The sequence below is a fragment of the Peromyscus leucopus genome, chromosome 12 (assembly GCF_004664715.2).
Source record: "Peromyscus leucopus breed LL Stock chromosome 12, UCI_PerLeu_2.1, whole genome shotgun sequence".
NCBI lineage: Eukaryota > Metazoa > Chordata > Mammalia > Rodentia > Cricetidae > Peromyscus > Peromyscus leucopus.
The window spans coordinates 72646320-72774640 of NC_051073.1; the positions used below are offsets into that span (position 1 = coordinate 72646320).

At 45.4% G+C, this 128321-nt stretch overlaps 4 protein-coding genes and 1 long non-coding RNA gene across 8 annotated transcripts; 3 read left to right on the plus strand and 2 right to left on the minus strand.

Moving 5' to 3' along the window:
• Positions 1-13040: 13040 nt before the first annotated feature.
• Positions 13041-20070, minus strand: Ahsg (alpha 2-HS glycoprotein). The gene is made up of 7 exons (XM_028875213.2): positions 19766-20070; positions 18082-18192; positions 17662-17746; positions 17181-17344; positions 15959-16060; positions 14499-14582; positions 13041-13674 (listed from the first exon to the last, which is right to left on the minus strand). Exons 1-7 carry the CDS (start codon positions 19976-19978, stop codon positions 13399-13401), a joined length of 1035 nt encoding a protein of 344 aa, XP_028731046.1. The 5' UTR covers positions 19979-20070; the 3' UTR covers positions 13041-13398.
• Positions 20071-49494: 29424 nt separating this feature from the next.
• On the minus strand, positions 49495-65453 carry Dnajb11 (DnaJ heat shock protein family (Hsp40) member B11). The gene is made up of 10 exons (XM_028875214.2): positions 65191-65453; positions 59587-59743; positions 56560-56657; positions 55090-55222; positions 52534-52676; positions 52095-52177; positions 51829-51886; positions 50809-50920; positions 50365-50524; positions 49495-50182 (listed from the first exon to the last, which is right to left on the minus strand). The coding sequence occupies exons 1-10, from the start codon at positions 65256-65258 to the stop codon at positions 50118-50120; spliced, it is 1077 nt and encodes a 358-aa protein (XP_028731047.1). The 5' UTR covers positions 65259-65453; the 3' UTR covers positions 49495-50117.
• A 151-nt stretch (positions 65454-65604) lies between these two features.
• Tbccd1 (TBCC domain containing 1) lies at positions 65605-113911 on the plus strand. Of its 4 annotated transcripts, none has more exons than XM_028875215.2 (8): positions 65605-65991; positions 86989-87367; positions 95890-96045; positions 105932-106298; positions 107860-108046; positions 108362-108859; positions 109863-110012; positions 113276-113911. In XM_028875215.2, the coding sequence occupies exons 2-7, from the start codon at positions 87032-87034 to the stop codon at positions 109990-109992; spliced, it is 1674 nt and encodes a 557-aa protein (XP_028731048.1). In that variant the 5' UTR covers positions 65605-65991; positions 86989-87031; the 3' UTR covers positions 109993-110012; positions 113276-113911. The 4 variants fall into 4 exon arrangements, with proteins under 4 accessions (XP_028731048.1, XP_028731049.1, XP_028731050.1 ...); XM_028875216.2 differs by having other exon boundaries at positions 65605-65744; XM_028875217.2 differs by lacking the exon at positions 65605-65991 and adding an exon at positions 84610-84632.
• On the plus strand, positions 100238-100858 carry LOC119088806. Its single transcript, XR_005092550.1, has 2 exons — positions 100238-100370; positions 100695-100858. It is a non-coding gene; the product is annotated as an uncharacterized LOC119088806 (long non-coding RNA).
• Positions 113912-115386: 1475 nt separating the features above from the next.
• On the plus strand, positions 115387-121517 carry Crygs (crystallin gamma S). The gene is made up of 3 exons (XM_028875220.1): positions 115387-115965; positions 120301-120543; positions 121148-121517. The coding sequence occupies exons 1-3, from the start codon at positions 115945-115947 to the stop codon at positions 121418-121420; spliced, it is 537 nt and encodes a 178-aa protein (XP_028731053.1). The 5' UTR covers positions 115387-115944; the 3' UTR covers positions 121421-121517.
• Positions 121518-128321: the final 6804 nt, after the last annotated feature.

The following is a 128321-nucleotide window of genomic DNA, read 5'->3' on the forward strand; positions in this document are numbered from 1 at the left end:
CTATGCCTTGTGGAACATCACAGACACCACAGGACCACAAATGACGAGTCAGGGATGAAAGAGAAGACAGCCTACCTTGTGAGAGCAGGAGGATGCTCTTAGTAATGAGGCCCCTTGTACTGGGGCACCTGGCTTGTAGCACGACCTATGGCAGTTCTTAGCCTCTGTATGTTCAGCAAGTACCAACATCATTTTTAAAGTGTTCTTTTTGGAGTTAAGATACCTACATTTGGAAAAATAAGTAATTTTGACTAATTAGTCTCCAAATAGCATAAGTAATTTTTGTTGTTTTGTTACCAGGGGTTAGGACTCAGGGCCTGGCACCTACTAGGCAAATCACTCCACCCCTAAGCCATAAGCTCGCCAAGATCCAGCCGGATGTTTTCTGTTGTGTTTGTAGAGTTGGGGATTTAATCCAGGGCCTTGCACATGCTCAGTCGGTGCCCTACCACTGAAACTACTCACTAGCAAAACTGATGGACAGGCAGGAACCAGGGGGCCTTCTGGACTTCAATGATTCGCATAGGCCCATTAGGCTTAAAGGTCACCAAGGTCATGGTCAATGAAACAGGCACAGGTGTCTGTGGAGCCTGTGAACTTCAGCTCACACTCACGGCTTCCAGCCTGCTCTCAGTTCCTCTGTTCCATGTGCATCTGTCTGACTGAACGGCCATTCTGGACTTCACATTCCACCATGCCGCCTGGAGGCAGCTTCCCATTGACCATACGTCTAGGCCCCACAACTGGATAATGCAGTTCCTTATAACGCCTCTCACTACATTTGCTAAGTCTGCTGGAACCCTGACCAACACAGCCCTGAGGGAGGGAAATCTGTAGCAGAGATGGAAATAGCCGTGGGACAGAAGGGATGACTCTGTGCTATTTTGAAGATTCAAGCTATCAAGTCTAAATGAACAATCCAATATGGCGGCTACGAAGGAGGGCTTGAGAACGACCTGAGGGTCTGTGACTGTGTCAAGGCCTTTTGTTGCCAACGCCAGAGTGTTACAGAGGGTGGCTGTCTGGACCAACTGTGTCCAATTATTTGATGTCTTAGCCAAAAGACTGGAGATGCACACACAGACTGCATGGTGGTGAGGAAAATGTGTTTAGATTCAGCAAAGCGATAGTGTGGATCAGATATGCTGTAAGTGAGCAAGAGGCTCCCTGGGTTAGACTACTCAAGGGCCCCGGGGTTACTGTTTGGGTACTTAATGATGTCTAGGAGGAGGAGCTACTTGCTAAGGGTGTAGCTAGGGTAGTTTTCTAGTCTCCTGAAAGACTTGAGTTACATCAGCAGTTCTGCTGAGCATGTCCTTTTCCCACAATGCATGTGGTTTTAATCAAATGTATGCTGACATATAATCATAGGCATAAGATCATAAATAGATTCACCCTACAAGTTCATTCAGAGGACACAGTTTGCCACATTGCACATGCATCCGGAGCAGCGTTACTGACCTCACTTGTTCATCCCTCACATGGTTTCAGGATGTGATTCAGGATGTGTCCAAATAGAAACAGGAAGTTAGGAGGCTATCAAGGGATTACTAGAAGGAGTAAATTATTTCCATTGTTTAAGTAAGTATGTGCACAGCCTGATACAGGCAAGGGTTCAAGTTGCAAACAGGTTGTTATGCGCATTGCTAGGAAGAGGTTATGTTTATTGCTCAAGCCAAATGAATCCTGGGGTATTAGTGCTAAGCTGTTCCTGTGATTGCCTACCTCAGGAGTTGAACAAAATTAAGAGGGAGAGGTATGAAGATCAGAGTTTTAGGCTTAAGTTTAAAGGGCCTGAGGAATGCCTAAATGGCCTATTTGGAGATTTATAATTGATGTTGGCTTCATGGATCTGAAGCCTTGTTTGTTTCTGGTGGGATATCATATATCTCAGGCTGGCCTGGAACTCACCATATAGCTGAAGATGACCTGGACCCCCTGATCTTCCAGGTCCTACCCACAGAGAGCTGCCATTGTAGGTGTGCATCACCAGGTCTAGTGTGGAGCTGAAGTTTAATGAGAATGAACAGCAGCCGCAACAGAGTCCTCGGGGACTAGGACATGGGCTCCCTCTGCAGCAGCAGAAACAGGACTCTGGGAAAGCTCGTGCTTAAAGGGAAAACAGAGGAAGATGGGCTACTGAAAGATTTAGGATGAAAGGCCCACAGGAAAAAGCCTGGACCCAAAGGCAAGGAGGGATCAGATCCATACAAAAAAGGGGGTGGGAAGGGGTCCGAGGGTGAGATGCCATAGAGAACTAGACCAAAAGCAGGAATTAAAATGTATCCACTGCTTTCAGGGCCCAGGAGGTGCCTGGAGACCGACCCTGGTGGATCTTCAGAGGAGTGGAGAGGGCGAAGGCCAGGTTGTAGTGGGGTGGGGAGAGGGAGTTCGGGCCTTGAACAGGCCACGCGTAGACAGTTTCTTTTAAGCCTGGCTGTAAGGAGAGCGACACTCGAGAGGGGATATGAGGCTGGCGAAAGGCTCCAGCACTGAGAAGAGACACGTGCACACTTACACGCTGCTGTGCACGCGGCTCACGTGTGCAGCACGTGGCCTCAACTGGTGGCACTGTCTTGAGAGGTCATGAAAACTTCAGGAGGTAGGTGTGCCTTTGAAGAGTAGAGCTGGTTCCCTCCCCCCCCCTCTGGATCCTGTCTACCATAAGGAGAGACCACGAATTTCAAGGAGAGTGGGAGGGTTTGAAGGGAAGACTGGGAAGGGAGAGATGTTGTAATTAAATTATAATCTTAAAATTAATGTGTGTGTGTGTGTGTGTGTGTGTGTGTGTGTGTGTGTGTGTACTCATGGAGGCCAGAAGGGCACACAAGGTTCTTTGGAACTAGAATTACAGGCAGTTGTGAGACATCTAATGTGAGTGCTGGGGTTTGAACTCTGGTCCTCAGCAATAAGCACTCTTAACTGCTGAGCCATCTCTCCAGCCCATATTCTCTATACTTAAAAAAAAAGCAAACAAGAATGTAGATGTCCTAGTTAGGGATTCCACTGCTGTGATGAACACTATGACCAAAAGCAGCTTGGGGAGGAAAGGATTTAGTTGACTTACACATCCACAGCACTGTTCATCATGGAAGGAAGTCAGGACAGGAACTCAAACAGGACAGGAACCGGGACACGGGAGCTGATGCAGAAGTCATGGAGGCATGCTGCTCACTGGCTTGCTCCACATGGCTTGCTCAGCCTGCTTTCTTATACAACCCAGGACCACCAGCTCAGGGTTGGTACCACACACCATGAGCTGGGCCTCCCCCATCAATCAATCACTAATTAAGAAAATGCCCTACAGACTTGCCTACAGTCCAAACTTATGGAGGCAGTTTTTTCAATTGAGGCTCCTCTGTGATGATTATAGCTGTGTCAAACTGATACAAAACTAGCCAGCACAGTAGCATTTATAAAAAAAAAAAAAATTTTAAAAACATTAAAAAAGAAAGACGTGTTTTCTAAAAGGATGGGGAGGAGCAGGAGATGTGTCCTGAGGGAAAAGCAGGGTCAAGGGAAGAGTAACTTCTCAGGATTGTCAGAAAGTATTTATAGTAGGTGCAAAGAGAGAGGCTGATAGTATACAGAAGGGAGATTGGGAAGGAAAAAGCAGAATGATAGGATGCACAGATGTTGTGGTCAATTATGGACCACGTATGACAGTAGTCTTTTAAGATTATAGCAGGACAGGTGAGGTAGTGGCGCACGCCTTTAACCCCAGCACTCGAGAGGCAGAGGCAGGAGTATCTCTGTGAGTTCAAGGCCAGTCTTGTCTATAGAGTGAGTTCCAGGACAGCCAGGGCTACACAGGAAAACCCTCTCTTGGAAAAAAAAAAAAAGATTCTAACAGAGCAGAAAAAATTCTTATCACTCAGTGACGTAACAGTTGGCACATCACAGAAATGCATCTCCCATGTTTTGTTGCTGATGCTAAACGGGCCGCCAGAAGAGCCAGCCATGGCAGACTGACCCAGCAATAAGGCCATACTTGGCAGTGGATAATAAATAAGGGTTTTGTCATCATTCTAGAGTGCGGTCCTTCTGCTCCTAAAGAAGTTTACTGTCAAAGAGAACGAGGCTACATCAGCTGCAGCCAATCCAGCTTCTGTTTACTATGTCGCTAGACTGTATCAAGAGGCCTGTCTAAGTGACTGTGGGTTAAGTAACCTCTGTGATGTTTACTCTGTGAATCCGCTTTCTTCTCCAATCTGGACTTGGTAGAACGGCCCTGGCAAAGAAGCAGGGGGAAGGGGTGGTCTAAAGAAGGGCCCTTCTGCCATCGATGAGGTGGTACCCCAAGAAAACATGCCCAGCATTCACAAGTGCTCCATAGAGTGGGCTTCAAGAAATATTTCCCTAGCCTGGCCTTTAATCCCAGCACTCAGGAGACAAGCAGATCTCTGTGAGTTCAAGGCCAGCTGGTCTACCTGTGAGTTCCAGGGAAGCCAGGGCTACATAGAGAGACCCTGTCTCAAGAGACCTAGAGATTTTGCCATTAAGAAACTGGGCACTTCAGATAGGTGCACTGGTGCCCAGTTCAACCAAGTCCCTGAGCATGCTCCATGTTTTACCCATGTGTGTTTGTCAGGAAACAGACACAGGATAAGGATTTAATGAACAAGCACTATATTTTGTGTGCTGGCTACTTTTTATGTCAACTTGACACAAGCTAGAGTCATTAGGGAAGGGACCCTCAATTGGGAAAATGCCCCCACCAGACTGGCTTGTGGACAAGCCTGTGGGGCATTTTCTGAATTAGTGATTGATGTGGGAGGGTCAGGCTCACTTTGGGCAGAGCCACCCCTGAGCTGGTGGTCCTGGGAGCTATAAAAAAGCAACCCAAGCAAGCTATGGGGAGCAAGCAGTACACAGCAGCACCCCTCCATGGCCTCTGTATCAGTTCTACCTCCAGGTTCCCACCCTGCTTGGGTTACTCCCTTGTAGAAGTGTAAGCAAAGTAAACCTTTTCCTCCTTACCTTGTTTCTGGTCATGTTGGCTTTTGTTTTTTGTTTTGTTTTGTTTTGTTTTTGTTTTTGTTTTGTTTGTTTTTGAGACAGGGTTTCTCTGTGTAGCCTTGGCTGTCCTGGAACTAGTTCTGTAGACCACACTGGCCTCAAACTCGCAGAGATCCACTTTATCTCAGCAATAGAAACCCTAAAACACTTTGTAAGTTATATCTTCATCACCATATTAGAAAACTACATAGCTGGACAGTGGTGGCGCACGCCTTTAATCCCAGCACTCGGGAGGCAGAGCCAGGAGGATCTCTGTGAGTTCGAGGCCAGCCTGGTCTACAGAGCCGAGATCCAGGAAAGGTGCAAAGCTACACAGAGAAACCCTGTCTCGAAAAGCCAAAAAAAAAAAAAAAAAAAAAAAAAAAGAAAACTACAGATCAAGAAGGTGGATGAGAACTACTGAGTGTCAGATAAAGTTAGACAACTGCCAAGGAAGGAAGGAAGGAAGAAATGAAGGAAGGAAGGAAGGAAGGAAGGAAGGAAGGAAGGAAGGAAGAAATGAAGGAAGGAAGGAAGGAAGGAAGGAAGGAAGGAAAGAAGGAAGTCTCTGCCGATGTACTCCTCAGAACTCTTACTGCTGTCCGTGATGCACAACTGTCATCAGGGAAGGCACAGGGAGAGGGTGCAACCTGAGGCAGATAAGGCTTAGAGATGCAAAGAAGGCGAGATTGTGTGATTTGCAAACGAACCAGAGAGCGTTCTTAGCTGACAACACTTCATCTGGCAACTGAGATGTTCATCTGTCGAGGGTTGAGACGTAGGCATGTGATCAGGGACTTGAGAGGGGCAGACATAGGTTAGCCATCCGAGGGACTGGGAGACAGGCACAGAGATGAAGAGCCAGCAGGAGGCCTTCCTGTGGCCCCATCTAAGGACAGGGAGCAGCCTGTGTCAGCGCATCAAGAACAGAGGTAGGAAAACCCCACGGCGAGACCCTCAGGCTGGAAGCAGGGACGAGAGAAATTACAGGAAAGGCTGAGACCTGAAGAGGATGCTTGTGTGAGTGTCCCTCAGTAAGTGATGGGGACTGGAGCCCATAGACAAGGCCGTGAGGCCAGGAGGTGTCTAATAGATTGGACAATGTGGGGACAGAGGGACTGGCACTCACCGTGAGGCTGAAAAACAAGTTGAGCTGATGAAAATGAGTGAGAGATGGACAGAAGGTGGGTGGCAAAAAAAGAGAGAAAAATGAAGACAGAGTAAAGGTCAACCTTTGTGAGCAGGATGAGGACATCTGCTCTGTGAGGGTGTGACCGGGAAGAGGGTAGGAGAAGTAAAGCCGAGGTAGAGGAGACAAGATGGCGGGCGAGATTCAGGAGTTGGCTGTAGGCGGCGGGGCATTGCAGGGGGCTGGGTAGGGAAGGAGAGTGGTCAGGGCCACCGGTGAACACCTGAGGATCAGACTCCTTGAAGTGAGAATGATTATGGCAGCTGTCTTAGTTAGGAATTTCAATTGCTGTGAAGAGACACCATGACCATGGTAACTCTTATAAAGAACACATTTAATTGGGGTGGCTCACTTACAGTTTCAGAGGTTCAGTGCATTATCATCTTGACTGAGAGTATGGCTGAGTGCAGGCAGACGTGGTGCTGGAGTAGCTGAGAGTCCTACATCTTGCAGGCAACAGGAAGTTGGTTGATGTCACACTAAGGGAAGCTTGAGCAAAAGAAACCTCAGAGCCCGCCCCCACAGTGACACACTTCTTCCAATAAGACCACACCTCCTAATAGTGCCACCCCTTTTGGGGGCCATTTTCTTTCAAACCACAGAGGCAGTCTAATGTCAGCCTGTGAGAACATGTCCCAGCATACCTCTCCCAGCCTCAGTGAGAATGTACAGACTATTTCTCCCCTTCACAAGGTGGAGGGAGAGGAGCATTGTTTTACTGTGGCTTTTTCAACAATTAAAGGAAAACGGAGCTTTTTCTAAGTATAAGACCACAGGCTGCAGAGATGACTCAGAGGTTAAGAGCACTGGTTGCTCTTCCAGGGGTCCTGAGTTCAATTCCCAGCAACAACATGGTGGCTCACAGCCATCTATAAGAGATCTAGTGCCCTCTTCTGGCCTTCAGGCATACATGCAGAACACATAGTAAATAGATAAATTAAAAAAAAAAATAAAAGAAAAATAAAAAAAAAAAAAGCATCTTCAAAGAACAAGGAAAAATAACAGGAAGATGAATTAAAATGGATCAGACCAGATGCTGCATGTATGCTCAGAAAATCAAAACAGGTCTGCAAGGGTTCTGTGCCATCAAACAGGTCCAGAAAAGGGGAAAGCTTTCTAAAGAGAAAGACGGTCTAGGACAGTGGCTCTCAACCTTCCTAATGCTGCCACCCTTTAACACAGTTCTTCATGGTGTGGTGACCCCAAACATGAAATTATTTTCCTTGCTACTTCATAACTGTAATTTTGCTACTGTTGTGAATCATAATATAGAGATCTGGTATTCAGGATGTTTGATATGTGTGATCCCTGTGAAAAGGCCATTCCAGCCCCGAAAGGGTCTCCACCCACAGGTTGAGAACCGCTGGTTTTGAAGTGGATTGGGTAGGAGGGTGGACAGGGCAAAGGAAGTTGCATGGAGACCATGTCTCGGGATGTGTTCAGGAGACTCCCCTGGCTGAATTTTGTTCTAGCATAGAATGTGCTAGATATAGCATAGAAAGGGGAACGAAGCCGATTCTGTAAGGACTGGAATGGCAGCATCAGGAGCATAGACTTCATTCATACGTTAAAAATCACCAATTACGCAGCCATCAATAAAAATTGTTTTTGCTTGTTTTCAGCACTGAGGATAGAACTCAGTACTTTGCTCAAGCTGGCGATTCTTCTATGGCTGTGGTACATCCCTAGCTCTAAAATACTTTAATTCACATTGCTAATATATGTATAACTATTACTTAGTTATATACTTGCTTATCAAGAATTTATATGCTGTTACAGCTTGTAGCTAAAGGCCACCAACTGGTAATGCTATTAGCAGACAGCGTCATCTATTTAGAGCTGCAGTTCCCAACCTGTGGGTCACGATCCCTTTGAGGGTCAAATGACCCTTTGACAGAGGTCACCTCAGACTGCCAGGAAGCACAGATACTTACGTTATAATTCATAGCAGTAGCAAAATTACAGTTTTGAAATAGCAGCGAAAATGATTTCACGGTTGGGGGTCACCACTGTTGTGGGATATTTTGATTGCACTCTGATACTCCTGAGACTACCAATAAAATTTACCTTGAATCAGAGGGCAGACCTAGCTACTAGCTGACCAAAATTAGTCATAGAGGTTTTGGAAGACCCAGGACACATAGAGAGACACAGGAAGTAGTAGGGAGGGGCTTAGAGTGCTGCTTGGCCCTTTTGGATTGAGGAAGGAAAGAGAGAGGAGGTCACTGGTCGCTTCTCTGCCACTTCTCAGGTTCTTATCCTGATATCTGAGTCCCGAGGTTTTGTTTGTTCGTTTGTTTGTTTGAGACAGGGTGTCTCTGTGCAGCTTTGAGCCTTTCCTGGATCTCACTCTGTAGACCAGGCTGGCCTCGAACTCACGGAGATCCGCCTGGCTCTGCCTCCCGAGTGCTGGGATTAAAGGTGTGCACCACCACCACCACCACCACCACCACCCGGCGAGCCCCGAGTTTTTATGGATAAAGAATAATTAGATAAACACTTCACACCACCACATGAGGAACTGTCTTGAAGGCACTAGGAAGGTTGGAGATGAGTGATTTAGAGGAAGTAGGAACCTCTTGTCTCTGGTGGACTCGGCTTCCTTTTCCTCTTCGCTGCCATCTTCTGACCCTCTGATCTCTCCCTCACTGTTGACGGCCCTTAGCACTTAGCCTGTAGACCTGCCCTCAACTCCACACTGTCTTTATTCATGTGCACTTAGCACCCCACTTAGCACACCCTAGCCTTTGCCTTGTTTGACCGTCTGGACTCCTGAATCGAGCACCCAGCTTCACAGGAGACTGCCCTAGCCTTTGACTACCCATCTTTCTCCTGACCCCATTTCCCCTTTTCTATGATTTGGGGCCATTTTTGAAAAAGCACCCAAAGGCCAGCTCCAGCTCTGTGCTAATTTTTTTTTTCAAACACAAATCTAGTTGGAACCAGCCACACATTGATTATACCAAGCTGCCTCTATCTCCACAGGACTCAGCTGAACAGCTGAGGTAGAGACCAAGTGGCCTGTGGCCTGCCCGCCTCTGCCTCCTGAGTGCTGGGATTAAAGGTGTGCGCCACCACCACCCGGCAGGGCATAGTGTTTTATCACATGAATGGAAAGCAAACTGTGACAGATCTGTCAGTGTAGGTGATTGGCCGTGGTGGCACAGGCACTTAGAAATGCACCTGAAACCCAGTGGAAAACAGTCATGACTACAGGGCCACTAGGAAGGCAAGTGAATGGGCTATATGTAACACTTTAATTTAGGAAGGAGCATTCTGCAAAATACTAGAGATGATGTTAAGAAAATATAAACTCAGTGGGTCACACATGCCTATAAGGCCAGTACTTGGGAGGCTGGGGCAGGAGAATGGAAAATTTGAATCCAGGCTGAGCTTCCTCATGAGTCTTGGGTCAGCCTAGGCTAAATAGTGCCCCCTAACAACAGCATATAGCCGGGGGGGGGGGGGGGTAGTGCATGCCTTTAATCCCAGCACTCGGGAGGCAGAGCCAGGTGGATCTCTGTGAGTTTGAGGCCAGCCTGGTCTACAGAGTGAGATCCAGGAAAGGCACAAAGCTACACAGAGAAACCCTGTCTCGAAGAAAAAAAAACAAACAAAAAAAACCCCCAGCATATAGAAAGTGCGGGGCCACTTCTCTATGCAAGGACACCATGAGAGAAGTGGTTCCGTAGTTTCCTAACCCATCCCCTACTGTGTGTTTGTAACTGGGACGAAGTTACACTAAAACAACATACATTTTCAACAATGCTAGGACTCCAGCTAGCATTATTTACAGAGAATAATGGAAGCTTTTCTTGGTAGATTCAAGTGAGGAAATCCTGGAGGCACTGGAGGTGCCATGCTGGGTTCAGGAAGACATCTGAGCTGGAGCAAAACAGTGACATTTATCTGTGTATGACTAATAGTCATGAGAGAGGACAAACTTGCCAGATGGACAGCATAGATTTAGAGGAAGTCGAGAACTCAGCCTTCTGAAGCCACCCAATTCTAAGCAAAGAAAGAGAAAGGCGAGAAAGCGGGAGGGAGAGAGGGGGAGGGGGAGAGAGCGTTTATGTTCTGCAAACCCAGACGGCGTCAGGAAGTGCCATGGGTGCATTCATAGCATCCCCTCATCCTCACGCTTCGGTGCACCTGTTCACGTGAGGGCCCTGAGAGAAGGAAGGTGAGCTGTGTGGCCCAGTTCCTGAGGTCCGTCTGGCTGTAATACCTCCTTGAAATTCATGAGGTAATTATACGGGTCAGCTAGACAGTAAAACTTCGAGGAGAGAGAATTCGAACTGAGTCAAGTGGAATGAACCATGTTCCCTACCCCAGCCATAGGTCTCCCTACCTAGCCCAGTTTGCAAAGACACAGTTCCAGACCTTGTTGTTTTTTCATACTGCCACATCAAATCCAACAGCAGGATCTGGGGCCTTCGACCTCCAAATTTGTATCATGTCTGCCGCCCACCAAGGCTGTAGTCCTGTGGCTTCAATCTACTTTCCATCAAGCAACTTTGTAGGGGCCATTGGCACTCAGTTAATGACGAGACATCGATTAATCATTGTCAGGGTTGTTCTGCACGTTTTGGGAATGTTTGGCACCTGACCTCCAAACGTCAATGGCCTCCCAAGAAAATGTCCCCACTTCTGTATGAGTCTCAGGGGGTGTGGCATGATTCTGCTTCACTGTACTCCATCCCGTCCCCAGGCTAAGAGGCCTGGTGTATAAGTGATTTTATATTTTAAGTGTATTTGTATTGTATGTGAAGGGGTTTTTCCGCATATAGGCATGAATACCACATGTGTGCTTCCTACCCACAGAAGCCAGAAGAGGGCTTTGGATCTCTTGGAACTGGAGCGGCAGACCAGTGCTGGAGACTGAACCCAGGTCCTTTGCGAGAACAGCAAATGCCAACTAACTTCTAAACTATCTCTCCAGATACCCCCACCCCCCAATCCTTTAATGCAAAGTCGACGACATCACCCACCTCTGTCTAAAACCATTAGTGTTTTCAACTGGACTAATGCCCCAATTCCTTCTGGGGGTAGCAGGGCTGCTCATGGCCTGGCTCTTGTCCCCTCCAGTCTTTCTCCCCTCTTCTTCAGCTCATCCTGTCTCTGTTCTTAACCACACCAATCTACGGCAGCCGCAGAGCCCCTGGGCCTGCTCTTCCGGCCCAGAACTCTCCTTCCTTGGATGTCTTGGCTGGTCTTCCATCCAGGAGGGTTGGGTAGATACAAGGCTGTTGATGGCCGCTTTGAAGGGGGTGGAGGCAAGGAGAGAGGGGAGATATGGGGAATAAGTAGGGAAGAACCTGATGACATCCTTTGGACTCCTGGACCCAGCTGTTTCTTAGCAAAGACCAGCTCAATGAATAGCATTCTCCTTTTTACTTAATTCGGGTTGCACACTTGCCACCTGCCCTGGGGAACCTCTAATCCACAACCTTCTCTCTCACAGCCATTCCTATGTGTAGCGAGAGCGGAAAGTGGATAAATCTTCTGCAGTCCTGTGTGAGAAGTGTCGCCTTGGGACCTCCTGACAAGCTTCCTCAAAGACTAGAATTCCCACCTGCTGACACCCACCATCACTGTTCACTTCCTGACTTCTTCCACTGTTTCCCTGATGGCACTCGGAACCCTTTTTCTTAGACGAGAAACCTTTCTTCCCATTGCTTACCCTTTTAGGTGATACTTGATCTCTTGTACCCCTCAGAATCTGCTTGACAGAGAGGACCTCGTCTGCCCTCTAGTTCCTGATCATGTCCCATTGGGCAACCTTGGACATTCAGGTTACCCCTCCTAGTGCAACCACACCAGCCAATGGTGACTGTAACCTCTCACTCACCAACTAAGCAGTGGCTTTTCTCAGTCTTTATGCCCTCTGCTCTCCCTGTAGCACCCGGCACAGCTGCCCATGCCCTCTTCCTTATATCTGCATGCTGTCAGCCCTGTGATTTTCTTGCTTATCTGGACAGTCCTTCTTTCTCTGTCATGTTGACAAAACTTTGAGGCAGGTGTCACAGAGAGTAGCAATGGCTGACCCGGTCTTCCGGGCTCAGTGTGGCCCCTCAACTGGCCTTACTGTATTAAAACTCTATCTGGAAAGGCCCAGGAGTGAAGTAGCAGAATGACTTATGACAAATAAAAGCTGACGCCGCTTAGGACTCCCCCTACATGGGGAATGACTTAGCCCATCATGCCATCTGGTGCCTGAGAACGTCCACAGACGTTTACAGGTCATCTTCCCAGACTCCCCTTCTGTAACTGTTTAACTGTTCTGAGAGCAGACCTTTTATTCTGGTTTTAAAGTGGGTGAACTAGAAAGACCAACCCCCGCCCCCATCATACAATGAAGCGCACGCAGTCCACACACACAGCAGGTCTTTGTGGAGGCGGATCTCTTTCCGGCTTCCTGTGGTTTCTGGGGGTTGAGGTCAGGTTACTGGGCTCACACAATGATCACCACCTCAATCAATAGGGACCTTCAACATGCATAATGAACCAATCCAATGAGAGTGAGAACTGTGTGTTAATTACCAGTCCCTCTTTCCCCTAGAGTTGAGAAAAGCCAACTTTGTTTTTACAAAGGCACTGGGACCTCCTTTGAGAATGTTTTCAGTCCTCCGTCAGTTAACAGAATTGTTTTCTCATGAGGAATTGTTTTCTCATTGCCTAGGGGCTTCAAGCACATCTTGGTCTCCTACTTTGCTGATTATGGCAACCCAGTAGATTTTTCTCCTGCGTCTCTGCTTCTATTCCAACGTAGACTTGGTAAGTGGCATCTGTGCACTTGTTGGACTGACAGACCACACACACAAGGAGACTGGAAGGAGGCAGACAATGACCGTGACCACATTTTGGCTCAGAACCTTCTTATTTAAGAAAGGTCCTTCAGGCACTTTTATTTATGGGTAGATATAAGATTGGCAAGAGCACCTTTCAACGTCACGGTTGCAACCGTTTTTTTATGAGGTCAGCGAGAAGGCAGAGAAACGACGGCAGTAGTTTGTTATCACATAGGTGGCCATGCTGCTGCCGGCCACCCCTTCTCTGCCCCTGTCCTCTGAGGGATGAAGAGAGTTGGAATTCAAGCTGTTAGACGGCACCTGTTCTGTCAGTGGACAAGCTCGCCAGCTTCGGGTCCCGTCTTGGACAAAATGGCGGCCGTGTCCTCTCTGCCAACACCTTACTTCACTGAGTCTAGCCTAGATCTTGAAGTGTCTCACCCTGCCTGGGCACAGCTGGACTGCTGGACCGGCAGCACCCACAATGCTAGGCTGGACCACCTTAGGTGGGCCAACAACTTCTCCTGAGGCCGACTCCACTGAGGCCACAGGTGAGAAGGCATGGCGCAGATCATGGTGGGTTCCGTGGGCTGGAGGGGCTGCCACCATCTTGGGTCCGACCACCAAAGATGAGGGTGGGCCAGCTGGTGGGGCTGTAGGTGCAGAGCCTGCTTCGGCGACACTGGCTGGCTGGGGCTGTAGGGGCACAGGGAGAGAGAGGACCATTTTCTTAGGTAAGATTGTTGCTTCCTCCCAGAGAGGGCTGTGTATGAGTCTGGGTTGCACCCCCTCTCCATTTCTTTCTCTTTCTTTCTTTCTTCCTTCCTTCCTTCCTTCCTTTCTTTCTTTCTTTCTTTTTTTTTTTTTTTCAAGACAGGGTTTCTCTTTGTAGTTTTGGTGCCTTTCCTGGATCTCACACTGTAGCCCAGGCTGGCCTTGAACTCACAGAGATCCGCCTACCTCTGCCTCCCGAGTGCTGGGATTAAAGGCGTGTGCCACCACCGCCCGGCCCCTCTCCATTCCTTCACAGTAATGATTGTTAGGGAAACATTGTTGGGAAGAATGTGGTTTAGAAGAACTGGTAAAATACTAAGGACCCTCGCAGGAAGCGGTAACTGGCCCGTGGGGCCACAGTACTACCTCCACAAACACAGTCCCATGTGCAAGCACCCCACCCACAGACAGCCTTCCCCCTTTGCCAGGAGTACCTCCGAGCTGCCAGGCAGAGCAGCCCACTTGGTCTCTGTAACTAGGAAAAGCACTTCCATCTTTTGCAAATAACAAGATGGCTTTGCCAACTCCACATGAGGACTGTTCCCACCCCACCCCCCATAGCCACCCGTGAATGGGAGGGAAAGAAAGGCAGGGCTGAAACTGCTTCACCCAGTGGATGAGTTCACACACGGTAGTGTTACATCCCACTTTGAGGCTTAGGACAAGACGGCCGAGTATCCCATTATTACTAATGCATTGCAGAGGTGCGAAGGGGTCACTGTTCTGAAGACGATCCACGAAGTTACCTGTTTTTGGAAAATTCTGCAGGCCACTGAGACCTCTTCCCCACCAAGCTTCTGGACAACACTCGCCTTGCAGAAGCCATATTGCTGTCCCCAGAAAGAAAAGCGTTATTTTAAATGATACAAAAGTGGTTCTCCCCCAGTTTCAACTATAGCAAATAAACTTAAATTTCTAATTCCTTTCTTTTGAATTTACCCCCTTTAAGTTTATAATTTCTGGGCAACTCTCTCTTGAGAAGCCACACCCATGTCCTAGGTAATGAAAGTCAGTCCTACCCCCCACCTCTCTCCATACACATATCCACTTAAATCTAAGGTATTGCTTTCTTTTTTTAAAAAAAACCTTACATCTCACTTAATAAACTCTAACTTTGCTTCAAATGAAACTTCTGGTTTTTTGCTTATAAAACATATGGTACGCAGTTCTCCAAATAGCACTGAATGTACAGAAACACCGTGAGAAGGAGAGCACTTGCCTGTCATCCCTGAGACGGTGCTGGCATAGGGAGAGCTAATGCTAACACAGGTGTGGGTTTTTTAATCTTAAATAAGTTCTGCTAAATACAACTTAAACTATGACTTGAGGTCACCGTGAATATGACTTGGGTGCCCTGTGTCTTCCAGTTACTCTAGAGATGTTTTTCTCACATCTGTCATTATCCCGCACAATTTTCTGTTCGCTCATGTGCCACACATTGCTCAGTGACTCACTCTCCTTGAACACTGGGATCCCTCCTCTGTGTTCCGCCATGAGTTATGGATGGTGCATCATCTTTACAGGTGTTTCTCAGTCCAACACCTCTGTCGCTCTCTTGAAGCTAAATCTCCACAAATGGATGGGACTGGCTCAAAGACTCCGTGCTTTCACGTATCAGAGGCTCATTTGGGAAATCTACTTCTCATGCTCCCAGCAGCCACGCGCCCAGACTGCTTCGGGAACTGACCCCTGTCTTTCCCCATACTTCATGCACTTCTCAGTGGTGAGATAGTTTGGTGACTGCATGTGAAGGGGGAGGTGGGGCACCAGAGAAAGATCTGGCATGGCCCAGCCCCACAGCAAGTGGGTAAGTGGAGATGTTAAAAAATTGAGATTTGATTTTATTATTTTTAATTATGTGTATGGGTGTGTGTGTGTGTGTGTGTGTGTGTGTGTGTGTGTGTGTGTATGTGCGCGTGTGTGTGTGTGCAGGTGCCTGCAAAGGTTAGAGGTGTCAAAACTGGAGTTAAAAGTGAGGCGCCTGACATGGGTGCTGGGAATTGACCTTGGGCCCTCTGATGAACAGTAATATGTGCCCTTAACTGCTGAGCCATTTCTCCAGCTTCCCAAGTGAGCATTTCACACTCCCCCCCACCCCCACCCCCACTTTCTTCCTTCAGTCCCAAGAATCGAACTAGAAAGAGATGTTTGTTCCACACAACCAGGTCTGCCTGGTGACAAGAACCCCAGGGTCTGGGCCACTCACCTTTTCTGCCAGCAGGTTGCATTTGGCTGGATCTGTGACCTCTTGAGCAGCGCAATCAGTAGCAGCTACCACAAACTCCACAAAAGTAGAAATTGGGAGAGGCTGAGAAGAAAAAGGAAAACACACGTGAGGCAAGATGAGCTGGAACTGAGAGGAGCAAGAAGTCGGAGAGAAGGGAGGGAGGGAGGAGAGAGGGGAAGAAGGGAAGGCCATACTCTGGCACACCTGAGAGAACACACATCACACAGGCCATGTGTGTGGCCCTGGGCAGCTGAGGGGACTGTGTTCTGAATAGTTTGGGCTGTGGAGGTAGGAGCTGAGTCTTCTCGAAGGATTGGGAAGTGTTCATTGTCCATCACTCAGGGGAGAGGGAAGTTTTCAGAGAGGAAACAGGAAGTCAAAAGGCCAACTCTAGATGGGCAGGGATGGGAACCCAGCATCTCCTTGGCCCTCAACCATTGGAACCCAATGTTTGGGCCATTCTCGGCTGAAGGGAGAAGAGAAGAGATGGCCCCACACTGGTTTCATACACCAGGATTGAGTGAGAAACAACCGGATGAGAGAATGTTAGTCATTCCTTATTGCTTCCTTCCTCACAAGGCTTGGAGCCTCGCCAGCACAGCGCATCTGTTAGTTGGTGTAGTATGGGATGGGTATTTTCCTGGAATTACAGATTTGCCACCTGTATTAATGTATTTGCAATTATGTCCTGGCTTACTTCCAGATTGCCAGCTTTCTAAAACATCACAGTTCTGCTGCAGGCAAACAGTTAAACTTGTGTTGTACAATTAGATGGGTTCCCTCTCAACCCCGACATCGCTGGACTTGATGTCCAGATCAGGAAACTTCCATTAGCTGCCTGTCAGTATGAGTAGCCCCAGACCTTTGTAAGTATTGATTTCCAGACTGCTGTGGATGTGGTGGTGGGGTGGTGATTGGCTGGCATCCAGTGAATGTACTGTGTGTGAACAGAGAGCCCTCAGGTTATGGGGTAAGTAGAAGCAGGGGTGCCAGGTTCCTGCCTAGCTGCTCCTTATGGCTGATATATTGAAGTGGCTCAGCTCGGGACAGTGTTGCTGAGCGTTTGGGGTTCCGCACAGTCCCAGGAGCCCCCTTGCCAGCCTTTCAACCAATATCCCCTTGTCTTCTGCTTGTCACCCCAAACATTCCCCAAGGGCCACCAAACTGCCCAAATCTACCAAAAGAGTCTTAGATATTTTACCACATTTTGAGCGCGGGAAATCTCCACCAGTTTAAAATAGGTTCCGTTATTCTGTGCATTGAAGGCATCCAAGGCAACATTGACGGCATGCACCACATTGCTGTCATTGCGTGAAGCCAGGAGTGGGCACTGTGGGCATATCTTACGCACGTCCTCTGCAGAGTCTGGGCAGAAAGATGAATGGGGTCTTAACTGCAGTTCTCCAAGGTACTCAACACTGTTTGCTTATTTAGAAAGGGCTATGCATGCTCCAACCGTAACATGCCTTTTCTCTAAACCTTCAAGCAGCTGTATGAAGCTTCACCAAGTCATAGCCATAAGGGACAATGTTCACCCATGGGAACAAGCTCCTTTAAAAAAAAATGTGTTAGAACCCCAATACCCCGAATTCCTTGCCAATGAAGTGAGAACTATTTGAGTTCAAAATTATTGATTCCTTCCTCCTACTACAAGATAAAAATAAGTAGAAGAACCATCTGACCTGGAGTGGAATGGCAGTTTGCGTGTAACACAAAGAACTGGCCATCTTGTTTCAGAACGTGGAAGTCACAGTCTCCCTCCACCGCCTGGAAAAGAAACCCATGCTGAAGCCCAGGAGCACACTGCATCACGGTGCAGAGCTGGGGAGCATCCTGGCAGGGCTGTGGGAGGTATCCCCCCAAGGTCATCTTCACAGTCCTTACAATTATAATTTGCCTTCAGGGAGGGCTTCGAGGAGAAAGCTCAAGTGTTGTGAAAATCGGCCTACTGGAAGGCGCCATCCAATAGCAGTTTTCAAGATTGTGCCCTGGCTAGCCAAGATGGCTGCCTTGAGTTGGCTAAGGCAACTGTTCTCTGTTGAACCACGGTGGCCAGGCTCCACCCACCCACCATAAGGTAGCACCCATTAACTGGTACTCACATGCTCGGCCACTTGCCTCACAGAACAGTTGGCCAGGGGAGTGGGGTCCAGAACATGGCAGGTGGTCTCCAGAGTGTCTACTTCCAACTCATACACCTCTCCGGAGGGCCGCTGTGGGGAGGGGAGGAGGAGGTGAGCAAGCGCCAGCCCATCCAATGTGTCCGCTGGCATGAAGCCCTGGTGGAGCTTGGGTGAGGGTGAACTCTGGGAGAAGTGAGAAGAGGCCCCACCGGTCCCAACCTCCTCTCTCTCCACACTGTCTTTTGGTTTTCATCTTTCCCTATAGATGGGGCAGGCGTGAAACGGAGAAAGGAGGGTGGAGGGTGTGGCTGGCTGTGCGAGCCACAGTCCTTTTTCTGAGCCCTCTTTAACAAAGCAGAAGTGACACTGAGGACTACTCTTCATTGTGAGCAGCTCGGTATCTTGCTCTGTCTTTTCTACCCCTCGCTCCGCTTCACTCTCTCTGGTTGCCCACATCCCTCCTCTCCTTTCAGTTTTCCTTTCCTTAGAGGATTCTCGTGGCTTTTCCTATGGTCTAGCTCATCCGGCCTTGGATGCACAGCGCGTTCCTGCTTTCCTGCCTGTCCATTCTGAGGCTGGGAAACTGTCATCACTGGTATGGAAGCAATCTTGGAGTCTTGCAGGACCCTGTGAGGTTGTTCAGTTACTCTACCGGGTCATGTATCCCTTTTTTCACATCTTGAACCGTCCCAAAGTTTGGAAGAGTCTCAATCCGGCTTAGTTTACTTCTCCTTTCAGCTCTGCCTAAGACCTCAGCGCTGCCATGAGAAGGAGCACTGAGTTTTAGTGCAGGGGTGTCCCAAACGACTCCCTGCTTCCTGCTCCACCTGGGAGTCCTAAGGAAAGCAGCCCCCAATCTCTGCACTTGGTGCCCAATGCTCTTTCGTGGCTTTCCCGCTGACATGTATACTTCCTGTTCATCTGCACAGAGCTGGTCATTATGCCTTTCTGCTGCCGTGCCGTTAAAATTCACCCAGGAAAACCCTGGTTTCCAATCAGCCGTCCCTTTGTAATAATGGCTATCATTCCCCAGTCTGGGCCTCCTGATGTCTATTTTACTTTTCCTCCTAAATCACAAGTCTCTTGTGACACAAACATGTCCTTTCCATCTTTACGCTAAGCTGAACCATATGGAATTCCCCATGGTGCATGTCAAAAGCAGCCACCTATGGAGAGTTTATGGTTTCCACCTGGGAGTGCCCACTGCATCTGCCATCTTGCATGGCTGCCATGCAGGGCTGGAACGGGGAAAGGGAGGGCTTCATGAAATGATCTGTGCTAAAGGGCTGTCACACATGGGTGCTGGTCAAATGCCGCCGCTTTCCATTTTCATCAGAGACACACAGAAGCCAAAAAAGAGAAGTGATTTTCAAATCGGCAGATAGGAGCCCAAGTTTTCCCAGCAAGTCCTGCCTTCCACCTGTGGTCTGTGAACTATCCTTCAGAGTTCTTCCTGCTTCCTACATGGAGCATCGTCTGTGAGATGTGGTACTCTCACGGTACTGATGTGGCTTCTCCTGCTCCCCTCTTTCCCTGTCCTGTTTCTGGGATGAGACCAGTCTCCGCTGCAGTTTTATCTACACTGGGAGATGCTAGCCTCTGAGGCACTGGGTTGTGCCCCAAACATAGATTCTTTCAGTTCAGTCATGGCAGGCTCACTTACCCGAGGAAACACCTTGACTTTGTCAACCTGATTGAAGGTGTGCCTGAATCCATGAAGCAGATGTTGATTGAGGTAGTCCACGGCCATCAAAGCTACATGTTCTACTTCTGGGTCATCACAAGCCAATTCTCTGAAACCCAGCCCTGTACCATGTGGAGCTGATTGGCAGCCCCAGAGCTGAGCAAAACAAAGGAGCAGGACCAGGGACTTCATGGCTGCTCCAGAGAGGCAGTAGAAGATGGGCTGATGTGAGGACTAGCCCAGACGATGATCAGCTTGGAGAGATAGACCAATGGAGGGCCAGAGGGCTTTATTTATCTGATAGAGCCTGCCAAAGGAATTGCATAACGGCGTGGGATGAATTTTGTTCTAGTTCCAAATAATCCCTGCAAATACGAGCTCTGGAAAAGCAAATAGGTTAGGACATCAGCCATCCCCAGTAAACCTGCCAAAGTCAATGCTGCCGTGGGGGAAGATGTTCCAAAGTCTGCTTGGAACACAGTTCTAACAGCGGAGAGAGGAGGCAGCTGAGGGTGAAATGGACATGGCCAGCCCAGAGGGCAGCCGGCGTGGCAGCATAGGGAGGGTCGTCTACCCGAATATGAGTATGCTGTGGCACCCGTGAGGGGGAGGGTGCTATGTAACAATCTGATAAATCTGTTAATGGTGTCGATTGATCCCCTTCAAGAAGAATCCTAGAGGGAGACTAAGGTCCACATACATAACAAAGGCACAGTGAGCCGTGGGAAACGACAGTGTTTGGGGGAAGAAGAATGGAGGGGAAAGGAAGGAGTTCGTATGGCGGGGAGGTATGACCAGCACAGCTGTATGGATTTCCCTTCCTCGTTCTCTGTCCTGCAGACCTCACCGCCACCAGGCCCTGCAGGGAACCGCCATGGCAGGCCCTGCTCTGTGACTTCTGGGTGGCTGTTTGGCACCAGCGGCCCTCTGGTCCCAGCCAGGGCACACGTGCAGTGCAGTGGAGGTCTGGCCTACTGTGTGCCACTTGTTGGACACAGCTCTGGGTTGGGCGCCAGCATTCCCGGCAAGGGCGGCTATGAACACGCTCGTCTGCTCTGCTCTCTTCGCAGCCGCAATGGGATGATAGGGTGGCTGCGGCTTTTGACAGCCCCAGACACAACCTCCAGGGAGTGTGGGCAGGATGGTGACAGGTTCCAGGAATGTCGTACAAGAACCCAGAGCAAAGAGGCCTCTTCCCATGGAGACCATTTCAAATACTGAAGATCATCGTGTTTGGGTGGATTTGTCCTGTGAATTAATATTGCTTCAGGGGGAAAAAAAGTACTTGTTACAAAAAAAGGAGGAGGAGGAGGAGGAGGAGGAGAAACTCCTGAAGGAAATCTTAATGGCATCAATGTGTAGGGGACAGATAGGGTGTGGGTAGTGGGGGAGGTGATGGGGCAGAGATGGTGGCCACAAAGGCTCATATTTTATATTTTTCTTCCAGCTGTGCATGCATGTACAGAACTGAATGGGAACTCCGGGCTCTCTTGGGGAGGGGTCGTGACTCTCAGAGACAGCCTAGCTGCTCGTCTGGCAGAGTCAACGTCCCATTAACTGTGTGCCAATCCTATTTAAGGGCATGACATAGGAGCTCTTCGGGAGGACTAAGCTTTTCTTTGAAAGCACTTAATCTGGACATTACTGAGTATTTGGAAACACTCGAGTGCTTCAGAAGTTACACGCTCAGGCATAGAAGCCACAACTTTACCCTTCACGGCTCAATTGAACTTTTGACTTGGAACTGTCTTTTTGAAAACCTAATCTACTCTCTTTCACATAACCCAGTTCTCAGACCCTTGGATAGAGACCCATCCATCCTGTGTATGTCGCTTGCTCCCCACTGGGGTTAGCATAAGCCCGAAGTGAAAGGGAATAATTTACAGAAGTGCCCTGTGAGTCAAAGGTGGGAAGGTACGTACACCTGTGCTTGCTCTGTAGGAAGGAGCCTGTTCTGGAATCCTCTGCCTGGTAACCCGAATCATCTTTAGCCTGTACTCTCCACCCGTGAGCAGCAGGCTTCTTGTCTCTGCTTTGCCCCATAGCCAGACAGCCTGCCCATCAGCTCCAGCTTGCTGGGGCTTCCTATCCCAGCCACGAGAGCCCTTCAGAGCTTCTCTCGCCTCCTCCTTTAAGCCCGGAGGAATGGGGGGCTGCTCTGTCCATATGAAGAACGGGGAGTTCTAGCTACCAACCTTCATGCCCATCTGCATGGACACCCCCCAAGTCACAGCCCCTCCAGTGCTCTGGTGCCAGCCTGTCACTCGGGGGCATTGCCCAGGGCTGCACTTGCACAGCACTAAATTCTATTAAAATAAGGTTTTGCATGAAAAAAAAGGTGAGGTGGCAACGTACCAAACTGACACTGTTTACAGCAGAAGCTGGCCGTTGGCTGTCTGTCACCCAGGGGTGCAGGTTGAGGAGTGTATTTATTCAGAGAAAGTGCTTCTTTTCAATCTACCAGTCACCCTACTTAATTATTCAGGACCAAATGTAGCCGCATTAGGTCGATATATTACTTAGATCAATAAGAAGTAGGACTATTATTTAGGAGACTTTTTTTTACTTATCTTCCATTTGATAGCAGCTCACGTGATTTTGAAAACGACCTCATCCTGCGTCTTATAACAAGTGTTAACCCCCAACGTTAAGTAGCTGATGATGTTCAAGCGGAAGTTTGGGACAGAAGCTAATTTAAGCTGGGATCTTTTAACTGGTTTTCGAACGATCGTTTGGTTAGTTCCACAGATTCTGCAAAAAAAAATCATTCTAGTTAAACTGAAGTGGGTTCAGGATGAAGGGGAAGTTGGAGGGCTCTGCTGGTCTTGGGCTGTACACCTGGATAGATTTTCCAACACTTGGGTACTTGATGAAACTCCGGTCACCTGGACGGGAAAGAAATATCGCTGCGATTTCGTCACAATTTTCTTGTAATCTTGCGGATTTTTCTGTATAATTGTGACAGAGATTCCAAGTCACTGTGGTTACGTCTAGCAAAGTCTTCTGTTTGATGTTGTGATGCAGAACGCAAAAAAAAACAAACAAATGCTTCTTCTCACAAAAGTATTTTGTTCAAGAGTTTTACAGAAACGAAAGCAGATTTAATCAAACTAATGCATGGTACGAGTACTCATATCTATGTTGTTTGTGTGTGTGTGGTGTGTGTGTGTGTGTGTGTGTGTGTTTGTGTATGTATATTTAGGCTGAGATTAGCTGATTAGAGTGCTTCTGGGTCCTGATTCAAGTCCAGTATCTATGTGGTGGCTCACAACCATCTTAATAGGATCTGATGCCTCTTCCATCTGATATCTTTTGTCTGCTGGCATACATGCAAATAGAGCAATTCATCACATAAATAATAAATAAATCTTTAAAATATATGGAATTTTGTTATGCCCTTCAAGATCATATTCAGAGATTTTAAATATGAAAGTATTAAAAATCATTTCGATTAAAGTATATTTTTAAAAAAATTGCTGTATCTCCCCCACCTTATGCTAAATGGAGCATCTGTTCCATATCAAAGCTCACAGTAATCTACAGGGTCCTTCTATCCTATTAACATGCACCTGTAGTGCATACAAAGCCTTAAGCTAGTCCTGGTTCTCACCTCCCTCACTCCTGACTATGCCTGTTCTCTCGCTCCTAGATTATATCTTCCTTCACCCTGCAGCTATCTGTCTCATTGAACTGGCAAGAGTTTTTCAATTTGGTTCTCTCTACTTCCAGGAGATAGCCATGGCAGCTTTGGTCTCTCCAAATGTCTCTGGCTAGTCTCTCTCTACCATTGGAGCCATATGGGCCTTTCATATTAATAATAAACCTTTCTGAGTCTGGTTACCTCACTCGGGATGTTTTTCTAGATCCTAGATGTGGAACAAGGATGACTGACTGCTACTCACGTCACCAGGGAGGCTACTGGAAAACAGGAACCCAAGAAAGACACGGGGATCGCCCAATGATGGAGAAATGGAATGAGATCTACATGAACAGCCTGCATGAGTGGGAGCAATGCAAGGTGAGTGCCGGAGGGAAAGAGAACTTGGGGAGCAGGAGATCCCAGCTAGATCAAGAACAGAGAGGGAGAAACAAAGGAATACGAGACCATTGGTAAATGAAGACCACATGAGAATAGGAAAACAACAGTCTTAGAGAGGCCCACAGAAATCCAAAAAAAGATACCCCCACAATAGACTGCTGGCAATGGCTCGAGAGCCAGCCGGAACTGAACCTACTCTATGGATGGGATGGCCAAACACCTAATATCGTGCTAGAAACCCCATCCAAGGACTGAGGAATCTGGATGCAGAGATTCACGGCTAGGCCCTGGGTGGAGCTCCGGGAGTCTAATTAGCGGCAGAAAGAGGAGGTTTATATGACGAGAATTGTTGAAACCAAGGTTGGATAAAGCACAGGACAGATAGCCAAAGGAATGGAAACACATGAAACTATGAACCAACTGGGCTGAGGGGCCCCCCAACTGGATTCAGCCCTCTGAATGGGGTGAGACAGTTGATGGCTTGATCTGTTTGGGAGGCTCTAGGCAGTGGACCGGTCTGTGCTCTTGCATGAGTTGACTGTTTGAAACCTGGGGCTTATGCAGGGGTTTTGGCTCAGCTTGGGAGGAGGACAGGACCTGCCTGGACTCAGTCTACCAGGTTGATCTCAGTCCTGGGGGGGGGAGGCTTTGCCCTGGAGAGGTGGGAATGGGAGGTGAGCTGCGGGAAGGGGAGAGTGGCGGGAGGGGGAGAAAGGGAATCCGTGGCTGATATGTAGAACTGAATTGTATTATAAAATAAATTTAAAAAAACCATTGAAAAAATAATAAACCTTTATCTTTCCATGCACCCATGGAAGGTCCACTTTTGTACTTTCATTGGGTCTTCTTATGCAACAAGTAATGAGTAAGCATGTAGGGGAAGAAGGGAATCAATTGGAATCAGCTGACCAATAGTAGAGAAGCCAAGCTCAGTTTTTTTCTCTGCTTTTTTTTTTGTATTAGAATTGCATTGTTATGAATAAGATTCTTTTTAAAGTTTTAGGAAATATTCATGTTAATATAAGCTGTCTTACTGTGTTAATTCTTCCTATAAAGTGAGTTCCTTCCCTTCTTCTTGCAGGGCATTCCAGGAAAAAAAATTCAATTCTGTGGATTCTTTGTTCCATAGTGTGATTTTTCACAATGAAAGGCATTTGTGTCTGTTTTAGATTCTCTCTCTTCCTGCCATAGTGGACTATACACTTCCTCTCCTTTCTCCGTCTCATTAAAATGGGAAACTGTCCTCCAGGTTATATAGTCAAAACCAATTTTTTTCTCTTCTGGTACCACTCAAAAAGATCTACCTTTGAGTTCAGTGGCCTCCTGTTTCCACTGATGCTGATGAAGTCAGTCTCAAGCAGCAGCTGGAGATACAGTGTTCCATTCTGCATTGCCTAATGAGTGTGCTGTGGAATATTACTTTAACTATGTAAAGATGTGTTACATTTGTTTATGCTGCCTTTGTAAAAAAAAAAAAAAAAAAAAGTTATGCTTAATTTTATAAAGACGTGTTGCTGTTTTTCCTTTTCCTGTTTCCTTTCCTGATTGGTCTATAAGAAGCTGATTGGCTATAGCTAGGCAGTAGAGTGATAGGTGGAGCTGGCAGTCAGAGAGAATAAGCAGAAAGAATGAGAAGAGAGAATGGGGGAGGAAGAGAGGGAGATGCCCAGGGCCAGGAAGCCACCAGTCAGCTAGACATGGAGAAGGACATACAGAATGGAAGAAAGGCAAAAGCCCTGATGCAAAATGTAGATGAAGAAACAGGTTTAATTAAGTTTAAGAGTTAGTAGAAAAAGCATAAAAGAGAGCAAGCATTTGTTAACTTAACGATCCAGTTCCCATGTCATGATTTGGGATTGGTGGTCAGGAAAGCCTGTACACCAATGCTTTCTGGTGGAGTTTTTTGAAATATTTGTTTTCTCTGTTATTACCCTGGCTCCATTCATGGGTAGAAGTTCTATATCAGAAAATCAGGTGAAGGAGATTTGCTTCTGGCACACACCACCTCGACCTAGAAGTGCTTAGCTACGCATAGGAGGAGGATCATCTGTTCTGGCCCCAGCATCAGACTATAACTCCGAGACTTACAAGGTGAAAAACGACTCATAAGGCCAGAAGGTGTCAAATCTCTTCTTAAAATCGGATACCATTTGCAACTAAGTAGGTAGAGTTAAGTTCAAGAGTTGGCATTCACGAAAGTGGGAAGTTTGTTATAAAGGAAAAGTAGACTAAGACTGACAGTTTCCTGGAGATGGATTAAACTATAGAGCTCCTTTCAATAGAACTCAGATATTAAAGTCAGTCTATGGAACCATTATGGTGCACAAAATTGCTGAAAAATCATAAAACAATCAGCTAGTGATTAGTTTAACAACTAGGTGGCCAGGAGACATGTACTGGATGTTTTTGTACAAACCATTTTCATTGCCCTTAGGCTCGGCAAGGCCGGTTGTGCACTGTGAGGACGTAATGGTTTGTCATCTGAGACTCCCACTCAGATGTGCAATTGAATGAATACATGAGATATGCTATAAGAAACACATGGAATGACGAGTAGAATCCAATGACATTAAAATCCCTTTTAATACAAACCATCTCAAAGTGTACCACAGAATGAAAAAAGAAAAAAGCAGTAAAGGCAGAAACTAACAATTATCTTGATGAAGGGAGCAGTTAAATTAAGCAAATAAATGGGCTTTATGAGTGAGTGGGCCTGCAAGGTGGAAATACTTTTATTTTTTGAATAAATTTTTGTTAATGTTTCATGTATAAATGTAATATGTAAATATTTTATAATGTTTTCTCTTCATTTTGGTTTGAATATTTACTCAATTTAAAATAGAAATAAACTTTAAAATGTTTATTACTGACAATAACATATTGAATAATTTCACTGCGTGAAACAAAATAATGAACATAACTCCATAACATGGCAGACATGAAGCAACTCATCTTATTTTTTTTCCCCAAATATATGAAATAACATTCTAGAATGAAAATTTATTAATTGTTAAAAGTGATGCAAAATGAAAAGCAATGAGTAAGTTTAGAGTATTATTTTTTGGATATGTCGAGTACTGTTAGAGAAAGGGACACTTATATCTTCATGTATCAAACTATCTGAGATCACTACTTCAATTATAAAATATATTTTAATAAGAACTTGTAATTTCATGGCAAAGATTGACATGTACGCATTTAAGCATTTTAGCACTTCCTGCGATAGGTATAAAATTCAGGCATATTCTCAGAAACATTCAACTCTATTTCTGACATCTTTTTAAAAATTCTTCTTTCAGACTGAAAAATATAAGCTAGGATTTTATACCACTTTTAAACTAATTTGTTGCTCTTAGATGTGTTTGAACATCTATGCTTAGACGGAGCTGCGAATTCTATGTATTTTTTTTCCCGAGACATGGTTTCTCTGTGGTAGTTTGATGTCTGTCCTGGATCTCGCTTTGAAGACCAGGCTGGCCTCAAACTCACAGAGATCCCGCTGGCTCTGCCTCCCTAGTGCTGGATTAAAGGCGTGCGCCACCACGGGCCCTGCATGAGTTGTAAATCTTGACAGCAGCAAATCGATGCAGATCAATAGATCTCTGTAACATTCCACAAATGCCAACTTGGTCTGAAGCACAAAGGTATATTGTGGATGTTAACTAGCAGTTTTTCCCATAAGGATTATGATTCTTCCTGGGCTTGCCCATCTGAAATTGTAACAAAAAATCCAAGAATCAGGGACCAAAAGAATTCACAACATTTTGCCTATTGGATAGTGTGGTGGTTTTGGAAAAAAAATATGGCCCCCAAAGAGAATGGACATTAAAGTAAGATATTGAGTACATATGGCCTGGGTTGGAAGACATTTGTGCTGGTGGGGACAGCGCTTGAGTTTCTTTTGCCAAACATCCCAGTATGAGACCACTCCTGTTGCTGCAAGTCAGGATGTAGGAATCTCAGCTTGTCCTGCAAGCACAATGTCGGCTGTATGCCACAATTCACACCATAGGCACTAAATTCTGAAAATTGTGAAGCCATCCAATGAAATGTTGTTTCTTTATAAGGGGTGCATAATATGGACTTTTTTCAGAGTAAAAATTCTAATTTGGGTAATACAGAAGGGGAGGGAACTTGGATAGTTGTGGAGTAGAAGAATTTATTTATAAAGAAAAATGAAAAAAAAGATTAAATAGTATAGAGCAATCTAGCAAGTAAAAGAAGTCAAAATGTACATTTGCAGGAAAAAGGGAGCACCATGAAGTGGAATGGAACAAGTTTTGTGTTCAGAGAATAAACAATGTAAAGGTATATAGCGAATAAACACATAAGAATAAAGGGTGTGTGATCTCAAGGCAAGATCCACTAGCTAACGTTTCGCAATTGTGAAAGGATAATGATAATATAATAATAATAAAAAAACTTAGAGCTGGGTGTGGTGGTACATGCCTTTATCAAGATTTTAGAGGCAGAGGTTGGCATTCTGAGTTAAGCCAGCATGGTCTAAACCCAATAAAAAAGACAAAAAAAAAAAATGTGAAGATGAATTTGAACAAGCAGCGGCTATCTCCACCCAGTAAGCGCAAGAATTTGCCATCTCACCAATGGTCTGCAAGCTAGCAAGAAAGAGGGTTAAAGAATTTGATATGAGATGGAAGAGGAAAGCCTGATGCAGGTTATAGGTCAAAATTACTCTGATGAGCCTAAGGGCATCGTGTGAAGCTGTTGAACTGAAGCCTGAATGCCTTGAGACTCCAAAAGTTAAGAGAATACAACTTCCTGAGGCAGCTGCTAATAAGAGTGAACCAGCCAAAGTAAAGAAGTTATATTGCAGGGTCAGCAAAGCTGAAAGGAATGGAAACTAAGAGCCTTTTTTGAGATTGCAGAGTTTTGAGTTTGCCTGCTGTTATTTATTACTTTGATCCAGTATTTTTTACTAGCTCGCCTTCCAATTTTTGAGCAATAATGTATACGCCTGTCATTATATTGGAGATGTGATTTATTTTTATTATTTAATGGGAATTACAAATAAGAGGTTTATAATTCAGAGCGACTTAACATTGGAATTTTTAACATTGTCAGACTGTGATAGACATGGTGATTTTTGAATGTTGGTCTGAGAGCTTTTCATTATGATTGAACTAAAACTTTGGGGTCCCAAAGTGTAATTTTGTTGGTTGAAGAAAAATGCCCCCATGGGAATACACTATAGGAGTATGGGCTTTGTGTGGAATGAGTTGATTATTGGAGGAGTGTGTCCTGTGGGGGTAGCTTGAAGTCTCTTTGTTTAAGCTACTTTAGTGCAGGAAATTTCGATTCCTGAAATAAGGAATCTAAGAATCTCACTCTGTCTCCAGCACATCTGCCTGCATGCCACCAGGTCCACAATGAAAAATGGAGCCTAACCTCTGAAACCTTAAACATTGAAAAATGTTTTTCTTATGAGGGTTGCATGATCATGGTCTCTCTCAAGCAATGAGAACCTGCTAAGACAGATAGTCACAGAAAAGTTATAAATTAAACATAATTTGCAGCTACACTATCTGGTGATTAATAAAACAAACAAAACAAAATAGTTGAAAATAAAACAGAAGCACAACAAAAATGGTTTGAGCTATGTTTCAAAATGAACGGAATCTGCTTGCTAGATGAGCGTTAATGTCTCTTCTTCTAGAACAGGGGTTACATAAATTAACATTTTTGTTTATAAATAATGTGAAAGTAAGCAATGTGAGACACAAATCATTTTTTGCCAGAGTGAAAATCTTGGTCATAGTAGATTAAGGTCATTTCTCTGCTGCGAAATTAAGACTCTAATCACAAGAAAAAGTGCGAATTTTATTTACTATTCCTTAATTTTTGTCCTTTGTACATGCTAGTTCATTTAGATGGAACACAATAACATTTGTTACCCTATTAATCACAATCCTAAGTTGTTTTTTCATATTTTGGCAGATGTTTTTAAAAACCTACATAACTCATTTACTTGAAGAAAAAAGAGTGGTGATGAAAACTGACTAAAACATTTTCCTTCTAATTCAAAAGACTAAGTAAGCTTGAAAAAATTTGAGTTCTGGCACCCCAACACTCTTGTTTTACTGTGATGCCGAATTCAGAGCAGGAAAGGGGTAGTCTAATCAGACCCTATATGGCTCTTAAATTATAGGCTAACTGCCTTATATCGTTGCAGAGAACAACACATGATTCTGCTGCGTGCCTGTGTTATTTTTAAAATGACTATGTATTCTGTCAATTTTAAGTGTTTAATCCTACAATAGCTCCCATGGAGCACTATCACTAGTCTTAGTCTGACTGTGATATTGATAATAGTACGAGTGTCTAACAAGAGTACATCTTGTTTATTCGGTTTGTTACAACACTAAATACATAATAAGTAGCATGTAGTCTAAAAGGTAAAGCTTCGATACTTGTAAGGGGTAATCAACCATAGTGTCACTTTACTGTCCAAAAGATTCTTAAAAGACAACGCGCACTCTCTCTATCCCTTACAGCAGATGGCGACATAAAAGAGTAGCCACACTATAGAGACGCTCATTACTTCGTTACGTAATCTACATTTAGCAATTAGTACCTTCTTTACTACGCAGATCGCATAGATTTATGATGCAAATGAGCTGTCATGCGCTGCACGTCAAGTTCGATGTTAATTATGTCAAGCGATAGAAGCACAGATTCATTAAGGGAAAACCACGATGGACATAGTCTTTGTATCTGCCTATATTCAACACAGTCGAGTTTACATTAAGTATTATATATCTTATTGACCTGGTGACCACGTCTGTTCAGTCCAAAACTGGTAGTCCTCTAAATGTTCATGTTTACTTCAGTCGTTTCTGTTTGTAGGGCTTAGAGAAGGAAGAGAGCATAACACATCACACGCACTTAAAGCTTTTCAGCAGGTGGCTTACATAATAACAGAGCTTGGAGTGCTTACAAGTGCACGGAGCGAGCGCCAATGGATCGATGCTGTGGAGTGTCAGCTTAAGTAGCATGGGAAAGTCAGTCACTTGTAGGGCTACGAGGCAGAATTCATTTAGGGGAGGATATGCATACGCAAGAGGGAGGCAATATACCGTAGATTCTAGCACGGTTTGAAGAATCTGACAGAGTGATAGAGAAGGAAGGTTTGGGACAATGTAATCCATTCTGCTATATGTGATATGTGGATTAGAGGGTCTTCAGTCTCATACTAGTGTGTGCATAAGATGAGAAGAGGTGGGAGAGGGAATACTCGTGGGATGTTAGAAGGGCAAATACACAGCAGTTCTCGGGTACTTATGGGGGCAGGTAGGGACAACAGGGGAGGGCTTGTGGGAAGGGGGAGTAGAAGTGCCAATGGATGCGCACTTAGAAGCCATATGACTCAGAATATTTGTCGGAAGCTATATTGACACACTTGTGACACACCCCAGTGATCAAGTATGATCCAAATGGTGGGGCCAGAGTTTTGTCTCAGGTGTGAGCGCGTGCCTGTGAGGCAAACAGTTCACGTTCACAATGGTAGGACCAAACCTATCTTCTAATGCAGAGAGTTAAGTGGAGCATGAAAGAGGGACAGAGGCGGTGTGGAAGTAGATAGTTACACAAGTGAAGGCAGGATAGATGAGTTAAGAGATGCAGTAGTTATGCTATCCTGCACAAATAACAGAGCAGGAAATGTGATGCATTTCAGCTATGCAAATGCTCAGAGAGACCAGAGTTGGCTGCGGTGGGTGGAAGAGTAAGAAAAGTCATCGAAGTGGGTTTAGAGCTGGTAATTAGATGTGGCACAGGGCAGGTTCGAAATCACCGGTGATCTAAGCCTTCAACGGTTTCCACACACATAATAGGGCACAACACGCCTTCGTCGGGATCAGGCGAGGCATGTTAAGCTTCTTGATTATTGTAGACTTAGATGACTCATGTTCAGTTGGGAAGAAGGAGAAAATTTTGTGAGGTCGGGTCTATACATAGCGTGAGTAGCTGGTGTTAGGAGTTAGGCTACCAAGGTTGGAACACAGAGTAGACGAGACATAATATTACTATGTACAGGGTAGAAGGGAATTCCGTGTAGAGTGAGCTGCGGGTTATATGGCTTCTACATTCATCATCTACTTTCTTCTCATCGAGTGCCTCTCATAGAAGAGTCAATCATTCTATGCTCGATCTCTCTGTCAGGTCGGAAACAGGTCATAGAAATACTGTCGTAAGTAGCCATAACCTCGCGAGACATAAATCTAGGTGGAGTTCAGGCACTAACCCAGAATTCAGTTGGCTAGTTAGGTGTGCCCAGTAACAGAACAAATATAGATGAATTCTCTCTGACAATCGTGGGGCTGGAAGAAATCATCAACACCCTAACAGACATGCGAGTAGTCACTCTTGTCATAAAGAGTAAACCTCAGGGATCGGAGGCAGTGCCAAGACTTAGAGGTGAAGGTAAAATATTACGAGCACACTCATTTTCCTCACCATCGTCTTAAAAGAATCTGACTAGCGTCCACTTAGTAAGTAGACTCGAGTGTTATAAACACCCTCAGTGTCCGTACCACACGTTGATTTGACGGGTACCTGACCGATCGAGGCATGGCAAAGTGATGACTTAAAGAGGTATCAAGTAGGACTCCATGGTCCTGAGCTTTGCATAGAATAGATCAAAGCAGATTAGGCCTGGTTACAAAATAACCGAGAGGAAAGATTAGAGGTCGTTACACTTTGGACGGAGTGGTGAGCAAGGCAAGGAGCAATTGGGTTCTTCTTCACATTGTCAGATGAGGCACCATATTGTACAGGTAGAGTCTTCGGAGTCATATGAAGGAGAGGTATGCGCCACCTGGAAAGCGGAAAGGGTCTTGGGCTTGCCCCCCAGCTTCTCTCCTAAACGAAGATTTTCTGTAGAGCATCGAAGGTCTCCTTCTATCCTGATTCCCCTGATGTTCTTGCTCACATAGACAGACAGGCTTCATTTTAAGTTTATCGTAGAGCTGTCGTTAGACAAGAACAGAAAAACAACGTAAGATTGGTGCTCAAGACTCAGATTACTTATTATACATATATTCTTGTTCTCTTTAGTATTATTTTTTTTTTTTATTCCTTCTTATATTTAAGGCATCGTTTAATCTTAACAACTTACTTGAATGGAATATGAGATGTTTTCTTACCTCCCACACTTGCCCGTACCACAAACAGAACTGCTGGTAGACATGGATCTCGGGCCGACATATTTATTGCTCCCCGGGTATATAAAATTACGTTCATATGTATAGTGATTTGTGCAGCTGATGTACTTGACCTCAGAAGAAACGACGGGAAGCTTCCTGTTTCGGTCGTTATGTTTATGGCACAATAGGAGAGGCATTATCTGGCCTATAATAAAAAGCCCTGAATATCTCAGTGTAGGTCCTTAAGATGTTATTATATGCTCCCTGGAAATCGGGAATTATTACGTGCTCGATATGGGAGAACAACCAACTGCAGATTAGTAGTGTGGTTCAAGAGAGAGTAGATTTTGTGCTGGAGCCGTGGCTTCAATAGCGGCATATGGCTTTAAGTACCATCATCTTCCTCTCACAGGCCAGTAAATCTCACATTTTCTGTCTCTGTTCTAAGTTGATAGTATAATGTATGTAGTTAGCAGACACAGTTGTTTATCTCTCTACTACACTACCCTTATTTCTTCTCATTTATGCTTGTATACATTCTGGAAGGTTAATTATTATAGGTATTCAGAGTGGATAAAACATGTTCTCTAGAGGGACAGGAAATACGTCAGCGGTGAGATCATACATGGAGGTATTCGTGAGTATTCGTCTATGTACCTCATTGAGAGACACTACTAATGCAGCCATGAAGTTTAAGCCCCATTGTAGAGTTTTTCATTTGCAGTTCATTCTTATCAATTATGTATAGAAGCCATTATCATATTGAGAAGGAGAAGAATTGCACACCATAAGAAAGATCAAAGGTTAGAAGGAACTCAATGGAAATATGTAACTTGAGCTCTATCTGTGTTCACACTCAATATGATGGAAACGCTAGCAAATGATTATTTGAATTGTTATGCTGAACTAATGTCTTGGCTTATCCGTTTAGTGGGACACGGGGGAGGGTGAACTGGTAAATGTAAAACAGATAGAGAATTGAGTTTATGAGTCTAGGACAGACTAGGGAATAATTAACTAGGTGTATTACTATACTAGGTAAAGTGGAAATAATATTATGTTATGAGGGTAGGTATCTACGGCATCTATATAAATATTTTGATAGTTCAGCATTTAAAAGAAAATGCTTTAGATCTTTTTATTTGTCTTCCTGATCTAAGCATTTCTCTATTAACTTTAGTTTGTATTGAGATATGAAGGTGAATATTGATCTCTCTTAATTCGAATATGTCAGGCTTTAAAAATAGGGTCACATAAAGTGATGAACTCGAACTATTTACAATTGTTTCCTAGTTACATGTTCTCAGGACTTTCATAGGCCAGTGAGAGCATCAACCTCCATTCTCCCTCTCTCGCTGCTGGCTTAGCCTTCACTACTCGTCTTGGCCATATTCCTAAGGTAGTTGGTGCACTCTTCAACAGAAGAGAGGTGCGAACAAGCCATGTCACGGGCTTGCTTGGGGGTTGGACATGAAGACTTCTGGAGGAGCCATGGCTACTGGTGCCAGGTCACCCATGGCACCCTGTTAAGTCTGGACATTGAACAGTCCATCCTGTGGACAGTTGAGGTCGCCACGGGGCTGTTCACCAGTGAGTCGATGCTGAGGTTCTGTGAATCTGCTTACTGACGTGCAGAGGATATTCTCTGGACACACACTAACTGACGTCAGAACTCTTTCTTCCTTCATCTGATGTGCTGTGTGCCAAGGAGACACAGCTGGAAGGTGTGGCCCTTTCTTCCAGTTGTCCCCTGCCAGGTGTGACAGCAAGGCTCTCTGACGACGCTTGGGAGCCCCCAGAGAACGGGTTCCTGCCCTCAGCCTGAAACCCAGAAAAACACAGCCCCTGAGTGGGCAGAGTTCGCTCTCCTATCCGGTCCTGTAACCACACAACCTGCCTGGTACCCAGCACAGAGGGGCTGCAGAACAGTCTCCCACCCGGGAGTCCCCTCCGGTGCCGGGACCCCGCTGGAGAATGTTCAGACACAGGGGCTTCTCTTCCTCTCTGGCAGCCTGTTCTGTTCTGTTTCTAGCTGTGAACAAACAGCCTTTCCTTTTATACCAGCCTGATTTCAAGCCTCACCGGGGCACTCACATTTTCTCCCTCCGCAATTATACATACTAAATGCCTGGTCTCAACATCGGGCTCTGGAAGATCCATGCTACTACACCCTGTTCCCCTTTCTAGGCTCCATTATCTCTCTTTTTTCAGTCACTGCTCACCTAAATCTGTGTTGAGACAATCTGATCATTGGCGATCAGTTGGCAAGACTGACAGCAATGGTTAACAGTGAGATAAGTCATCTTGTGGTTATGAATCAACTAGTTACGTAGCTGGACATGGCTTGTGTCTTTGGAAGTGCATTGTTCAGTAATTAGTGCAGGGAAGCTGGTCAATTGCCATCCCAGAAAGGTTTCTCCTAGAGCCCAGAGCTTTACCTGGACTCTCGAAAGCATCGACAATGAAGTCCAAACAGGGGCATCCCTCTGTATGGATTGCCTTGGTTAGGCTTCTTAAACACGTACAGGGGAAATATAGACTGCAATGCTAGAGTTATAAGATGGAGGGAGCCTCCACTGGTCTTTAATCTAGCAAGGCTCTAGGCTGGTAGTCTCTTGACGACACTTGGGAAGGTAGACCCTCATTGCGGCCTGTGTTCTGATCAGACGCTGAACAGCAGCAGGACTCTGGAGAGACAACTTGTAGTGAAGGTGCAGATCACGGGGCCAGGGCAGCTTTCTCGTGTGCTGAGACTGTCCAACCAGAAGCCCAGTCGTCTGGTGGGCTCCGTGGCAGGCTGGGCCTCAGGACCTGGATTCTGACAGGGCCTCGGGCTGCGGCAGGAGCGGGAAGGTGAGGAGGGCGATGGGATGGAGAGAGGGTTAGCTGTGAGAGGCATGGCTATGGGGCAGCTGAGCAGGATCACGGGCCTCCACGAGGAGTCAAAGGCCCAGCAAACTCTAAACCCTTTTGCCACCACCTGTCAGTTGAGCAAGACTAAGTCTTGCCAAGCCCCACTTTCTCCATCACTAAAACGTGGCACTAAAACCAGGCTAGGACAGATGACCCGAGGAGTTTATGAGGTGACATTAGCAGCGTGTTCATTGTGAAGCCTGGCACAGGGTTGGCTACCGATAAAGAGCTCTTAATTGTCCCAGTGCTCCAGTGTGGAGAGCGCACAGAGAGCATGTGCGGAATGCTAAAGACAGGAGGTGGCCTTTGCCTTCCTGTAGCCCCTGTCCCAAGCAGGGTGGGCAATGACTACGGGAAAATACTCTTTGGGTTTTATCCCCTTGGGGTCAAGTTGCTCCAACTTAGAGTCTCACTTTACCCATCTGTAAAAGGGGGTGATTACAGTAGCCTTCTAGAAAAGAGATGGTTTTCACAGCACTAAAAAACAAGTATACACTTAATACTCGTGGCAAGTACCGTCTATATTACCAATAGCAGAGAAGGGATATAATAGGCGAAAGTGATAGGCACTACATACGTGTTTTGTTGTTGTATCCATATGCTGTTCCAGAAGGGCCTTGTGTTGGTAACTTCTGGCAACGGAAGAATCAAGAAAGAAGGAAGACCGTGGTCTTATAAGAAAACAGTTGTTTTCCCACCCGAGGATGCCAGCAACAACGCGAGCAATAGGTGCCAGTGGCTGGTGCGGAGGCCAGAGAAGCAGGTGTTAGTGCCGGAGCCCAGAAACAAGGCATCATCATAGGGACTCCCCTGGGAGGGCTGCCAATGGGTACCTAAAAGATGGCTGGCCTGGCGGCGCTCTCAGGTTCCCTTTGGAGTCCACGAGTGCACTCAGGTCTGACCTTTCCAGCTGGCTGTCCGATCTTGGGCACCAGGCCCTGCACTTAGAAGCAATCTGTGCTTGGTGGAATAATACTGCATTTTGGATGCCTTGGAATTTCAAGCATTCTTTTTTTTTCTAACAAGGGAACCTGGGCTTTTCATTTTCATGGGGCCACGCAAAGCATGTTGTAGCCCTGCCGACCTCAAGTAGCGCATAAAAGGAACCGAGCGCTTCAGGCATCCGCAGAGAAGGAGAGACTCATTTCTAGCAAAGAGAAGCAGGCGAGGGGAGGAGAATGAGGGGGCTGGATCGGACAAATGGAGGTCTGCCTAAGTTCCTCACAGCTTGGGTCCTCCATGCTCAGCTGGCCTTTTGAGGGGTATTTTTTTTTTCATACACTTTCTTAGTCCTTCCCTCCAGACGCCATCGGCTAGCTGCCTGCCCAACTAATAAATCAGTTCTGACCATGTTATTCAAAGCCATCTCCAAAGTAAGTGCCAACAGGGGGAGGTAATTTTAAAAGCCAACAGATTCTTAGTGAAAAAATATGGTTACTGAAATAAAAACTAAAAATAATCACAGAAGGGCCAGGAAAATAGCTCATTTGTAGAGTTGCTTATCATGAGTGATGTGCTGAGTCCCATCCCCAGCACTATAAAAAAAATAGGTTAGTCAAAGAATGGATCAGGCACAGACCAATCGTCAAGAGCCTCCGTCCTCTAACTCGATGTCTCGGCTCCTTTCATGGCAATGGTTCCGTGTGGGGGTTGGCACAGCAGCCAGGTGATAACGGCAGAACTTTGACCGAGGTCTGTGTCCTCTGCTCCACACCGACACGGCTCTACTTCATGCCCAGGTGATGGATTTCCCACACAGAAACCTGGGGTGACCCAGCGGATAGTGCGTGTGTCAGCACGTTCACAGTGCCCGAAGTCATCCCCAGAGACTCGGTGAGAGAGAACAGAGATGAGGCAGTTTTTGTGAGAAAAACCTCACCATCCCCATTTTCAACACCTCTGTCCTGATATTTGCATGTCAAGCACTGCTTGTGTGAAGCCGATCCAGACGCCATCGTTTCTGGCGTTACGACTTGTGACAAATGACAAGCCACAGGCATTTTGTTCTTTCCATGTGATCTGCACAATCATTCAACTTCAGTTATTCTTCAAACTTGGGTTTTTTTTTTGTCCTGTGACTTGTCAAGATTTGAGCTTTCCCCGAAGTGGGCCAGTGGCAGAGATAGCTTGACGTTTTCTGTGCTCTCGGGCCTCTGCCTTGTCTGTTCTCTGTAGACAATAAACAGTCGTATCTCTGGTTTCATAGGAGTGAGTTTATTACGTACGCAGCAAGCAGGTGTAAAATAATAAAACAGCAAGCAGCAAAACCATAGTAGAGCCCCAGATCAGACCCTCACACCATCAGCAGAAACTGACCTGGGGAGCCCTGGGGGACCAGAACAGCCAGCTGGAGCTTTGGATGGCTCGAGGGTCCCAGACAGAACAACCTTTCCAGTGTATGACTTCCAAGTGGAAAAAAAAAAAAAAGCAAATAGCTACAGATAGAGACATCATCATCAAAGCTGGTGCTCCCAGCATCCAGCAGAAACCGATGGGGGAAGTCTGGGTAATTGTTTGGGCTTCGGGGTTGAGCTTTCTCTCCACAGATGAGTCTCCTGAGGCTGAGCTGTCAACTTCTCCTGCCTGCTGCAGGTGCTTCCAGTCACAGGATAAACGGTAGGATCCTCTGCTGGGAGTAGTTCTCCAGGGCATGGCTGTTTTTCTGTGTTCTCCTATCACAGGAACTAGGAGGACCAGCCTACCCTCAGATAAGGGGTGTTGGAGGACATTTTAAGACAAATATGCTTGGGTCTGACATAGGGGTAAGGGGTGCAGCCCTGCTCCCGAAGCCAGCTTTTCAGTGAGATCAAACAGGACGTGACAATTTACCAATGTAGTGTACGTGACACTCACCCCAGGCAGCATGGCTCCTTTCTGAGGACCAACCTAATGGAAGGGGTGAGGAGCTGTGGTGTTTTGAATGAGAATGGTCCCCATAGGTTCGTATTTTTGAATGTTTGGTCACCAGGAAGTGGCACTGCTTGGGAGGGATTGGAAGGTGTGGCCTTGTTGGAGTGGGTGTGGCCTTGTTGGAGGAAGTGTGTCACTGGGGGTGGGCTTTGAGGTTTCAGAAGCCCATGCCCGGCCCAGCGCTCTCTCTCTTTCTTCCTGCTGCCTGTGGGTCCAGATGTAGAACTCACAGCTCCTTCTCCAGGAGGCTCCCTTCTTGGGTAGAACATATCTCCTTGTACTAACAGGCTTATCCTGGTACGGGAGGCTCTGTAAACAACCAGAAAAAACACAACCGTACATGTCACTTGGATTCGTCTTCTGACACGAACATTTGAGTTCTGTTGTTAGAACTGAAGGGACACTGTCTTCAGTGGACTTCAGAAGTCCAAACACCTTCCTTTTGGTGTTCGTTGGCAGCTTGGGACACAGGAAAACAAAGAGGCATTATCCCACTGTCTTTCGATGCTGTGCGGCTCCGGTGATCAAGACCTCAGCTGGAAGTGGAGCAGGCAAAGCTTCAGGAGAGTGCCTAGGGCAAAGGCCGCCAGGGCTCGGGGTAGGCAGCATGCCCAGCAGCATGCAGTGGCTGCTCAGCACCCGGCAGCAGTGTCCAGAGGCAGGCAGCTGTGCCATGAAGCGGGGAAGCGCCTAGTTACCGGCAACAGTGCCCCCAGCCCAGCAGTGGTGTTTATGGCAGGCACCAGACTTGAGCAGAAAGTGTTCCTCGAGAGAAAGTGGTACCCAGGGCAGGCAGTAGTGCCCAGGAGATGACAGCCACGGCCGAGGTAGGCCAAAGTACTTTAAAGAGAACAAGCAGGGTCCCAGGGCAAGCCAAGCATCAAGAATCAGGCAGCGGTATCCAGGGGAATGCTTCGGTCCCCTATAGGAAGGAGTAGTCCCTAAAACCAAGCAGCAGTCACAGAGGACGATGCCAGGCAGCGGTCCCTGGGTGCAGATAGTGGCAGCCAAGGGATTGAGAAGTGTCCTGAGATAAGCTGTGATATCCACGATGACGAGGCACCAGTCTCCAAACTAAGGAGGAAGTATCTTGAAGAAGGGCAGAGGGCCGAGGGGTGGGCAGCTCTCTGCAGGGGCAGGCAGCAACACCCAGCAACAAGCCGTGGTGGCCGGGGACAGAGAACAATTCCTTAAAAAAGGGCGTGGTACTCACACGGACCCTGTGTGACTAGATCACTTTCAAATAATGTCTACTCATATAAATAGCTACTCTGTAGCACATTTTGAGAAAGGAGCAGATTATAGGACATTTAACTAAAGAAGTTTGGGAACATCACGTTTCAGAAAGGACAGGAAATGGTTACTGGGAACATTTGAAACCCAGAAACTACATGTAGCAAGGGGATGGCTGCATTATCTCTTCTAGACAGTCCAAACTAACAGTTCAAGGCTAATTTACTTTGTGATGCAATGGAGTGCAAGTCCACAGTCAGCTTGTTATTCATGTGTCCTCAAACACAAGGCCAGGGAAAAACTATTGACCAGGGAATCTTGGCAGGAAGTGAGGGGAACAGGTGACCCCAGTGGGTGGGCAGAGGTCAGCACTCTCTTCCTTCACTGTGAGTGAGTAATGTTTTCTCCATCCCATGTGAAATGTACCTTCACCACATCAGCTGTTAACCCATTTCCATCTCCTGTATCTTGTCAGGGTAGAGATAACCCAGCAGCATCTCCAAGCCTATGCTTTCCTCCACTAGTGTTAGATGAGTTCTGAGTCTCCCACCACGGTGAGAACATCTATACTCACTGTGGAGAGAACACTCCCTTCCCCCAGACCCCCACGTGCTTTTTCTTTACAGGGAGGACCATCTTGGGATACAGAAAAACAGCACCAGGAGACCCGATACCCTGGAAATGGGCAACCCTCTTTGTCGTGCCCTCACGAAGGCCAGATGCCAAGCCCAGAACCACAGAACCAAACATACACATCAGCCACTCCATGTGCAAGGGTTCCTGTGGTTCTTGGTCTCTAGACAGGAAAATTCAAAGCATACTATGCTAGGCTATGGCTCAGGTCTTGTCAAGGTCTGTCTAGATTCAGTCATTCTAAGTGACCCTGTCCCTACGTGCACACACACACACACACACACACACACACACACACACACACACACACGGCCAATGTTGGTTATCAGACCTGGATTTTTCACTACTCAACTGCTCATTTTTTTCCTCAGCAAAAAGCATTTTTGTTTTGTTTTTGTTTTTGTTTTTTGAGACAGGGTTTCTCTGTGTAGCTTTGTGCCTGTCCTGGATCTCACTCTGTAGCCCAGGCTGGCCTCGAACTCACAGAGATCCTCCTGGCTCTGCCTCCCGAGTGCTGGGATTAAAGGCGTGCGCCACCACTGCCGGGCCGCAAAAAGCATTTTGTGAACTATTTAAATAAGTGTGTTTTATAGCTGATTCCATTCTTATGCTTTCTATTCTGATAAACGAGTAAACGGAGGTGGGGGTGGGGGTAATCATCTTTCAGAACTCATGTGACATGTTGCAGCAGTCCAGCTGGCACAGGACCTGCTTTTCCTGTCCTGAATGAAGGAGCCGAGATCGGGCTTGGGGCTATATATACCCAGGGGAGGTGCTGTGGACATTGCCAGAGAAGAAGGTGTGTGGAGGAGGAAGAAGGGGAGGAGGGGGGAAATGATAGAACCCAGACTCCAGGGGAGGCACACGACCTAACAACAGACCCAGCATGCCAGCGCGGGACCAGAGTCATCTTCAGCAAGGACTGGACCACATGGCCACATGGATCGGAAAGCCCCCACCTAACTCCATGAGCTGTCCTCTGGGAAGGTGTCCGAGTCCAGAGACCAGCTGTCAAGGGCATGGTGGAGTAAGGCTGCCCTCCACCACTCACTGGCTGGTCTCTGGACATCCTTGGTTCCCTGGTGCCTCTCAGTGATTCACCCAGCAGCAGCTTCAAAATGCTCTGTGGATCACTAGAGTACAATGTTTTCATGCCAATTTCTCCATTGAGAAAGGTGTTCTTAGATTTTCCTACTAAAGCGCTAAAACCGGCTGTACAAGAGAGAGTTCACACACTAACCTTGTCGTGTTTGGACACCCCCTCCCCCCACCACGAGCGCGTGCGTGCGTGCGTGCGTGCGTGCGTGCGTGCGTGTGTGTGTGTGTGTGTGTGTGTGTGTGTATGTGTGCCTGAGACCATGGGCTTTCATCTGCTAGAAAGAACACAGAGAACCCCTACCCGAGTCAAGAGGAAGGCAGGCACACAGACCTGGCTAGCAGAATTGACTTAATAAACATGGGAATGGACTCAAAGCCAGACAGGAAAGTTCCTGCCTGTGGCTGTATCTGCCAGAGTGTGTTAGTCCCTGTCCCCTAACCCTGCCATAGGCACCCTGGCTCCCCCGCCCTGCTCTCAGGAGGGTGGTCTTCATGGCCTAGGAGATGCTTCACGCTTCCAAGTTTCAGCTCCTTTCCCCAGGCTATGGGCTATGTGGCTTTTCCCTTGCTGCCCTGTTGTCCTGCCTGCACCATCACCTCCTGTGAGAACCTCGGATTAATTTTCTTTTCAAACATGGCCGCAGCTTATGCTTGCAACTGGACATACTCTTTCGAGATTGAAAGGTTTTGGTTTTGTTTTGGTCAAAAGATCAAGCCAAATTTCTCTCCTCTGGCAGCCTCTGCGGCAGGATTGTAGCCGAGGAGGTTGCTGTGTGGTTGTGAAGCCAGATCGTGGAAAGGGACAAGGCTTCCTTCCACCCTGGTCTCTCTTCCTTTCGGGGCATGTGTCTTGAGACTGATTCACAGGAACTCTGTTCTAGAAACAGCGGTTGGACATATGAGAAGAGGGCCTTTAGATGACTCCAGTCCCTGGCTCCTGAGCTGCCACACTGACACCCAAGGAGAACAAGGCAGTCTCCATGAAGCCCAGCTGTAGTACGGGCTTAAGCGGGGTGGGGGTGGGGTGGGTGTTGCTATTTTGAGTCACTGTGTTGAGTAATTGGGTCCATAGTAACAGCAAGGGGGACACAACCCTGATAGTCTCATCCGCATGTCACCTGGCTCCCTGGAAGACCCTGACCTCTCTTCTATGGCAGCTGCGGAGCAGACTTAGAGGAAGTCCTCTGCTCCACAGCCAACGTTCCTTCACCAAACCACAAATCGTGTGTGTGTGTGTGTGTGTGTGTGTGTGTGTGGTTTATTATAATGTGAAGCCTTACAGCTTCTTGTAGCCCCTGGTGTTAGACCGTTTGTTCACCTGGCTCCTCGGTGAGTCTGTCCACCCACGCAGGACAAGCTCGCCTTTAACTGTGTCAGCAGACATCGATCCAGGGGAAAACTTGACGTCCTTGTTAAGCCATGCCTCTTCGCTGACGCTGCTTGCCCAAGTTGTTTCTCTGCCCTGGAACATCAGACAAGCTTCCCTGGTGGGTGTCGATGGGCTCTGCCTCTCCCTGAGCTCTTTGGACTGGCAAGAGCTGTGAGAACTCCACCGCGTGCGTGTGCGGTCGGCATCAAGCTCTCTTGCTGAGATACTGAGCACCAATAACAATATCGAGCAGATCAGAACACAGCCCCTTTGTGCTGACAGACCCTGCTGCCTTCCTTCTGTGTCGGCTGAGCCAGGCACTTACCACAGCAGGTGCCACTGTAATTAGCAAGGTAGGACTCCAGCCATACGCCTCCCCAGAAATAGCCCAAGATGGATCTTCGCACGCTTCACAGAAAACTTGTCTGCTACATGCACTCCCTGTCCTCCCAGTTTATTTTAATGAGCTACCTCAAAGAGGAGGCCACAGCTTTAACTAGTTACCTGCCTGTTCTTGACAACACCCTCCAGGCCTTGGCAGTGGTTCCTAGGACTGTCATTCACCCGTTCTCAGAAGTCGTCTGTGCTTTCGATAATATTGTTTTTATATTGGGCAGAATCAAGCTCCAAATGCAAACCCAGGCCATGTTGGGCCAGCAAGATGGCTCAGTGTGTTTAAGGTACTTGCTGCCAAGCCTGATGACCTGTTTGATCTCTGGGACCCACACCGTGGAAGGAGAGAACAGACTCCCACAGGTGGTCCTCTGACCTCCCTAGATGTACGGTGGCACTCACCCATGCACACAGCATGCACACATAGAAAAATGTATAACTAAACGTTAACAACAAAAAACCCAACCCACGTGGCATCTACCTTCTCTACACTAGCATTAAGGGAGGCGAAGGGGAGGGCAGGCACAGTCAGGGCGCATTATGTATTTGCATTTGCACTTAGATTATTATTTGCTTTGCTGAATAGCTTGATCTTTATTGACAATCATCGGAAAACGACTTGTAAAAAATCTATTGCCCCAGGGCTGATTGTTACAGAGTTCACGCCACTCTTTTAGCGCCATCTGGGGACAAACGATGCTTACTGCAGTGGGAAGAAACAGGAAAAACCAAACCAAACCAAGCCCCCTCCCCCAAAACAAAAACCAAACTGAATCTCCCAAACCTTTGATAAACGGATACAGACTTACTTCTTCTTGCCTGTTTGTCCCAAGAGAGGGACTCCAGTTGCGAATGTCTAGGTGTTCAGTAATTCTATGAAATGGGTGTTGTTAAGACCACCACTCACGCTATGATGGAGAAGTCAGGGTAGTTTTCGATAAGACTGGAGTGTGAACATACTGAATGTGAGTCTGAATACATACTTTCCCATGATGGCGTGAAAACTTCCCATTTTACTTGCATCTTCTGTCCAAACGAACCACGTCAGAAACACCCTCACAGAATGAACACCCGTAGGGAGAGATGCCGACCGGGGAAGCAGTGATCGGTAAGATAGCAGTACCTAACACGTGGAAGAAAACCGTGTCTTCGGATGAGATCAGCTGTGTTCAGGGTGGAACCATTGTCGACAAAGCATGTTGAGAAGGTTGCTAAACATGTCTGTGGCTTAAAGATATCCTGAAGAGAGGGCTGAAGCCTGGAGGTGGCTAATCTCTCCTGATCGCCAGAAATTGTAAAGTCCTGGCCCCAAGGCCCAACACAAGCTTCCGGGGAGTAAGCAGCTCAGCCAGGCCCATCTCCCAGCAGTCTTGTGGTAATGGGATCACAGTGAGCTTTCCCCCACATCACTGACATCAGCGAAGGCGTGACAGAAATATGGCTGACTGGAAATGACTTATTTTCATGGCAACTTTCTAGTGCTTGTCAATCTGCAGAATTTCCCTGACAAAATCCGTGAGGTGGCTTCAGTTCTTTGGCAGCAATTTCTTTGGTCTTACATGAAAGTCTCTGCCCCAGCCAATACAGTATTCAGATTACAGTGCGGATGCAGAGATAAAATAATGGATTGCCCAGTTGGAGGACCCCAACAGTGTAACAGCCTGGAATGAGAGCCGATAGATGTTAACAGCTCCCCCCCCCCTCCACCCCCGTTGACCCGGCCAGCCTGGGTACAGAGCCACTGTCAACAGAAATAGAGTGTGAACTACAAATGCACTTTACCAATTTGAAGAGTCACATTTTGAAAAGTTTTAAAAGAATCTTAGGGGAATTTTAATAGTGTGTTCTTTTTCATACTGTGTTTTACTTTACCTAATATATTCAAACAGTATTATTGTAGTATATTTATAATATAAAAATGGAGATGCTTTACATCTTACAGTTAACTCTTCCAAATCCAGTGCGAAGAAGCAGGGGATGTGGCTCAGCTGGCAGAGTTCTGTAGCATGCCCAGAGCCTGGGTTGACTTCCAGCACTAGAAACCTGGGCATGGGGGCACACGCTTGAAATCCTAACACTTGGGGGGTGGAAACCAGAGGTTCTTGTTCAAGGCCAGCTGGGCTACGTGAGACCTTGTCTCCAAAACAAAACAATCCAGTGCACATGTTGTACATCATCATGGCACCTCTTGAACCATACAACTCAGGCCTCCAGGGAAACTGTCTTAGTTACGTCATTCTTAGGCAGGCTGCTTTACTAGGGGGCATGTGCATATTCAGAAGAATTTTGTCTTTCAGGGCTCTAGGGTATCTGCTTATGTTGTGGGGGAAGGGTGTGTGGAAGCTCTGTTGTGATCAGAGGACAACTCGGAGGAACTGGTCCTCTCCTTCCACGGTGTGGATCTCAGGGACCGAACTCAGGTTGTCAGGCTTGGCAGCAGGTGCCCATTACCCACTGAGACATCCTTCTGGCTGGGTCTGGGCTTTTGACATGTAACTTCCACACAGGAACTGGACTGATGCTCACTGTAGGCGACTTTATTCAATCCTTGATCACAAGTGCTGGGGTAGTTATGGTGGGGGAAATACTAGAAGCTAAGGAAGTGAACATTAGGGTATTTTTTTTCTTGCTTATTTCCTGGAGTCCTTGAACATATTTGCTTTTCAGGTCATCACTAGAACTAGAACCTAAAACAAACAAACAAACAAAAAAAACTTTCTATTCCCATTTGTGGTAACACTAAAAACTTTTCAATTGGGGCTTAACTTTTAAAAACATTGATTATAATTACTTTATGGTGTGTGTGTGTGTGTGTATGTGTGTCTGTACACCTGCGTGTGCCATGGCACAGGTGTTGAGGTCAGAGGACAACTTTTGAAAGTCCACTCTCCTTCCATCTTGTTCTGTCCTGCTTCGTTTTCCAGGGTAGCTGAGCTGCAGCCTTCCCTGGAAGGTCTCGCCTCCCACCTTGCGGTAGGCGTGTGTGAATACAAGAGACAAGCCACAGCAGCTGGCTTTGGAGGTGGGCTTTTGGTGGGCTCCGGAGGTGGAACTCAGGTCATGGGGTCTGTGCAGCAAGGCTTTTTTACCCACCGAGCTATCTCCATGCTTCTGAGCACTCACACCCACCTACATTAGGAATCTCACAGCTCACAGCTGTAAGATGTAAACAACTGAGGAGCAGGGAAGAAGTGTCTGAGTAGCCAAACTATATGCTGAGAAATGCACCGAAGCTCGTTAAAAACTCATACTTCTGCCGGGCAGTGGTGGCTTTAATCCCAGCACTCAGGAAGCAGAGACAGGCGGATCTTAGTGAGTTCAAGGCCAGCCTGGGCTACAGAGTGAGTTCCAGGACAGCCAGGGCTACACAGAGAAACCCTGTCTCAAAAAACAAAAACAAAACAAACACCTCACCCTTCTTTCCCTTCATTGTACAGGTAACAAGGTTCACAGGGGTTAGCTGGTTTGCAGCATCCGAGGTAATCTGTTTCCAGGCTCGGTATCCGTTCTGCATTTTAGAGCTCCCTCAAATGCCGTTTTTCCTTGCGGATCTCAAGACAGCAGTTCTTCTCCCACCATCGTTACCTGGCGTGCATTCCCTGTTCTGGATGTATGATTGTTTATTTATCTTCTGTGTGTAGGCACACATGCAACACAGTGCTCATGTGGAGGTCAGAAAACCACCTGCAGAAGTCTGTTCTCGCCTTCCACCATATGGGACCCAGGGATTGAATTCAGGTTGTGGGCTTGGTGGTGCCTTTATCCACTGAGCAGACTCTCTGGCCTCTACCACCTGTTTTCTATCAATATTCCTGTACTCACATAGCCACTGTACTAAGTACATTTTCAGGAGCAAATTGCCTAGATTCAAATTCTCTCCCAATTTAAAGCCAAGTCTATCCATATAAACCACTTGGAACACAGCCTAGCCTACGGTAGGCCCTTAACAGGCCTTTTCGCCCGTGTCAAATGAACAGAACAAGTTTGCACTGTTCATAAACTGTGGCCTGCCGTACAGCAGCTTCTCTCACTGGTCCCTCCTCCAGAACCCAGGGCTCGAGATAAACAAAAGGCAGGTGTCGGGAGAAGTGGAAACTTGCAAGCTTCTCTCCCGCCCCGAGGAGTAAACAGCTGCTGGCTGGGGTGAGAGGCGGACAGCCTCAGGGTTCTTCCTCGTCAAACCATCTGGTCAAGCTGTCTGCAGGCTGTGAAGGCCTGGGTTTGCAGCTCTCCTGAACTGTCACCGGTGCTGGGACGGGCTTCTGGTTACGCAGCTGGCTTTTTGAGTCACCCCTGCTGCTGTACCTCCTTACCCACATCCCTTAACACCACCAGTAAGAACTCAGGGGTTCACCAAGCTGGACTTTTGGTGCAATCATTATTTTGGACTGTTCTCTTTCTGGGGTGAGTAGACATGTTGGTCTCCACAGGAAAGATCTCCCACAGAAGCACATGGAAATTTCTAGTGAAGGAAATTTCCATGTTGACTATTGAAAGGATGGGTCTCGGCTCAGGACCCCCAAGACCAAGTTCTCAGCACAAAGGAAATTTATTTGCCCCAGGGGGACAGAGGGCAGGAATAAGGGACAAAGACAGGAGATAGAGGAAGAGGGAGAAGGGAAAAGGAACAAGGGAGAGGGAAGGGGTATTTATTCCGGAGGCACAAAGGACCGCCTCTGGATAGAGAGGAGACAGACGTGGTCCATAGGAAAATGGCGGTTTATAAAGATACAACAGGAAACCCCATGTTAGGATGAGGTGTTTAATTTTGATTAGGCGTGTTAATTAGGTGAGCCAAAGGAGGCTTTTGATCGCTGGACTTCCGTACTTTGACAGCTGGACCTTGTATTAGCTTCAGGAGGAGGAAGTGACCAAATAAGGGAAGAGACCTTGGGAGCTAGCCTTAAGAATGTAATCTAACAGCTTTTCAACAAGGCAGAGGGAATGGGGGAGAAGAGCAAGGCCAGAGCCGTGGTTGTCAGGCTTGGGCCAGCTAGAGTCCCTTCAGCTACTTCAATCTCCTAGGCCTGGAGATCCCCTGCAATCTTGAGCAGATGGGTATCTTCATTACAGGTGGGAGCTTGCTGTCTCAGAGACCACAATGCCTTTGGAGCCTGGCATTATGATCTTTTCCACCATTCCCACATGACGTATCACTGTAGTTTAACAAAGTCTACAGACCTCTGACATAAACCTTTCCAATGCACTTAAAGTGACCTAAAGCTCGGAGCCCAATGATGGAAGGAACTCCCTAAATCACAAGTCTAGGCAATGAATAAAAAGTGACAAAGACCCCAGTGACATTTCTTCACAGTGAGAACAAGAGCTGGGTGGGATCTTCTGGCTGAAACCAGTACCTCAGCTCTGGGTGGACTGACTCCTGGAAAAAGTGCACTTGCAAGTATAAACACGACCAGGGTTCTCCTGGGCTACCATAGGCAGCCTTTGACAGAAAAAGTAGACATCCTACCGAACGTGCATGGGTGTATAAATGCGTGTATAGACTGTGAAAGCCCACTGACCTGAATATGTGCTTACAAATGTGAACCAGAGCATGTGTGTACGATGTACAGAAAGTCAGACTGTCCATGCATGTCTCTGTGGTCTGCTGGGTTTCTGAGCGTCTCACATAGCAACGGCTGCTGCACAGCTGAGGGCAGTGAGATGAACTACACTGTGGTTCAAAAGCAGCTCCCACACACTGCAACAGCAACCGCTCCACTGCCCTGAAACAGAGTAGATGCGGCAAGAAGTCCTAAGTCCTGGAGAAATGGGGGAGATTCACAAGTCAAGTACGCTCAAGCCTGGTAGCATCTGAATCGGGTGCCACTAGAAGAAAAAACACTTGCGGTTCTAATATTTATTTTCTAGAGCCGGCCATCTTAGTTCCTAAACTAATAGGTTTCTGGTCATAAGGCCAACCGGGATGGATAGACAAAAGTAGTTTCTAAACAGTAAAATGCTCATATCAGATTTTATTATTATCGAAGAAAACGAGAAACTGTGTTCTCTCAGACAGTAGGTCTTTGTGTGACTTGAATTCGTGTAGCTCAGTCTCTGATCTATTAGGTTTCTTCCAGCTCGTTGCTATGAGACAGACACCGTGTGTGTTCAGTGGGGCCTGGGGTCATATGCTGTGTGTCCATCTTGCTTGATGGGAAGAACACCCATCCACTCACAGGATAAAGAAACAGGAGTCCAGGAAAAAATAACAACAAGATGTATTTAAAAACAGACTTCTCCAGTTTGCATTTTGAAATAGCTAACAATTATCTCTAACCCCTCATCTGGTTTCCTGTGCTCTGGCATCCTCTGAGAGGTTTCTCCTTGGACCTCGGGCAGCAGCACCAGACATTATATCCCCAGAGGGAGAGGTATTAGTTAACCTTCTGCCGGTCATTCTTGTCTGAATGCAATAGACAGATTCTCAAACCTCTTATTCATGACATGACGATCATCAGGGAAAAAAAAAAAGATTAAGCCGAACTTGCATATTGAAAATAATGAAACACACACAAAACCCCCTGCAGATAATAAATACCGCTGATCCACCTATTTCAACCAAAGTCCGATCTTTCACTCCTAATAGCCCTGCAGTCCGTTGTACACCTTCTGCACGGATCCTTGCTTGAGCAGCTGCTTGACACCTGCAGAAGAATGAGTGAGTGACGAGTTAACAACAATGTGACTTCCCCAGAGTCTGCACAGGTGTCACGGACAGGCCACATGGCTGGATGATAACCCCTGTTTCCAACTTCACATATGCACATCTCAAAACACACACACACACACACACACACACACACACACACACACACACACACTGTACCTTCTTTTGCATCCTCTGTCAGCTGTTCTTTTGGAAAATCCACATCAAAAGTGATTATCAAAGAGCCCTTGATGTTGTTGTTGTCAAAGTTGGGGAGCCCTTCCCCTTTCTTCCAGAGCTTGGCTCCTGGCCTGGTAATCTTATCCCGGGAAATATGGACCTGGAGAGCAGAACGGAACCAAGTGGAGCGGGACAGGCACATCCTCAGTCCATCACACAACTTCTAGTGAGCACTGGCGACAAGCTAATGTCACAGCTCAGCAGGGAGGGAAGGACGAAGGGTACGGGAACCTTAGGCTGACAGGGAGACAGAAACACAGACGCTGCTGCTGACTGGTCAGTAGCAGGGCCAGGGGACAGGGGCAGAGGACCAGAAAGGAGCCTCTGGTTCCAGATAACCTAAAGCCACCCCATGACCACAAAGCTGGAAGGCTGGCGTGTTACCTTGTGACCATCCAAGTGAGTGATGTCCATTTCAAAGCCAACCAGAGCCTCAACTAGTGAGATTGTCACATTTGTGTACAAATCATCCCCTCTCCTCTCAAATATACGGTGCCTGAAAGGGAAAAAGGTAAAAAGTGCTCGAAAAATCTTGCAAAAAGATGCACACCACTCTTTCAAACACAGTCAACATTTGACATGCCTTTGCATAGGACATTAGCTGAGATTATTGAGTTGCGGAAGTCATATGAACTCAACTTCTAAGGAGTGTACAATCAGCAGAAGTATATAAAGGTGAGGAAAACCATCAACCATTAGCTTATAGAAAAGAAAGACAATGCTTGGCTGGGAACCCAGTGGAAACAATGTTTTAGTCAAGCCTTAAACACAGACCTATCACTGGTTTCCAAGTAGTTAATGAGACAATAATAAACAAGAAAGCCTGAATCCTGGGCACATTCCTGTTTAAGCAGCAGCACTCCACACAGGAGAGAAGCCTGTGAAAGGGACCGCTGAACAGTAATGTGACTGCAGGGCCTTTTACGGAAAACAGCTGCTGCACTCCTTGATTCCGACTGCCGACTGCCTCTCATTTACAGCTCTTTTCATCTCTTGTTTTGAGACAAGATCTCATGTGCCCCAGGCTGGAGGACCTTGAAATCCTGATCTGCCTCTCTACCACCTGAACACTGGAATAAAGGCATGTGCCACCCAGCCTGGTTTATACAGTGCCAGGACCAAACCAGGGCTCTGCCCATGCTAGGCAAGTAGTCTACCAATGCCCAGCTCTCTTTCAATTCTTACCAAGTCTTTCTTCCAGCATCTTTTGACTTTTTAAGTCCTAAGGAAACAACTGGGGCTCAAGGCCAGCCCTCCCTTCCTATCTTCAGGACTGTTGCAGAGTTAGAAATAATTACTTATGGTACAGGACGCAAAAAACAGAAGAAAAAGTGTAGACACATTGTCTCACAATCACTCAGGGGAGAAGCAGGGGGAGAGGCGCCTCTCCCAGTGGATACCTACTTGACAACTTTGATTCGGAATCGTAAGTCTCCGGGTTCTCCGTCCACATGAGGCTCACCTGGTCGGAACAGTTCAAAGACCAGAAGTTACGCAAACCCAACATGTATTTATGTGGCACTTGAGTGATTTTTAAATCCACTGCCTCAGGCAGTCCTCTGTCGAGTCTGTCTGGGAAGGCAGTGTCTCCCTCCTCCCACATTCCAGGTAGCCATTAAGATATGAGATAAGGCAGAAGTGAGTTAAGATAATAAACACCAGCGTCTCACCTTCTCCAATAAAGGGGTACTCCATGCCATCTCTCACGCCGGGCTCTATTTCTACTTCTAGTGTCCGTTCTTCATTCACTAATCTGAGACAGACGGAATTACAAAGGGAAAAGGAAATATTGTCAAAGCCCGAGATGTAATCAGCTTTATCACTGTGCTGGGAGCCTTTTCTTGGACAGCCGTACTGTGCTGTTGGCCAAAGCTCTCTGATGCCAGCACTCAGAGCAGAGTCTGCATCACACAGACATCAGGGTTGCTCTCAGTCAGAGCTGGAGGGAAGCAAACATCTGCCACAGGTAGCTCAGACGTGAAAGGTGCTGCCTCGGAGCTTCGAGACCCACTGCTCTCTCTTGGTGGAACGTGGCGGGGGAGGGGACAGCCAGGTGGAGACAGAACACTCACGTGTTTGGAGGAGACCCACAGCGGGCCCCTCACTTACTTGACATTGGGGCACTCGTCACACACCACCTCCTGGGTCATCTGGAAGCGCCCCGGTCCCAGCTGTGTGGTTCGCATCTCCTGCCGACAGTTGCATTTCCGTTTGCCAGGAGCCTGCCTGGCTACAGGCTTGTTTCTAACTACCTAAGAATGCATGAAACAGCCTTTAGTTTCCTCAGTGGAGCAGTGCTCTGCACATGTGCCTTCTCGGCCAGCTATTCCTCACAGAATCTGGAAGTTCACAGAACTCTGGGGGTACAAATGAAACCCAACACAAGGACGAAGCAAACATATATTTAACGACTCCAATCTCAACTCAAAGCTGTAGGAGTAGAGAGAGGGGAATAAGAAGAGACTCCAGCTGGGCGGTGGTGGCACACGCCTTTAATCCCAGCACTCGGGAGGCAGAGGCAGGCGGATCTCTGTGAGTTCGAGGCCAGCCTGGGCTACCAAGTGAGTTCCAGGAAAGGAGCAAAGCTACACAAAGAAACCCTGCCTCGAAAAACAAACAAACAAACAAACAAACAAAAAAAAAAAAAAGAAGAGACTCCAAAACAAGGTAAAACACCAGCATTTCCAAGGCACACCCAGGGCCACTGAATGAAAGCAGCTCATAGGATTACTATGTTATTAAGAAATCTGAGTTGTGTAAAACATAACCCCCTACAGAACAATCACAGTGTTCAAACACTGCTGTGTGGCTACCATCCAGTTCTACGATTAATCTCCCCAAACCACCTTTTTCTGTTTTAGGCAACCTAGTCTAAGGCTAATCCCCAGTGCTATCACCATTCAGACACCAACATATAAGAGACGACAATCATCTCTATGTAGCTGTTTTCAAACATCAATCATATATATAAACATATACATAATATATATGTATATCTATAGAATTTATATATCTATATCTCCTTAACTACATAGGGAGTTTGTGACCTTGTGGCCAGTATGGACTGTGTGATACTTTGTCCCAAAAAAACAAAACCAAAAGGAACCTATTTTGGGGGTGGAGAGATGGTTCAGCAGTTAAAAGCACATATTGTTTCTGTAGAGTTTGATTTCCAGCATCTACATCTGATGCCCTGAACACCTCCACTTGTGTGCACATAGCTCCACAGACATATACCAAACTGAAAATAAAATAAACTTTAAAAAAAGCCCCGTACTCTTGTGTCTGTGTAATTGCACAGCACTGTGCTCATGTAGCGAGGGGACACATGTCTGGAGAACCCCCCAGCAGTGCCGCAGACCCCTCCAGACATGCACACACTCATCCCATCCCACAGTCTGCAGTAGCTTGTCTTCTCACGCACAGTGAGGAAAGAGCAGCACCAGTTAAGTAAATGACAGGGTTTCAAAGTGTGCAGTCCAGCTGCAAAGTCCACTCCAAACTTCAAAGGAGACAACCTCAGGATGAAGATGACAAACTTTTACAGAGAATATAGGACAGCTTTCACATTTTAGAGTAGATTTTTAAAATAGAAGACTCAAAAATTAACAATTACAGATCAGATTTTTTTCACATTAAAATGAACACTTGTATTAATTAAAATAAATCTTAAGTATCGTATAAAGACAAGTTCTATTATAAATGGGTAGATGTATCTGTACTACGGCTAACAAAGACAGTACAAAAATGAAGCGGTCTTACAAATCACCAAGAGAAAGAGAAAGCAGGGCATATGCAAAGGGTCACTTCACAGGAGGAACGGACAGGGCCACGAAGAGATGCTTGTCCTAGCTGGTAACTAAGACACACAGACCACAAGGAGATAACATGCCAGACCCATTCTAATAATTCCAAAGATTAGAAAGGGAGCAGGGAATATCCCATACAGGTAGGGACCTGCCTAGCATGTGGGAAGCCTTAGGTTCAAGTCCTACAGCTCCAGAACTGGAGGGCGGGGGAGCAAATATCTATGAAGCCTCATGAACTGCCATGGCATGCTGAGTGCTGACACAATCTCAAACACACTATGGCATTTTCCTGTAAAGCATGAGCATGTGCTAACATAGCCCAGTCTACTCTTACACTTATCTATGTAAGAGACGTCCTTGCTTATGTGTAACTAGACTATGTACTACAGGAATGTCCATGTATAGGGCTCAGGGAGTTAAAAACCAAACCCAACCAAAGCCTCCTATTGATGGTCACAATGAGATTGTGTTCAGAGCCTGACAGCTGTAAGCAAAGGACTCATGGTGACAAAAGATGGCATGCCATTTTTACAGACTCACAGACAACAGAAACACACTGGAGAGGTTCTTGTGTGTGTAACAGACCAGAAGAGCAACGGTAAAGTTATCCCTGCAGTAAGGTAGGGGATGGGATACAGAAGCAGCACACAGGCAGGTAAAGCATGGTACTGTCGCTGAGTTCTTGGGCTGGATAGTGAGTTCAGTTTGTGACCGTTACAAATTAAGGATGATAACTCAACTGTGTGTCAGTCACTACCTCTTGTCCTCTAAAAGACAGCACACTAAAATCTCTGACTTTTGGTCAAAAGTACAAGTTCTGCACATCAGTCTGAGTAGGTGTGTTGTGGGAACTTACTTCCACAAAGTTTCCTGCGTAGACTTCTTCTAAAGTGACTTCTAGATCTACGATGATGTCACTTCCTCTTGGAATATTTCTGTCCTGCTGACGAGGGGTTCCTCCAAACATGAAGCCAAAATCTCCAAAGAAGCTGTAGATACACAGCAAATTCGTCAGTACAAAGAACTCAAATCCTATGTCTCACAATTATTTATTTCCTTCACATTAATAAAATACTACCAGCACACTATATAAAACAGACATTTTTAATATACCGGAGTCAAATATCATAAAAATTTTAATTTACATAATATTAGGTTGCCTCCTGATATAAAAAACACTTACTCTTAATACAATATGATCCATCCATAAGAGCCATATAGGAACACACAGTATGTCAGTGGATTCAATGTTGGACTCAATGAAATAATCCATTCAATACTGAGGAAAATCCAGACATGACAGACTTATTGAAAAAAAAGGGTTAATATATAAAATCCTGTGCAATTTGAACTTTCTGGTTAATTTAAGGATTTCTTTTCTTTTCTTTTTTTTTTTTTTTTCCAAGACAGGATTTCACTGTGTAGCCCTGGATGTTCTGGAATTCGCTTTGCAGACCAGGCTGGCCTCAAACTCAGAGATGCACCTGCCTCTGCCTGGGATTAAAGGTATGCACACTATACCTGGCCTAATTTAAGGAATTCGTTAAGGGTAATCCGGAACATTTTGCATATTGCATGTGTTCACTACACGTGCTCTTAAGAGATTAACCTTGACAAAGAAGCTACCACTCTGTACCTTGGGCACTAGTTTAAAGTTGAAAGGCAAAGCCTCCACAGGAAGTCCTGGCCCGTACAAGGTAAAAATTAGTGCCTGGGGGTAAGAAGAACTACTTTGAGTTGGATAAAACAGTGTTTTTGTGTTGTTCTGGAGCATGCACTCCTAAGCCTTCAGCTGAAGAGGAAGGACTGAGTCGGAGAGGGGAGCTTCTCTTTCTGACATCCCCAGCATCACTTCAGTGGTCAGGGGGAAGAGACGCTTCCCTGACAGGCTCAACAGACAAGCTACCATCTGTAACTATTCTTACTTGAGGGGCAGGGTCACAGAATCTGAAGAAATGAACCTCACTCCACGCGAGTGCAGACTCAAACATTTTTCTGTTTATAATTACAGAACTGAACTTGGATTAGATCTCCTAGTATAAAACATCATGACATTAGGTGATTCAAATGTCAACAAGGAGGGGTTCAGTGAGGAGAAGTATTTGTTAGCATTCCAGGTATCCTGAATTCCCAGAAAGCTGAGTGCAATAGAAGATCAAGAGACCCTATGAATTCCTTCTCTGATGAGGACTATCATAGCCACCCCTCTGTTGTCCACAGGATGAAACAGAGGCAACTCTGCCCTCTGCTTCCAAGAATAATTCATTTAGTGCCTAAGTGGTCCAGTCTCAGAATGTAATACTTTGCAAATGGGCAAATAACTTACTGTGAAAAAATGTCCCCATGGGAGCTCTGGTGGCCATCTTTCAAGCCTTCTTCACCATAAGTATCATACTGTTTTCGTTTTTCACTATCTGACAGAACCTGGGGATAAAGGCCAGTGGGGAAAGTGTTATACTCTGTACATCAGTTAAGGTATATTCATGTTTATGGCTGTTTTCCACTCTGACCTGGAGTTCCTAAATCTTTCCAGTGAGTGTAATTTTCATTATGTATGCTACTACGGCATATTTAAAGTTGTTATCTTTTGTCTGTTTTGGAGTTTTGAGATAAGGTCTTGCTATGTGTCTCAGGCTGGCCTAGACTTCCAAATGTAGCCCAGGCTGGCCTCAAATTCATGCTCAACGTGACTTAGTCCCTTGAGTTGGACTGCAGACATGTAGCACCACGTCTGGTAAGCTGTTTCAACAGACAGAATTCTTTGGTGCACTGTCTAGTCTACATTGCTCAGTTCATGCTTTTGACCCCAAGTTAGCAAATCTGATTTAGTACTTTAAAAATGGTATTTAAGAAATGTGACTGTGGCCGGGCGGTGGTGGCGCACGCCTTTAATCCCAGCACTCGGGAGGCAGAGCCAGGCGGATCTCTGTGAGTTCGAGGCCAGCCTGGGCTACCAAGTGAGTCCCAGGAAAGGCGCAAAGCTACACAGAGAAACCCTGTCTCGAAAAACCAAAAAAAAAAAAAGAAAAAGAAAAAAAAAAGAAATGTGACTGTGAAGGTCGAGAAGGTATCAGGAAAGAGGGGAGATGGACTGCTCAGGCTAATTTTCTAGGCAATTTAATTCCAAGGCTTATTCTGTAAGCTCTGTGCTATACTATGTTGATAAAGTGTAAACTAGAATATAACCATGACAGATTATCATGAGCGACAGATGCACTATGTCTTAAAAACACTACCCCACCCTGCAACGCACACTGCATATTAGAAGATTGATATGCCAAGAGAACTGAATCATGGGCCCTGAAGTTAAAGTCCATAGCTATATTTTCATGCTTTGGTATGCGTAGAAATCCATTTGTAGAAGAATGCTGTCTGCTTTAAAGTGTGTGTGTAAGTTTGTGACATCTTCAGGTCAAGAAATATTATTTGTTGAGAAAATATTAATGAACACTACTCTATGTTCCTTAGAGTCAATTTCACTGCCTGAGAGAACTTTGCTTAATGTTTGTATGATCCAAAGGATGTAAGAAAAAAATTGCTTTCTAAGCATGTAAAAATTTGCCTTTAACATGCAAGAAAAAAAATGTATATAGGGGATTGATGAAAACTAAGTATAAATATATGAAATTCCCACAATCAAATCCATTACTTTGTATGTTAATTTTAAAAAGGGCTGGAAAGATGGCTCAGCAGTTAATAGCATCTTTTGCTCCTGTAGAGGGCCTGGATTTGGTTCCCAGCACCCACATGGTGGGTCATAGCCATCTGTAACTCCAGTTCCAGGGGATTCAATGCCCTCTTCTGATTTCCACAGGCAACAGGCATTCACAAAGTGTACCTACAGACAAGCAGGCAATAAATCTACCCACATAATTTTTTTAAAAGCTTATTAATTAAAAAAAGAAAAAAAAGAGGGGTTGCTGAAGAGATAGATGGCTTATGGTTAAGAGCACATGCTGCTCTTGCAGAGGACCCACGTTTGATTCTTAGCAGCCATGCTGGGTGGCTCACAACCGTCACCACGGCTCCAGGGGCATCTGACGCCTCTGGCCTCTGTGGGCATCTTCTGTACTCATACGCACATACACATGTACAAATAATAAAAATAAAGGTTGAAAACAAAATATAAAAAAGGTCTTTCATTTTAGAAACCTGAAGCATATAAACACTTATGTACATTTGAAAATTAAAGAGCTTTAAATCTCTTTGGACACTGTAAACTGCTCACTATATTGCTCAGGCTGGGCTTAACACCTGAGCTCAAGCGATACATTTAGCTCAGTTTCTAGGTAGCTAGAGTCATCACAGGTGCTTTTCACTATACTCAGCCTATTTTAAGGGAAGGGGGCTGGGGGGAGTACTTGATTAGTTAACTAATATTCAGACTCTTAATTAGCTAAAATGCTAATGGTAATCAATCTTACCTCAGCAGAGGGGAAAAAAAGAACCCTTTGTTTGCTAACGAGTCTTTGAACTGTATTAACATTCTGATTTGTGCATATTATTTTACCTGGGGGAAAGGCAAACAGGTTTGAATAATACAAAGAAAAAGGGAAATCTGCAGTAATACCACAAAGGTTGTTAGGATCAAATAAACTTCAATTTCACAAGTGAGATATGTATGGCCTGCTCAGGTCATGGATAAAGAACACCGCAGATTCATTATCAAGAGTAGCACACGAAGCCAGGTGTAGAGAGGCCAGCCTGGTTTACATAGTTCCAGGACAGCCTGAGCTACATAGCGAGACCTTATTGCAGAAAAAAAAAAAAAAAAAAAAAAAGGTGTAAATCCAGCTTTCCTAGGAAGTATTTTTGAGTACTAGGTTCCTAGCAAATAATGGTACTATTCCTGGGAGACAGTACAAAATGTGAAGTATGTGTCTCACAAGAAACAAAACATTATGTGTCATTTGAGGGGTCACCAACCCTCTCAAATTTACACATGGGCCCAGGTTAAGAATTTCTGTCAGAGGGGCTGGCAAGATGGTTCAGCCATTAAAAACATTTGATGTCCTTGCAGAGGACCCGAGTTTGGTTCCCAGTACCCACGTTGGGCAGCTCATAATCACCTGTAACTCCAGGTCCAGGAGATCTGATACCTCTTCCAGCCTCTATGGGCACTCACACACACCTGGCATACGTACACACAAACATATACACATACATAAAAACAAACCTCTAAAAAGGCAGGAAATGGAATCTGTAGATAATGACTACAATCTGGGAGCACATACTATTTTCACTTTTATGTCCTACCTGTTTTCAGACAGAAATGACCTGAGGGAGGCCTCTCTGCGTTCTGGTCTTTCCCCTATCCACGGGTTCTGTTCCTATTTTTGTTTTCATGACTCACCTCATAAGCAGCACCCAGATCTTGGAATTTCTCCTGGGCTTGGGGGTCATCAGGGTTCCGGTCAGGATGAAGCTGCAGGGCCAGTTTCCTGTAGGCCTTCTTAATGTCCTTTATGGAGGCACTTCGAGGCACCCCCAAGATCTTATAGAAATCTCGCCTGAGAGGATGGGCAGACAAGATGTCATTAGAGAGCTCCGTATTACGTTTAAAACTTACTTTTTTATTCTTTGACAACTTTATGTATGTATACAATGTTCTCTGGTCATTCCCACCCAACTTCCTTATCATCTCTCACACCCCTCACTCACACCGAAACCTTCCTTCTTCCCCATAAGCCCCCCTTTTCTACTTTCACATATTTTATTTTTTTTGTTTGCTTGTGGCCCACTGAGTTTAGTCAGGGAGACTCACATAAGTGTGGGCAGGGAGTATTTACTGGAGCCTGGGCACCTACCAGAGGCTGCATCCATAAAGAAAAATGACTCCCCTCACCCGGCAACCATTAAATGTCAATAGCTCTTCCCTTGGGGTGGTGGTGGTGATGGATGAATCACATTGTTTGTTTGTTTGTTTTTAAATTTATGTTTGTCTGAGCCATCTCTCTAGCTCTATATTACATTAAAAATTACGCATATGTGTGTGTACCTCTCTGTCTATATGTGTACCACATGGAGGTGATGGCAGAGTGCAGAACCTTCACAGTTGTGAGCTGCCTGATGTGGGTGCTGGGAACTGAAACCCAGTCCTCTGTAAGAACAGAACAGCTCTTAATCACTGAATTATCTTTCTAGGCCCAGGGTGTCTTACATTTTTAAAAGTGGAAAGTATTTTTTCTCCCTTTACAGTACGGTCTACTTATAGAAGCATGTAAATATAAAGATGATGGTATATGTGCACATACACAAAAAGAATGAATAAAAAAGGAATATGCTAGACTTTGTAGTCTCAGACACTGAAGTAATGGTAATGAGAGGCTATGATTTGAGGCAGCTTGAAAACAAGCAAAGCACTGGTGACATCCTTCTTTTAGAATTACCTTCAGCAGAGAAACTATTTGTGTGTTTTATGGCTCCATGTTACTTCCAGCTAAAAACCAAACAACCCAATTAATTCTCTCTCTATTCCCTACAATGGCTCCAAATGATTGTTTTTAAAGAATTTATTTTATTTTTAATTATGAACATCTCTGTGTGTTCACGTGTGGGTGCAGGTACCCTGGGAGTTGAGAAAAGCTAGATCGCCTGGATCTGGAGTTACAGGTGCCTGTGAACCACCATGTGGGCGCTGGGGTCCTCTGTAGGAGCAGCAAGTGCCCTCAACTGCTGAGCCATCTCTCCAGCCCCACCTCAGAGACTGTTTCCAAAGGTCAAATAATATCAAGAGAGAGTTATCTTTATCCACAAAGATTATGTCATATAAAAATCCAAACAGTAGCACTTTGGGAACATTAAAGATGGACTGACTTAAGGAGTTAAAATAAAAGGCTAAGCAAAGTCTAAATAATAACTCTGAAGGAAGAATAACACGCATCTGTATGTAAGGATTATAGTGTATTTTGCTGGAAAAATATATATTTCATACATTCATAGCCAGTAACTACACTAATTTGCTGAGATCAAGTCTTTATGTCAAACAGCCTTTAAAGTTCACACACTATATCCTGGTAGTTGAGAATACGCATATAATATGAATTGGGACATAAAGTAGAGAACATTTCCAGGGAGTACACTGGAATCAGCCATAAAAGGGTTCTCTGTAGGAAGTGTTAATGGAAAGCTAGAGTAAGACTATAAAAGACATTCCAGGGAAGGGCCACATCCAGCTCACCAAAGAACAAGTAAATACTCCCTGAATAAGCTGAAGGCATACAAGTGCTCACAGCATCTATTTTTTTTTTTTTTTTTTTTTTTTGGCCACAATTTTAGCTACTAGAATTTATTCTGGAAACATTATCTCAATAATGGGCTAGAAAAGTCACATAATGGACACCAACATAGTGTGGATTGTAATCTTAAAATATATGGGCAAAATCAACTGGGGAACCAAGACGTAAGACAGAATATTAAAAAATGTATTTTATGGCCTGGCATGTGGCTCAGTCACTAGAGTGATTGCCTCTAATTCATGAAGCCCTGAATTCATAATGGCATACACTTATAACCCAGGCATTCAGGAGGCTGCAATTAGTTTATACTCTTAGTCACAATGCTTGAAAAGTAGTTTAGTTATTTCAATCATTCGGTCAGGGTTTGGGGTTGGTTTTTATAGACAGGGTTTCATGTAGCCTTGAACTCACTATGTATCTGAAGGCAGTCTTGAACTCCTGTCTCTACCTCCCAATGCCAAGTTTACAGGCATATAAGCCATGTCCAGCTCAACTATATAACTCTGTTTTGTTTTTCGAGACTAGGTCTTCCTGTAGCCCTGGCTGTCCTGGAACTCACTCTGTAGAGCAGGCTGGCCTCGAACTCACAGAGATCTGTCTGCTTCAGCCTCCTGAGTGCTGGGAAAAAGACGTGTGCCACCAGGCTCAGCTCAACTTTATCATTTTTAAAACTTATAACACACAGGAAATCTCTACCTCATCTGTAAAGACTTGACATCTCATGAGAAAGGAACCAGTTATTTAATAACAATGAAAAGGCTAACTACATAGAGAGTGAGGCTTACTTAAGTAATATTCTTAAGAATATGCTTCTGGAGGGGGATGGGGTAAACAAAACTAAGGATGTTAACAAAAACAAACCATGGAAAGCCACTGCTTTGTTAGCTAAGTCAAAAAACATATAACACCCCCCCCATGGAATCTTAAAGTGTGTATTACTCTTACAGAGGAGTTGAGTTCAGTTTTCAGCATCCCTAATGGGTGATTTACAGCCACCTTTAACTCCAGCTCTGAGGAATTGAACACCCTTTTCTTGCTTCCGTGGGCACCTGTACTTACATGTTCGTGCATGTACATGTACTTAAAAATCAAATCTTAGAGACAGACAGATGGAGGATTCTGAACATAGGTACCCTGCATGAGTGGACAATGTTTCGCTTAGAAGGCATGGATCATGAAGTGAAAAGTTTCAGTGATGGGTGTGGGGAACTTCCTTATGAGTTATGAGTCAGAGAGGGCCCCCAAACAAGAGGTTATCGCCACTGCTCATGGTTGCCCATTAGATGCCCAAGATGGAAGCCCCTACTGTTGGTGACACACACACTTTGGTTACAGGACATAGAGAAATCAGGCTAGAGACGACATGAAAACTTCCTCCCTCCTGGCCAGCTTTCATGACACCAGAAGGTTATTTGGCTGTGTGAGGAGAAAACTTACTAATACTGACCAAAAAGGCAAGATGTACCCACATCAGGTACAATAGTGATGTGAAGATTATGGGGTTAACCTACTGCTTTCTGATTGGATTTGAGGCCTGCTCCACAGAAGGGAATTCATAACTGGTAGGGTAAAGCTGTTTGGAAGCCTATGGCTGGGGAGGTTATAGGCCCTGGGGCAGGAAGAGACTATTACCGTTGTTTTGTTAGCTAGACATGTGATTTTTAGGTTATACCTATAATATAATTAATAATATATCTTATAAATATTTAGGTCCTATCTATAGATCCACAGGCTCTCAGCTTTGGTCACAGAGGCTTCTTTCTATAGGTGGCAGTGGTAATGCATCAACATAATTGTCAAAGCGTGGAGGATAAATAGGTACCTGACTGCTGAGTGAGCAGTCTTAAATGGAACATCTATTTAACCTTCCCCGCCTCTCCCCAAGTCCCCAAGGTTCAGGGAACACTGGGAGGTGGGGCAGACAGAATGTAAAAGCAGGGGAAGGGGAGGAGTCTTGTCAAAGCCCGCCTTCTAGAAACGGCACTCATGAATTCACTCAAGTCATGGCTACCTGAACAAGACTTTCACAGAGAGCAAGCCAACACCATCAGTCACCACCGTTCTAGCAGGCAGCACCAACTAACTGGACTCAGTCAGTCACACGATGGCAGGAGGGGGGCATGTTGGGGTGTGCCCAGGGGGAGTGTGTGTGTGTGTGTGTGTGTGTGTGAGAGAGAGAGAGATTGGGTAGGTATGATTACATTGTGTGTGTGTGAAATTGTCAGAGAAATAAGTAAACGTTTTTTTTTTAAAGGGGTAAAAGGTTAAATGAAAGCCCCGGAAAATGGCCGGTATAGCTCAGTGTCCACATACTCCCCAGAGGCTACTTTATGAGCGACTGAAGTTTAAAGCTATAATATTAAAAAATATTAGAATTTGCCAGGAATGTCACCCATGCCTGCGATTTTAGCACGTGGGAAGTGGAGGCTGAAGGATGATGAAGGAGTTCAAGGTTGCCCTTAGCTACACATTGAGTTCCTCAACTCCCGACTCCACAATTTTATGCTGATGTTTTCTTAAATACTTTGGGTACTCACAGCTTAATCAAACTAAGGGAAAACAATAAAGCATATGTAAGAGATGTTAACTTTTAAAAATTTATAAAGTATTTCACAAGGAAAAAAAATGACAAAATTTAGGCATATATGCAAAGAGCAAAAAACATAAAGAAAATAACTTTAAAAAGCTATTTGAGGTAATGCAACAACCTACACATTTTCAGAATCTGACACCTACTAGTCTGGGGTGTGTTTTTATTATTTTTGTGCTTCCTTATTTACTTGATAGGGTGTGATGTAGGCCAGGCAAGCCTGGAACTCACTCTGTAGCTGAAGATGACCTTGAATTCCGATCCACCTGTTTTCACCCGCCAAAAGCTGGGATTAAGGATGCAGGCACTCTAAACACAAGTCTTCTAAACCACATCCTGAGTCATCAGAACTCTAGGGTCGTGCGTTTTTAAATGATGGGAGAACCTCAGAGTCTGCTCTTTCTCCCTGGACGGAGGCACAATGTTTCCCCCGGTTTCAGAACATTGATAAAGTTCCTTCAAGCCTGTGTGATTCATAGGAGTGGCGTGAGGCTAGAATCCCAGTTTTTATTACCTCTTAGTGAACTGCTCTTCCGAGTCATACCTAACCCAGCTCAAGAAGGAACCGTGGAGAGGGACAGTGAGGCAAGTTGACAGGTCAGGCTCGCTAGCCCGAGAAGGTGGGAAGGACGAAAGCTCTCTAAAGAGGGTTGTTGCTCCCTCAAGCCAGTGTCCTTCGGTCTGAGCTTGGCCTCCTTCCGTGCATCTGACTTGGCACCACGGCCCACCCACTTCAGTGTCAGCCCCTCTGAGGCTTGCTGCAAGCTGGGTAACCCCCCGTCGTCCCACCCTCGAGTCCCGCGCGGGGCAAAGACGTGGCTGTAGCCTCAACCCCAGCTCGGCACTCACCACCTTCCTTCCCCAGAGTCCCGCGACCCTACTTCTGCTCACAGCCACCGAACTCCCCCCAATGCCCCACGTAGTAATGTGGCTCTGCAACCAACTCCCGGGACTCTTCTGGGGAAACCTGGCTCCGCAAGGGCCAGCCTGGCCCGCACTAGCCCTCCTCCGTCCCTCGGCCGGGCAGTGCGGCTCCCTCACTGCCCGGCTTCCTCGATGCCACCCGCGTCCCCCCTTCTCAGCAGAGGCCGCCCCGCGGGCCCCGCGCCGCGCGGAGCCCCTGCCTCACCCGGCCATCACAGCCCCGATGAGGTACAGCAGCAACAGGCAGAAGGTGCTCAGGTTCTGCGGGGCCATGGTGTCGCCCGGTCCCGCACTCTCAGCCTCCCGCGCCGCTGCGTCCGCGCGACCAGCCCTTCCGGCCCGGAGAGGCCGCCTCAAAGGCCGGGTCTCTCTTGGCCCCGGCCACCGAGACAGCTAGCGCCCCCTCCTCCTCAGCTGCCACTTCCCGGGAGCCCCGGAGCCGGCGAGCAGCCAGGTGTGGGCCAATCGCCGCCGGGGACATCACACGCGGCCGCCGCCCCGCAGCCAATCGGCGCGGTACACTTCACCTCCGAGGCGGCGCGGGCAGCCAGTCAGCGCACGGGACCGCAGCCGCCGCTGCCGGCCAATGGGGGGCGGAGACGTCAGAGGCGCGCGCCGCCCGGAAGTGCCTGCGACGGGGGAGAAACTTAGAGGCGGAGAGGGGCGCGCCGCGAGGGGAACCCCGAGGGTCCAGCCAATCGCGGGACGCCTTTCTGAGCCTGACCAATTGCTGGCCAGAGGTCCTAACTCGGTTACCAGGTCTGGAAACTGCGTCGTGTGCGCACGGGACGCGCGCGCGATTGCCGAGGTTGCAGCCACGGTCGGGTGGGCGGCTGCTCGGGGCCGAAGTGTGTATGTGGAGGCGCCTTGCCTAGGGGTAGGGTCGCCCAGTCCAACCTTGTTAACCAATAGTCTCGAGTCCGTAGAAAAGAGGCCTGGTACCTTAGAGAGAAGCCGCCGCGGAGACCGACTTAAGTTCAGATTCGGCTTCCAGCACTTCGTAGCGGTGAGACACCCCCACCCCACTTCTGAACCTGTTTTCGACAAAACTTAAGGCAAAACGTTCACTGGCGGTGTTGGGGATTTTTGGTTGGTTGTGAGCCTAGCCTTTAACGGCTGAGCCATCTCTCCAGCCCGGTGTTGGGAATTTTTAATGGAAACATCTTCTGTAAGTTTCCCAACAGAGTTGCACGTAGTAAGCATGCAATCAATAAAAGCCGGAGCAGAGCTTGTTCGTTGGTTGTTCTTTTCTCCAGTTTTGTTTACCGCAGAAAACTAGTTGTGGAGCAAAGCTGCTCTGCTTAGCCTCGCTCCCTGCATAAGTTATCCAGATCTTTACCAATGAACGGTATCTTGATTGTGTCCACTACAGCTCCACTTCTTGTACAAGTCACAGTTATCTCTTGCCTGCAAAGCTCTCCTAACCGATCTTCTCCCTCCAAACTTTATGTCTCGATACAATATTGTAAAATACTCCCGTTCTCCACCCTATGATTGTGTGCACGCACGAGCGCACTAGGGACCTGGCGATCACAGATTAGGCTGGTGGACCCGGGAGCCCAAGGTTCCTCTCTGTCTCTGTCTCCCCAGCGCTGGGATCTCAGGCCATTGTTGGCCGCAGTAACTACTGCGGGTGGAATTCAAGGCCTCCTGCTTGTACAACAAGTAACTGGCAAGCTTTCTGACTGAACTGTCTCCCCTGCGCCCTCGTGATTTTTTAAAAGTATGTCAGATCGTGTCACTCTCTGGTGTAAAAGCCTCTAATGGCTTTTCATTGCACTCAAGGTAAAATGCCAACTCTATGGTAACTTACAAAGCGGTCTAATTTAATGATCAGTATCCTCACTCCCCTATTAAATATCTTAAAATCTTTCAGAATAATCAGCTCCTTCCTTTTTAAAAAATTTCATTGTATATATTAATTTCTTGCACGAGCAAATTATACAAGTATACAATGCCCATGGAGCATATTCTCCCTCTTATATGCCCTCTTGCCTTTCTTCTTCTCTCCGACCTGTTATTCCCTTTGTTTCTCTAGACAGTTTTCCCTCTACTCTCATGCCGTCTGTATATGTCATTTTAAGTACCTATATAAACCAAGGAACCACAGATGAGAGAAAACATGTATTTGTCTCGCTGAGACTGGCTTATGTCCCTTAAGACAAATACTTCCAGTAGTATCCATTTTCCTGTAGACAGCATAACTGCATTCTTTATGATTAGACAAACGAACAAACAAAACCATTGTGTACATAACGCACATGTTCTTTATTCTGCTGCTGTTGAACTCCTGGGTTAGTTCTGTGACTTAGCTGTTGTGCACAGTGCCGGAACAAACATGGATGTTTTGTCAACACACTGCTTTGCCTGATGTAAGCCAGTGCATGTCTGTTGCTCAAGGAGGATTGAGGAGGGCGGAGGGTCCCCTGGAACTGGACTTGGAGATGGATGTGAGCAGCCATGTTGGTGCTAGGAATCAAACCCAGGTCCTCTAGAAGAACAGTATATGTTCTTAACCCCTGAGCCATCTCTCCAGCCTGGCTTGCAAGTGTTGTATTGAGAATTTTTACGTCTGTGTTCATGAGAGAGATAGGTCTATAATTTTCTTTTCTTTGTAGTGTCTTTGGCGCTAGTAGTAGGGCAAACTGGCTTTATTTTTAAAAAGTTGTTTTATGGAATCCTTTGAGAAATGTTGGGAGTTTTTCCTAAAGGTTTGGTAGAATTTTGCAGTGAATCTATCTGGGATCTGGGTTTGAGCTTGTCTTAGTCACTGCTCTCTTGCTGTGAAGAGACACCATGGCCAAAGCAACTCTTACAAAATAAAGCACTTAACTGGGGCTTGCTGACAGTTTAGAGGCTTAGTTCATTACCATAATGGCCGAGAGCATGGCGGCATGCAGGCAGATGCAGGAGCTGTAGCTGAGAGTGCTACATCCTGATTCACAAGCCTAGGCCTGTCACTCCCTAGTGACAGACACTTCCACCAACAAAACCACACCAACAAGGACATACTTAATCCTTCCAGTCCTCTCCAAGAGTTCCATTCCTTGTTGACTAAGCATTCACATACATGAGCCTATGGGGCCCGTTCTTCAAACCACCAGAGGACTCCTTTTAGTTGGGAGATTTTTGTTGTTGTTTTTAATTATTTTTACTGCTTCAGTATTGATGCTTGTTACATAGTTGTTTAAATTATTTATCTCCTTTTCCTGTAACTGGCTGGTTGTATACTTCTAGAAAGTTATCCATTTCTTTTAGGTTTTGCTGGTGATGGGAATTTCATTGGTGTCTTGTAATGGTCCCTTTGGTCTCTGATATTGTTGATTCAGGGTTTTTCTCAGTGTGTTGGTTTGGGGAAGGATTTGTTGATCCTGTCATTTCATGGATTCTTTATATTTTTTCATTTCAATGTATTCACTTCTGTGCACCTTCCATTTCATATTTTAGAGAGAGAGAGAGAGAGAGAGAGAGAGAGAGAGAGAGAGAGAGAGAGAGTGTGTGTGTGTGTGTGTACATGCCTGTGCCACAGTGTGCATATGGAGGCCAGAGGACAAACTTGTGGTCTGCTCTTCCGCCATGCCGGTCCTAAGTGTTGAATTTAGGTGGTCAAGCTTGGCGGCAAGTGCCTTTACCCGCTGAGCTGTGTCCTGGTTCCATTTCTGTTGCTATGATAAAAATATCCTGAAGAAGGACGACATAGGGGAGTGAAATGTTTCTTTGGCTTACAATTCCAGGTTACATAAAAAGTCCAGTCATTGCAGAGAAGTCTCAGGGCAGGAGTTTGATGTACATTCAGATTTTTGAGTCAGTAAGAGAGACTGCCTCAACAAGGTGGAAGGAGAATACTGACTCCTGGTGGTTACTCGGCCCCCACCCCCACCTTGACAATGCCTTCATCACCTGTCATAGGTTTGGGTATGTTGTATTTATGTTATTCTAGTCTAGTAATTTAAAAAGTTGGTTTAGGTTTATAATTTTTAAGCTGTGTCTGTATGTGTGTGTCTCTGTATGGGTATGTGAATGTGTGGGTACAAGGTTCCTCAAAGGTCAGAAGAGGCCGTTGGATCTCTTGGAGCTGGAGTTAGAGTTGGTGGTGAGGCACTCCCATGGGTTCTGGGAACCAAACTTTGGTGCTCTGAAAGCGCAGTCAGTGCTCAGATCAGCTGAGCCATAGCTCCAGGACCGCCTCCTCCCGTTGTTGTTCAGTCTCCTTCAGTTAGTGTGTGCGCTGTGGTTTCTCTTGCTGTTGGCTCTAGTTTTATCCAACGATGACAGGTAATATACATGAGATTATTTCAGTTGCCCTGTATCTGTTAAGACTTGCTTTGTGTCCTATTATGTGATATATTTTAGAGAAAGTTCTGTGGGATGTTGAGAAGACTGTGTTGGATGGGATGCTGTGTAGATGTTGGTTAGGTCTGTTTGATCTAGGATGCTGTTGAATTCGGGTGTTTATTTGTTGTCAGGGTAGCCTGTGTGTTGGTGGGGGTGGGGTACTAAAGGTATGGTTATGGTGCTGGGGCAACCTGTGTCTGTGTCTGTTTCTAGAGGTATCTGTATATGATTATATGATTGGGTGACTTGTGTTTGGGGAATACATGATTGGGAATAGTGACATCTTCCTGATTGGCTGTTCCCTTAATCAGTGTGAAGTGACCTTGTCTTTTCTGAATAGATTTGGTTTGAAGTGTATTTGTCAGCTATTAGAACAGCAACACTCATTTGCTTCCTAGATTAATTTTCTTGGAATAGCCATACCCTATTCCATTCTTTCACCCCAAGGTAGTTAGTATCTGTCCTTGATGGTGAGGCACATTTCTTGGAGGCAACAAAAAAAGGTAGATCTTTTCTTTCTTTCTTTCTTTTTTTTTTTTTTTAATATCCAGTCTGCTAGTCCATGTCTTTTGATTGTGGAATTAAGATAATTAAGATTTGCTCTGGAACAGGACATGGTGGCCCACACTTTTAATCCTAGCACTCAGGAGGCAGAGGCAGGTGGATCTCTGTGAGTTCGAAGCTAGCCTGGTCTACAGAGCGAGTTTCAGGACAGCCAGGGCTACGTAGAAAAACCCTGTCTCAAAAACCAAAACCAAAAAAAAAAAAACCAAAAAACAAACAAAAACAAAAAACAAAACCAAAAAACAACCCCCCCCCCCATTAAAAAAAGATAAAGATTCAGTTGTGAATGAGAAGCAGGCATTAGTCCCGTCAGTTTGTTGATCTGTAGTGTTAGGAGCCTCTGCTCTTGCTTACTTAGTTTCTGTTCTGTCGTGACTGTTCTTCCCTTTGGTCTTGTGGATGTTTATCTTTCTCTTCGCTGTGAATGAGTCCTTAGATATCTTCTGTAGACCAGCCTATTGGTCAGGAGCTCCGTTAGTCTTTTTTTTTTTTTTTTTTTTTTTTTTTAAAATCATAGAAAGGCCTCCTTTCTCCTTCAGTTATGACAGACAGCTTGGGTATGATAGTGTGGGCTGGAAGTTGTTATCTTTAAGAGTTTAAAATGATTCCAAGCCTTCTTGGCCTTTGAAGTATATGTTCGGAAATTTGTTTTTATTCTGATAGCCTGCTTTTATACGCAACTTGGTCTCTTTGCGAATTCCAATATACGTTCTTTGTTCTGTATACTTAGTGCTTTAACTGTGATATTATGTGCTGTGGCTGCAGGTCAGGTTCAGGTCCTGGGAGAGGGAAGGGGCACCGGTGCAGATAAATGTTGTGTCTGACCACCGGGTGAATTTCACACAAGTGGCCCTTGAACTGTCTTTATTTATACTACTAAAACAAGCATGTTTTTCTTTTCATATTAACAAACATGCTTTTCCTACCCTCCAGTGTTAACCTCCGGCAAAAACAAATATGTCAAATAAGTTTTTTCTCAACTTTTACATCAAAACATTTTTAAACCAAAAACAACACTTATCATTTTGGCCAAATATTGAGTCAGGTACATCCTGTCTTACAAAACTGAAAGGTTTTAAACATAGGCACTCATCTTCAAGAACAACAGTCTTGTTCAAAACATACTTACAGAAACAGGGATGATGTGCCTCTGATCTTATCAGCACTGAGTCAGGACAGCTCCAGGGGTCTGGAGTGACAGCTGGCTTTCCTAGACAAGAAACCTGACAAGCATCAGCTTCCAGAGAATTTTAGGGGAAGATATTTGAGAAAAAAGGGGTTTCTGGGAATGATCACATCTGTCCCATGCATGACTGACAAAGTGACACTGAAAACCGCCAGGAGAACCATCATTATTATGAGAGAGAAGGAGGGTGCAGGCTGTGTGGTCCCAGCTGTGTTCTGCGCTGTCCCAAAGTGCTCTGATCCTTGCCGAGAGACTGTCCCGTGGGCTTTGCCTCATCTGGAGACCATTGACAAGCACTCATAGACTGGTCCAAAACCAGGCCGCACGCTCCCAACAATCACGTGAGTTCTTTTCTAGTCTCTTTTTAGAATTTAAAGTTTTGGGAGAACTTCACACATGAGCATTCTATCTGCATCACCCCCCCCCCCAAATTCCTTTTATTGCCTCAGTTTACCGCTCTAAAGGCAGTTAGACCTGGGAGAATAGAGCCTAAACATGAGGTGGACTAAAGTCTCAGGCAGTGACCAACTTTATTCAGAGCATCAGACAGTTGATACTCTGAGGGTTAAGAATCACATGAGTCCTCCCTCCAGTCACCACCAGGGTATGAAAAAAAAAAATCCACGAAGGTGGCGAGGGCTTAGGAAAAATTCTTACCTATCTGAGGGCTAGACCTTTTCTATTTGAGGGGAAAAATAAGGCAACACACATGCTTTCTGATGGTATCTTTCTCTTTTACTTCATTAAAAAAAATCCTCTTTGAAAATCTTTCTTGCTCTCTCTCCTGCCTAACTACTCATCCTCTCTTCTCGGCTCCCTCTGCACACCCACACCCACACCCTAATACACACGCACAGCTAGCTCTTTACACAGCTCCTCTACATAGCAGCAGCTCCTTCACACAGTGCTCTCCCCCTGACACACACACTTATTCTACAACATTCACTCACTCTTTACTCATTCTCTCACTCACCTTACTCACCTACGTCTCCATATTCAGCTACATCACACACACACACACACACACACACACACACACACATTCACTCACACACTCTCTCACTCTTCCTTCTCTTCTCATAGCTGAACTCTGGACAATTCTATGTTACGTTTTCAGCATCCGACCCATTCTCCTAACACATGATAAGTCACACAGTTTTTCTCAGGCTAGCAATGTCACACTGACCGGCCAGTGAGTAACGCTTGGCTGTGCATAGCTCTTTCCCAGACAGAGAATGACATTGAAATTCAGGACTTAACAACAGTAGTTGGCTGAACCTTGAATGGTTGGGGTATGTGAAGAGAGAGAATTGCTGCAGAGGGTTATGTCTACCAAAGTTGCTTCAGTTCTGACCTTGATTTAGCTAGAAACACCTGGAACTTGCGTTTGTGTATTCTCTGCAGGGGCAGCTAGTCTGTATTGAATGTGTTCTGAAATCTAAAATTAGCTGTCTTTGTGACTGAGAATGCTGTTGGTTTCCTGTGTCAGTTATGAAAAAGATTCTAGTATTCTAATCATCAGAATTGCACAGCTCAAGCAGAAATCATCTTCCTGACCACCCACAGCTATAAGTGTGCCCAAAGATGGAATATTTTTATGACTTAAACACACAAGCAGTGGGGAAAAAACCCATAACTGTTATTAGAAAAGAAATAAAGTGGCACATGAGAAAAATTATAGACAGAAACAACAGGCCAGTGACTCTACAGCCTTGCCAGGTAGAGCTCCCCATCAGGTGGGTCTGGTGGGTTGACCTGTTAAATACTAGTTGTCACCTGCTGTATACTCCCACAACCTCCTGCATTCACTCTTATTGGAGACCTTACTACTAGATTAATAATTTTTGGAGGAATCCTGTTCACCATTTTCTTACGTTTCTTACGTTTGCCTTGGGACGTGGTATTGGAGTTAGGTTCGTTGGTTACCCCCCCTCCCATTCTATCAGTAGATACATTTGCACGGTTCCAGAAGGACAAGGTTGTAGTAGGGGTAAGGTGTCATTTTTCTCTGCCATACTGGGGTCCTACATTGGAAGTTAGACCCTCGACCCATTGGCCCATGTGTTTGCGGTACTAGGTACAATACCCAAACTCCCCTGATAATAGAATGGTGTCTGTAAAAACAATCATTATTAAAGTGTCGGTCCACTATGAAAATACAGAAACAGTCAAAAACAGAATGAAACCCAAACCATCCCTTGAGCTCCAGTCATTCTGGGTGCAAAGGAACACTAATGGTACTGTGTCCATTCTGTGGGGATGAATGGAAGGAAAAAAAGCAGAGTAAGATTAGTGTTGTGTGAGTTTTATCTGGGGGTCCTTTCACCCCACCAAAGAATCAATTCTATCCAAGTCTAGCTTTTAATTAGAATTACTTATAGGCTCATGGGCAATTTAGCAACGGCAACACCTAAGGAAAGTTTCTCCTAACGGTATTTATTGCCTACAGATCCTCTGGGAGGCACACAGCCTTGTGAGCCCCTCCACTAGCAACCGTTAACTGCCTGTATCCTCAGAGGGGCAGCCTCCTGAGCCCCTGCTCCATAACTGAACACTAATGGGCAAGTGTGTGACAGATAATCACAGGGTGTGTAGCTCTCCTGCAGTTACTCATAGTTGTCTAGAGTTCAAGAGCTCAATGGCCATGTCATGCTTGGAAGACAGCATTCCACAACCCTTTCCTCCTCTCTTATAGTCTTCTCCCTCGTCTGCATTCTTTGGTGAATTAGTAGGTGATATAGATGATATAGGTATAGGTAATAGAGATGGCCCATTTAGGGCTGAGCATATAGATATAGATATCGGTAATAGAGATGGCCCATTTAGGGCTGGACATACAGATACAGATATAGGTAATAGAGATGGCCCATTTAGGGCTGAACATACAGATACAGATATAGGTAATAGAGATGGCCCATTTAGGGCTGAGCATATAGATATAGATATCGGTAATAGAGATGGCCCATTTAGGGCTGAACATACAGATACAGATATCGGTAATAGAGATGGCCCATTTAGGGCTGAGCTTACAGGTACAGATATCGGTAATAGAGATGGCCCATTTAGGGCTGAACATACAGATACAGATATCGGTAATAGAGATGGCCCATTTAGGGCTGAGCTTACAGCAGTCACACTTTTCTACTTTGGCCATTATTAAGTTTCTACAGAACTATTGCCCACAGCTAAAAGAAGCTTTGTGGTCCAAAGATGAGAGCAGCAACAATCTGAGAATAAACACAAACATGTAAAAGGCGGTTTGACCAGCACATCCATGTTCATTTAGTAAACCAAGCCCAGTGGCTTCCCCGCTAGGGCCCATGATCTCCCTGCCACAAGCTTTTGCCAGCCTTTAAGCACTGGGTTTATAGCACCAGACATGAATGTCTTTCTTTTCTTTCTGTGGAGCGGGCCTTAAATCTAATGAAAAGTGGTTGGTTTTATCTACAACAGTCATGCTACTACCCTACCAGAAGGCGTGTTGATAGATAAGACAGTTGGTAGGAACTTCCAGCTTAACACAGCGCCTTTCAGCACTGTGAAAACTAGCCACTGAGGAGGAAGCTTCCAGCTTAATCCCAGCTTGTTTTCTCCATGTCCTGCAACCACAGTGATGTCTTCTCCAATAGGGTTTTTTACGTCTGGTTCTGCAGGCAACCGGTAGCAATGGTGATAGCTTGTATTGTTTGTGGTGGTCCTCCGGGGCTCCTTGGCCAACATCTCTTAGGAAGGTGGTCTATCCCTGGCTTTAGAATTTTCATTAATAACCCTATGGCATCTGGGGATATCTTTTCCCACCCACCAATACAGGGCACTTTATTCAAACTCTTTATTGCCTTAGCACAGACACAGGCTTGTTGGAGAATTCTCTCATTCACTTGTGTGTCCTCTGTAACTTCTTCCAATGTAAAGTTCCCAAGAATTTCACAGCTGTGTCTAGCCAGGCATCTTATGTGAGCTCATTTCCTGTTTTCCTCTCGGTGTGCATGTGTCTTTCAGGTTCTTTTCTAAGTTGGTAAACACTCAGAGGCTAGCATTGAATTACCTGTGAAATGAAATCTTTTTGCAAAGGGTAGTCAAGATCACTGAAGGCCCACCACCCATGATCCAAGCAATGCCTGTTGATTTCAGGGGTCAGCAGCTAAGGGGACACTAGAGAAAAATGTTAGCAAGGTCCAATACAGCATAAAAATAGTTCAATCTTTATACTAATTCTTTCTTCAAAATATTGGGGACAGTAGTCTGGATGGGAAGTCATACCTCAGTTTGTCCCCCACAATCCACATTCATACTCCACAAGCCCTCTGTCCTCATTCTGGTGCACTGTTTTAGAGCCACCATGCATCTCCCTACCTCCTGCAGGCATGGGGGGTGGGGCTCAGACTAGCTCTAAGGCCAAGGGGGAGTATGGTCATATTCCCTCTTGGTGTGATGGCAATTCTTGGTTGTCAACTGGCTGTGTCTGGAATTAATTTAAAACTCAAGCAGCACCTCTAAGGGATTTTTTTTTTCTTTCTTGATTGGATCATTTGAAGTAGGAAAACCCACTCTAAATCTAGGCTATATCTTCTATATAAAAGACATGGAAAGAAGTTTTGCCTTTTGCCTGCTTGTCCTCATTCTCACTGGCAAGTTCCTATGACCTGCTGAGGCATTCCTTTATGGCTTTAGAATAGTGGTTCTCGACATATGAGTCGTGACCCCTGGGGGTCTTATATGTCTCTCATATCAGATACTAACATTATAATTCAAAACAGTAGCAAAATTAGTTATGAAGTAGCAACAAAAATAATTTTAAGGTTGGGGAATCACCAGAACATGAGGAAGTGTATTAAAGGTCAAAGCATTAGGAAGGTTGAGATCTATTGCACTGGAACCTGTTTCTTCAAGATTCCAACATATGCTGAAGACCAGCTGAGACATCCATCTTCATGGACTGAATAACTGTGGGATTCTTGGACTTTGAGTCAGGAGTCAGCCATTGTTGTCGTAGCTGGAACACAGCCTTTCAGCCACCCTAATAAGTCACACACACACACACACACACACACACACACACACACACACACACACACTCAGTCAGTTCCTTTCCTCTAGAGAACCCTGATTTCCCTGGGTACTAGTTGTAACTTACTGCTGCTTTTCTATTGGCCACATATGGCTGCTGAAAGGGCCTTGGGCTGGATGAACAATTTCTGTCCGTAGGATACTTGTTGCAGTAGAGAAATATGTACTGATTACTGGGGATAGGCATGAGGTAGGGACTAAAATCCCAGGACAAGGATAGTCTTTTCACTTGTACTGTTGTAGCATTTACACACTGTACAGTTTTGTCCTGGGGAAGTTAAAAGCTTTCCAGAGGCTCACAAGCACTGGATTTGGCTATTTTGTCCTTACAAAATTTGTCAATACAAATACACATTTTCTTTTGAGTTATCCAGTGTCTTTGTTTGATTTGTGTTGTGATGAGCACCATGACCAAAAGCAACTCAGAGCAAAGGGCTTATTTGACATACAGTTAACAGTCCATTATGGAAGGAAGCCAAAGGATAAATCAGGCAGGAACCTGGAGGCAGACAGGAACTGAATTAGAGACCATGGAGAAACGCTGATTACTAGCTTGCCTGCCCTGCTTTCTTATACAACCCAGCACCACCTGTCCAAAGTGGCATCGCCCATAGGGAACTGGATCGTCACACATCAATCATCAATCAAGAAAATGCACCCATAGACCTGCCTACAGGCCAGGCTGATGGAGGCAGTTCTTCAATTGAGATTCCCCCTTTCCAGATGTAGGCAGAGTTTTCCTGTCCTAACTTTCTGCTCCAAAATAATCACTCAGAGACTTAATATAAATTATAAATGCTCAGCCAATAGCTCAGGCTTGTTACCAGCTAACTCTTACATTTAAATTAACCCATTTCTATTAATCTGTGTATTGCCATGTGGTTCATGGCTTACCTGTCCTCTAGCATGTCTTGCTTCCTGGGTGGCTGGCTGGTGTCTCTCCTGACTCCATACTCCTTCTTCCCATCATTCTCTATTTGGCTTCCCTGCCTAACTTCTTGCCCAGCTACCAGCCTGTCAGCTTTTTATTAACCAACGAGAGTAATACATATTCACAGTGTACAGAAGGATTATTCCACAGCATCCAGATATATCTAGGTTTGTGTTATATTGACCAAGACCAATCAGCACATGCAGACAGGCTCCTTCATCTAGTTTTTCTTATCCCCTCTTGATGGTTTTAGCATTTTACAAACGTAATTTACACACTAGTCTAAATAATTCAGTCTGTTAGAACCTCTCTTCCCTTGTAAAGATTATGTCAACTTTAACACTATGTGAACACAGTTCTGCCTGGTTCAGTGAACTGGGCACTATGATAAAATACTCGGACAAGAAGCAAGTTAGGGGAGAAAGGTGTACTTTGAATTAAATCCCCAAAGGACAGAGCCCATCGTGGTGGCAAAGACATGGCAACAGGCAGAGAAAGTATGGTATCAGGAGAACAAAACAGGCTGATCACATGGCATCTGTGCTCAGAAAGTGGGGAGAAAAACAAGTGTGGCCAGCTTGTAGAACTCCAGGCCCACCCCTTGTGATGTATTTCCTCCAGCAAGGCTCCATATCCTGAAAGTTCCATAACTTTCCTAGACAGCTCCACCATTTGAGGACCAATGTTTAGACCTATCAGCCTATGTAGCCATTCATATTCAAATCATAGGATTCCACCCTTGGTCCCCATAGGCTCATGGCCATCTCGAGATGCAAAAAGCATTTAGTCCAACTTTCAGAGTTCCCACAGTCTTTTTAAGAACACCAACTGCTCTAAAGTCCAGAGTCTCTTCTGAGACTCAAGGCAATCCTTGAACTATGTAACCCACTGAACAACAGATAACAGATTACATACTTCCAACATACACAGGGACGGAGTAAACATTCCTATTCCAAAAGGAAGAAATGGGGCATAGTGATGGATGCTCAGGCCAAAATATTACTAAAATCCAGCAGAGCAAATAACAAATCCTTTAGCACCATTTCTGGTACCTGGGACTTCAGTTTCCAAGGCCTAACTCGGCTTCCTTCTCTTTCTTTCTTCCTTTCTTTCTTTCTTTCTTTCTTCCTTCCTTCCTTCCTTCCTTCCTTCCTTCCTTCCTTCCTTCCTTCCTTCCTTCCTTCCTTCCTTTCTTTCTCTCTTTCTCTCTTTCTCTCTTTCTTTTCTTTTCTTTTTTTTCAGCTTTGCTGCCTGAAACATACATTTCTCTTGGGCTGGCTCCACTCTGTATGCAGCCCTCTTTGGCAGATGTCCCACCACGATGGCATCTCAAACATCTTGGGGGTCTCCATCACAACCCAGGCTTTATCTTTACAGCTTCAAGCACAGTGGCTTTGCAGGGACTCCCAGCTTGCACCAACACCCACCCCAACACTCTCTCTCTCTCTCTCTCTCTCTCTCTCTCTCCCTCTCTCTCTCTCTCTCTCTCTCTCACTCTCACTCTCACTCTCACTCTCACTCTGCCTGGACTCAGGTGCTCTCTGAAACTCATGGAACAAAAAAGGATATCCTCCTCAGTCTTACATCTTTCATGCATCCAAAGCCAGTATGATGTGGACCATATTACCCATTTCTGCTTCCAGCTCAAGATGGAGCCCAAGCACCTTGGACCACTGTTGCAACAACTTCAGTGTGCTACAGCTGGCAGAAACTTACCTAGGTGCTTGCTAGGTATGGAGTGGAGGCCATGCCAGGGCTCTGCTTTCCTGGGTTTGTCCTCAGGACTCCTTTCCTTTTGTTTCTGTGTAGAGCAAGAAGCTTCTCTTAACAATTACTCCTTTTCCAGGACTTGTCTTAGAGGCAGGGTTAAGCCTGTTACTGCCTTTTTCTTCTCCAGACTGCACATTTCATTTTTTCAGCCCCACTTGTTTTTTTATTATAGGCCCACATCCAAGTAATCAGTAATAACCATGCAACAGGTTCAGTGTTACGCTGTCTTGACATTTTAGTCTATTTTAGAGTCAGGCTTCCTCAAATTCTTAGGAAAGGAGCAGAAGGCAGCCAGGGTCTGTGGCAAACCGTCACCCCAACACCCCCTAGTCCAGGTCCTGACAGAAGCTTTGTTCCTCATGAGCGTCACGAACAAGGCTCCACTGTCTTGATCTCTCAGCGTTGCTTTCTTCCGGCCTCCACTGGAATGGCTTACTCCATTCTCTTTCCAGCATTCAGTGCTTTTCCAGCCTGGAGTTCTGAAACTTTAACATTCCACAAAACGAAAGCCTAAAGGCCACGTGGTCAGGTGTACTGCAGCAATGACTGTACTTCTTGGTACCATTTCCTGTATTAGTTTCTTTTCTGTTATTGTGATAAAAATACCCTGCAAACAAAACAGAACAAAACAAACAAAAAACAATGGAGAAAGGGTTTATTTTGGCTCACAGTTCCAAAGGGATATCCAGGAAGGCATGGCAGCAGGACAGGGAGGTGGCTGACCACATTGCATCTATACTCAGGAAGCAGTATTGTGAAACAGCAGGCGCCATACCTGCTGTGTACACACACACACACACACACACACACACACACACACACACACACACTCACTTAAAAAGCCATTCCCAGTTCAAACAGTGCAGTGACAGACTATTCCCTGATTATCATAGTTTCTTGTATTGGACCATTACTAAGGCCTCCATCTGTATACCATACTATGAATTTTCCTTTCAGTATTAAAGGCTGGACCTGATGGTCAGGTATCTATCACTTCTTCCTCATCCTCAGTGTTCACTTACTGTGGGTAATTGGAACCCCATGAGGGGCTGTGTGGGACTAAGTCAGAAGTTGTTACCTGGGAGCTGGGTACTGTCTGGGTACAGGCCCGACCCTGATGCACGTTGGCAGAATGTGGACTTGGGATTAGGAAAGTGGTTAAGTGTGTTAAAGGGGGGGGGGGGCTATTTAATGGGCCATCCTGGTTGGAGCATGGAAGACAGTGCTAAGGGAGATTTGAACTGGGGGGTGGGGAGTCCAGCCCAAGAAGTTTCAGAGGAGAAGACTATTAGGAAGTGGCCTAGAGATCATTCTTGTGATATTTCGGCAAAGAATGTGGCTGCCTTTTTTGACCTTGTCCAGAGAATCTGCCTGAGGCTAAATTGAAGAGTTTTGGATTAATGGCATTGGCAGGGATTTCAAGACAGCCTAGTATCGACTGTTGTATGGTTGTTAGTGGTCACATTTATGCAGGTCCATAATGAAAAGGAGCAAGCTGAGCAAGGAAAAACACAAAATGTACAGTTCAAGTGGAAAGGAGCACCAGGATGTGTAATGGAGCTAAGTTCAGCGCTCAAGAAGGTGGTTTAAAGAAAAGCCTGTTGTTAAATGGAATAAAGGGAGTGATGGCCTCAGGGCAAGACCCCAGCCAGCTAAGCTTCCGACTTGTGGGAAGGAATTAAAGAAGAGCTTAAGTAGTGAAGGAAACATCAAAAACAGCAGAAAGCTGATGAAAATGTAATTGAAGGAAGGGGCTATGTTCCAGCCCCAGCAGAACTTGGCAGCTTCGGCCATGTGGTTCTGGCTTTAGAATCAATGGTACAAGAAGCGGGTTGTGGACTGTATCTATGTGACTAAGGAAAGCTGCTGAGGTCAGACGTGTCAGGGTGTCCCTGCATGGAGGCCCAGAGAGGCCATTGTGTGAAGCTGTGAAGGTGAAGCCTGGATGGCCTTGGAGAACCTAAGACATTGGAGACAGATGCCAGAGTCTGGGATACTTGCCGAGGAGAGCTGCTAACAGGGAGTGGAACCAGCTCAAGAGAAAGAAGTGTGTTGCAGTCAGCAAAGCTGAACGGAGTTGGAGATCAAACAGGGAAATGGAGAATTTGGAGTTTGCCTTGCTGGTTTTCGGTCTTGCTTTGGTCCAGTATCTCCTCAGTATGCTCCCTTTCCTCCATTTTGGAAAGGAAATGTATATCATGTGCCACACTGTATGTTGAAGTTTATGCGGGAAGCAGAATGTTAAAAGTGGCACCTTTCACCTTCTTTCCTCCAGTTATGAGACTGCCATGAGTCTCAGAAGAGACTTTGAACTTTTAAACATTATTGAGACTGATAGACTATGGGGACTTTTGAAGTTGGACTGAATGCATTTTTGCATTATGATATGGCTACAGGCCGATGGGGGAGGGTCAGGGAGTGGAATGTGGTGGTTTGAAGAAGAATGGCCCCCATAGGCTCATAGGTTTGAGTACTTAGTCATCAAGGGAATGGCACTACATGGGAGGGATAAGGAGGTGTGTCCTTGTTCGAATAAGTGTGGACTTGTTGGAGGAAATGTGTCACTGAGGATGGGTTTTGAAACCAAGCCAGGACCAGCAGCTCTCTTCCTGCTGCCCGTGGTTCTGGATGTAGAATTCTCAGCTCCTTCTCCAGCACCATATCTGCCTGTGTGGTGCTATTCTCCCTACCATGGCAGTGGACTAAACCTCTGAAACTGTAAGCAAGCCCCAGTTAAATGCTTTCCGTTATAGGAGTTACCATAGTTCACAGCAATAGAACACTGACTAAGGCAGCTATTTACTACAGATTTAATATGTACTCTACCCCACCCCCTGCCACCATAAGAAATGTCAAGGCAACACCTCCATCTCGTCAGCTTTCACTGCCCCCTTTCCTGCCAGTTCACAGGGGAGTGTGGATATCCTCTGCATGCCTTTTTCTTGTAATTCTTTTGACGACAATTTTTCTGGGAAGACAGCTCAACCCCAGTTCATGTCTTATTGTCTAGATAAGGGGCTAGGCTAGGCTATAGTTTGCTTTAAAGTCCTGTCCCATACATGCTACATGGAGGGATTGTAGTATATTTTCTAACCCATCAGCCATTTTGGGATTGTCTCCATATACAAGTGGACCCCATGTGTCAAGATGGCATGCCACTTCATACATCATCGAGGAAGATGGCCACCTTGAGATCCACCCTGCCCATCCATCAGACACAGCACATTTAGTGGTATGTCTTTTACCCACAGCATATATACTGGAAGACATGCCATCCTGTGCCACATTTGGAAGGGTTGTCCAGGTGGAGTCTCCACCCTCAAAGAGCCAGCTTCAAAGACAGTGCAAATGCTGCTCACAATGTCATCTTTGGTTCCGTTGTGCCGAAGGTTTGGGCAACAAGTATTGTGTGAACTTTTCTGGAAGCATGAATAGATGTCTGTTTATGCCGGATAGGGTACCAACAGTAGACCACCACCACCACCACCAATGACACAAAACAACTGTATACAAGTCTAGCATGATAACCAATACATTTATGGGAACATGAGTGAGGGGTTTGAACAGGAGCACGGGCAACTTACAAAAGACTGCATCTTGAGGAAAATCTCTCTCCCTCTCAGCAAGTGTTCACTGCCTGTATGTCTTCAGAGAGGACTAGACTTGAGCCTTTCCATGCTTTCCAACCATTAACTGCCTATCCTCAGGGAGGGGCAGGCCTCAGGAGCCTCTGCACCCTCCATTGGAGAACACCTGTGGACCCGACCTTGTACAGGTCTTCTGCAAATGAACTCTGCTGACGAGAGTTTAGAGACCACCAGCCACACCATGCTTAGAGGACAGCAGCCCACAACTAGTAGTTACGATTAGTGCTGGGTTGACTAAAAAAAAATAAATAAATAGAATGAGTGAGCAGTGGGTACAAGAGGGGAGAGGATGCTGTTTAGGCTAAAGATAGAATGAAAAGAGAGAGGTAAAGAAATGTAGTCACATAACCTTAAATAGTCCGCACTCTCAGGAGACTCAGGGACTCCACCAAACAGGCCAGCCTGTGTTCTTTGAGAAAGCGTATCAAAATAAAAGTGGGAAAGGAAAGAGAGAAAAAAAAGACATGACGCGAACAAAGAACACTGGGTATTGAATAAAGTGATAAATGTAAATGGGGGAGGGGGAGCTGGGCGAGGTGCCCACCTAATGTAGTCTCTTGACTATTGCTGTTGTCAGCCTGGACTCTGTGTCCCTTCCTAGGCTCTCAGATGCCAGGCACACCTGTAGACAGTCATTTGCAAGGTTGGGCCACAACTGATCCTGTCAGTTGGCTGTCTGTCCTTCCCAGGAGGAGTCACAAATGTGGGCAGACTTTTGGGCAGTCCTGAATTCAGAGGTCATGTGAATGCTGTTCTTATCACAGAGTTGGGTCTATCCTCATGAAGCAAGTGGCAGATACTGGCAGGTCCTTCCTGATGCTGGACACTGCTTGAAACCAGGCCGACTCTGGCTCCTCCTAAGTTTGCCACTTGCTGAATAGGCATTGTTGCAAAGTTCCTTCCCAGCAGTCTAGAGGAACTCTGCTGTTGAGGTTCAGCATAGTCTTAGGGCATTTGTTCCAGGTTCTCAGAGTGTTTGGGGCAGAGTTGCTTTGGTAAATAAACACTGTGACTTAAGACAACTTGGGGAGGAAGGGCTTATATGACTTGCAGGTAAAGGTCCATTTTATGGATGGAACACAATGGATAATATGCAAGCCAAGAACCGAAGCAGAGACCATGGAGGACGCTTACAGGCTTGCTTAGCCTGCTTTCTTATACCATCCAGGTCCACCTGTCCGGGGATGGCACCGCTCACATTGGGCTGGACCCTCATGTATCAGTCATTAGTCAAGAAAATGCCCCCGTGGAAATGTCCAGTGTGATGGAGGCAGTTCTTCAATTTAGATTCCCTCTTCCTAGATGGTCTCAGTTTGTGTCAAGTTGACAAAAATTAACTACCACACACGGTATATCCCTTCCCCTTAAAAAATGTTTCCTTCTGAGAGTACTGTACGGTTTTCAGAAGCCCTCTTTTAGGCTGTGGCCCCTCTCTCACTGGGAGGAGAGGACTTACCTAAGAGGGACTATTGCTTTTTGTTGGTTTGTTTTTGAGACAGGGTTTGTCTGTAGCTCTGGCTGTCCTGGAACTCATTCTGTAGACCAGGCTGGCCTCAAACTCAGAGATCCTCCTGCTTCTGCCTCTGGAGTACTGGGATTAAAGGCGTGCAGTGCCAGTGCCCAGCAGGACTATTATTTTTTTATGGTCTAAGATCACACCTAGAGAAGCTGTAAAGAACTAGGAAAAGTAGGAATATTAAAAGCCAAGTAATAGGAAGTTTTCTTCCTTGCCTGCCTTCTGGGTGGAATCTAAAAAGCTTCCTGAAGGCTGTAGCTTGGCTGGAAGGTTAGCAGGATTAAGGCGTTCAAGCTACGGCTCTGCTTCATTCCCAAAGGATCTGACTCTCCTTCAGCTTCTGGCTGGGTAAGACTGCTGAGTTCTCCTTTCCACGCCTCGCTTTGAGTTTACGGGAGCGCTAGAGAGGACACGTCCCCGCCCCTGAGCAGCTCGAAGTGCCCTAAGCGTTGTAATTACCCAGCACAGCGCGTTAACTTCACCAGCCGCCGCCGGGGAGGACCACAGTTCCCAGCCCCGGGAGCCAGTTGGCCGCGGTCGCTCTAGCCGCGGTCCGCCGGGGCTCTGTGGTGGGAGGCCCGGCGCTTGCGCAGTGCGCGGCGCTGGCGGCGGGGCGCGGAGAGGGGTGGTGGTGAGTGCTGCGCGGGTAACTGTCCAGCGGCCTCCAGGGAGGGTGGCTTGGCTGCCCCGGAGCCCGGCTCGGTCTGCGCCCTCGGCTAGTCCGCCTCGGCGCGGGCCCTCGGCGCGGGCGGCGGACCTCGGGGAGCGTCCCGGGCCCTTGCCCTGCCCTGCCCGCCCGCCCGAGGCAGCGCCGCCCAGGTAGCAGCCCCCCACCCCCACCTCCACCCCCACACCCCCGGGTTTGTGCCCACCAACCGCCCCTGGTGAGCCCCGCCACGGTAACGGGTCGGCAGCATCCGGCACCTGTTGCCTCGAAGACACCGTTTCCGTTCCGGAGAAAACCCAGGGTTTCCTCACAGTGCTGTACTCAGTCATCCCTGGATCGGACCGGACCGCCATAGCCGTTACCTCCCCGTAGCTGTCGTTTGAGTGGACCCCTCTGTGGTGGTTAAAGGCCTCCTAAGGGCTGTTGTTCTCTTCTAGACTAAGTTTTAGAATTTCCCAAAGTTGTAGCCATGAAATTCTCAAAGCAGACCAGAACTCTAAACCAGAGTGTGCCAACTAAACATGATTCTAGACAAGTCCCCTAACTTGTCAATGATTCTTGTCCGAAGTGAGGGAAATGAATGAAAGGAGGTGAAAGATGCTGCTTTTAGCTTCCTGCTTCCCACATAAACTCCCTGCAGGGTACATAAGTACTCCGTCAAATATATATATTCACATACATACATATATATGTTTATTTTATGTGTATGGATGTTTTGTCTGCGTGTATGACTATGCACCATGTGACCATGTGCGTGTAGTGCCCACAGAGGAGGGTGTTGGATCCTCTAGGACTGGAGTTACAGATGGTTGTGAGCCGCCATATGGATGCTGGGAATTGAACCCAGGTCCTTTGGAAGAGCAGTCAGTGCTCTTCACCACTGAGCCATTTCTGCTGCCCAGTTACTTCTTTTTTAAAGCGACAATACACCGTTTTTCATTGGTCATAAGGAGAGTTCTTTTCAGGTGATGTTGATGCCAAGGAGTGCTCAGTGAGATGGATGTTTTGGCTAGACGATGAGGCAGTTTGAGAGTTGCCCTGGGAAGGGCTATATGTCAGAAATTCCAGAAATGCCATTTTTAGTGCACATCTAAAAATCCCTGGGAAGCCATTCATAGTGCATAATATGCAGAAAGAGATAATCAGGACATTAAATGTAATAGTTGAAACGTCTGAACTTTTTAAAATAGGAATTTTAAAAATAAAGGAGAGTAAGAGGTAGATGGGTCCCTCTGTCCCTCACTGTCAGCAGTCATCAGTATTTTGCCATCTTTTTATGAAAATTGGAAACTGTTAAGTGTTGAAAAGTAAACTGTAGTACATTTGGAATGCTGAGATACCTTGAAAACACTTCAGAATTGTATATATGTACCACAGCCATGACTATTCATAGCCAAAGTAGCATGCAGTCCAGAAAAAAGACAAGGAAGCACCCCAAGACATCAGCTAATGTCCCTTTAGTGGTGGGAACCTGAGTGACCCCCACTGGTGTCATATTGCCGTGTTTAACCACTCCGGAAGCGCTGTGGCTGGACTGCACGGGCAGCATGGCAGAGCCAGTTCACGGCTACGGAGAATTCATTCATGAATGCTTTCACTTACCTTGACCGTGTTTGCAGCCACGTTCTTGTCTGCACCTGGAATTAGTGTTCGGAGTTGGGCCTTATGGTCAGTCTTCATATTCAAATCTTTAAGGATAGTTTTTAATTTTAATTACTTTTATTTAGTGAGTTGGAGTGTGGGGAGGTGTGGGGATTAGAAGATAAACTTCAGAAATGGGTTTCCCTCTTCAGCATGTCAGTCCTGGGGGTTGAACTCAGGTCGCCAGGCTTGGTGGCAAGAGCCTTTGTCCCTGAGCCATCTTGCTGGCCCTGTATATCCAAATCGATATTAGCCAACTGTCTTCAAGGTGTATTTGATATTTCTGTAAACATTCATTCCACTTATTTCTACAGATGTTTCCCAGCAGGGTACAGCGTAGTACTCTATGACAGGATGACCCCCCCCCACACACACACACACACGTCATTCCTTTTCCTCATTGTCCAGGCAGGAATATAGCCCAGACTGTGTGCATTTACATACTTTCCTAAAACAACCATTTCAAACAATTGAAATGATGATGAACTCAGTTTTGTTTTTTTCTCAAATAGATTGCAATGGACTTTGACCAAAAGTCCATTTTGCTTTTGGTGAGGGCCAGAGCTTCTGTTAAACCGAGGATACAACACATTTAAAGATGGTTAAGGGGGGAATCACTTTCCAAGACAAGGGGTGAATGAGCTTTGTTCCATGTCTATAAAGAAACCTTATTTCGTAGGTATGCAAAGAAGCCGCTTTGTCCTGATGACTTCAGAGATACTATGGATCAGTCCGGAGTTCTCCTCTGGGTAAAAGCAGAACCGTTTATAGTGGGTGCCCTGCAAGCCCCACCCCCCTCCAAATTCAGCCTTCACTACCTTAGGAAGATAGCCTCCTATGTGCGGACTCGGGCCACAGAAGGCGCCTACCCACGCCTGTACTGGTCCACATGGAGGCGCATTGCATGCGGAAAGCTGCAGCTGGCCAAGGAACTAGCGTGGCTCTACTTTGAGATATTCGATAATCTTTCGGTGAGGACACCAGAGGAACGCCTGGAGTGGTCTGAAGTTCTGTCCAACTGCACGACCGAAGAAGAAGTGGAAAAGAAAAGAAATCAGGTATGGCTGATGTGTGTGTAGCTACTCTGAGAAGGAATCCATTCTTAAATCAGGTATGGCTGATGTGTGTGTAGCCACTCTGAGAAAGAATCCATTCCTAACTTTTGCACTGACTGTCTAGTTTGAGGTTTTAGGTTGTTAGCCATTGTGATTTTAAAGTGCCATTTCAATGTTAACATTTCTAGCTGTGATCAGTGAATTAGTCCTTTTACTTACTAGTCCATAGTTACCCACTCCTGAAGGAACCATGAATTGGCAGCTCTTCCATTGACCAGTGAACTGCTGCTGTTACAGGTAGAGGCCCCTGAGTCTGCTGTGTGCAAGAATTAAATAATTATTATGACTGTATTTATTAATTTGCGCACTTTCTGTTGCTAATATGATAATGCCACAGACTGTTTTAAAAGAGCTTTATTGTGGCTCATAGTTCTGGAGATCCAAGGTCAAGAGGCCACTACAGCAGTGGTTCTCAACCTGTGGGTCTCAACCCCTTTGGAGTCAGATTACCCTTTAACAGGGGTCACCTAAGATCATTGGGAAACACAGATACGATTCATACAGTAGCAAAATTACAGTTACGATGTAGCAATGAAAATAATTTTCTGGTTGTGTGTCACCATAACATGAGGAACTGTATTAAAGGGTCGCAGCATCAGGAAGGTTGAGGACTACTGGGCTGTACCATTCTTGCTAGTAGAGACCTGAAGTAGTACAGGAGGGCATCACATGGTGAGAGACACTTTTTCCCTGTGTGTGTACAATAGTCTCTCTTCCTCTTACAAAGCTTCCAGTATTGAATCTCAGGGCTCTGATCTGATTGTTTAATCCTAATCACCCCCTAAGTTCCTCCCGACACTATAGTCACATTGTTTTTACCCTCTTAGTGCCTCACCATGAGGATGAAATTTCAACATGAATTTTCAGAATGGACACATCATATTCAAGCCGTAGCATTCTGCTCTGTCTCTTGCTCCACACAGCCCATATGCTCACAGAATCATCTTCCGTAAATAGTCCCACAGTCTTAACTTATTCCAGCCTCAGTTAAGAACTCTAGCGTCTCATTTGAGATTCAAGGCAAACTCTTCAGTTGTGAGGCTGTAAAATCAAGTTATCTACTCAGAATATATAGTGGGACAGGCTATGGAGTGGGTAAATACTTTCATCCCCAAGGGAAAGTAGTAACTGGCCAGGAGTGGTAGCACAGGCCTTTAATTAATTCCAGCACTCAGGAGGCAGAGGCAGGTGATCTCTTTAAGTTTGTGGCCAGCTGGGTTGACAGAGCAAGTTCCAGGACAGCCAGGGCTATTAATACAGAGAAACCCTGTCTCGAAAAACCAAAATAAAAAGAAGAAAAGAAAAGAAAAGTAGTATTGGCCCAGAGCACATCCTTACACCATCAGGGCAGACACAAGTTGTTAAAACACCAAACTCTCTTGTCTTGGGTTGGAGTTGCACCCCTAAAGCCTCACGTAGCTCTTCCTCTATGTCTTTGCTAGGCTCAGCCCATACTTCAGCTCTCAGTTTAGGGTCTCATGACTGCAGCTTTCCCAGGTTGGCACTGTAGATTGGTAGTTCCCAGTTACAGAGTCTTGGTGGTAGTCTCATGCTTCCGGTTTCATTGGGCATTGACCCTCTTTAGCAGGACCCCAAAGACAGGCCTCAATGTGGCCTCTTAAGTTTTGCTTTGAAATCTGGGTGGAAGCTGCCATGCCTCCATAGCTCTTGCATTGTGCATGCCTACAGTATGTGTTACACTAAGAGCTGACGTTAATGTTATCAGCTGTACCTGGGCTTCCTTGAACTTAGCCGAGGTGGCCAACGAGTGCTCTTCTGGAAAGCAGGGAGCAGAAAGTGAGAACTTAGGGAGCACGCTCTGAAACAGTTCTTTCCTGTAAGCCCCTGGCCTGTGTTGGAGAAGTAGCCCCACAGACTTCTGCGATCCCTCTCCTATTGTCCTGATGCATCTGGCCTCACTTTATCCAGGCTGATCTCTTGCAAGGTTACTGGATGCACCCCTGCGTGATTTTTCTTTGCTTTTTTGTGGATGACCTGCAAATCTTTCACATCCTTTTGCTTTGTTTCCTTTGAAATTTTGCATTCTATTCTTAGATGGTGCTTCTACACCCGTCTTGGTGCAGTTAATAGGTAGCCCGGGGACAGCTTGACTGCTGTGTTCTGTCAGTATTTCTTCTGCCAGACACCCCGGTTCATCACTTGTAAATTCTGCCATCCATAAATCTCTAGGTGGGTACGGACACAGCCCTCTCACAAGAGCTAACTCAAGAGTCCTGGGAGAGCTGTGTCTCCTCCAAGGACAGTACTCTCAGCAAGGCCTCCTGCTAGACCCCATCTCCTACAGGTCCTCCATCTTCTCACGTTTCCACCCTGTGGTCCAGCTTCAACTCACGACTCACTGGAGGACAAACTACATCCAAACCATAGCAGCATCTCTGCCGCCAGGCACTCCATAAGCTAGTAGGAACGACTGGTGTGTATAACAGCCACACATTAAAGTTCAGAAATGGACTTGAGCGTGATTCATTCTTGTGTAGGAATGACTTCACAGACTATATTAGTTATATACAGCAGTTTAATTATAGTAACAGCAGCCTAGGCCAGTGACAGCTTGTTTCTCATTTGTCCCACACTCCTACGCGGCTGTACGTGATAGGGTGAGTCTCTGGCCCTTGTCCAAGCAATGGCTCAAGAAACCATTTTTCTCTATTTTGGAGTCATGGCCTTGCTGAGGGGGAACAATGAAATAAAACAATGAAATGCAATGGCCTAGGGTCACAACAGTTGACTTCTTGCTTATTTTCACAGAGGCCGCATGAGCTATGGCTCTCTTCCAGGTTGTGGTTGGCCGTGGGAAGAATTGCTTCTTTGTAGACCATGCCTGTTCTTATCACAGATGGGAAGAGCAACAGAGTGGGAGGAAGTGGATGCCTTTCCCCCCTCAGGATGAGATTGAGAATAGGTCTTTACTGCGAAGCAGTCACCGCTGTAAAGGCCACAGACATATCTGTCACCTTCCTAAATCCCTCCTACAGCCATCATTAGTATTTTACTACTGCATATATTAAGCACACATAAATTCTAACTCTTTAGAAAACTGTGTGTTTATTGCAGTATTGTTAGCTGGGAGCATGGTGCTGTATTACAGACCTGAAGAACTAAATTACCTGTGCAATTGAGACTTGGTTAGCTTTTGACCATTGTCTACTTCCCTCTTCTAGCATTCGACAGTCACTGTGCTTCTGTGGACTTAACTCTTTAGATTTCGCATGTGCTGTGTTTTGGGTGTGGTTGGAGTGTTTTCCACAGTATCCCATGTTGGATTTTAATGTTCATTGTGAGGGCACAGACTTAGTCTGAGCAAGATTTGATGGCACAGGCCTGTTATCCCAGCTGTTAAACAGGCAGGAGGATCACAGGTTCAGGGCAGCCTGGGCTACAAAGTGAGTTTAAGTCTAGCCTGGGTAGCTTAGTCTCAAAATAAAAAATAAATAAAATACATATATAGTATGTATAAAAAGATCCTAATGACTCCACCAGACAAACATTCTCAGAAAAGTAGCAAGACAGAAGAACAGTGTGTACAATGAATAGTTTTTCTGTATACTAAGAACAAGCTTGCTGAGAAAGAAGTAAGGGGGAAAAACCCAAGCAAACAACCTTGGATAAACTTACCAGAGGACGTGAAAGACTTCTACAATGACCATTTTTAACACTGAAAAAGGAAATGGAAGAAGACAGAGAATAGAAAGGGCACCAATGCTCACAGATTAACAGGAGTAATATTGTAAAAAAATGGCAATATTACCAAAAGGGATCTACAAGTTCTGTACACTCAAAGTTTTGTGACGTTCTTTATAATACTAGGAAAAAATTCATATAGAAGCACAAAGGACCCTGAATAGCTGAAGCTGTTCTGTGGTGAATGAGCAAGGCTGGAGATGCCACAATGGCTGATCTCAAATTCTAGTAAGGAACCATAGTAACAAGAACAAACGTGTAGACTAATAGACAGACAGAGGACCCAGAGAAAAGCTAAGCACGGCTACAGCCACCTGATCTTCAACAGAGGCGTCAGAAGCACAGGGAGAAATGGTATCATCTTCAGTTAGTGGTACCGGGAAACTGGATATCCGTGTGTGGGAAAATAACAGTGGGCCCTGTTTTCTGAATAAAACCAGTGAAAAATGCATCAAATGCCTGAAACTCTAGGAGTGTCAGAGGAGGCCAGTGTCAGGTGCAGACACAGACAAGGACTTGCTGAAAAGGACTCAGAGCACAGGACATAAGCTCAAGAATTCTTGCTGGGGATGTGTGAGGTTTAACACTACACAGTAGGGAAGGAAATACTCAGAAGAGCGAGGAGACCGTCACAGATGGAGAGAAATGCAGAGTACACAGCTCATGGGGTTGATCTCTAGAATCTACAAAGAACTGAGGAAATTCAACCAAATGAGCAACACAGCCAATACATGGGTAAATGAATTGGATAACAAGTCCCAAAAAAAATGTAAGTGGCAATAAATATATGAGGAAAATGTTGTGTCTTTAGCCATTGGGGAAATGCAAATTCACAGTGCTTTGAGAGTCCAGCTTACCACAGTCGGAATGGCTGTAGTAATGACAAGTGACAAGGAGCACTGATGAGGACGTGGGAAAAGAGGAATCCTCACGTCCTGCTGATGGAATGGAAACAGCCGCCATGGAAACCAGCAGGAAAGTGCGTACCCAAGGGTGTCTTAAGTGGGCATACCAAGAGAGGGTAAACACTACTTAGTAGTCAGGACACAGAATCTATCTAGTTGTCCACCAATAGATAAATGAATAAAGAAAATGTATATATACCTAATGGAATTTTATTCAACTGTAAAAGAATGAAAGTCTATGATTCTTGTGTAAGATAGTGTCAAAACAAAGCCTGTTGCTTCATATAATGAGTATGCACTAATAAAATTAAAAAATCACACTCTAAAACCTAATCTAACTACAGTGTTTAGAGATGGGGGCCTTTGGAAAGTGATTAGGATTAGATAAGATCATTAGCGTAGACTTAATATTGATGGATTTGTGAGAGAGATAGAGCACACAGATAACATTCCACTCCCACTCTGGCCATCTGATACTCCCAGGCCACTTTGTGACTCTGGCCGAAGAAGACCACTACCAGATGGATTCCTTGTACTTGCAGAACTGTGAGCCAAAGTAACTTCTCTTTTTACAAAGTAGCCTGCCATGCATATTTCATTATACTACCAAAAGTAGACTAATACTCCATACAAAGGAAGTCATGTTTATCTTTCTGTGTCTGCCTTACTTTGCATGTGTTTTGTTCCTATCCATGGGTAGGCCTCTATAGGTCTCTGGAAAGATGGGACTCAAACAGAGAGAAGTACAGTTGCCCTGGCCCTGCCAAATAGGACCCGAATCTTTGGTTTCTGTTTCTTCAGTTTTGTGGGCCAGTCTTGAAGTGGCAAGTATGAATTCTTCTTCATTCCATTGACTGTTACTCATAGTAACTCCTAATATTAGCTGCAGCAGAGACTGGGAAATGAATGGCGCCTGTATGTGTGCCCTGGGAGCAGAGAAGGACTTAGCATCTATCCAGTGTCAGTGTCGGCACCATGGGCTAATAGCTCAAGAAAGTTTTGGAAACTGGAGTTATCCCCACAACCACTAGGTGGAGGTACTGCAGTGGTTAGATGCTAGGTAGAGTAGTAGTGCCTGGACATGAAGATGAAGAAAATGTTAAGAACCATCCATGTTTTCTGAGTGCTTCTTCTGGTTGCTATGGATATTAAAGTAGAAAAGGAAGACTCTACTGTCTCATGGGAGACTGCCTGAAGCAGTAATGATTGTTAAACTAGCTGTATAAAATCAAGGAATTTATGCTGTGAAGAAGGCAATCTATCAAAATAATTGTTAGTTAGCCTATTGTTACTGGTGATCAGGGCCCAGCTTGGGTGTTTCTTTATCCAAGAATTGAAAATAAGGGCTCCTGCAGGTTTACAAAAGAAGCAAGGTAATTTTATTTGGAGCAGAACAGTAGTGTGGATCAGGAGGGATACATTGTCAAGACTGACAGCAGGCCACAGGACTGAAGACATTGAACGGCCCTGGGCTGTAGCCTAGGCTCTTCTTATGGAGTATGAGAGAAGGAAGGGCTGGAGATAGGGTGGGTCTCCGTTTTGATTGATAGATTGGATCCTGTATTCATTTTTCCTACCGCATATGTACCTCTCCACAGTGCATCTGATTTACTATCCAATTACACATAGGCATAAGATGGATTCTCCCTTAAGGGTTTCTAGAGATCACAATTTTACCTTATTCTGCATATATCCAAAACCAGTTCAGGCTGGATCAGCCCTTCTAGTCCTTATACCTATATACATTGGGGCCATGCTTGAACAGAAACTGTAGATTTCATTGTTACTGGGGCAGGGAAGCACACCGTGTTGTTCAGATATGGAGTGTGAATAACCTGGTACAGGTGGGGGTTGAGGCCTGAGGTCGCTAGGCACAGTGTTTGGAGAAGGCGGTGTGTGCATAGTGTGTCAGGTGAAGGAATGTTTGGAGAAGGCTGTGTGTGCATAGTGTGTCAGGTGAAGGAATGTTTGGAGAAGGCTGTGTGTGCATAGTGTGTCAGGTGAAGGGATGTTTGGAGAAGGCTGTGTGTGCATAGTGTGTCAGGTGGAGGCATGTTTGGAGAAGGTGGTATGTGCATAGTGTGTCAGGTGAAGGAATTAGGCTCTAAGTATGCTGTTACATGATGGAGGTACCCACAACTTCACGGGGGCCCCAAGCTGCATTAGCTCCTGTGCTTGCCTGCCTCAGCGTGATTCCTCGTGTGTAATCTTCTTAAAACACTGAGATGAAGAATTGTTAATGGATGCCAGGAGGCAGGGGAGAGGTGAAAGGTGGTAAGAAGGAGATCTTCTGGTTGATGGAAATGTTCTCTTTCTGCACAGTTTCAGTGTAGAGATCCTAGCTGGGATCCTGGTCTAGTTTAAAGATGGGAAGCTGGGTGAAGCATGTGGGGGATCGGCGTTATTTCTTACATCTCTGCAGAAAGTTTAAGAATGTAAAGAAAGGGGTAGTTTAGTGGGTAGAGTGCTTGCCTCGCATTGCCACACCCCTGGGTTCACTCCCTGACGTTGAATGAACTGGATGTGGTAGTACATGCCTCTAACGGCAGCACCAAGGAGATGGGGGCAGGAGGGTCAGAAGTTCAAGATCGTCTTTGGCTACATAGCAAATTAGAGGCCAGCCTTGGATACATAAAGCCCTTTCTAACTTTGTAAATGTATGACTTCACAGTTGACGCTCGGTTAACTGGATTTGGGTGATCTGGGAATCTGTTTTTCAGCTTCTTGGGTATGGGTTGCTCTCTGTTGCTATGTTAAAACACAGGCCAAAACCAATGTGGAGAGGAAAGGGCTTGTTGGCTTAGAGGTTACAGTCCATCCAGGAAAGCCAGGGCAGGAACTCAAGCAGGCACCTCAAGACAGGAGCTGAAGCAGAGACCAGAGAGGGTGGTGCTTGCTGGCTTGCTGCTCCAGCTTGCTCAGCGTGCGCTTTCTTACCCAACCTAGGACCACCTTCCCAGGGCGGACGTGACTCAGGGTGGGCTGGGCTGTCTTCTATCAATCATTAATCAAAAAGATGTCCCACAGGCATGGCCACAGGTTACAATCTCAGGGTCCTCTAGCTCTTGTCAAGTTGACAAAGACTAACTAGCACACTGGGTTAGAAATCTTAGCCAGAGATTGAGGTGGATCTAAGTGTGGACACAGGTACGTCACTTCACTGTTTCACTCCTGTGTGTATTGGGACGGGAATGTGAAAATTGTGAGCTTCGAACCACACCCTTCCTCAAACAGGATGACAGAGAATAGTAGTGACTTTTGGTTTTGGTTGTATGTAGTTTTGTTTATTTTAAATGGTCTCACTGTGTAGCCCAGGATGGACTCAGACTCACGATCCTTCCTCCTTAGCTTGCTGAGTGCCAGGATTATAGATGTGCAGCCAGACCAGCATTTTCTTGAAGTCAAACGTTTTAGGAATTTTACAAGAACCGGAGGCCCATTTGCCTCCAAAATGCACATGCATAAGGAACTGAGCAGCTCTGGTGACCGCACGGATACCGCTTCACTTACTAGATTGGTGTCCTGGATTTTCTGGGTCAGCCTATGAACCTCATGCTTTATTGAACTTCCTTCATTTCCTCCTTGCATCTGTTCATTTACTGTTGGAATTACTGAGGCTGCTTTTTCACCTGTACTTTTGGAAAGGACATTGGTTTTCAGAACGATTTCCTATAGCTTCCTATGAAGTGACTCTAGTTACGTAGTTTAGAAATTCCTCTGTCTGGGCATCAAATGATAGCCATTTCTAAATTTGTTGTTTTTAAGATCAAGAAGCCATGTAACCCTAGTTTACTGTGTACTGAATTGTAAGTGATACGTGTATTTTTAAGGTGTGTTCATCTTTTATTTCCTGGACAGCTTTCAGTGGATACCCTGCAGTTTCTGCTTTTCCTGTACATCCAACAGTTAAACAAAATCTCCCTGCGGACATCGTTGATTGGGGAGGAGTGGCCCAGTCCCAGAAGCAGACCGCAGTCTCCTAGCCTAACTGAAAGGACCAGTTGTCACAATAAGGTATTGCTCATATCTTGTAAAGGAAATGCTTCCCCTTCATTGCAAAGTATTTTGGAATGAAGCCAGGCATCATAGAGTATGCTTGTAACTCTAGCTCCTGGGAGGCTGAGCCAGGAGGGTTATGAGTTCAAGGCCAACCTGGGCTATTCAATGAGACTCTAGCTCAAAAACATACAAACAAACAAATAAACAAAAACAACTTTTACCCCCTCTCTTCACTTAATTGCTTAAGTAATTTTTATGTGTTTTAACAACTGTCTCACATAATTAACTCTTTACATAATGAGTCTTCGGAAGGTCTTACTGCTTTTTCTTTTCCATTTTAAAGAAAAATAAGTATTTCCATCTGCTTTCTTGGTGTGGGAAGTGTGTTGAAAGCTATAAAGTGTAAACCATAGAACCATATGAAGGCTCTTTTTTAGTGTGGATGTGCCATAGCATGGCTGGAGGTCAGAGGCAACTTACAAAGGCCGGTTCTCCTCTTTCGCCATGTGGCTCCCAGGGCCTGAACTTGGGTCACCAGGCTTGGCAGCAAGCACCTTTATCTGTGGAGCCATCTTGCTGGCCCCAGGCACATCATCTTGTCTAGCCAATCAGTATTTCAGTATTAGGGTTGGGTTCACTGAAGTCTTTTCTTTCCCAGCTGCCTACTCAGTTCCTTTAGGCACTTGAAGCCAGCCATCAGGGAGGCAGTTTTCGGTAAGGTGAGATGGGTTTCTCTGTCACTGAGCCAGAGTCCAGTGTCTTCAGCAATAGGATCTTCCCATGTAGTTATGGTGAGTAACCAGGGTCAAGGACAATAGCTTGTGTTGCTTGGGAGGCTTCTGAGGCCTCCGAGACCTGAGGTGAGATGAAATCTTCATGTAGTTTTCATCTGCATTCCCTTATGACTTTTTAAAGTGTTTCCTAGCCATTTTCCTATCTCTTTGGAACTATTTTGTTGAATCCCATTACCTGTTTTTAATTGGGTTCTTTATTTTCTTAATATTTAATTTTTTGATTTCTCGGTATACTGTCGACCTTAATCCTTTGTCAGATAAGTAGCTGGCAAAGGTCTCCTCCCATTCTGAGAAGAGGAAATCTTTGCTTTCCTGTCAATTTCCTTTGCTAGACAGAAACTTTTTAGTTTCCTGGGATCCTGTTTGTTGATTGTTGGTCTTATTTCCTGGGCTATGGTAGTAGTATGCAACTTTAATTTAATCTTTAATAAACAGTAAAATTACATGTATTCTGAAGGATTGTTCTAAAATTTATTTTTTATCAGTACAAGTCAACCCATTTTTTTTCCACAAAGAAATTGTATATTTGCTAAAAATACCTTAATTTTTAAGTTTGACAGTTCCTTAAAAGGGAGGATTTGGTCACACATTTCTTTCACTCTGGAATATGGGAAGCGAATATAACAGTGTCCGCCAGTCACTTCCCTCTGTGTCCTCTGGCATGGCAGGCGCAGGTGGGCTGGGCCGGCATAGTGTACACCCCAGAGAACTGGAGACTTCACAAAGCAGCCTTCAGTCAACTTGACAAAGTACTTCGTAGTTAGTTTTTGAGAAACAAAGCTATTATTATTACTCTCATTCCACAAAACTCTTGAAAACAATAGAAAAGAAGGAAAAATGTCATATAAATAGGAAGGAAATCAGTTCCTAGCATTTGCCTTCTGAACTTTCTCATTCTTTTTTCTTAATAGTAATAATGTTTGGAATTCAAATTTCTCTCTGTCTGTCTGTCTCTGTGTCTGTATTTAAGGGGTGCACCATCTACACAGGGCTTCTCATTGAGCCTAGGGCTTACTGCTTTGGGACTGGACTGGCAGCCAGAAAGCCACAGTGACCCTCCTGTCTGCCCTGCTCCCCCCTCCCAGGGGCTCTACACTTCAGAGTGAGTGCTGGGGGCCACATTCAGGTCCTCATGGTGTAAAGCAAGCCTCCGTTCACACTGGGCCGTCTCCACAGCCCTCTTCTGGTTCTCGCGTGTGTGGGTCTGTGTGGCAGCTTCTGTATCGGAACATGCTGTGTCTCCAGCACTAGACACTGGAATTTTCTTCTTCTGTTTTTCCGCACAGAGTCCAGTGCCGTCATCCTTGCTTCCATTGGCTTTAGTCTTGGTGAAAAAATATTGCATACATTTTGATGAAGATTGTTTTCAATATTAATTTCACAGTTTCCATTTACTCAACAATTTCATCTTGCTTAGCCCCCTACCTTTGAAAACATTTCTCCATCAAACCTGTAATGTTTTCTCTGTATCTAAGCTTGGGATTTCTTAATGTAGTTAGAATTTTTAAGTTCTCCTTCTAAGGAAGGTGTAGCAGCCACTGGAGCATGTGATAACCCATCTTGATGAGCTACACCATTGTGTGCACCAACACTTGTGAGTGCAAGAGTGTATCACAGCAGCTTCTGAAGCCCATCTGGACAGTAAGCAAGACCATATTGTTCCAAATAGACCTGCCAAAATTCTGGGTGCTCAGAACAGTTGAGGCCCTGCTATTGCTCAACACTTGTGGAGATATCCCAGAATACCCAGAATTCTTAGGCTTAATTGAAGAGTGGTTCTGTTTCATATATTTTCCAAAGATCATTCTTTTTGTTTGTTTGTTTGTTTGTTTCCCCCCTGAGCCAGAGTTTCTCTTTGTAGCAGTCCTGGAAGTTCTGAAACTCTCTTTGTAGACCAGGTTGGCCTTGAACTCACAGAGATCTGCCTGAGTTCTGGGATTAAGGGCATGTACCACCACTGCCTGACTCTGAAGGTCATTCTTAAAGGGATTCTTTATTATAAACCTGTAACTTTTTCTATTTTTAGTGTAGGTCAGACCATCTAATACGTAAGATCAAAATACTTCACTTTATGGGAATAAATCCGTTTCTGAATTTGTTCAGGTTGAACAGCTCACTGGTAGAACCATTCAGTAGAAGGAAGTCCATTGTTACTGGGTTCCACTTTACAACACAAGTTGTGCGTATTAGTCAGGGTTCTCAAGGAACAGTACCGATATTAAAAGGGATGTATTAGACTGCTTACCGGATGTAGTCCAGGTAGTCCAGCAATGGCTGTCTCATAGTAGAAAGGCCTAGAATCTGGTAATTATTGAGTCCATAAGTGCCACGGACTGGCCCATCAGGGTTACCACGACCGTAGGGGGACCAGGGCTTGGGTAGTCAGGAAGGCAAGGACTCGGCAAATGACAGACAGACAACACACTCAGAAGTGGTTTGAATCTGCTGCAATTTTACTTCTGCAAATCAGTAGTTTATATACAGAAAAGAAAACTATCAAGTCATACAGGGAACAACAAGAGCTTGGCAATAATTCCATTACATCATCTTTTAAAAAACAGCAAGCACACAATTATTAATCGGCACTAGACATATCTCTTCACCCACAAGAACTTTATGACCCAAAGAGCAGTCTGTGTTTTTTAAACTTAGTATAGTTCCTAGACTTGTGTAGGCTTCTTGCAGCTGTGTCCTTCATCTTTATCTCAGCCGCTCGCTAGTTTATTATTCATTTTTACTTTTCTGGTTCTCATGACCCATTTAGCCAATTTGGATGCTGCAGATCCTCCCTAAGTCTTTCTTTAGTTCTTTTATCACATATCTCTTTTAATATAAAACCTTTTTACCTGCTGGAATATGAACTCTTGTACTTTTACACCTGTAAGGGGAAGGGGTTCTGCTGTAGTCCTTAAGTTTTCTATGCTGAACTTCCTCAACAGAGGGGTCCACCATCTGCCTCCTATGAGATAACATCTTTTGTCATAAATCACTTTAGTTGGGATTCCTAAAGGATCCTAGTGGGTGAGTGTTCATTCCCTAGAAGTGCCTGAACTATTATACTTTCTTTATCTAGCGGCTTGGGGTCTTTAAGGAATAGCTCATTCTGCTATTCCTAAATAAGGTCCATGTCCAGCTTCCCCTTTCCTCCATAGTTCACAACCCAAGCATTCATTAATTTTGGCTGTGCTTCATAGATTAATTAGAACATTATCAGAAAAGCAGTTATACAGAACCCAAAGCACAGAGAGCTCATGATCTGTGAAGCACATCTTATTTGAGAAGGAGGCATAACACGGGCACTCTGCCAGGGACCTCCAGGGAGGTTAGTCCTGTGGGACACGTATCTCCCGTCCGCTATTATTGACATAATTGTTCATGTCACACGGACGACACTGGAGTTGGTGTGGCACATAAGGCTACATGTCTCTGCAGTCCCAATCTGGTGCTGTATGCTGGAGGATTCCCGGAGAGCTGCTGGTCTTTAGTCTGTGCTGGAATCCTGAAGAAGTTATATTTAATCCCAGCCTCAGCCAGGGTCGAGTGAGGGTAAGCAGGCACAAAGCAAAGCTTCCTTCTAGGTCCTCTATTTGGATTGCCACCAGAAGGAGTGACCCAGATTTAGGGTGGACCTTCCTACTGCAAATAATTAATTAAGAAAATCCCTTAGAGACGTGCCCAACCGCTTGGGTTTTAGTTGATTCCAGATGTAGTCAGGCTGATTCCAGATGTTGTTAAGCAGCTATGATAGTATGTCATTGCCGTGCGATTTGGAAGAATTTCTATCAGTAAGATGTTATAGCCTTGCCCTCTGTGACCAGTAGGCAACTCTAGTTTCTATACCATTTTTGATATATTGTTTATTCTCTCTAGGTGCAAATTGTTCTGCAAGATGTCTGCTTGCAGAGTTGTCTTTCAGCCTCAGCTGCTTTTAAAGAGGTGTTCTTCACACAAGTAGCTGACCCTCCATCTTCTGCCCAGTGCAAACTTCTGCTTTCACCTTAAAATAAATTTCTTACTTCTGTATTGTCAGTAAATGTTTGATTGTGCACCTAAGTTTATATATCTATATATCTGGGGTTATGTAAAAATTTCTCAGACAAATAAGTAGGAATAGAAAAAGTTTAAGAAGCACTGTGTTAGGGAGAGATGACTCAGCAGTTAAGAGCACAGGACCTAGGTTTGTTTTCTAGCACCCACATGACAGCTCATCACTGTCTATAACTTGAGTTCTATAGCATCCAATACTCTCTTCTGGCCTCCACAGGCACCAGGCATGTACACGATGCACAGACATACATGCAGGCAAATACCCATACACATAAAATAATATTTTTTATAAAAAGAAGAAAAAGGTCCTTTGTTGAATTGTTGTCTTGCTGGCTTCTAGCCTAGCTGAGGAAATAGTGAGCTCCAGGTTCACAGAGAGTTGCTGCCGCAAAACAGATGGATAGAAAGTGATAGAGGACATGTGACGCGCTCTTTGGACCAGCACACACATGCGCGTACGCTCATGCACAAAGACATATATATGAATAAATAAGTAAGTAAATCCTTTTTTAAAGTCCTATGTTATAGCATGAGTGGGCTTTTAAAATTTAATTATCTTTCCTTTTTTTTTTTTTGAGAATTTTATACACGAATTCTATATTTACTGAGTTCCACCTCTCCCTCTTGTCCCCCAACTCCTCCCACTATACCCCTTTGGATTCATGGTCTCTTTGTAATTATTGTTGTTACATATGTATGTGTGTGTGTATCCATTTAGTGTTGTTCATACACACACACACACACACACACACACACACACACACACACGCGCGCGCGCGCACGCGCGCGCATACACGCATGTGTGTGTGTGCACATACATTGTGTGTGTGTTTAGGGCTGACTACTTAGAGTTGGATAACCTCTCTCAGGAGGGCTTGTCTCTAGAGAAAAATGATTCTCAGCAGCTTTTTGATTACCTGTACCTTTTTAATCTATGGGTGAGGCCTTGTGAAATTTTCTCCATCCACATTGGCATGTCAACTGGTATCATTTTGCAGGTCTTTTTTGTTTTGTTTTTTTGAGACAAGGTTTCTCTATGTAACAGCCCTGGCTATCCTGGAACTTACTCTGTAAACCAGGCTAGCCTCAAACTCACAAAGGTCCACTTGCCTCTGCCTCCCAAGTGCTGAGTTTAAAGGCATGTGCCACCACCACCTGGCTGCAGGTCTTTTTTAATGCAACTGTGTTGTTAATATTTCATAGATAAAACTTCTCTATCATGTCTAGAAGATAATATCTTGCAATAGGCATCCTGGTCCTCTGAATTACAATTGTTCTGCTCATTTTGCCACAATGTAAAGCCTACAAGCCTCGACAGTGTTTGGCCTGGCAGGATATCTCCAGTGGTACAGTAGTGGCACTAATCTAGGAGGAAACCAACAACTGGATTAAGGGAAAGAATTCCTGCTTGGTACTGTAAACTTAGCCAACTAACTCCCTGTGGTTAGAGCAGTCACAGACCTTAGAGGAGAGCCCACTCCTTCCATTATCCTAATCAGGATAGTTTAACTGTGTTCTCAACACTAATCTTTATATTCTCAGATAAGTGTATCTCTTACCCCTCATCAAAGCAGCTTCTTTGAACAGCAGAAGCAGGCTATTGCAAGAATTCGTAAGTGGTCAGAATTCAGGGGGTAAGTGATTGTGGAGTGAGTACCCAGCTCCAGATGGGACATCTGTGACATAGTCCCTACACCTAAGGCTCAAGGGACATCAAAAAATGGACGCTTGAGCAGAGTAGCTTATTCACTGTTACACCTTTGACTTTGTTGAAACAGAATCTCATTAATAAAGTTGGTCCCAAGCTCCTGGGTATATGTGATCCTCCAGCCTGAGTGTCCCAAGAAATTGAAATGGCAACCTGTGCTTCCATGCCTGACTCTTATTGGTCTGATTTGAAGTGATGACTTAGAGCTATCAGTCCTTTAGATTGAAGAACTTACTAGCTGATGGTGGGTACTTATGTAACATTGGGGCCTATTAGAATAGCCATAAGGCCCATGAGTGACCTGCAGATTAGAGACTTAAAGTGCAGACCTTTTATGCAAGGACCAGGTGTATTGGGAGACTGTGGCCTCTGAAAGAGGAGCAGATGACTTGCCAGTTCCTGCTCTGTAATGAGCTGATTCTGCTTTGGCTTGGGAGATGAACGTGTGTCCCCACAGTCCAGTCTACCTTTATTTGTTCCCTGTAGGCCGGGGGAAGCTACTGCCTGCCCTGTGAGCATACTCTAGTTGTAGCTGTATCTAGTAGCTGTCAACTCTCACTGCCTGCCTCAGAAGAGCACTCTACATCCTGCTCGCTCCCCTCTGACCTACACTTCTTGTTCTTGCTTGGATTCCATCCTCAGATCCTAGCTGGCCACGCTGCTTTTAGTCTACAGTCAGCATGGACTCTTGTGGACTTGAGAAGAACTCTGTCAATGATTCCTTATTATCATGGTTTTCATATTGCTTGCCATGGGCATAATAATAAGAATGAGAATTGTCGATTGAACCTTAAAACAGCTCTCTTCCTTGACCTGTTTTCATTGGAATCCAAAGGAGAATTTATTTAAAAGAAAAAACATGTTAATCAGCTATAGGAGTTCAACATCCTTAGCCATCAGGGAAATGTAAATCAAAACAACTCTGAGATTCCATCTTATACCTGTTAGAATGGCTAAGATCAAAAATACTAATAACATGTTTAATAACACTGATAACTAATAATAATATGTTGGAGAGGGTGTGAAGTAAGGGGAACACTCCTCCACTGCTGGTGGGAGTACAAACTTGTACAGCCACTTTGGAAATTAATATAATGGTTTCTCAGAAAATTGGGAATCAATCTACCTTAAGACCCAGCTATACCAATTTGGGGCATATACCCCATACCTAAAGGATGCTCAATCATACCACAAGGACACTTGCTCAACTATGTTCATAGCAGCATTATTTGTCTTAGTCAGAACCTGGAAACAACCTAGATGTCCCTCAACCAAAGAATGGATAAAGAAAATGTGGTACATTTACATAATAGAGTATTACTTAGCTGTTAAAAAACATGACATCAGGAATTTTGAAGACAAATGAATGGAACTAGAAAAAAATCATCCTGAATGAGATAACCCAGACCTAGAAAAACAAACATGGTGTGTACTCACTCATAAGTGGGTATTAGCTATAAAGAATAACCATGTTACAATCTACAGCCAGAGAAGATAGGTAACAAGGAGGACCAAAAGAGGGACACACAGATTTCTCTGGAAAGAGGAAATAGAAGAGATCTCCTGGATAAACTAGGCATGGGTGGGGGGTGGGAACATGAGGGATTGGGTTGAGGACTGGATAGAGGGGGAGAGTAATGAAAGAGGTATCTTGATGGGGGTAGCATTTTGGGGTCAGGTAGAAACCTGCTGTAAGGGAAACTCCTACCAATCTACAAGGACTCCAGGCTAAGACTCCTAGCAATAGTGGAGAGGGTGCCTGAGCTGGCCTTTTCCTGTCATCAGATTGGTGACTACCTTAATTGTCATCAGAGAGACTTTGTCCAGTAACTGATGGAAGCTGATGCGGCAGAGATCTACAGCCAAGCACTGGGCCAAACTTGGGGAATCCCACTGAAGAGAGGGAAAAGGATGGTACAAGTCAGGAGTGGGGTCAAGGGGGACAAGGGAACCCACAGAAACAACGAACTTAGGCTCATAGGAGCTCACAGACACTGGACCAACAGCCAGGGAGCCTGCATGGGACCAACCTAGGCCCTCTACATATGTGTGACAGTTGTATATCTTGGTCTACCCTGGGACTCATAGCCGTGGGATTGGGACCTGATGCTTTGGTAGTCTTTTGGGGACCTATTCCTCATACTGGGTTGCCTTACCAAGTCTTAATATGAGGGGAGGAGCTTGGTCCTACCTCAACTTGATATGCCATACTTTGCTGACACCCATGGGAGGCCTGCACCTTTCTGAATAGAAACAGAGGAGGAGTGGATTGGGCCGGGGGTTTGGGGGGTAGGGGTAGGGAATGAGAGGAGAGGAGGGAGGGGAGACTATGGTGGGGATGTAAAATAAATGAATAAATTTAATTAAAAAAAAGAAAAATTAAAAAAAATAAACGAAAAGAAATGTATAGTTCAAATGTCTCTGACCTGACAAGTACAGGCCACATGTTTTAGTAGCTGTCCGAGGCCCTCTGTGATTGGCCCTGCCTGCCATTGTAGTTCCTGTTCCCAGTTGGCTCCTGTACCCCAGCCAGAACTTCCTTTTCTCGACAGAGCTGTAGTCTTGGCCTTTTGTTCATAGTTGTTCCCTTCACTGTCGGCATCCATCAGGAATTTACTCCGCCATGATTTTTTTCCCTCAGATGAGGGAGTTCTCTCATGCTTGTAGAATGAATGCTCTTACAGATGTCTGTAAGCGCTCTTTTGTGGATGTCTGTTATATCTCTACTGATAGTCTTCTCACCATGGACTCCTGAGTTCCTTGAGGACAGAACTATCTTACTCGGTTTACATAGTCAACGCACAGTCCAGGCCAGACAGAGGTTCCAAATGTATTTCACACAGATGAGGTAGATAACAGGGATACTCACCCACTCAAACCGTATTCCCAAGGTGGTCATTTCTGTTAAATCTAGGTGCCATAAAACTGTAACTGTAAATCAAGAAACCCAGTGGTTTGTGGGAAGAGTGCCCACCATACTTACTTTTATGTTTAATCAGATTGCAGCCAAATGCTTACTAAAAATATGTGTAAAACTACCTTCAGGCTGTGTGTGTAAGGTGTGATGATTTGGTCTCACTTTTAAGATAGCTCCTTGGGTAAAAATGTAAATTTTACAAAATCTGAAAAAATCCTAAACAGTCCGGTCTCAACATACTTTATAAGGGTTGTTGAATCTGTAGTGCTTTTGCATTAGTTAGCAATACCCTATACTCAAGGGTCACTTTTACCTAGCTACCTACATTCTTTTGAGAGAATGAGACGGCATATAAACACAATATAATTAAAATACAAAGTTTTTTCTTACAGAATGTCTTTGTTCTGTTGAGTGGTTTTTCTTTGTTTGTTTTAGAACTGGAATGACTACAGTCACCAGGCTTTTGTCTGTGACCATCTGTTGGATCTCCTTGAGCTGCTTCTAGACCCAGGACAACTTACTGCATCCTTCCACTCAACCCACACTAGTGTGCTCTCTCAAGATGCCATCCTGGCGCTCAGCTTCCTCATCGAAGGCACTGTGAGCAGAACCAGGAAGGTCTATCCCCTTCATGAACTTGCACTGTGGCAGCCGCTGCATGCAGAAAGTGGCTTCTCGAAGATCTCGAAGACGTTCTCTTTGTACAAGCTAGAAGCCTGGTTGAGAGCCTGTTTGACTGAAAATCCATATGGCCCATCTGCTTGCCTCAAGTCTGGAAAGAAATTGGCTTGGGCTCACCAAGGTATTTTTTTCAAATGCATTTTACCTAATATTAAATTGACCAAGAACCCCACTGTTTTCTGCTGTATTAACGGTCAGATGTCTGCTAGCCTGGTGCTGTGGCACACACCTGTAATCGAGCATTCGGAAGACAGGGCAGAAGAGTCACAAGTACAAGGCTAAATTGGGCTACATGGTGAACCCTGTCTCTGCACTGCATGCATGTGGTACACAGCATACATGCAGGCAAAACACCCATACACATAAGATAAACATAAAGGGAAAAAACAAGTAAGTAAGTAAATAAGAAGTACCCCATATAAAAGAGGACCCACTGTAAGAATGATAAGCGGCGCTGGTTACTGCAAAAGATCAGGACAAACCCCAGTGTCAGTATCAGAGCTTTATTAGGAGGAAGAGGGGTAGGGTGGGGGGACAAGAGAACCAGGCCTGGGGAAGGAGCACGTGCAGAGAGAGAGAGAAAGATGGTGGGGGGAAAAGAGAACAGAACAGAGAGAGGAGGTGGGGGTCTGAGTCACGGCTCTTTAAGGTGCAGGTGGGCTTACAGAGCTACGCCACACATGTGCAGATACATGACCACGCCGCGCATGTAATCACCAGCGTACACTGATGACGTAAGACACAAGACCCCTTGTCAAGCTCCTGAACTGGCATGTGCGATCATGCGGCTGGAACACGGCAGAATCCCCACACTCACCTTGTGTGTGTGATTTGCACCATGGAGCAGGACCCTCAGTGTTGACTGGGGTTTGTCAGGACTCACATGACTGTAATCCGTCCTCCCTGGAATCTCCTTCCCCCTTGCAGCCAGGTGCTTATTTGCTTGAGACTTTTTATTTCCTACTTAGCAGCAGAATTTGGCCAGCCAGTAGACATTGCCTCAGAGTTGGCATAGAGATGAGGGGCTTTTAGCTGCATAGACACATGTTGCTGGAGGGCTTCTCTCCAGGTTCCCCAAGCCCTGCAGTCCCACAATCCACGTATAAAATAATCACTCAGACACTTATATTACTTATAAACTGTATGGCCATGGCAGGCTTCTTGTTAACTGTTCTTATATCTTAAATTAACCCATTTCTATAAATCTATACCTTGCCACGTGGCTGGTGGCTTACCGGCGTCTTCACATGCTGCTTGTCCTGGCAGTGGCTGCAGTGTCTCTCCCTCCTTCTTCCTGTTTCCCCAATTCTCCTCTCTCCTTGTCCTGCCTATACTTCCTGTCTGGTCATTGGCCATCAGTGTTTTATTTATATAGAGCAATATCCACAGCACTTCCCCTTTTCTTCTTTTTTTTTAAAAAGGAAAGTTACATTTTTTTTTTTTGAAAGTTACATTTTTAATAAGAATTTTGAAAGATTGCAGATATATAGAAAAGAACAGTAAACACCACTTTGTCATTAACTCTTAAGTCTAATATATTTTTCTTTGCATGTATTTTGAGTTTAGGCATGGATACATGTAAACATGTGTAATGTCATGGTCACATGTTTTTGGTGGGTTCTTCTTTTTTTTTTTTTTTTTGGTTTGCAGCCATCTTATTATTTGTGTGTTTCCTTAAATAGTTGAAGGTGCGACCAGAAGAGCGAAGATTGCTTGCAATGCTCACGTGGCCCCTCGAATGCACCGCATTGTGGTGATGAGCCAGGTGTTCAGGCAAACACTGGCCAGGAGCTCAGACACCCTAGCAGGAGCACATGTCAGAGTTCATCGCTGCAATGAGTCTTTCATATATTTGCTCTCCCCCTTGCGGTAAGCATTTTCATATTTTCTTTGGACAGGGTTCATTTTTTTAAAAAAATTTATTTTATTTATTATACAGTGTTCTGTCTGCATGTTTGCCTGCAGGCCAGAAGAGGGCACCAGATCTCATTACAGATGGTTGTGAGCCACCGTGTGGGTGCTGGGAATTGAACTCAGGACCTCTGAAAGAGCAGTCAGTGCTCTTAACCTCTGAGCCAGCTCTCCAGCCCCAGGATTCTTCTTCTTCTTCTTTTTTTTTTTTAAGTCAGAATTTTATTCTAGGTAATTCATTCAGAAGAATTTAATTCCTTTAACGTTTTTCAGATCCGTGACAATTGAAAAATGCAGGAATAGTACCTTTGTGCTGGGTCCTGTGGAGACGGCTCTTCACCTGCATGACTGTGAGAATCTAAATGTCATTGCTGTCTGCCACCGGCTGTCCATCTCCTTTACAACTGGCTGCACCTTCCACATAATGACACCGTCACGTCCACTCATTCTCTCTGGGAACCAGAGAGTAACTATGGCCCCGTTCCATACCCATTACCCGATGCTAGAGGACCATATGGCCAGGACTGGCCTTGCTACGGTCCCCAACTACTGGGACGACCCGATGGTTGTGTGCGGAGAAAGCGGCGACGCAGCAGTCTTCCGGCTCCTGCCACCTTGCGAGTTCTACGTGTTTGTTACTCCCTTTGAGATGGAAGGGGACACGGTGGAGATCCCCGGGGGTCTCCCCTCGGAGTACCAGAAAGCGCTGGCTCAGAGAGAACAGAAGATTCAGATCTGGCAGAAAACTGTGAAGGAGGCTCGTCTGACAAAGTGAGTGTTTTCTCGTGTCAGTGTCTGCTGTGCATGTGAGACTGGATGGGACTTTATAGTCTCCAGCCAGCCACACTAATTAAACGACACGGGCATGTTTTCTCAGGACTTGAACCCCAGGTTAGCATTTTATGCACTGTGTTACTGGGTGGGTTGGTATTCTAGCCTAGTGATTTTATCTGTAAGACAGTTGGGATGGGTGGATCCAGAGCAACAGAGCCGCAGCAGCCACCCGTCCAGGAGAGCAGGGGTCATTTTTATGGTCTCACCACATTTGTTTCCCTTTGGACTTCAGTAGGACTGTGGAGTGTCTGGTTCTTGCTTTGGGCTGTAGTCATTCCCGGGGGCCCTGTCTGCCTTGGTGTCCTGTGGGATTGTGTCCCACAGAAACAGCACAGCACAGCCAGGCTGATGGGTGGGCTGTCCCTGGCTGTGGTCTACTCTTGTCTTTCTTACCCACACCAGGCTGTCATGTGAGGCCTTTATCGTTTCTGTTTCTTCTGTCTGGTAGTCAGTTCACATCCTTTTGCTTCTTCCATCATTTCATGTCGACATCTTACTGGACAGACATCTTCTGTCTGCCCTCCGTCTACAGCAGCACTCCTGGTAATGCCACACTGTCACCTGACGCCCCACTGTGCTCCAACAAGCAGTCCCTAGAAGTACTTGACTGCATGCTGTGTGTTTATCTTGCCTCTTTCCTGTATTCCCTACGAGGGTATACAGTTGACAGGGACGTAGACACAGATCACAGCTGCCAGCCTGGACAGGGCCAGTCTCTTTTCTTTATGATCTATTCCCATCAGTCAGAACACTGCCTCATTCATTTTGTCCTCAGTAGGAATCTGCCAGCGAATAGACCTGTAGACACTCTCTCCCTGTGCTCTAACTGTCTAGACTGTCTAGAAATAGTCGTTCAGTTGTGTTGAGATCTCCGGTAATCACAGGAGTAAATCTGTTGGGGTTGTCTTCTTAAATGCTTTCGCTCTCAATCACAATTCAGGGAGCAGAGGAAGCAGTTCCAGGCCTTTGTGGAGAACAAGTTCTACGAATGGTTGGTTAAGACAGGACATCGGCACCAGCTGGACAGCCTCGTTCCACACACAGCGGCCTCCAAACAAGTGCCCAGATAGGACCCCACACGGGACTGCTGGTAGGCGTTTAGAACTCAGAGCACTTAAGGAGCTTTTGGGAACTCTTCCATGGCATACAAAGCAGAAAAGCAAGGACTTTAGAGCATGTTCTCCTTGCCAGTGTTCTCTTTTACCCCATCTGCCTGTAGACACATACTCAAGTTTTATTTGATGAGAAAACTAAACTATTCAAGTTTAGAGAAATTTGGGCAAACATAACGACCAAGTTTTATCTTTTTTTACAGTTTCTGTAGCACCAAAATATTATTTTCCCATTAATAGCATTAGGTTTTTGTTTTGCCTTTTGTTTTTAATATTTATTTTATTTTATTTGTAAGTATGGGTATGTGTGTATGTCTGTGTGTGGGTGGGTGAAGGTGCCCAGAGAAGGTCAAAGGTGTCGGGTCCCATGGAGCATTAGTCTCAGGTGATTGTGGGCTGACTGACGTTGGTTTTGGGAGTTGAACTCAGGTCCTCTGGGAAGGCAGTGTATGCCCTTAATTGCTGAGCTGTCACTCCAAGCCCAGGCGTTAAGTTCTGTTTCTCCTCTCTACTGTATGTTTTCCCATCCCCCCAAACTATCTCATAAAACTGGTCTTTAATAATCACACATAGAGCATTACCAATAGGTTAGTTAGAATTAATCCAAATAAATATTTTATTACTGAACACTAGAAGAAAGTCATGAATTAAATATGTAGATGAGATTATAGATAGGAATACATTTATTGAGAATTACTTAATTTAAATTCTGTTTTTCCAGCATTTTTTAGACTTTTTAAAAACTTTTTATTTTTCCTTCGTGTCTTTCACATCATGCACCTTGGTCACATTCATTTCCCTGTCCCTTTATATCTGCTCTCTGCCCTTGCACCCCCCACCCCAATAAAATAGAAAAAAAAAAAAAAGGAAAAATTTCATCATGGAAGCAGTAGTGTGATACAGTGAGTCATGCAGTAAACTTTTATCTGTACATCTTTATTGCAAGTGTTCACTGCAAAGAGTCATTGGTCTGGTTCCAGGCCTCTGGTTTCTGCTACACTATCCGTGCTGGGCCCTCCAGGTACTTCAGAGGGGAAGCGGCTCCACCCTGGCGACCTGAGTTTGATCTCCAGAACCCATGTAAAGATGAAAGGAGAAAAGTACTCCACAAAGGTGGCCTCTGTCCTCCACAGGCACACTGTGGCCTGGATGTGTGTGCACACAAACCCACATCATGAACCCTTGCGTCATAATTAATAAGGATTCATTATTCCTCCCTTCCTGTGGGTCTGTGAGCAGTTAATGGAGGGTGTCACTTTCTCCAGTGATCTAGCCGCTGATAAGCTGCATCTGTACCAGTTAATAGCCGCCTGTGCTCCAGAACAAGGCCTCTCCTGCATAGTGCAGTAACTGGAAAATAAGGGGAGGAAACAGAGTGTTGGCTGCTGGTTTAAATAATCATTCCCATTAGAAATCCAGCCAGAACAGTGAAATTTTTATTTACACACTTAAAGAATTAAAGAATTTCTCAAAGAGTATGAAAATATAAATAGCATTTGTCTTTCAGAGATGAAACTAGGGATCCAAGATAGGAAAAAGCTTATTTTTAGAGAGATATAATTCACATAACATGAGATTCACCTGTTTGTTTAGGGCCTTATTTTCTTTTTTTTTTTCTCTTCTTTTGGAGGTACTGAGGGTGGAAGCCAGGGCCTCACACATGCTATATAATCATTCTACCACTGAGTTGTATCTATAGCTCTCTTTGTACTTGTTTGTGAGACCAGATCTTGCTACATTGCTTAGATTTTGGCCTTGAACAAAGCAGACTTTGAGTTTGCAATTCTCTTGCCTTACTTTCCCAAAGAGCTGGAATTGTAGGTGTGTACCATCTAGCCTGGCAACTCACCTTTCTAAGGTGAAGAATTCATTGCATTTTACTAAGTTCGCAAATCTATGCAACAGCCACCTTTTAAAAAACAACGTTTCATAGTGCCTAGTTAGAATGCCCTCTCCCCATTAGTGGTCATTTCCTATGCCGTTAACTCCTCAGCTTCTCTCACCTCCAGGCCCCAGCAAACAAGCATTTGCCTTGTTTATTCTGGACAGTCTTATAAATGGAAGCAGTCAGCTTGTCAAGGTTCATCCCTGCTGTATCAAGAGTGTTCCTTCTTACAGTAGGGTAGCAGTCCATCGAGACGACTTGAAGATTCTTTCCACTTGGCAGCTCCTTCAAATCACACTGCTTCATGTTTACAGCGTGTGCTTCCGTCTCATGCATTTATACCCAGGAGTGGGCTGCACCACATGTGCTCACCTATTTAGGGGATTGCAGGTTTCCAAACAAAGCTGCAAACAAAATGATTCCCTTTCCAAAGTGTGTCTTCCTTTCCTTTTTGTTCATGACACAGAGTCTTTCCACGTAGTCAGGCTGGCTTTGAACTTGTCGCAGTCCTCCTGCCTTGGCATCCTGAGTGCTGGGATTGTGGGTATGTGCCAGTCTTTTTAAGAAGCATGACTTTGAGCTGAAGAGATGGCTCAGTGGTTTAGAGCACTGGCTGCTCTTTTAGAGGACCTGGGTTCAATTCCCAGTACTTACAGGGAAATTCTTAACTGTCTGTAATAACAGTTCCAAAGGATCTGATGCCCTCTTCTGCCCTCCAAGGGCACTGTGGGCATGTGGGTGCATACACACACATGCAGGCAAAATATCCAGGCACATAAATAAAAATAAATCTTAAAAAAAAAAAAAAAAAAAAAAAAAAAAGCCCATGCCTTTAATCCCACCATTCAGGAGGCAGAAGCAGGTGTATCTCTGTGAGTTTGAGGCCAGTCTGGTCTACAAAGTGAGTTCCAGGACAGCCAGGGCTGTTATACAGAGAAACTCTGTCTCACAAAACCAGAGAGAGAGAGAGAGAGAGAGAGAGAGAGAGAGAGAGAGAGAGAGAGAGAGAGAGAATTTCACAGTATGTAGTTAATAAATGCTGGGTTGAGACTGTACAAAGAAACAGGAACTGGAAGGCATAGGGATTGGCACTCCTGTTAGTCTCCAGGTGGAATTTATGTCAGGCATAGGGATTGGTGTTCCTGTTTACCGCCTGTCTACCAATTTTGGGTTCGTAATATTTTCTTTCTGTTATAAAGTAACTAACACCATAGAGGAATACAAAGCTAATCTTCTCATGATAAATTGTCATGCTCTTCCTAATTTATATGAGTTTGTAAATGAAAGTAGTTTTCATATTTGCATGGACTGTGAAAATTGATTTATATACATTACATTCTCTTTGCTCACCTGCAGGACTCTGGAAACATGAGGAAGGATGGAGACTGGTGCCCACTGAAGACTGTTGGAAAGACACCCTTGCTGCCTGAGAGACCTCAGGCTTTCCCTCCAGTTCACTCCTTTGTTGGTTCCTGTCTATACTCTCTTGGGTTGAATTTGAGCTTCTGACTTACCTGTTGAAAATGGAACACTGGGCAAGGCAGATGGATGTATGAGTTAGTGTCTAAGTGACCGGGTGAAGGTTCACAAACTGACTTCATATTTTAATTTGTATGATGGAAGGGTTTTGTCCTAGCTGAAAAAGTTAGCCAGGTGTGGTGGCACATGCCTGATTCCAGGGCTCAGGAGGCAGAGTCAGGTAGAGCTCTGTGAGTTCCAGGCTAGCCTGGTCTACATGGTGAGGACCCAGTATCTCAAAAAACAAAACAAAACAAAACAAAAAGTTGTGTGGTTCTTTGTAACTATTTAAAATGAAATTGCTACTCCTTTTTTAAAAAGAGTGACAGTATGGTCAGTTGGTATATAAGTACAGCAGAGATAGTTTTATAAAATGGTATTTTAGGCCTTAACGTATAAAACACATGAAATTGTGTAAAATTTTTTATTTTTATTTTCTGCTTCAAATTTCAATAAACAAATTCTAAAAAGTAATTTTCCCTTTTTGTTAAGAAGATAAGTTTTACTTTTAATTTTAATAAAAGGTTTTGTTTTTCCTCTGTTACTGTACCAGAGTTGGGTTTACATGTGGCTAGGAAGCCCTGTTCTTCCAGACAAGTGAGTGACATGATTCTAATCACTAACCCGAGTTACTTACTGAATAGTTACCATCACGGAGAGCCACTCTTAGAGTTCTCAGATAAAATTAGCCCTCTTCATACTTGTTAAGTCCTTGAAGCCTTGATAGTTCTTACTCTAACATGAAATTGGGGTAAGCACGGGATGAGGGAATGAAGAGGCATTGGTGTGACACTAACAGACCCCATGGGTTGATCTGACTCTTTGACATGCCGAAAGTTAAGACACAAATACATTCCGTGGTGTGTTGTTTGCTTCTCTGTGATCTGTATGTCAAGGCACATCTGCCACATCTTTAGAGATTTATTTTTATTATGATGAATGTGTGTATGTCTGTCTCTGGGTATGCATGTGTGAGTGCAGGTACCGGAGGAGACCGGATGAGTCCGTTCCCCAGAGCTGCACCTGTGAGCCGCTCCTGTGTGGCTGCTGGGAACTGAAGTCCAGGCTTCTGCAAAAGCAGCAAATGCCTCTCCAGCCCCTACATTCCCCTTTTCAGTTGAATGCTGTTGTGGGGATCCCGTTTATAAAGGTATTTATTGGACATGGTAGAAAGGTGAAATTGGACTTTGAGGAAGACTGTGCTCTGCTGGGAAAATTAAAGGGAGAAGGATTGGCTTATTGTTTCTCTGAGTTTGTAGAAAGTATTAACCCCATTCCTAACATTAGAGACAGATTCCAGTGTAAAGGGCAGAGTGAGCATTTAGCTTGGAAAGTTCTGCAGTCTCAAGGCAGCTTTCTCTCCCTATGTACTCACTCCTCTTGTGAGTAACAGCTCTTTTTAATTTGTGTCTGGGAAAAAATTCAAACCTGAATGACATTTGCAAGAATAGGTGAGCTGACCTGTGGCAAGCCTGTAATTCCTGAATTGGGAAACAGGATTGCCAAAGCCCTTGAAGCCAGCCTCAACTACCCAGTGAATTCCAGGCCAGCCAGAGATACATAACATAGTAAGGCTCTGAAAAACAACAACAACAACAAAAAAACGAAAGGTCACTGAACACCTATATACTCTCTGACTAGAGTACCCAGATGTTAACATTTTGTCACATTGACTCATCTATTCTGTCATTAATTTTAAAGCTGGTAAGTAGATTGTAGACATCATTCTATTCCAAACACATTAGCATACATTTACCAAAATCAAAGACATTTTCCTACCTACTTAAAGGGCAGAATAAAATTCAAGAGCCAAACATATATAACATATAGTTATATCTCTAACATAGAGTCCATATTAAAAGCTTTTAGATTGCCAATTTTTTTTTTTTTTTTAGGTTTTCTTTTTCTTTTTTTTTTTTTTTTTTGAGCTGAGGATCGAACCCAGGGCTTTGTGCTTGCTAGGCTTTGCTCTACCACTGAGCTAAATCCCCAACCCCGCCAATTTTTTTTTGTAATGACTCCCAACACCCCAAAGACAAGAGCATTCATGACTTTTAGGTACACGTTTCTTTGCCCTTGAAACCTCACCTTTGCCCTGAAGTAGAGGATAGTCTTTGTATTCTTCTGTGTGTTCTCTGTTGAAGAACAAAAAAGACATTAGGAATGTCCAATAGTCATTGGATAAAACAAACTGCACAGAAAAAATACTTGTTTTGAAGTTTTAAAACTTTGGCTGGGTTTTGGTGCCTTGATTCAGCAAAGTCAACAATGCAGCAGGGCTGTGTGAGCATTAGATGGGCAATAAAGCCTTCCTTTATTTCATAATCCCAATTGTTTATCTAGCAAACATCGATAGACTGTAAATGACTGACTCAAATTTTGGATTCAGTTCTCACTACTAAGCAAATTGATTTGAAACCGGCCTGGTATAAAGGTCCCTGTGCCTGTAGCCCCGGAAGCTGCTCTGGATTTCTTTCAGTGGTGCGGAATCAACCTCTGCACTTAGAATGTCTAAAACTGGAGCCAAGGTAAGTCAAGGCCATGCAGACGTCTCCGCCGCTCCCCTGCTTTTCTCCTAAAGATACGTTGAAAGAGGAATCCAGAACGGCTCCTGCTTCGTTGCCTGAAGGGGAATAACCTAGTGCTTGAAGGACAGGGATGGGCAGGGGGTGGAGGAGGGCTTGTTTTCTAGTCTAACAGCATCATCTAACACAACACTAAAGATTTACATTTAGCGATGGTGCTGTGCTAAGTACTATATGGGTAAGCAATACCAAAACCATCATGATGGCTGCCTCCCAGCAACATGGATGATTTCAATCTCATAGGGATAGGACATGATGAAGACTGTAATAGAAAACTTAAGTAGTCAACATTCTGTTGTGTGTAATTTAGCCTCAGTCCTTATTGTTCCAGAAGACCAGTGGCCAGGCCAGGCCAGTGAACTCAGTCAGACAGTACTTCTTCATTCAAGCAGTTGTTGGTTCCAGAGAGGGTCCTCACCAACCTTTGACTCGACTGCCTGTCTGGAAGTGAATGCTCAGGCAAGGCTTGGGGAAGGAAGGGATTCTCTGGTTAGTTAGCTTTTGTAGCCCTCATCGAGGCTAAAGGGTGGAGTCAGTGTGTGGTCCCTGATCCCTCCCTCCTCTGACTCTTGGTTTGAAAACTTTCAGACTTACTAATCTTGAAAGAATAAGAAAGATGTGCAGCAAATTCTTGCCTTTCACCGATATTCTCCAATTGTTAACATTTGGTTATATTTGCTCTCTTTATTATGCCATTGAAGAGTATCTAACTGTATTGCGCTGTTGATTGGGGGTATTTAGATATATATCTCCTAAAAAACAACAAAAAAAATTTTTTTTACCGTGAATAAACATACCTCCAAAATTCATCCTAAATCTAACACCCAACATTCAGACCATGCAGTTGACCGCAGACATGATAGAGCATGTTAATGTCATGTGATACATTAGTTATTTGATTATTTTCTTTGCTTACATTCTCTCCCCCCCCCTATTTCCTCCCCTCCCTTCCCCCTCCCACTCTCTGCCTGTAGAGCAGTTCCTTCAGTTTTTGTTGTTAATGAGACATGGACAGTTTTCAAAGCTCAGGCCAGGTATATTGAAGAAGCTCCGTCTAGATTCACATCAGTTTCTTCATCTTTAGACTGAGACTAGCAAGAAGTTAGGCAGGCAATAGCATATGCTTACCAGTGTATGTATGTTATCTGGAGGTAGCTGTTAGCTTGTTCTGTGATTGGTTAGATGCTCTTTCTCCTCATTTGACAAATAGAACTAACAACCGTCCAGATGTTGCAGGGTAAAGACTGTCTAGTGTAAAATACACCACTTAAATCCCACTGGAAATCTGAAGAGCCTTGAGGGAAGCTATTACATAAACATCGTGTAAATAGATACCTAGTCTTTCTCCCTTCCGTTCTCACTGTCTGTTACCGCTTAACTCAGAGGCACATTGGCTCAGCAAGAGCAACAGATTTTATTAAGCATGCTTTTTGTTAACCTCAGCGATAATCTTGCTTAGACTAGTAGGCTACTTTTCAAAAATAAACTCCAGTGTGACAGGAATTTTGTGGTGATTTCTAGGAAAACCAGCACTAGTTTTCTCTACAAGTTTTATGTCCAAAGGCCACAATCTCTCCATTAGCAATAGAGTGGTTAAATTTCACATTCCAGTCTTCATTCACTCAGCAGATAGATAGGGCAGAGCTCCATGAAAAACTAATGCATGCTTGGTTCAGCGTGGGATGACTGGCTGGCCTCAGGGCAGACAATGTGGTGACCCCATTATAGATGTCGTTCCCAGATGCTGCTACAAGGCAGATATGCAGAGGACTGTGAATGTGAGAACCAATGAATTAAAATACACAAGCAGTATTCCCCATAGCATAACTCCCACAAAGTCATTTTTGGTAAGTCACGGCTCAAAAGTAAATTCAGCATATGAACGAAGGCGGGTGGAACCTGTCCATTCTTATGGAAGTTACTCGATTTCTCATCACAGGTCACAATAAAAAGGCTCTGGGGTGCAGGGTCAGTCCTGCTGAGCGTTTAGAGTGTAAATGCTGCTATGTGAGTCATGTGGGGGTAGGAAGATGGAGTGGAAAAGAAATGGCCCACATAAGAAGCAAGGGGTCTGTCTACACTGCAGCCCACGGGCTTCTAGCTATCCTTGGAAAGCTAGTGATCTTTGGAAGTCAATCTCCTTGTCCATAACAAGAAAAGCAGCTTACTATCTTTAACGATTTCTCTTGGGTTTCCTAACCTGCACAAGGATGACAGTGAGGGGCACGCTAAGGTGCAAAGAGGAAAGCTCGTGAAACTTCCGCCTTGCACAAAGAACTACAGGCGACTAAGGCAGGCTGCAGGGTGGGAGAAAAAATTGTCCTCCTTGGGGCAGATCACACCAATTGGCTACCAAATACCAAATGGTCAGCCCAGAACGTACACACAAGTAACACACAGACTGAGCCAGTTGTATTTTAAACAGTTTGTAAAATGTGCTTAACAGTTTTACACGTGTATATAAGGTACTTTAATCATGTGCATCCCCATTATTCTCCCATTTCCCTCCCACTACACCAACCCCCTTCCCTGTAACCCCCTTGCTAGTTTCGTGGTGTGTGTGCGTGCTCGTGCGTGTGCGTGTGAGTGTGTGTGTGTGTGTGTGTGTGTGTGTGTGTTTGTGTGTGTGTCCCATTGCATTTAATTGCAGTTGCTTGCTTGAGCTTGGGTGTGGGTTATTTGAGCAGGACAGCTTAGAGCAGCAGTTTTCAACCTGTGGGTCTGAACCCCACTGTGGGTCACGTATCAGACATTTATGTTACCATTCATAACAGCAAAATTACAGTTATGAAGTAGTAGCCAAATAATGTTATGGTTGGGATCACCGCGGCATGAACTGTATTAAAGGGCTGCAGCGTTAGGAAGGTTGAGAGTGACTGCTTTTAGAGTGTCTACATCACCAAGGAATATGAGACTCACTCTCCCAACAACTTTCAATTGCCTATGGCTTCTCAGGCAGGGGTGTGGCCCCTTCTACTTCACTGGCAATTTTGAGTTAAGTATCAAACTTTATACTTGATTGCCATTATGTCCATTCTACCCTCAGACCACCTCTCTGTAGGACACACTTTCACCTTGAGCTCTGAAGAAAGGCTCAATGCTTGTTGGTCACATGGCTAGCTAGTGAGCTGTGCTGGATTTTTTCCTTCACGTCTGTAAACAGGCACTTCTAGATCTGCTATGCTGAAATAAGAGAGGGATCAGAAAAACAAATTTGAAGAGGAGGGAATGAAATAAATGATTTGTGTGTGTGTGTGTGTGTGTGTGTGTGTGTGTGTGTGTGTAAGAAAAAATAGGGAATAGGAAATAGAGGTGAGAGAATTGGGATGTTGAGGGGGCGGAGGGGGGGATTAAGGCAGAATGGAACAGGGTGTGTCCCCTGGGGAAGAATCTGAAAGAGAAAGGCTCTTTGTGTGAGTCCATTCTCTCCATCTAATGAGTCACCAAGACCTGACTGAACCTCTTCAGGGTGCTTCCTGTCGCAGCTGCCCCTGTGACCTGCTTGCTCTTGTTCACAGTCACTGAGGGAACGAACTCCAGCTCGGTCACACTCACTGCACACTCACTCACTATACACTGGTTCCTGTGACAGGCTGTACTCTTCACCAACTTGATTCGTTTGGACAGGCTTGTCCCCTTTCCTTTCCTTCCAGAAAACTACTCACCTTTCTACCCTCACTCAAAAAAACGAAGACTCCCCACCTCTGCTCCTTATGACAGAGCTTTTCTGTTAATAAATCAGCCACAAGGTGGCGGCACACTGCCAAGAAATTAACCACTTCAACCACAACTCTCGGTTGTTTCCTTATAACCCAGCGTTTTTATGGCTGTGGAATAACAGTGCACAAGGGTGTGTGTGTGTGTGTGTGTGTGTGTGTGTGTGTGTGTGTGTGTGTGTGTGTATTTTGGGGTTTCATAGTGATAGTTAGAAATAATTGATGAACTCCCAGGGTTCCAATCAGGTGTTCCCTATTTCAACCAGAAAAACTGAGGTCTGTTTTGCATCATCACTTCCGGTCTGTTTGAGTAGGGGGCTGTAGAAATGTAAATACCTGGTTTGGTCTTGGTGGGAGACTGCTGTCCTCCATCAGAACATTCTTTTATTGTGCTCCATTTTAAGAAAGTCCCGATGGCATTTGTTGACAAAATCCCCAGAAGTCAACGTGAGGTCAACTAGAAGTGTGTTTCTCTTCCCGTAGAAGGGACAGTGAGCTTTTCTCTCCCGTCTGTGTGCAAAGCCGCCCAGTCCCTCAGCTCTCTAACTGCTCTGTGCTTCAGATTAGTTTCTATGAAGACAAAAATTTTCAAGGCCGCCGCTATGACTGCGACTGTGACTGTGCCGACTTCTACTCGTACCTAAGTCGCTGCAACTCCATCAGAGTAGAAGGAGGCACCTGGGCTGTGTACGAAAGGCCCAACTTCGCGGGACACATGTACATCTTACCTCAGGGCGAGTACCCTGAGTACCAGCGTTGGATGGGCCTCAATGACCGCCTGGGCTCTTGCAGGGCTGTTCATCTGGTGAGTCTGGGAGCTTGCTGTGGCCACCACCCCACACCTTTTCGGAGATTTTACTTTTATGAGTGTGTGCGTGTGCGTGCGTGCGTGCGTGCGTGAGCACATTTGCATGCAGGTGCCTTCAGAGGCCAGAAGAAGGTGTTGGGTCCCCTAGAGCTGGAGTTACCGGTGGATATGAGCTGCCTGATGGAGATTTTGGGAACTGAGCTGACTCCTTTGGTAGAGCAGCAAGCTTCTGCTGAGCCGTCTCTCCAGCCCCCTCTCCCCCACACACACCTTCTGCTAAGTCTTTCTAGAGGTTTTGTTGATGGAAATAAAAATCATAGTTTACTTCCTCACTAGACTGAATGTCATTACTTCCCAGCCTTTTGGCGGAGATCAAGTGAAGACTAATTGTTTTATGACCCTCTTTCTACCTCATACATATTTATAGAAATTATACTTTAAAAAACGAAGTCAGCCTTTTCAGTATTTCACGGTAGAGACAGTTCTGATGGCCCTCCTTTCAGGGGGACAGGCTGTGAACCTGCTGTCCTCTGAGTTCCTGAAGCGCTAGTGATTTCTCTAATGATGGCTGTCCTTTGCCGTTTGTTGCTGTTGTCCGCAGTCTAGTGGAGGCCAGTATAAGATCCAGATCTTCGAGAAGGGTGATTTTAATGGCCAGATGTATGAAACCACAGAAGACTGCCCTTCCACCATGGAGCAGTTCCACATGCGAGAGATCCACTCCTGTAAGGTACTAGACGGCACCTGGGTTTTCTACGAGCTGCCCAACTACCGCGGCAGGCAGTATCTTCTGGACAAGAAGGAGTACCGAAAGCCCATCGACTGGGGCGCAACGTCCCCCGCGGTCCAGTCACTGCGCCGCATCGTAGAGTGACGGCGTGAACGGGCCATAGAGCTCTCCCTGAGGGCTGAATGCTGGCCGGCTCGTGCTCCACATAGCATCATAAATAAAAGAATTGGCATGCATCCCACCGCCGGCTCTAGTGCCTCTTAATTGCTTTTAGGGAGCAACAATCTAGAACCCGCCACGGTGGACAGTTACACAGAGCAGTTCATCTATCAGATAACTAGTCTACACCTTTGTGCAAAAGCAAGTACGAGTGCATTGAAGGCTGGGAAATCACACTCTCACGGAATGACTCTTTCTGCCTGTGTTTTGCATTCAACAAAAACAATAATCAGAGCTGCCATTTGCGGGAGTTCCTATACTCATGGCTTGTTTCTTCCCAACCCACTCTATAAGAGTAGTGCTCTGTCTACACTTTACAAGTAAGAAAACCTACACGTCAGAAAAACATTTTAAATGGACCACGTTGACAGGTGGTGAGTAGAAGAGGTAGAATTTTCCAAGGATGTTTAAGCTTCTGAAAGCCTTTGTTCGATTTCCAGCTCATGCCTTCAGCTCATCATAGCTGGAGATCTGTGTGCAGTGTGAGTACAGGACCCTGAAAGGTGTAGAAAGCGGCCGACGTAGGGTTCCACTGCAAGTTCTCTCAGGAGACAGGATCCCTATTGAGAACAGGAATGAAACCAGGGCTCTCACTTGCAAGTAGCCAAGCTACCTGCGGCCTAATGCCCTCACTTAAGATCCACACATTCTGGGTTTGCGTGAGAAGGACATGTCGTGGCTTGTCTCTACCCTATGACAATATTTGAAAGGGAGCTGGATGGAGTCTGGATGCTCTGAGCAGCTCCCAAGGCTTCACTTAGCTCATTCTGAGGAAGACACAGCATCACTAAGAGTGTTAGGGGTGTCTGGGGATTTGGAGAAATGCTAAAGCACCTGTCTTCACAAGAGGTGGCAAAGCTCATGTCTTCTAGGGTCTTTCCCCCAAGACGATACACGAGAACGTTAAATTCCAGTGCCTACTACACGCCTATAATTCATTTTATTATCTCCCCTCCCCTTTTTTCATTTTGTCAGTGAGGGCTATGAGAAAAGTGGGAGGAATTATGGGAGACTCACCCTGAGAAAAGGGATAGTGTGTTGCCCATGGAGCTGCAGAGGGCCCTGCCCATGAGCTGCCTATGTGTCAGTTCTGGACCTTACCACACTGCCAAGAAGCTAACTTGCCTCCTCTCCAACACAAGAGCCCCAAAGCAAGTGTTCTCCATTCTTGAACACAGTAGAATTTTCCAAGGGCCAGAAAGGACATGGGAAAAAGTGGCCAATAGCCAAGATCATTGTCAAGGCTTTTAAAAGCGCAATTTCTTGACGTGACCTCAGAGATCTTACCAGTCATGTTCCACTGGGGAAACTGAGGCTGAGACAGCCTCTCCTCTCATAGCAACTACTGCTTTGCTCCTTAGGCGTTCATCACAGTGTGTGCGAGGCCACCAGAAAGGCAGTTCTGGCAGCAACACAGGAGACCCGTGTCAGGATGGCTATGCGTAGTCTGACAGAGGCAAACAATGGCTGCTAAACGGGAAACAGCAGGCTTGTCAGTTTCTGCCCTGGTTCAGAAAGGCCACTGTCACTCTCCAGGCCACGGGTGCACCTCTTAGCTCTGCTTAAAAGGAGTTTCTCAAGCATTGGATACTAAAGGCCAGAAACTATTTTGTCCTCCATTCAAAAATTCCAGACCTTTGGGGTGGAGAAGATGGTTCGCTCTGCTGTTAGAGCCAAGGGCTGGCATCCCACCTGTCAGCCATACTCCAAACATCAAGGTTATTATCCTGAGTTTACTCTCTCTACTCTTGTTTTCTCTGAAACAGCATCTCAGGAAAGCAAAGGCCAAGGTATACTAAAGCCATGTTAGCTTTTTTTTTTTCTATCCCAAGCATTCCTCTGAGTATTTCCCAGATGTGGAGCCCACTTCCTCAACATGCTAGGTCAAAGGCTCCCCTGTCAAGCCTCCAGGGTGAAGCTGAAAGATGAAACACAGAACAGTATTAGTAAATACCAAATGCTGGGATATAAATCTAAATGCGACCTAAGTTCTATATGGGACATGCTAGAAATGATCATCTGTCTGAAATCATGACTTCATCCTTACCTGCATTTGCTATACCCAGCCACTCTATTACAAGAGTAAAGTAAATCACAACACATTATGTTGGGCTGAAAGCACGTGGGATGCTGCAGGCTTCTGAAACAGCGGTGCAGGCCCCACAAAGGACATTTAAATGCACTGTTTTAAGAAAGCGTAGTAACCTGGTGTCCCCAGTGGATGGACCCGTGGACCACTGGCTTCCAATCTTGGCTATCAAAGGGCTCTGAATGACACAAAACCTCCCTTACACAAACCCAGCATGTATGCCTCTAGCTTCCAGTCTGCAGTCTGAGCTCTGATCCATCTCGGTCTCCATCCACAAGGCTTAAGGGTGCCTCTGTTTCCCTTCACACTGTCGTTTCCACACTCAGTAGCTCCTTTTCTTCCACTATTCTCTTAGTGTGTGCTAAATGCAATTCACCTCTTCCTTGTGTGTTCCCGGTGGTCTGATCCATGCAAACCACATCTGGATGATGGTGTTCTGATTTTGTTTGTTTCCTTTGACTTTGGTGTGTGTGGTGGAAGGGGCTGCATGTGTTTTGTTTCGGCTAAGTGTCTTAGTTACTTTTCTGTTGTGGTGATTGTGGGGCGTTTACCCACCACCCCCACAGCTTCCCAGAGTTTTCTTGAGTGCGAGCAGCAGGAAATATTAGATAGAAGGATTTATAGCGGAGAATCTTGCGGAGATAAACAGATAGAAAATAAAGGATAGCCTCGAGAGGGCCTGGAACCTATTCCAACGGCCCCGACTGTCTCTGGCCCAGGGTTTTTATAGAGACGCCAAGGGGGTGGAGCAAAAGACCTCCTCCCCCAGCACAGCCAAGTGCAGGCCATCTCAGACACCTGCACTCAGGCCCGTGGTCCTGATCATCCTCTATTTGGACCTGCTGGGTAAAGCCACGAGGAACCCCAGAACGGGCTCCCACAGGTGATAAAACACCATGATCGAGACAATTTATAAAAGGAAGGGTCTGTTTGGACACATGGTTCCAGAGGGGTAGAGTCCATGATGTTTGTAAAGGCGTGGTGGGAGGAAAAGAAAGCGGAAAACTCACCCCTTGGAGTACAATCACAAAGCAGAGAGAGAAAACTAGAAATGTCAGAGTCTTTAAACTCTTGAAGCCTGCTACCAGGGACATATGTCCTCCAGCATGACCACACCTCCTAAACCTCCCCAAACAGTGCTACCAACTGGGGACCAAGCGTTCAAACGCCTGAGCCGCCGAGGGACAGTTATAGTTCGAACCATCACACTAAGGCTGCCTCTCCTGTCAGAGAGCTCTGAAGACCACAGTCCCTCCTTCACACAAAGTCAGCATCTGCCCCTTCAGCTTCCAGTCTGCTGTCTTAGCTCTGCCCCACCTAGGTCTCCATCCACAAGCCTTGATCCCTCTTAATGATCTATCAGTTTTGCTATTGGATCATCTACATTTCCCTAAGAACTGGCAGTCTGGTACAAAAGCTAGAGTCCTGTTCCTCTCTAGGAGTGGATTCAAATCCTGCCAACTGACATAATTAGTTTAGAGTCACAGAGTCTAATGTGGATGACTTCAACTCTCTCACCCATAGGGCAGCAATATATAAAAACATGTAACATGCATGCTTTGTTATCATCGTCTTCAGTAGTTACACAGATACTACAAGCACTGAACAGCACGAGCCAAATTGTTGCTCTGAGAGGAGATGTAAGATCAGGTTCCTGTGAGCCTCTGGCTCAAGTATTTTTGTCAATGAGCAACACTAAACCTCTCCTGGGTGCTTCTGTTTCAAGACACTTTAAGCATATTGTTGACTCAGGAACATGGAACTCATAGCCAGGGGCTCTAGAACTCATGCCAGATGGATGATTATCCAGCGCATGCTTTCTCTGGGAAGGTCTGTCCCAGCTTTCTCGTCCTTTAGATACCACATTGGTACTGTCATTAGGGGGCATCTGAAAACAGTGAAACAATCGACGAAAAGCAGGAACGCCAAGAGAATGACGTTAGGTGTGCCTGGAACGATGTGTGAGAGTTTGTTCCTCGCCAGCTGGGATCACGTGCACTGGGTCACCGGTCTTGGCTCCTCTTTGCTCACCTCCACAAGTTAGTCTCAGAACCATGGTGATTTGTGCTGGATGATTCCAAAGGGACTGGGGGTCAGGATTTGCAAATGCAGACTCCGACATAGTGAGGATAACCGGACTGCAGTGGTTACTGTGTTCCCGCTCCTTTCTAGTACTAAGGATCTATTGCCAAGTTGTTTGGATTTCTACCACAGTCTCCCACATGGTTAGCCAGCTTTAGACCTTTTTACTTTACCCCATAAATGTTCAGAAGTGTGCCTATGACATGTGGGTACAGATGTGTGTTCATATGTGTGGGTGCATGTATACATGTGTGTGCATGCTTACGGAGGCTCCAGATTGATGTCCCCTCTCCACCTGATATATTTTGAAACAGGGTCTTTTGCTCACCATTTATCTAGCTTGGCCCAGAGACTCCCTGTCTCTGCCCCCTTGAGTGCTGAGATCAGAGGTTAGGCTGCCCAAATTGCCTGGCTTTTACGTGGGTCCTGGGAATCCAGAGTCTGGCCCCCCTGCCTGCCTGGCATCACCTTACCCACAAACCACCTTCACGGTCAATGTCGGTAATTTTGGCAGATGCTTCGTAGTTGGGAACTATGTCGAAACATCTAACCCAGTCCATAACCTTGAAAAAAGCCACACTTCGTGGTCACAGGAGTCCAGCCTTCTCTAGGCTGTCCCTTTAGTCTCCTCCCTGGCTCTAGCTCCCCGAAGTTTCCTAAGCCAACTAGGTTGTCTCTAGAGTTCACACAGGTTAGAGGTTTTCAAACCTGTCCTTTCCCTCATATACAAGACGACACAAGTTCTGTTGATATTAGATGAGACAATAATGAGAAAAACCTTGAGTCTATAACTCGAAGGGCATATGCTACCCTAAAACCTAAAACCTTCCAAATATGAGGTCCGCGAAGGACAGTCATAGGAGGAGGCCTTTTTTAGTGACGGGATTCAGAACCCTTGGGCTTCAGTGATACTGGCTCAGCTGTCTACTGGGGATTTTGTGAGATCCTTTCTGGAGTGGAGGTGGAGGGGAGAAGGCAAGAAGGGGAAGTGGGGGAGCCCGGAGAAAGGAGGAGCCAAGGGGGTAGAGGGGAGTTTGGAGGGCTCTGGGTCACATGACAGGGTGACTGCTTGCTCAGAAAGGGGAAGTTAATCTCCCTCATTTTTTTTCCCTGCCGGGCTCTGAAGCACCCCTTGGCCTCACCTTGGCTCTTTCTACTTTAGTCCCCAGTACCTGTGGCCTCCTTTGTGAGCCAGCAGCCATAACACAGCGGGGTGACTGTGGAATGACTAGCTTTCTGGGAGAATCCTGCCAGCATTTGTCTCTTGGGAGCAGAGTACACAGCAGGCCGGGATTTGTCCCCATTGTTCAGTGAACAGCCACATCAGCCTGCACACTGAACCCTGGGGCCAGAACAATGGTGGGTCCCACCGGTAATGCTGACCAGGATGGTTTCCTAATACACACTGGCTGGTTTGCCCAGGCTCACAGTAAGCCTGGTGGCCCTGGCCAGGCTGGTACGACAGGGCCCAGTGCTAACTAAGTACAGAAAGATAAATCTTTATACTTTGTTCCTATGAGTGGGAGTGGGGGGGGGAAGAGCTAGGAGGGAGCTGCCTGTGAGGGGATTATGAACCAGACTCACTGACAGCTCCTGAAGACTCCTCTAAAGGCCAGGTGTCCCGGCAGTTGTGAGGGAGTCACAGGTTCCTGCCTACTCAGTGTCCCATGGTTCCTTGACAACAGCTACACTCACACTGTCTGGGTGATTCTCTTGACGCACAGGACTTTGGCTCCCACCATGATTATGTGAAAAGAAAAGACAGCTACGATTCCCACTTGATGAGTGAATAGGCTGAGTCACAGAAAGACTATGCACCTGTAGAGATGACTTCAGACTTCCTAGGCCCCAGAATCAAGAAGAGCGATTTGGGTCCACGCCAACCGGTTCCCTGTGTATGAGAATTTTAAGAAGACTGTTATCCTCATGTTTGCTATCATCATAACCATGCTTTCAGTTGTCGATGACCCTTAAGATACAAGTGAATATAAGTGGGAATTAGTGTGCTGGCCTCGGAGGGAATTGGGAGGTGAGCACGTGCTGGGCAGACAAGCTAATGCATTGTCGGTTGTATCAGATCTCCCCCTGTCCTCTGCCCACCACTTCTTGTCCTGTTCTTCCATGATGAAAAGAAACACAGCAGATCTGCCCAAAAAAGAGGGGGCTTGATGACCTGGCTTTGGGGTGTATCCTCTTTTCAGAAAAGAAATCTCAAGATTGGAAAACAAGAAAAGTAGGAGGAAATATTCGCTTTGAAATGACTGCCCGTGGGGCTCTTTAAAAGGTAACACTTAGAATTCGGACAAAAATTCAACATTCCTAAAACTCTCCATCTCAAGGAGCTGTTAAAAGCGAGAAAACAGAGCCGGGCGGTGGTGGTGCACGCCTTTAATCCCAGCACTCGGGAGGCAGAGGCAGGTGGATCTCTGTGAGTTCGAGGCCAGCCTGGTCTCCAAAGCGACTTCCAGCAAAGGCGCAAAGCTATGCAGAGAAACCCTGTCTCGAAAAACCAAAAAAAAAAAAAAAAAAAAAAAAAAAAAAAAAAAAAAAAGCGAGAAAACAGTTCCAGGATGTGAGAGTTTGGACTCGAATCGGATTGTCCGTCTGCGACCTTCTCATGCTGGTCTTAGGTCCTGGAGAGAAGACTCCTTTGCT

What these genes read in the sequence shown, in the direction of transcription:
- Ahsg (XM_028875213.2), bottom strand. Translation starts at nt 19,978, where the DNA reads ATGAAGTCCCTGGTCCTGCTCCTTTGTTTTGCTCAGCTCTGGGGCTGC. An exon ending in AAACTGCCATTCCACTCCAG is followed by an intron (nt 17,345 to 17,661) that starts GTCAGATGGTTC and finishes CTTTCTGCCCAG; the next exon opens with ACTCTGCAGAGGACGTGCGT. An exon ending in GCAACCTGCTGGCAGAAAAG is followed by an intron (nt 14,583 to 15,958) that starts GTGAGTGGCCCA and finishes TTCTGGGGACAG; the next exon opens with CAATATGGCTTCTGCAAGGC.
- Dnajb11 (XM_028875214.2), bottom strand. Translation starts at nt 65,258, where the DNA reads ATGGCCCCGCAGAACCTGAGCACCTTCTGCCTGTTGCTGCTGTACCTC. An exon ending in ATCGGGGCTGTGATGGCCGG is followed by an intron (nt 59,744 to 65,190) that starts GTGAGGCAGGGG and finishes CCATCCTCTCAG; the next exon opens with GCGAGATTTCTATAAGATCT. An exon ending in GACAGAGGATGCAAAAGAAG is followed by an intron (nt 50,183 to 50,364) that starts GTACAGTGTGTG and finishes ATTCTTCTGCAG; the next exon opens with GTGTCAAGCAGCTGCTCAAG.
- Tbccd1 (XM_028875215.2), top strand. Translation starts at nt 87,032, where the DNA reads ATGGATCAGTCCGGAGTTCTCCTCTGGGTAAAAGCAGAACCGTTTATA. An exon ending in TGGAAAAGAAAAGAAATCAG is followed by an intron (nt 87,368 to 95,889) that starts GTATGGCTGATG and finishes TTTCCTGGACAG; the next exon opens with CTTTCAGTGGATACCCTGCA. An exon ending in AAGGAGGCTCGTCTGACAAA is followed by an intron (nt 108,860 to 109,862) that starts GTGAGTGTTTTC and finishes ATCACAATTCAG; the next exon opens with GGAGCAGAGGAAGCAGTTCC.
- Crygs (XM_028875220.1), top strand. Translation starts at nt 115,945, where the DNA reads ATGTCTAAAACTGGAGCCAAG. An exon ending in TGTCTAAAACTGGAGCCAAG is followed by an intron (nt 115,966 to 120,300) that starts GTAAGTCAAGGC and finishes TCTGTGCTTCAG; the next exon opens with ATTAGTTTCTATGAAGACAA. An exon ending in CTTGCAGGGCTGTTCATCTG is followed by an intron (nt 120,544 to 121,147) that starts GTGAGTCTGGGA and finishes TGTTGTCCGCAG; the next exon opens with TCTAGTGGAGGCCAGTATAA.